Source organism: Rhamphochromis longiceps, linkage group LG5 (genome assembly GCF_057381845.1).
Source record: "Rhamphochromis longiceps isolate RC_006_pf linkage group LG5, R_longiceps_female_GT1.1, whole genome shotgun sequence".
NCBI lineage: Eukaryota > Metazoa > Chordata > Actinopteri > Cichliformes > Cichlidae > Rhamphochromis > Rhamphochromis longiceps.
Genome location: NC_140561.1, coordinates 25,017,211 through 25,159,504, shown reverse-complemented (window position 1 = coordinate 25,159,504; position 142,294 = coordinate 25,017,211). Strand labels below are relative to the sequence as shown.

Below are 142,294 nucleotides of genomic sequence, written 5' to 3'. Positions count from 1 at the left end.
ATAAAAGTGCCTGTGTGACATCTGGGACACAGCTTTGACTAAGAACTCTCTTTTTGTTCTTACTTTATGGCTCTAAAAAAAAATATCGAGATATATATCTTATATCGCCATCCAGCTAAAAAATATCGAGATATGAATTTTGGGTCATATCGCCCAGCCCTAATATTGCTCAAATGATAACAATGGTTGCCTAAGGATGCTTTATGCTCTAAGACCCTACTGAAATACAGAGAAAACCCCAGCAATCAGACAACTTGCTTTGAGCAAGCACTTTGTGACAGCGGGAATGAAAAACTCCCTTTTAACAGGAAGACACCTCTGGCAGAGCCAGGTACCCACCAGCCATCTCCCGTGACTAGCTCGTGGGTGAGAGGAGGGAGACGGAACAAAAGATGTAGACCTATGTGCGGTATAAAAACATAGGTTGATGACTTTTATCGATTTAATAATCAATTCATCATTCTCTTTTCTAGCAATTTTTTTTTTTAAATTATTGATTCCAGCTTCTTAATTCTTAACTGATTGTGAAGCACTGTGTGCTATACAAATAAATGTTAAATTGAATTAATGGTGAGGAAACACCACTTCTCTTTGCCTTACATGACAGTGAATTGTACAGACAGTTTTACAAGTCAGTCTATTAGATTATCTTAAATTGGGCTAAAACTCCTGGTTTAATTTATAATGACAAACTGCCACATTAATCAATAATAGAAATTAACACTGAGCAACAGGCATGGTCAAGTAATTCCAATATGATGAGAATTACAAAAGATTATTAGGGCTAAATGACCAGCACATATTCAGTTGTCTGTCAAGTACACAGTGACAGCTCGAACATATATCATAGATAAATGTGAAAAATGTGGAGGAGACACAATGAAGAAATGTTAAAAAGAAAGGATTCCAGAATAACCCAAGCATGATTTAAAGGAATTACCTGTGTGGGCAATGCGTGTTCTGAGTACACAACAAAGAGCCGCAATCGGGTCATGAATTTCAAATTCAAAACACAGTGGATGAGCATTGGCAGCTCTAAAGCGGGAGCAGACTGAAGGAGCTGTAACATTAGTTAGACTGAGACAGAATTTTCTTTCAAACTCCAAGTACAAAGAAAAAAAAATTGAAGTTGAAATAGCTTGCGGTTTTGGTTGATCTGTTAGATGTTCCTCTCACGTAAAGCCAAAAATAGTCTTCATTTATAATGGCACTAGAACTGGGGTTATAATTAAAACCATTTTGCTTTTTAATCAATATTCAATCTCTCAGAAATAATTAACAGCATATTAAAGAGTTTACTGCCTGACAGAGCTGGATGCCTCTACATCATTAAGCTGTTGAAGCGCTGCTCTTTGACTCCTCATGTCCCATTTCAGTGGTTTACTGCGCCTCCGTACAGGCTCTTTAAAATGCTCCCGGAGTCGTACTATACCTGCAGATAATAATACGGTCCGCTGATAACATATAGCATATATACTTTCGTGCTCACACCGAGACATGGCTTTTTAGCATGTAAACACTTACATGAGTGAATGTACATGTTACAAATACAAGGCTTACGCAAGTGCAGCTTTACGGGAAATGAAAGCAAACTACGTTCAAGGTTTGCAGGGCATATTGCTGAGAGTCAGCCACCTGCCATAAATCTGTGCCCTTTCCCCTGAGTGATAATGCACACTGCATTGGAAGTTGCACAACAACACGGCACACAACATATTAGCAGGCTGGGAAGTCATGGGTCAATAGTTAGACATTTTCTTCACTCTCCATTCTTCAGCATTACCAAGGCATTTAAGCCACCGAGACAGAGATACTGGAGGTTTCTGTTCTGCAGACTCTCTCTGTCAAATACATAATACACAGGTCACACACACATTAGCGCCCCCCCCCCCACACCCCACACACACACACACACACGCGCACCCCACCCCACATGCAGTCCAGTTAAACCATGATCATAATTATCATATATGTCTACAAGAGAGACATTTAGCCACTGTAGCAGAATACAGTATGAAAGCACTGTAATCAGCTGTCGAATTAAACAACGGTGTCTTGCGTCACCAGGAATTGTTTGTGTTTATACAAGCCAATAAATTCCTTGGGCATTCTCCAGATGACTTCCATGATAATTTGGACGCAGCTCAGTTCTACTGCTGATTAAGGAGAGAGCGGCCGAGTAAAAACATGAAACCGAGACTGTCTGCAGCCAGGCCAGGAATGAGTGGACCAGGAATTTGTTTTCATGTGGAACAGACAGCTGTCGATGTCTATACCTGTTCTCTTCACGCTGCTACGTTCCAGACAATTTCAATTAATTTGGTTTCCTGGAGACCATGTTGCTATTTATATGGGTGTGGATAACGTGGGGAAGGTAACAGCAATCGTTGTTGGTTTAAGCTCTGCAATCAAAACACCTAGTGGCAAAGAAATGGATGTGAGGTTACTGCCTTACGAGAGGCACAATAGGTCATCACAAAAGGAGTGGATTTACCATAATAAACAGCAGACACGTGAGTTAGGCCTAAAGTCAAAACTTCTTGGCTTCCACTTCTAACCTGACAAGAGAAGATTTGATGGTAACTCAGATATATTGGCACTCAGCCTCTGGTGCTTTTGAATAAAAGCTTTTACGCAAATACTGGATTTGCTACTTGCATTGTTTGGGCATAACTAAGCTAACAGCACATCTTGGCAGTCTGATACAACACAGAAACCAAAATAAAGATGTGACTCATCCAAGGTTGACGTGTGTACATTATGACAATTGATAGCCTTAAAATAGACCTCTATTATGTGGTTTGTTTAAATTTACTTAAACATTTCTTCTATATATAGATGAAAGGCAATCAAAACTAATCGCCATAATTTAATATAGTTAAGAGATTGCGGTTGCGGGAAAAGTGCTCTAGGAGCAATTGGAAAAGGAAAAATAAGACCACGACATAACCGAGTTGAACAGTTTAACAGAGGATAAATCTAAATGACAAATTTTAACACTTATTCCACTCTTGCAGGATTCAGCCAGGAAGCTGTATGAGCACTTAGTATGAGTAGAAGTTGTGTTTGCATTAAGGAAAGTGGTCCACTGTAAACTCTACTGACATTTACTCTTCAAAGGTATGTTATGATCCCCTGAGTAACAGTCCATAAGATGGCACGAAACTTAAATAGTTCTATTTAAGTTTAACATAGCCATCATAAAGTAACTACTCAGACCGGATGTTGTTCAGCAGCTGACTCAACACTGCAGCATGAACACAAGGACATTTCTCACAGGCAGATGAATGCCCCATATCATCAGATTTTTGAGATCCAGTGCGCCTGGTTGCAATATACAAGACACTATTGAAGCCCCTGAATATCATTACACAAGTTGCAACTCTGCGTCACACATCAGCCTGAGCCCAAATACCCATGTTGCTACATTTTTTTCCACTTAACCAGTTAAACTACAGGAGCAGCAACGGTGCTCCTGGTAAATCATCCAGCGACACAAACACAGGCCACAGCTGCCTCAAACACCCTTAGGAACTCCAATTGTGTCCCCACCCAACACTCCCGCAGACAGCCCAACCCCCTGCAACACAGGAACTCCCTCCAGTGCGAAGAAGCCGTCAGACGGCAATTTGAGAGTGTTGTCAGACAGGAGAGCCACGAGCAGAAGGAGTTGCTCTTCTACTATTGTGAAATTGATTGTGGTGTTTCCAATGAGAAACTCTTCATTTTAGAGGAAAGTGTAGTTGGGGGGGGGGGACGGGACTTCTTTCCACACCAATATAATACATCAAATACCTCAAAAACAAGAGTTTATCAGCAGTACTGATCAGCGAACTGTGCCCAGTCTGTCTATTGATTCTGTGTGTCATTTTTAACATACAATAAAAAACACTTAATCCCACAGATGCAAGACCTTCGAGCTGCAGCATTTCTTGAAGAACCGAGGTGCAAATTAACTGCAGTAAACAGTGATGTTCCCACAGAATCTGTTTTCCCAAAGTGCTGCTTTCCAGCGGGCAAACAACTTAACACCTGGAGTTCAGAAGCAGCACTGACAGATCAGAAAATGCTTGGTAGTAGTAAAACAAAAAGAATCAGATTTTTCTGGCTGAATCTGTACGATTACTAGATAGTCAATGTGTTCGTAATTTTTAAACAACAATTATCTGCATGGGACTGACTTTTGATCACAGTTTTAAAAAAGATTAGCCAAAGAGAATAAGTGAGAGAAATACAACTGAAACTTACACTTACTCATTGTTTCCACACACTGACTATACTTGGGTGGTCCGTCAAGAGATACTGACTGCATTGTGATCAATTCCCTTGTTCTTGTTTTGAAAGGCCACTCGCTGTTAACCCGCTAACTTCAATCTTTCCTGGTCCACTGTTCCCCTACAGGCAGGCTGCTGCTTGGCCCACAAAACTCCACCATCTTGGACTGCATCTTGTGATAGATGCTTGTTTCGCTCCTGCTACCCACTGTGAGCTAGGGGTGGGCGGTATAACCGTATACAGTAGAAACAATATAAATTTGGCCAACGGTAGAGATTTTGACTATACCGCTCTACCGCGATAGCGCATGTTGATGGTATCATCAAGCTGCGCCTGTTTTGGTTGAAAGCATTGCAGCGGCTGCAAACAACATCTGCAAATTATGCCGAGTGACAGTAATAACAAAGGGACAAAGCCCTTTTGGAATATGGGGAAAGCCAAAAACTGTGCTTCCTCCACTTCTGTAACATTGATTCATTAATGCTGAATTCTCTCGCAGCTGCCCTATTCCCATGTTGCTGCAGTATATTAATGACTAACCTCGTATTGTGGATGGATTATCTCAGTTGTTCTCCTAACTGAAGTTTGGTCCGTTTAGAGCATCCTGCCATGCAATTGCATTTGTCCCTGACCACCAGAAACCTGCACTTTAACTTTTATCGAGTGGAAAAAAAGTTAGCATTCATCCTTCAGCTTCACTGTGCTATTGTTATGCTAACATAGCTGTTTTGCTCGCGATCACGTAGGACATCATTATATACCAGGTAGTCCAACTTCAGTAACCCTACAAAAGTCACTGCTGTTTAGTTTTCTGTCTTCATTTATGTTGGAAGTGATAACAGAGCTGTACGTTTTAATTTTTTCAGAAATATCTCAGTCAGAACATGGTATATGGTGTTCAGGTGAAAACTAGCGAGCTAACTTCCTGCTAACTTCTAACTCCGTTAAATTTAATAACTCTGTTTTCATGGATGGATGCCTGGATGTTAAACTTAATTGTTACACCTGGTAAAGCAGCAACGCTGATCATTTTATTAAAGATGAAAGAATTTAGACAGTTTTTAACTCTCCATGATGCCGCAGTGTTTGACTTTGGGACCTGAAGAAGACGGAGTTTTGGACCCAGATTACTCCGCATGGCTCCTGACTCCGGCAGCCGCAATGCTCCGGCAATCCATCAAGCGGTGCGCCTTCATAGCTTACCAAAGTCGCACTAAAACATTTGACAGATTTCTATGCACCATGTACTACATAACATCAGTTCGAGGTCAGTAAGCACAACCAGAATTCATACATAAGGCGCACTGTCGATTTTTGAGAAAATGAAAGGATTTTAAGTGTGCTTTCAAGTGTGTAAAATACATATAGAAGAAAAGAATATATCGCAATACATATCGTTACCGCACATGCTTCAAATTATACCGTGATATGGATTTTAGGCCATATCGCCCAGCCCTACTCTGAGCTTAACCTGAAGCAGGTGGAGACCTGGTTCAGCTAATCTAACCTCATGACGACTGCAGAGCAGAAGGAGGAGCTGCAGTCCAAGACAGTGGAGTTCAAGTTCACTGACAGGAGGAAGAAATTATTGGTAGGGGAGCTGATTATTGCGTTTTCGGTCACAAAGAGCACAAATGCGTTTTCTGTCCACGTTTGTGCAAGAGTGTGACACAAATATAATCCAATTCTGTAGGAAACTATGCATACTGGCAACTTGTCTCAACACAATATAATAATCAAATTATACTTTCCAAAAAAACAAAACAAAAAAAACGGAAGGCAAAAAAAGCCTTGTTTTTCATGGCTCTCTCTTCCAGAGTATGCACATCATCTTTCCAACATGTCATACAGTCATGCATTACAAGGAACACCACCGCCACACTGTCGTCTCAGACAAAGCCTTAATCTACTATCCGTCTAATTTGCCTAATCTTCATGTTTCTTCAAACATGGAGTCTTTTATTTCCTAGGTTAGTTTCTAACTTTAAGATCCTGGAATTTGTATTTCCTAGGTCTATTTGGATACAAAAGCCAGAAGGAGTCGTATAGATTTAAGGACTCTATGGCATACAGTAGGCCTCAGCTTATGTGAAGTGCCTGTTAACCTCTGATTGATCTGCAGAGCTCATCAAAAGTCTTGAGTGCTTTACATTACTGGGTGGAGACAAGCCAAAGCACCCCAACACTGACCAGAGATTTACTTCTTTATGATTGAATAAAATTACATTCAAGGAGCTATTGGACAGACTAATGAGGTTTATGATGCACTTTACAGACTGCAGTGAGGACGGCAGCTGAAATATTCCTAATGCACATCAGTCAACAGCATTGTATTTTACTTAATAAATCATTAGATGAAGCATCCAGTTTGTGGATGTTTAAAGAATCTACAGAGGGTAAAGTGCTTTGTCCAATCATGTGATTTTATCTTGAAGCTATTCTTCTAATCACAAGATACTCCTCACTCGAAATGGCTGTTGTGTTTCGTTAAAATGTTTATCTCTTTTTTTAGTAAATTGTAAATCCCCGGAAATTTGGAAACCAGAAGATCGCATCTACAACAAGCACTGTAGGATGCTAAACTTTAAGCAGAGTCTATACAAAAGCCTCATTACATTTGCTAATGGTGGTGATGATGAAGCAGGGTTTTGTTTTTTTATTTCACACCATGTCTTGCTGGTGTAAAAGATAAGGCTAATTAACATGGCACCATTTGCATCTTTACCTCTGTGTTTCAACACCAAAGGGAAGAGTGCAGCCACAGCAGGCTAATGAATGTTTGATTTGAGCGGGAAGACTGTCACTTCCAACGCTCCAGACATTACTCTGTTCGAACCCCCCCCTCCCCAAATTCTCATGTTCTCCTAGCTGGCAGAGCTGTCTGCGGTTCACCTTTTCCCTCCACCTTCCCTTTCTCCAGCTTAAATTCTTGAGTTCATCCCCCTTTTCCTCACCCCCCACTTCTACCACCACCACACAGGCTGTGCTCATTACAGCGGATTTGCATGTCTGCTCCAGAGCAGTATGAGAAGAGATGAAACAGAACTCCCAGTGGCTGCCTCTGCAGTGCTTCACTCATCTGACAGAAAGAGCTCCAGTTTGGGCCCCAGACACAGTCAGCAAACAAATGCAGGCTTCTTAAAGGGGCCATACGCACGCATATATGCAAACAAACTCAGAGATACTCCCCCAGAAAGAATTTACATTGCACAGTATTCAGTTTAAATACATCTGCATGCAGGATATATTGACAGAATTGGAAAAAAATTAAATAAATCTACCTCAAGGCTGCTAAAACTTGGAAGGAAGAGTTGCGTTGTTGTGCAGCCAGTCTCGATTCCCACATCTAAGAACGATGGAGTGTTTCCCCACACAGACTTTACTGGGGCGGGCGCGGGCCTAACTGCTATACATCTGGCAAGTCATTGTAGTATTTTGATTTTAATCTCCTCAGAGAAAACAACACCCTCTGTCCTTAAAAAAATAAAAATAAAAAAAATTAAAAACTATCCCTGCTCCTTCCAGTCTCATGCTTGGCACACTATCTTGGCTGCTAGAATAACATAACTGCCTCTCCGGTGAGCGTCTCGTCCAGCAGTCGGACGGCCTGTAGCATTTTGGGCTGCAGCTGGTGACAGGAGTCTTTGTCCTGCTCTCCAAGCTGGAGGGCCACTCTAAGCAGAAATGGTTGTGCTCACTGAGGCTGCAGAGCACAACAGGGACTACCATCGCCAGCAGCAATCCAACACTCTGGAAATGAAGTCCATCCATGGGATGAGAATCTCATTGGAGAGACAGCCACTTCTAATAATCTGTTACTTGTAGTTAAAGTACCTGAAGAGGAGCATAATGTAATCTAATCTAATATTAGATTACCCTTACAAATGGGTAAGTTAAAAAAAAAAAAAAAAATTTATATACTGCAATTGGTGCAGGTTTGAATATTTTCCAATATCTGGAAAATAAAATAATTATTGGAATACTGATTGTGTCCGTGTGCTCCTTGTTGAACTGTTAGGCCTTAAGAGGGCTACAACATTTTTCTTGCTAATACATTTCTAAGTTTTAGACTCTAAAACTGCAAAACTGGAACATTTCTGATTAGCCATTTTGTCTTCTTTGATGTTGGCAAAGAACGTTTCAATGGAGCAATGGCAGAAAACACACTGTGATACTACCCCACAGTGACTATTGCTACAAATTATGCAGTATCACATAAAGTATGCAAAGTGAGCAAATGTTACATACTTTGCTTTAAAACAAATAAAAAAAGAAAAGCCAAGTATGTAGCAAAGAAAGGTCCGTCTTTTGTTTCTGGTCCCCTTAAAATTAGGCGCTTTTGTTCAGGATGACTCACTGGCGAAAGTGGTGAATCATGTGCCATGCAACGTGAGTCAGTGTGAAAGAAGGGCAGACAGTCTTATACCATGCAAGCTCCAGATCTGACCTGCACGGTTCCCCACCAACCCAAGAAGTTAGTGTTCTAAAGAAAAAAGAAAAAAAAATGTTTAGCCTTGGTGGAAATGCAAAATCTATGAGGAAGAAAAAAAAAATGGTTTTGGGTCGTCAAGCTCACTTTCATGTTTCACTTGAAACGTATTTAACTAAAGCTAACAAACTGTCTAATTTTGTAGTTTCGAGTGACAGGGTGAAGGAAAATCCTACTCAGTCAGCTCTGACTCATAGGTATATGATGGCTTACTAAGCATATAAATAAAATAAGGAGAATTAAAAATGAGAACTTGGAAATTATTTTGTGTTTCAAGACTTTCATATCCATTTTCTTATTTGGGCAAAAATAGATGCCCTTTGAAAATACAACAATATAAACTGCCAGTAGTTAAATGTGTGAAATGTTGGCTAAACATGGATTAAAAGCACTGATTGGTGGCCCTAACATAACAAAGTATTACCAAATCCCTCTATATTCAATTAATTTTTATTAGTTTTAACTGAGTCTTACGACACACAGTTGTGCAAAAGAATAAAGAAGGGTGCACTTATTACAATATTTAATATATGAATTAACAGAAGTGACGCTTTTTAAACAGCAGGGTGATTTGACTGTGTGTAACCACAATCTGTCGAGCAGAAAATAAATGACAGATCACACAAGACAAATCAGTGTTTCACTTTGAGAGCGTTTACTGCAATGTTTGTACTGTCACAGGGCGACAATGGTGGCGTCATAAGCGCCCCGATGTAACCACGGCAACAACAAAAAATAAGCAACAAAATATCTCAACAACCTAAAATTGAATTTAAAAATAAATCAATTTTAAAAAGAGAAAAAAAGAAGAAAAGAAAAGAACGTTAAAAATCCTTATTAGCTACACATATGTATCAACCTTTATAACAAGATAATCAGTATAATATACATAGTTAAGCAGACCTTTCATGCTAACATTCAACTTCATGTTTTCAATCTTTGGGCTATGCTAGACTAGTTCTGTATGACTCACAGTACAATAATCCTTATTTATCTTGTACTGGGCTTTTTAATAAGCCAGAACTGTATACATGAGGTTTGAGAAAAAAAAAAAAAAAAAAAAAAAAAAAAAAAAAAAAAGACTAGGGGGAAAAAAGTTGTCCAAACTGTGGCAGAACCAAAATAAGAAAATGCATGTTAGGTCCCTTCAAGTCTCTAAATTATTAAACCTGGATTGCTTGTGGCTGATTAGGCCAAACTGTTAACTGCTGTCATGCACATTGAGCAGGCAAAGTTGCACCAAAAATGTTCAATGGTCCCTTCTAGACATTTGATGACTTCTCTGCCACATGTGACATTCTCTGTATTACCACATCCGCTATGCTGCTCATTTACCACCTTCATGTTATCTCAGTAGCCAGAGATAGATAAAAATGAAGTGTACAATAGAAACTAACTGATATTTAAGTTCTAAAACATCCTCTCTGAATACGTCTCTAAAGCCTGAAATAAACCTTTGTTTACTTAGAAACTAAATGACCAAAGTGACGAAGTGATAAAATTAGCCAAAGCCAAAAATTTGTTATTTCAAGTTACAGTTAGGGCTGCTCAATTAATCGAATTTTAATCACGATTACGATCTGGGCTTTCAACGATCATTAAAAACGACTGAGCCGATTATTTACGGTCGCCCGTGGCTCAGGGGGTTGGGAATCGCATCTGTAACCGGAAGGTCGCCGGTTCGATCCCTGGGCTCTCTGTCCTGGTCGTTGTGTCCTTGGGCAAGACACTTTACCCTACTTGCCTACTGGTGTTGGCCAGAGGGGCCGATGGCGCGATATGGCAGCCTCGCTTCTGTCAGTCTGCCCCAGGGCAGCTGTGGCTACAACTGTAGCTGCCTCCACCAGTGTGTGAATGTGAGAGTGAATGAATAGTGGTATTGTAAAGCGCTTTGGGTGCCTTGAAAAGCGCTATATAAATCCAATCTATTATTATTATTATTATTATTATTATTATTAGCCCCTCCCTCATGCTTTACTCTCGCGCTGCTCTGTGTGGCAAATCCAGCGCACCTCTCTGCATTTCGAACACGCGTCACAACAATTAGGTCCCCGGGCCTTGGACCGGTACCGGTCCGTGTGTCGTTTGGTACCGGGCCGCGAGAGTTGAGGCTCAGGTGTGAAATGTATGGTTTTCAGGGTTTTTAAATCGGTTTTCAGCGTTATTTTGTTATCGTTTTGATTGTTAACTCTGTTTTCCTGGGTCTTTTCACGTGTGTTATGAATCAATCTTTTTTCGGTACCGGTACTAGTTTTATTTTGTTGCATTTATCCGCGACACCTTAAAGGCCGGTCCGTGAAAATATTGTTGGGCATAAACCGGTCCGTGGCGCAAAAAAGGTTGGAGACCGCTGATTAAGAGGACCCGAGGGAAGCTCGGAAAGCTCGGAAAGCTAAGCAGAAGTTATTTGGAGAGGAGTGTGACTGCCGTTGGTTGAAAAGAGAGGTAAAAAAAAACTTCAGTGGTGTTGCACACTATTTTATATTATTTTTTAAAGTCATTATTCAATACATTGTTATTGTTAACCCTTTAAAGCCGGTCAGAGCAGCACGCTCCGTTTTGTTTAACTATTTTTAAATCCCTGTAGAACCTGAGCCGTGTAAGCTAGTGCAATATTTTTTTTTTGCATATGAAACCGGAGGAGTTGTACTTACATCTTATGCCATCAGCTTGTCCTCGGTCACGGTTTCCTTCCACATAAAGCTTTACAAAAACTGCATAAAAAGCGCTTGCAGGAACAAAAACATAATATTCCGGAAAGACGTTTTGCAGATCCGATCAGCTGTTCGTAACACTTCCCACAGTGAAACAGACGTAAGCGCGAACTATCGCATGTCCGCCATTTCCTGCAGAAACCGGAAGTGACGTCATTTTCGCGGAAAATGTAGTTTTTTACTTGTAGGCCTTAAAAGCCTATACTGGTGTTTTTATAAGTCATGTTTGACTTTTCTGAATAGTTTCTGGGATACTTAGAACTCGAATTGCACTGCTGGAAATAGTTTATTTTGATGCACCTGCTGTTTTCTTTGCAAATTTGCATCATAGGATTGTTTTTTGTTTTTCCTGCAGTATATAAAAATTGCTGTATCTCCAAAATAAAACTATGAAGACACTCAAAATAAATTTCCTGTTGTTGTAAACTATTTTTTGCAACTTTTTTGTATTTAAAGTTTTGAGGGATAAACCTCTTAAATTTCTCCAAGTAGAAATATATGTAAAAAACAAAAAACAAGAACGATTTTCAATTTTTTTGTAGTTCATTGCACTTTTTTGCAATTAATGTAGTTACTATGGACTTAATGCATACATATTATTAAAATATGGGCTATAACAGTTGTATAGCAACTTGAAATGCTCCCACAAATGGCACTACAACATGTAGTAAAAAAAAAAAAAAAAAAAAAAAAAAAAAGTAATATAAGCTCTGGCGGACTTGGTTCTATGGTAGGTCTTAAAGGGTTAAATAAATATCGTCAAATAATCGAGATCTCAATTTCAGTGAAAATAATCGTGATTATCATTTTTGCCATAATCGAGCAGCCCTAGTTACAGTAGTTTTATTTTATTTTTTCTTTGAGAGGAAACACTGGTCACCTAAGGTTGCTGTTGGCCTTCATTCTGCAGAAATGATAGCCTGCTAAACACTCGTGAATTCATCCTGTCACCTGACAACCTGGCTGGTGACAATGCATTTAATGCACATAAGCACGATTGATCTACATATAGTTAAAGGCAACCAGGCTGCCTTACTTAGAAGTCTCGTGTTATTTTGTTATTGACGCCCGATTTTGAAAACTTTAAGATTAATATATTCCTTATTCTGATACTCTTTGAGGAATTTTTGTGTGGAGGAAAACCCCTGAACATCAACCCCCCAAACTATGGATAAAGAAATCTTCCTTAGTCTGTAGAAAGTGGTTTCATTTATCTTCTATGTTCATATCACTGTGACAGCAAAAATATGATTAATTGGTCAGCATTGTGTCATCTAGATTTTGTAGGTCATAATGAGATTTTATGTAGAAGATGGTAAGAGAAGAAAAAACAAAACTAGCTGGCACCAGTGCGAGGGGTGAGACAAAATATTGATACTGCAATGCAATTATCAGGAGGCTGGTGCCAAATATTGAGCCAAAACGTGCAGCCGCTCTGATTCTCCCACTAATTTGACTTACCAGAGTTACTATTTAGCCATCTTTAAGGGAAGGAACTAACGGGGGGGAAATGGCAGACACAGAGGTGAGCTAATTACAGAGCTAAAACTTTGCCATTATAACTTATTAACACACACACACACACACACACACACACACACACACACACACACTTACTTTGTTAGGTACATGTGTTCAACAGTTTGTTGGTGCAAACATCTAATCAGCCAATCGCATGGCACCAACTCAATGAATTTGACGATGATGATCTGCTGAACTTCACACCAAACATCAGAACAGAGATAGGAACTGACAGGAAGGCAATAGTGGCTCAAATTACCACTTGTTACAAGGGAGGTCTGCAGAAGAGCATCTGTGAACGCACAGCACATCAAAACTTGAAGCAGATGGGCTACAGGAGCAAACCACACCAGGTCACACTTCTGTTAGCTAAGAACAGGAAAGCCAACATACAACTTGCACATGCTCACCAATATTTGACAATGGAAGACAGCATTTAGTGTAAAAAACATAAAAGCTTGGGTCCATCCCGCTTTGTAACAATAGTTCAGGTTGCTACTGGTTCAGACTTCTGGCCCTTAATACCATGCAAGCACGGTTTAACCACCACAGCCTTCCTTACTGATCACCTCCCTCCCTTTATGACCACAGTGTACCTTCTATAAAGCTCAGATAATTTCAAAGTGTTTTTCCCGCCTCCCCAACACCACAGCGAGTTCAAAGGGAGATTCATATATTTCAAAATGGACCATATCACCATATCACTGAGGAATGTTTCCAGCACCTTGTTGAATCTATGCCATGAAGAAGGCAAATGGGGGTCCAACCCAATACAAGCAAGTGGCCATGGGCATATACAAATACCAGTAAATGAATACCTGCTTGATGCTTTTTTTGTTAGGGTTTTTTTATTTTGTACTTTAGTTTCACAAAGAGTCATGATACTGTTGTTAGAGGCCAATGTATTGTAATATTTTCACATTGTGGGTTACACCCACCCCTAACGAGTACCACTAGTGTAGATTCAAAGCCATGCTTTTTGGTTTGTTAGCAATATTCTAGCGAACCACACAACCAGCAAATTCAAGGTCACGCTTTTGTAGCAGGCTGATTATATACTGGAGTAAATGGGTAACAATGTAGGTGTGCCACTAAAAGGCGCCTGGAGGATTTCACTGAGAGCAAAAATGTTTGATAAAGCAAAGAAGAGAATCAAAATGCTCGACTGATGGTCAAAGTGGTTCACCACTGGGACCTCAAAAAAAGAAGAAAACACGTGACAAAATTCATTGGAGAAAAGAAATGATAAAAATAAAAGAGGTTTCAAAAAGGCAGCCATTTCAGATGACTAAATAGGGATTATCAGGCATAAACTCAAGCAGCAATCTGCATTAACCAAAGACTTCATAATTTGTTCCCCTCCAATTATAGTCACTTTTGTCAGAGCATCATTTTGACTTTCTGTGAATGGACTCACACAAAAAGGCATAAATCAGAGCAATGTGAGCTGCCTGCAAAACTTAGCACAAGTGTGGCCGGGGCCACACAGCACACATTAAGTCATTGAAGTCCCCATGCCTACAGTCCCTCCCTGACCCCCCACTGTACACACCAGTAACTCCCCAGCACTAAGCCTTTCAGACCAAACACTGCTCTGCCTTCTGCATCTTAATAAGAGGAGGGAAACTAGAAGGGAAGTGAAGGCATGGCAGTCTTTTAGAGGAAGCCGAATAAATGACTGAACACACACCCTGGGGCGGGCATGCTGGGGGGTTTCCAGGAGGTCGGAGCAAGCGGGGCCAATCGTGTCAAGACGAAGGCGGCAGACTAACACAAAACTGACATATCAAAGAAGCCAAGCCTTGTAGAAGGGAAAAAGAGCAGCCAAGACAGCACATTCAACTGCACAGCTTGTTTCTGCATCAATGAAAGACAACACGACCAAAAAACGGCAATTAGCGATTAAAGTGGAAATTCCATCTGGTGCAAAGCGGCATATTTTTCCAATCAAAAACCAGCTCAAGCCATCTCAGTGATCCTATGGCTTTTGATCCCATCCCTGTTTTCTTTTCAGAGGTGGGCAAACTATAAACCAGGCATTTGAAAGATTGCATGTATACCCAAACTTTTTATCTCCTGACTAATCAGTGGCATACATAAAAGCAACTGTTCAAACTTCACCTTAACAGTACAGCCAGAACTCTATCATTGGAGAAAGAAAAGCCGACTAGGCCTTGAGAATCAGCAAAAGCCGACTAGGCAGCTTTCACTGATTCTGTTTAAATGCTTTCAAACCATAATCTCTGACAACCTGGATAAACTGGGAATGAGCAATATAAACGTACAGAGATATAGCAGGATTATGAGATTGCTTAAATGAGTTATATTTTTAAATTGGCTTGATGAGAGCCAGTGTGGCCTTAAACTCAGTTTGCATCTAATGAGATATCAAAGCTCGCCTGTTTACTACGTTTCTTTTTTGCTTGTAATAATGAAAGGAATTCTCTGAGGTGGCCGCCATGCTGACACAGCCTTTAGGTGCTTAAATCCAAAAATGGGTGCATTAAGTGCATTTTAATTGACTTATATTTACCCAGTGTATCGTCTTGCAAATAAGAAAGATCTTCTGGCACTCCTAGAAGACAAAAAAAAAAAAGTAGGTCACTCAGTCTCCTGTGAGTCATAGGTTCTGGCAGGGGACCAAGCAGAGCAGGTATGGGGAAAGACAGAGCAAGAGCCAGGAGAGGCCTGATACTGTTTCATCAGCTTTATACAGATAATCAAAATTGTTTTCAGTTCTGTGCATTTTGTGACGCAAAGTGAAATTAAGCCAAATTGAAAGCATACGTTTAGGAAATTAAAACCAGTGTTAGACACTTAACTGCATGTGAAATTCACACCAAAAATAAATAAATAAAAAAACTTTAATCTATTTTTTAAACATTTATCCCAAAGTCAGGCCTCCTGAGAAACACTGAAGCATAGTAACTGCATGCAAACTCATCTACAGTCTTCTCATTCTGCCATATAAATTTCCTTCAGTAGACCAGAGACATTTCTCAAATTGCAGGTGCTGTCTTGTTTCTCCCTAGAGCTGAGGCTCTGGGCTCCTCTCCCAGGGCCACAGCACCTTGGCAGAGAGGCTGACTTACAGGGTCAGAGCCTGAGATTTCCAAACAGTTACTTTTTGAAGGCAGTGACTCACCCTGGTCAAAGCTGTCAGTCACGTAGCCACCTTGGGACAACCACATCTGTGAGGCAGCGCTGATCTAGGCAGCTCATGGCCTGTGACCAATGCACTGATAACTTCTTAATTACATTGGGCAACTGGCACAGACCATGTTGCTTCAGCCACCGAGCCCCTCCTCCAGCTAACCTCTCCGCCCTCTCATTCATCCACCCTGAGGGAGAGGCATGCAAACCAGAGGAAGTATGACTCATCTAGTAACAAGATGCATTCTTCTGAATTCTCTGCAGACGTGTTGTTTGCTAAGTGAAGAGCACAGGAGAGTATGGCGGAGAGAGAGAAAAAGAAGGGAAGAGACAATGTGAAACCATAATCAAGACACTGGCTACGTGTGAGAGCAAGGACGGAACGATGGGGCAAGAGCAAGTCACCACGTGTGGGTTTCCTGGTCCACACACAGATCAACATTTCCTCCAACTCCACAGAGAGAATCCTTGGCTTCTGTTGGGGGTTTTCTGAATCACAGATGGAGACTCCAAGTACTAAGGCTAATCCATCAGGTTTCACACAAAAAAAAAAAAAGAAAAAAAAAAAAAGAGCAACAAATGACGATAGCAGAGAGGTTTTTGACGGGCGCTTCTTCTGAGCACTACAGATGATAATGAGGCACAAGCAAGGGGTATGAAAAAGAAGTGTTAAATCATCGAGTCTAAGAGATCCACTGCAGTTCCTTCCCAACTAACACCACATCTGCATAACTTGGCACTAGTCCTTACAGATCATGAGCCTCACACATCACATCATACAGACTCTAACTGCTGCATTAAGCTATTTCTGGACAGGTCACTTTAACATTGTCAGAAATCACAACATAGAGAAAAGAAGCAACTAAATGCAACCTTCAGTTGTGATCAAAAAAAAAAAATATATGCTCAAACAGGTTCTATCTTGTGATATCATGATGAATGGTCTATCAGCCACCAGCTTACTGTTGGCAGAGTATTCAGTAGGGCTGCCACGATTAGTCGACTAGTCACGATTACATCAACTATCAAAATCGTTGATGTGTCGTTTGAAGCTTTGTAAGATCACAAAAGACGCAGGAATAAGTAGTAGGATTTAAGAGTGTAATAATGGACTGAAACAGAAGATGGCAGCACTGCATGTACAAGGATGCCAGCTGCCGTTAAACCCCGAAGAAAAAGAAGTAGCTCTGTCTCAGAATTCATAGCGCAGCCCAGCTCAGTTTCCAACAATGGCGGCAGCTAGTTAGTTTTAATATTACTCTTATTATTCTTTCTGGGTCACAAAATAAACGTTTAACATATTTTCAGGCGAGAATGTAGCTGTGTAAACCTCAAATATCTGCTCAGTTTATCAAGACACCACATATTTTCAAAAGCGCTCCGATGTTTTCGGAGACGTCTGAGACGTTTCGGCAAGGCTCACTAGAGCCCGTGAGAACACCGGAGTCCCGGCAAATCGTTTTCAAACCCACCGCCGTCTTTCACTACTCAGGTTAAACATATACAAGTCACTTAGATAACTTAAAAATTTTATTGTTTGGCTTTTTTTAGTATTTTATTTGTTCCTGAGTAAATCGGTTTGGCTGAGATTAAAGTTATAGTTTTTACACAACTGAATAAACATCAAGCAGACAACTGATTATCAGAAGTGTGAGATGCTCGAAAATATACTCCGGTGTCCTGTTATATTTTAGATAGCAAGGAGTTTATTAAACTTCACCAAAACAATCTGCAAATTTCATTAAAATTTAATAAACTATCATCTTGTCTTTATTTTTAGTTAGCACATACCTTAAACACTTAAAGCTGTAAGCTAATGATAGTTATATAAGAGCAGATGCTGCTGGTGCAATAAGCTGTACATCCAATGGATGCATGATCTGATTAGTCGACTAATCGCAAAAATAATCAGTGACTAGTCGACTATCAAAATAATCATTTGTGGCAGCCCTAGTATGAACCAAAGTTATGTGGCAAGCCCTCACCATTCAGCCTTAGGATTGTGGACCAAAATTAAAACTGACCTTCTCCGACTTTGCCTTTTGGATTCTGCAGACTGATGTTCAACCAAATGACAATTCTTTTTTTCCCCTACCGTAACTACATTGCAACAGCATTAACACAATCATGCTATAAAGACAATAAACCTAGGAGGGCAGACAGAATTGCAACTTGCAGTGCATGCTTCCTTTTCAGACACTAATTCCGCTGTAGTAGACAAGCAAGTGGCATCCACACGAGAGATTATCCAACCGCACACTGCTGACCTTTTTTTTTTTAGCAAGTGAATTCACCTTGGCTGTAAATTTGTACATCTTAAGTGGTTTATGTATGCTTGTACCTGTGAACCAGCTGCTGCATCTCACAGCACAAAGATTATCATATTCAATCAAGTCTGGTTTATGTTACGCTCTCCATGTATTATTGCTATGCTATCACCTATAAATTGCCATGTCATGCATGCAGTCCACAGGCGGGAGCTGGACGTAACATCTGGGAATATCGTGTTATTAAAGTGTCATTTCATGAAGAGACCTTAGTGCAGCAGTTATTGCCGCCATTCGTATGATATGTCATAAATGAAAGTTCTGTGGCGACTGGTATGCAGGAAAAGCTGCATTGTTTAGTCAGCTGTAAGTGCTACCGTATTAAGTTTAAAAATTTCCCTGTTCTCTAGGAATGCTGCCTAAAAATTGGATTTTATTTCTGCCACGCGAGCCAAAGTAATGATTAAAACAGATACCAAATACTAGGATGAAAGTTCCACTCTTATTACTTAAGCTGCGTCGGCTTAGCGAGCTCTCCTTCCTGCACAAAGCGCGAAGGTCTCCTAAGAGTGTGAATCATATATCAACTCCTTCTACTAAGCAACCAGCCAAAAGGAAAAAAAAAAAAAAAAAGCCTACACTGATACTGAGGGCCTATTAAAACTCAAGGACAAAGCAAACAATATGATGAATTATTAAATCCGTCAAGGAACTGAAAACTGAGGCCCATTTTATTCGTTTAGGATTTGGGTCTTCATTAGCACTCATGTAAGTAAAATCTTACACGACACAGCTACTGCACACACACAATGTGCATTTACTCAGAAACACTTTTGTTTTCACGTCATTATGACTTGCAGGGCCCGATTTCCTTTGCACATCTACTACAGTAAAACCATCTAACCATCATTTTCGTAACACTTTTGGTCACGCACCTTTGCTTAAACCCAATGCAAAGATAAGATCAAGTTACACATTTATAGTAAAATTGCCACAAAATTTAATATATATCCTTCTTGCTACCACAAGGCTGTAATGACTCACCAAAACCGCCATGCAATACAAGAGCCGCCAAACCCCCCTCCTCTCCCCTCCGCCCCTACCCCACCCATTTCTTCTCCACTTTCTAAACTTACCCGGCAAACTCTAGTGTGGGTAGTTACTGTAGTTCCCCTTGCAAAGAGACCGTCCCTGATTAGTCAGACAGACATAAATCGATACACACTTTTAGATAAAACATGCATCTGAGCAAATGTACTGATAATATGAGCAAAAGAGCCAGCTGAATTAAATATCCCATGACTCCCTCACCAATTCACATCTACGCCCAACTCCAATCCAGGACGTGAATTGGCGCATACAAGACTAGTTCACTGACAAATTCAATTCAATAGATGAGGAGGAGGTAGGATGAGGAGAACTAGACAGTGGACTGCTGGATGAATAAAAAATGAAAAGTGTAGTGCTTCAGCAAATTCATTCTCTCCATCCCGTGAGGAGGGTGGGGGTGACGGAGGAGGAGTAGAGGCTCGTTTGAAAACCGAACCAGCGCTGCATTCCCACATCCACCCATATCCAGCGAGGGGCTCTTTAAAAATTCATTAATTTACAGCAAAAATAGATTAAAGCACCCAGCTGAGCAAAACCCAAAATTTGGCTCCTGAATAACATTAATGATAAAACATCTCCCTCAAGCCCAGGGGGTTTTGCCTGAAGAAACATTGCTGGCTTTTTTCACCTTACAGCACCTTGAGAATAATTTATTTTCAATCATTACTAAAATAATGCATTTCTAATTGTCATTTTTAATTATGCTTTTCTTCAAATGGAGAAAAAAAAAGAAAAGAAAAGCGCTGAGCAAAAACCTGCAAAAACTAATTAAAATCCATCCAAGGATATGCCATTCCCATGATGGCATGGCAATGCCATTCTATTCACCATTTGATATCTCAGCTACAGAGACTCAATGACAGCTGCTCCAGGCCCCAAAAATGCCTAGAACTGCAGTTACTGTAATTGCTCTGGCCAGCACTAAATGAGGTTCACTTAAGTGCAATTATCCCCCTCTGATCGCTCACATAAAGAGACTTCTTTAACATGGAGAAGTGGGCTCACACAATGTGACTGCAAACAAGATTCAAATTGGAATCAGGGAGGCATTTCCAGCAGATGAATGGCTTCATAGCTCATCGGCATTCTAGTGATGCACGGCTTTGCTAATGAAGACTGAGCCAGTCTCTTCTCACCAAACGCGGCGAAACATCCAACGCCGGATATAAGCAGGGTACAGGGAGAATTTTTCAAACAAAAAAAAAAAAAAAAAAACCCAAAAACTGTCCAGTCAGTGTGCCTGAGCCTGGCCTCCATGCAGAGCAAACAGCTGTTGAAATGAGAAGGAAGATCCTGTTTTTTCGCTCATCCAAGAAGAAAAACACGCTGAAGGACAAGATGATGGGCGATGAAGTGAGGAGGGAAGAAAAAAAAAAAAAGACCTAAAATAACTTCACATTTCAGAGCAGAGAGCGAAAGACTGAAACAAGCCACTTTGGATTCAGACCAAAACTAAGTCATTGTAAAAAATATTAACAGAGCCCTCTGACCCAAAGCATCAGCAGTCCTCATGAATAAATTGCCATCTGCCAATCGCATAACACAAAAGGTTTTCAGCCTGAGGGGGAAGATGTGACCGTCTAATAGGGGTTGCAACAGAGGGTACCTGTTGGGTGCTGTCCAACTACACAGGGCGGTGGGGGGGCTGTGATGGGCCTTCATGTTGCCACAGGCTCAACTAGCACCAGGAGTCTGATAACTGCACCTCACGGATGGCCATTTGAATAATCACTTCAACAAGGGGAGAAATTAAAAAGCCTCTCAGTGAGACCGGCTAGGCACAGGGCCACATACTGAATACCAAATGAGCTCATATTCAAAAAAGTAAAAAGCTGTTCTGAATTCACAGTACAATACTGGCTTTCTGACCCCTGACATACATCAAAATTATCCCAATATCATGTCATTATTCTATTTAGTCTATTAAATTATACACCTCCAAGCATAACAGTACCTGTGATGAAATATTTTACATTTATGTTCCTTGTCTTCTGCACATGCCAACAAATTAATTTTTCTTCAGAGATGGTAGATAAATGTTATTGTCATCTCTCACACACACACACACACACACACACACACACACACACACACACACACAGATGATGTAGGTGTTTGGGGGTTTTTTTTAACCATTAAGCAGGATACTTCAAAAACCACAGTAGGTCAAAACTACAGATGAACCTGAATCTCATCCTCCCATGCACATTTAAAAATGGTTATGTGTGTAATGTGCTTTGCACTTTCTTCTCAAATAGTCAATCAATTTATCAAAGATGAACAACTGTTTTCTTTCTTTTTACTATGACAAATAAAATCCCAAACCAGGCTCCGTTTGATATCAAATTGTAAACTATAAACTACTGTACATAATACACATGAAGGAACCTCCAAGTCTGAGCCTGCCCAGCATTTTCAGCTTTAAACAGAAATGAACATTGCTTACAGACTAAAATGAATTAAATGGATGTTACAGCAGTGCGTGCGTGTGTGTGTGTGTGTGTGTGTGTGTGTGTGTTGTAATGTATACTTTTGCAGCAGCCTTTAAAAAGCATGCATTAGCCGTACTTCAAGTCAGATAAGAACTGCAAATACTACCAGTGTCACACAGCCCGGTGACAGATCTTGGTTATAAAAACAGCAGTGTTTATAAAAAGGCGACTTTAGTGAATTGCATCAAGCACCAAAAAACACATAGCAAACTTAAGACTTTTCACACATCTTGTTTGGTGTCACTTCTTGAAACTCGAATGATAAAAATGACGGGGTAAGCATGCATGCTCATTTCCCCACAATACGCCTAATGGAACCACTGTGGCCCTAGTGACCTGGATGGAACAACTTCAAACACCATGCACACTTAAACACCATGTGTCTTCTACAGCTGCACGCACAGATAGCCTCGATCCAGACAGCTCTGTGGGCCTGCTATTTAAAGGATGGGTGATTAAGAAGCAAACCAGGTCTGACCTTTGATTGTGGGTGCTGACTAACGCTATGGGCATTTTGTTAGTTGAAGCATAAGGTCTGGCATGGTTGGGATGTTAGGGGGGAATTTATTACGCTTGGATTTAGTCATAAATTTAACCTTTTTTCGCCGGCTTTATGGCAAATTTAATTGAGAGTATATGATGATTAGCTCGTTGCAAGCCCATCTCTGCAATAGCACACTGAATCCGTTGATAAAGCCTGCACGAGTTGACAGCAGTGCAAATTAAGAGTTCAGTCATCCATCTTTTAATAAAGGAAGTCGGGATAAAAAGGGAAGAGCGCCGTTTTTGTACACAACTACATACAAATGTCGCAGCTGTTTTGTTTTGGGGTTTTGTGTGTGTGTGTGTGTGTGTGTGTGTGTGTGTGTGTGTGTGTGTGTGTGTGTGTGTGTGTGTGTGTGTGTGTGTGCCTTATTCTGAACGATCACAAACTCACTACTAGAAAAAACATAAGAGATAAGAAAAAGCATGCCCCGAGAAATCTTGCACAAATGACCAAAGAGTTAACCGCAATACCCGCCTGTGCCGTCTCAGGACAATGCACAGCGGCACAGAGGCAGACTGGAGATCAAAATCAGCGGCGTAAAATGCACCTGAAACACGCTTTGCACTTGTTGATTGCCCAGCCTCATGACAATCCTTCGCCCTTCTCACACAGGTCGACTAGATTTTTGAGGGGGTCCCCCCCCATCTTTTTCATGCTAGGATCATTATTTTTCCTGCAGGAATTTATAACCTCGCCCGAGAAGCAGACGATTGACAGACGAGAAAACACACTGCAACAGCTGTGAGTCAAATACCGTCAGAGCACGCAGGAAAGCCAAATGACACTGGGCTCATGCACACACTCACTCCATGCTGGACACACATCGTCTCACATACCAAACAGCTAGCTTAACGATAGCTGTGGAGGGCTGGGGTAGGTCATTATACAGCCACCTAAAGCGAGGAAAAGCACAAGCGTACACACAAACACACCTAGCCCTGGCCCTGGAGAAAGCGCCCACAACACTCTGCTAAAGTTAGCTGGCTACCAAAACTGGCTAGCTAGCTGTCAAAGTTGCCCTGTCAGTTGTCACCGGTTGCACGGCGGTGTTAGCAGGCTAACGCAAGAGCTGTCAACTTGGAGAGTTGCAGCAGCACGGCCGGGGTGTACTAACACTGACCACGGGGGAAACACTGACTGGCTCCCTGAGCAGAAGAAGAAGGGGGAAAAAAAACCAGGAGTCCCCCCTCACGCCTCAGCACAGCGAGTGGAGAACCGTGTGTCAGGGCCTGTTCACTGGGCGCAATCCCCACAACTTCAGTGCAGCTCACTTCCCCGTTAAAGTCGTCCATTTCGTGGGCCTTAGTTCAACTTCCATGCCCGTATAGCTCACTTACTCAGGGTGAAAGCTGCTGTGACGGTGGCTCTCTGTAATCCTCACGGTAGTTTTCAGAGTAACTGTCTCCCCCCTTCCTTCACCTCCTCTTCTTCGGATAGCGGGTTGCCCTCCCCCCTCGGGGATGTCCTGCGCTCCTGACGCTATCGTCCTGTGTGAAGAGCCGCTGTGACCGTGGCTTCGCCGGTGTGCCTGCGGTGCCGTGGCGTCCCTCTTCAGCTTCTCTCCGCCTTCACCCGTTCGCCTTTCTTTCGGCGGCCGAGCCAACATCCGGGACTCTCCCCTCTTTGGGTTAAGTGCCCGGAACTACTTTCACATAGACAGCTCACATGAAGGTTTCTTTTCTCTCTCTCTCTCTGTCTTTCACCACCCCTGCCGCCACAGAAACTAGCGCGCGGTTAAATGCACACGCCCGCAGTGGAAAAAGCACCCGCACACACGAAAGTACTTCAATCAATAAAAATGATCCGTGATATCTGCTTTATTTATTGCGCACTGGGTGTAAATGTAGCTCAAAGTGCGCAGAAAAATAGAGGCAACATCACAGAATAAAAGCAGGAGGCGCGGGGGGGGGGGGGGGGTAGTTGAATACAGTCCGCATGGTCTGATAAGTCACCTTTTTTTAAATAAAAGGTGTGTAAGTTTTAACCAGTGGCTTTATTTATACTTATTCAAAGGTTAAATCATTTAGTAAAACTGTAGCCTACTTACAAGCTCTAACAGGTTTCCAGGTCTATTAAATGGGTGTATGCTGCTTTCATTGTAATAAGTGGGTTATAAATTGTGGCAGCCATCAAGTCTGCAGATAGCTCACACGTTAATAAGATGTTAATAAAGGGTAAAATCCCTAGAAAATAATTAAAAAATATCTCTAAATCAATACAAACCTCATGCAGCATGCCTTTTTTCTTTAAGTTGCTCTGATTATTAATTATTAACTGCTGAAACTGCAATAAGTTACTACTTGCAAAAACTTGTATGAAGCATGCCTTTTTAGGAAGTGATACCCACAGGAAGTGTAGATCAAAGATCGGATGAAAGAGTTTAATTAAAATGTGCATCTTTTAAGGAGTAGGTGTTTCAGAGAAATGAAATAGACAGTGATAAAAGACAAGCATTAGTGTTTTGAAACAGCACGATACAGGATCATCTCCATACAAAGGTGCAGTTTTAGCTCAGTTACCACAGTTGGGGGAAAAAAGACCTAAAAATAACAGGCTGGTGTTTCTAAACTTAACCCTGTACTGAATCAACCTTTACTGCAGGAGCATGTGCACACATGTAAGTGGTCCGAGCCTATGTAAATATAGCGAGCTTAAAAACTATTTAAAATGTCCATTGCACAATGTGAACTGCATCATAAATTCACAGAGCAAAAAAAAAAAAAAAAATTGCCAGCAATAACATGACACTAATGGGCTCAGTGACCTCAATGCCCGCAATCACTTCAAAGCAGTTGTAAGCAGTATTATAACAACGGAAGGAAAAGTTTACCGTGGCATCGCCTTAATTTTCATTCATGCTTCTTCTGGGCTTTTTATATGGGATAATTTAAGAAACTGGAAGTGTGTGATAGAGGTGTGGTTGTTGTATGTGGGGAATTTGGTTGCCTTTTTTTGAATTGTTCTGTCAGTTCTTCTGCCAAAGTGTTGCAATCATTTAATTAGTGTGAAGGTTTTATGCTCACTAATATCTGGATGTCCTTTAACTCCACTCATAAAGCTCGACCTTCAACGCGGAGGCTTGCAGAGGCCATCAAAAGAGAAATATCAGCATGGCATCTTTAGTGCAAAACAGTGATCCTGAAAAAATACAAGCAATCACTACATCGATTTATGTTTTTTCCAGCTATTTTTATTATTAATACTTTATTTAGAATTTTCCATGTCACTTATTTTCACCTAAGCTACAACATATAATTTTTATTACTTAGTTATTATCATTATTATAATTAATAGTTATTTTATTAGTTATGCAAACAGATATCATATTGTTCTGATATCTAGTAAAAAAAAAAAGTTATTTAGCTTTTACAAATGTGCATCGCATGCGCTTAAACTGGAAGGGAAAACAATGCAATTAAGTACGCACGTGAAGGTAGCAGCCGAAGTGGTGTAACTGTCCTTCCAACGGTGCAGCAGCGGCACCTGCCGGTCGATTGCGGAACTGCCGCCAATAAATCCTAAAAATATGGAACAAGACAATTGATAAACGATTAAAGTCTTAAAATAAAAGGTTTGTAGGTATACTGGCTCAGCCTGCCCTCCTCTAGCTTATGATGTGCCACTTTAGGCTGAAATAAAAAGTTTATGGTGAATAAAACTTATATATCCCAAAATAGTTTTCACACTGACCAAGCAGTTGATTTTTGTGAGTTGTTATTGGTTAGTTTCTCAGATGATTTCTTTAGTTTTTGAAAATCACAAATCCTGAAAATGGACTTTCCTTAGCTACATCTTTTTGTATATATGTATATATATTTTATATATTTTGTGTGTGTGCGTGTATATATATATATATATATATATATATATATATATATATATATATATATATATATATATATATATATAGAGAGAGAGAGAGAGAGAGAGAGAGAGAGAGAGAGAGAGACTTTATTGAAACTACAACTGAACTTGTTGTGTTACAGCAGCATGATAAAGAAAAAAAAACTAGTTCAGTCCACGATAAACAACAAATAAGCAACACAGATTTTAAAAAGTGCCACAGGCACCTGGTAAGGGCCTTACACTATGAGATGGTGTCATAACAGTAACAACAACAACAAAGAAAAAAGGAGATCAGATAATAAAAAAATTGTTAACTTAATGAAAAATAAGAATTTATACAACTCGCCTGTCACGTTTACATAAACTATTACATAAAAACTGTGCATTACACCTTTAACCCTTACATACTGTTCAGATCAAATTTGGATAGCAGTAAAAATAAAAATTTGAAATGAAAGTAACACAAACAATAAACCACAAAAATATTGAAATACTGTCTGTGTTCCCATCACAATTGCTCCAATTCCCACAGAGACAGACTGTCGAGTCTTTGAAACAGTGAAATAGGATGCACTTAAGGAGCAGAGTTTAGAGGACACAAGATCTGCACAGTCAGCTGGAATGCAATGAAACAATCTAAAGCTAAACTAATTAAAACACATTTATTCTTAGATAAATGAGATTAAACTAGTTCTAAGCTAAGCGATTGAAAGAGGGCTTGGAAGGATCATATTGTAATGCACTTACATTTCTATAGGTCTGTTCTAGTTTTACTAGCTGCTCAGTAAGTGCTTTATTTATTAAAAAAATAAATGCGTTCACAAAAGCAGACTTTTCCCTTAAACTATAAAAACATAACTTTTGCCTAAAATTAAAAATAACAGTAAAAATGTTCAGATTGTCATATTTCTAATCCACTTGTTTTTGGTTTGGATTATTATTAATATTCATCTTAATCTCAGATTTAAACACAAATGACATGTACAAGACACATATATGAAATAAAACATATATTTTGTACATATACATATATATATATTGAATTTCAAATAAACGCATTTTTCTCCTCCCCGAAAAGCTTGTATTTAAATCTTTTTCAAAACTTACCAGAAATTAGATGTACAAACGCGCACCAACATCCAAAGAAAAGGAGCTTTCAATGATGCTGTTGCTTGTCAAACTAGTCGCACACAAAGTTCAATTCAACATTTTGTCTTTGCTCGTCGACTGTATCTGCTGATTCAGTGGGACAGTCCAGTGCAAAAAGATCCCCTTTTTGAGAGAAATTCCCCTTGTCCTCTCCGTTGATGCTCGGGTTTTATAAAGTTTGACACTTCAAGCAGGAGGGAAAAATAATTGACGCACTGCTGACTCAAAAGCAGACTACCATTTCTTTGTTTAATACCGCAAATGGCCGCTAGGGGAGCTGGAGGCGTTGTGCTGTATTTATAAAAACCAAAGAGTTGGCCTTCAGGAAGTGCACAAGTTGTTTGGAGGTATCCGAATACCAAAGTGGGGTGTTTTGAAGTTTTGTCTGTGAGTCTGAGACGTCGTTTACGTTTTATATAAGGTATTACCGCAGTTGCAAGTAACCTACAAACATCATGTAGCGCTATGTCGTGTCGCCTTTCTTATTACTGAACATTAAGTAGCCAAAGAAAGTGTCCACCTTCTACTTTGACAGCGTGTTTACTGTCGCGTGTCATTTAACCGCAAACAGGTGTGTATCACGTCAGTGTTGTGCTGTGAAGTTCACCCATACGTAACGATGATGCGAGAATATGCATTAATGTAAACTTAGCCTGTTATTCGACCTGTAAACGGATCAGTGAACAAAGCGAGGATTTTCAGGGAGGCGTGGGTTTATTTCTTCATATTCTTCTTCTCATTAGTTAGCTGTAACATTTGGAAACCACAGGCTATGGGACAAACAGCTATAGATACAAACATAGGTAAGACATAATATCAGAAATACCACGATATAAAAACAGACTGTAAAAAAGTGGACAGTTTAAGTTATTGCACCTATATGTTTAAACACTTTTGGCACTTTGCTAGAGAAACTAAGCAGAGCTCTTTGAGGGACAGAGGCCTATACAGTCAGGACAAGTAGATGATTAGTGTTGGTTGAACCTGTATAAATGTTAAATGACGACAACATTTTAAGATCTAGCCCCCCTGGTGACCTTGAATTTGATAAGCAGAAGGGGGTGGATGGATGCATCCACCCCACCTAATAAAGTGTGAATTCAGTTTACTTTATGCTTATGTATTGCACATTTTGGATTTTTTTCTTAAATTTTATGTAAATGTACAACGATCATGGCCATCCAGCACACCATTAATTCTTGTTACCGTCAGGTAGACGTTACAGGAGGATGGCTGCACGTACATTTACAGTGCTTAATAAATTCAGCAGATCGTCACCCAGAGTAATGCTTATGCTACACTGGCCTAAATTTAAAGTATTGGCAATTTTTTATCTTTCTGTAATGATTAACCCACCAGTATGCACAAGTCCTTTAATCAAAATAATATTTACAATACTATAATACAATAATACAAATATTATTTTTATCCATGAATTTTCAAATGCGCTGTTTTACCAAAAAAAGAGAAGAAAATAGTGAAGCACAGAATTAACAGTCTTCATTAACTGTCATTTTCTAAATACTGAACGGGAAAATGTAGTTTTTGTGGTTAAATGTCACGCTTTGGGTGTAAAATTATCAGCATTATTTTAATATTGTCCCAGTCAGCTTTATTAAAGTAGGCCCAGTGTGATTTATAACTGTACATCCATAAATTTGTGACCTGCAGAAACCAACAGCGAGGTAATCTGATACTGAAATGTCCCACTTTGAAAACAGACCTGTCACTGGAGACTGTTGAATCACATTAGGCATCACTTAAAGATGCCTCCTTCTTCTCTCTTGTCAGGTGATGGCTGAACCCAGAATATCATCTATTGATGGGAAGTTAGCAGAAGAATTTGCTGTTCCCTCCCATGTGGAGGAGGTCAAAGAGAAGATGGCTGCTTTTGCCAGCTTTCACGCAGAAGCAGGCCGAAAGGTGGTTCTCATCACTTCAGGAGGCACCAAGGTTCCCCTGGAGTCCCGCACTGTTCGCTTCCTCGATAACTTCAGCAGCGGCAGGCGAGGAGCCTCCTCTGCAGAGTATTTCATAGACTCTGGTTATGCAGTCATTTTCCTACACAGGCATCGCTCACTCTACCCCTACACACGGATGTTTTTAACCATCAACATGCTGGACGCTCTGGAGTTTCAAGGTGGAGGAGCGCCTGGTAATACTGGTGAAGTGGTGGTTAATCAGCAGGTGCTGCCGAACATTGCCAAAGTACTGAAGAGATACGAGGAGGTGAAAAAAAGCAGACTTCTTCTGCCTATCGAGTTCAGCACTCTGTCAGAGTATCTGCACCTACTCAAAGCAGCAGCGCAGGCTCTCAGCAAAATAGGTAACAGCAGGTTAAAGGCCTGAGCTGTGGCTTTGTCTAACATACGTTCAAAACATCTTCACAAGTGTTTGTTCTGCCCTTAGGATCAAAGGCTATGTTTTACTTGGCTGCAGCAGTGTCTGATTTCTACATCCCAGCATCTGAGATGCCTGAACACAAAATCCAGTCTTCCAACGGACCTCTTCAGGTGAGGGTGGGGGGAAATGGTGTTATTGGTCTGCTTTTTATTCACCACTTCAGTTCGGAGGTGTGTAAAAGGAAGCATGAGATGTGAGTACGAAGGGGGTTCACTGCTTACGGGGGAATATTGCCATGGTAACATATGCTGCTAACCTAATGATAATTAGAGAGTCATCGTTCCTGGAAGATCCCCAGACCTCTGTGTACGGATACCACAGTGTCTTTGTGTCTGATGAGCATCAGTAAGAAATACAGATACTTGGATGAAGCTTTATTTTTTCCTGTTGGTTGCAAATAATTTTACTTTTATTGTTATATAAGCATCAATATATGGTCCTAAAACCGAGCACTAATTTATACTTACAGCTAGGGAATAAACTCCAGGCTGTGAACCCTTACGCTTGCGGTCCCCAACCCCCGGGGCATGGTCCGTGAGTCGTTTGGTACCGGGCCCCGAGAGTCGAAGCTTGGGTGTGAAATTTGTAGTTTCCCTGGGTTTTTTTTTACCGTGTTGTAGTTGTGTCTTATTTTGAAAGAAATATTTATACATTACCATAGCGACCAGAGAGCATTAAAGGGCAGAGAGGAAGATCTTACTCTTAATGTTGTTGGAGCATTTCAGGAGGACGCTGCTAATGAAGTTCCACAATTACACAGTTAATTTGCGTTTATTATATTTAGAAAATACCAGTTTTTGTCTTGGTCATATAATTTTATTTTGTTGTATTTATCCGCGACACCTTAAAGGCCGGTCTGTGAAAATATGGTTGACATTAAACCGGTCCGTGGAGCAAAACGGGTTGGGAACTGCTGCGTTAAACAGCTGCACATACTTTCAATTCAGCAGTTGTTATTGTTGCTCCTCTCAGTTGCTGAATTACATTTTCCTGTGCGTATGCCTCTTTAGTCTTGCCAGTAATTACAATTTTTCTTCTGCCCTTCAGCTGAGCATGAAAATGGTCCCCAAGATATTGTCCCCACTGGTGAAAGAATGGGCACCTCAGGCATTTGTCATATCCTTCAAACTCGAGACTGATGCGTCGATCCTGCTGGACAAGGCTCGACGAGCTCTGGATACCTACAGGCACCAAGCAGTGGTGGCCAACGTACTGGACTCTAGGCGGGGTTATGTGGTGGTGGTGACCCTTGAGACTCAGGCTGAGCTAATCCTAACTGAGGAGGATGTGAAGAATGAGGTGGAGATAGAAGAGAGGATAGTCAGCAACTTGACGTCGGCGCATGACAACTTCATAACTCAACAAGTGGCTTGATAGAACGTATCTGCATGTCTGAGCAGCTTTAAGTTGTGTCTGTATTCTTACGTGATCCACATTGGGCTGCAATTCATACCTGCCTGTTCTGCTGGCAAGTTACTGTATATTCAGTATGCTCTACTGTTGCAAAACCTTAGCGACAACTGTAAGTCACATCTTCCTTGTTTGTTGTGTGTGTTCTAAGAATGAACCTCGAAGCATTAAACGCAGTCTCTGTAGAGGGACAATATCCAGGTTTTAAAATGTTTATTCACACTTTCTAGTAATCAGAAAAGCAGTTTCAAGTTTTAAAACAATGACAATATTTTCTTTCCTGCAAGGTTTTCCAATAATAAACATTTAAAATCACAGTCCACTGGTACTGGTTCAATCTCACTGCCACACTTGGCAGCATATTCTGGACTCGGTTACTTGAGTTTGACACTCTTCTTGACACCAGCACGAATACCAGACAGCTCTCCGCTGTATCTCGTCTCTTCGTGACGAACCTCTCGGACCTGGCAAAACGATAAGCAGCAATTTTAAAACGCATCGCAGAAATGTGTGTCACAATCCAGCACATCCTCTTTAAGAGTCTTCAGACAATCCCTGAAATCCTTGCTCAACGATGTAATAAAACATGTTGAATACAGACCTGTCCCTTTCTGCGGATTTTAGCCCGTCTGAACTTCTCTCTGTGCTTGACTCTGGGATTACGGTCAATTTTCTTCCTTTTCGGCGTGAGCCCCTTGTTCTTGGCCATCTGTGGAATTGTTAGACAAACATAATTAATACAATTCAGAAATCAGTGTCACACACTGGATCTAGAAAACTTGGAGGAGGAGAATCCAGAGATGTAAACACGCAGTGCTGTGGAGAACACTTTAAAGCTTGCACTTACGTACTTTTAAAGGATAATTAAGCTGAATTTTGCAAACACGCTCTCTGAAGCTGTAGCAAAACAACTTGATATGCACACTACAATCCATTTTCTTGAACTAGAGCTAGATAAAATCTTTAGTGTACTACTGCGAGTGCCCAGCAGATGGCACTCAATCACGTTTATTAACACCAGTACTTCCAAAAGTGTAGTTTAGACTCCATTCTCCAACAACCGTAATGGCAAATAAATGACTACTTCAAGAAGTTAAGTTGTTCATTTTTAACATTTTCAGTTATTTAATTGGGTCGAAATTATTAATCTGTTATCCAACTACAATCCTTTGTATATTTATCAATTACATATACAATATAGACATGATTTTTTTTATTTATTTATTTTTTTAAAATACCTAGAGGTCAAAATGAGTAAGCATACAAAGACATATGCTTGTGTAACACTAAAAAAAAAACAAATGTATCCATAGTTATAAAATGTAATGCTTGGATAATTATTAAACAAGCTGTGGCATATGCTACAGTTATCAGTGGGCTCCATCCATTAAATTTCTGCTGTAAGTACTCATGTTTTGTGCAAATACATGACTGTATCACTCAGTACCTGGTAAGTGATTCCTCTCTTTGCATTTGGATCCAATTCTTCCTCCTCTTCATTCTCCTCCATCCTGTAACACAAAGATTTTCTTAATGTTTCACTCTCCTGGTTGATTTTACCTTATATAAATTTGATTCAGTACTACCAAAATATCCAATATGGCTCTTTTGGTGAATACTCTACCAGAGGCACAGTGTCATTTTGGCAACTGAACACCAGTCTGTCCTGTAACTGCTCTCTACATGTTTAGAGCCAAGCCACACATATTTCAGCTCCCCAATAATACTGGTGTTTAAATAGAACTGAACCACTCAGAGGGATGTAAGACTTTAGAGTGAGCAGAGCAGTTTGCAGTGTTTCAGGCTTCTGAAAAATTTCAGTGTATTTCCCAATACTATAGTATATCAAATGTGCTACATCGTGACATCTATTGCAACATGCAAGTCGGCACGGATTCCTGTTATTCTGACCCCAAATCCTCTGCATATCAAAGACACATCCCATGAGTACACTTCCTGTACTTTTACTGCAAGTTAAAAAGTGCATACTTACATTTCATCTTCTGGATTATTGCCCTTCCTCTTTAATTTTAACCGTTCCTCTGCCTCTTTGTAGAAGCGTAGAGCTTCTTCCTCATCCAGGTCAGAGTCTGACTCCTCCTCGGGCACAGCTTCTCCAGATTCCTGTATCCAGTGGGTGCGTGCACACATACGCACACATTAGCAATCAATATAAAAGTTAAACGTCGGCACTAGGGGTCATCTGAGGATGCTCTTTATGTATATCAATGTTGTCGAAGAGTGTCCTCAGATAACCCCTGGTGCAGACGTAATATAGTAGTATATTAATGTTGTTCTCTTACCTTTTCCTTCCTGTTTGAAACTTTAGACTTCTTGCCTTCTGCTTGCTTGCTTCCTGCCTTATTTTCCTCTCCACCAGCTAGTAGCTGGCGAAACTCTGGAGCGAGCCGAGCATCTACTGCGCCTAGTTCATTGATGAGCTGCAAGCAGGCATCAGAGACTCAGTAAGACATTTTGCATTTTGTGGATTTTTGTGATCAGCTTTGTAGGATGTGTGTCAGGAGAGATTTCATAATCGTGTGTCTCATGGTGCTGGTTTGGAGTGTCAATACAGTGAAATCACAAATAAAAGATGCCGACCAAAGTAACAAACGCACAGTAAAAGATTTTGGCTTTTAGTTGCAACAAACAGCTACTATTTTAACCCCTGTGAACCTGACCTGCTGAGCCTGAAGTATCTCACTGATGCCGTTTATTTACACTCAACAAAAATATAAACGCAACACCTTTGTTACTGCTCCCATTCCCCATGGGATGGACGTAGAGACCTAAAATTCATTCCAGATACACAATATAACCATCCCTCCCAAACAGTGGTCACAAATCAGTCCAAATGTGTGGTAGTGGGCACATCTGCTATATTGAGATAATCCATCCCACCTCACAGGTGTGCCACATCAGGATGCTGATCTGACATCATGAGTAGTGCACAGGTGTACCTCAGACTGCCCACAACAAAAGGCCACCCTGGAATGTGCAGTTTTTTGCGCTATTGGGGGTCTGGGGACCCAGAACCGGTCAGTATCTGGTGTGACCACCATTTGCCTCATGCAGTGCAACACATCGTCGCATGGAGTCTATCAGATTGTCAATTGTGGCCTGTGGAATGTTGGTCCACTCCACTTCAATGGCTGTGCGAGGTTGTTGGATATTCGTGGGAACTGGTACACGCTGTCGTATACGCCGGTCAAGCACATCCCGAACATGCTCAATGGGTGACATGTCCGGTGAGTATGCTGGCCATGCAAGAACTGGGACATTCTCAGCTGCCATCTGCCCTGAACAATGTGAACCATGATTCATCCGTGAAGCGCGCACCTCTCCAACGTGCCAGACGCCATCGAATGTGAGCATTTGCCCACACAAGTCTGTTACGGCGACGAGCTGGAGTCAGGTCAAGACCCCGATGAGGACGACGGGCATGCAGTTGAGCGTCCCTGAGACGGTTTCTGACAGTTTGTGCAGAAGTTGTTTGGTTGTGCAAACCAATTGTTCCAGCAGCTGTCTGGGTGGCTGGTCTCAGACGATCTTGGAGGTGAACCTGCTGGATGTGGAGGTCCTGGGCTGGTGTGGTTACACGAGGTCTGCGGTTGTGAGGCCGGTTGGATGTGCTGCCATATTCTCTGAAATGCCTGTGGAGACGGCTTATGGTTGAGAAATGAACATTCAATGCACGGGCGACAGATCTGGTTGACATTCCTGCTGTCAGCATGCCAATTGCACGCTCCCTCATTGCTTGTGGCATCTGTGGCATTTTGCTGTGAGACAAAACTGCACATTCCAGGGTGGCCTTGTTGTAGGCAGTCTGAGGTACACCTGTGCACTACTCATGATGTCAGATCAGCATCCTGATGTGGCACACCTGTGAGGTGGGATGGATTATCTCAATATAGCAGATGTGCCCACTACCACACATTTGGACTGATTTGTGACCACTGTTTGGGAGGGATGGTTATATTGTGTATCTGGAATGAATTTTAGGTCTCTACGTCCATCCCATGGGGAATGGGAGCAGTAACAAAGGTGTTGCGTTTATATTTTTGTTGAGTGTAATTCAGATCAAAGTGCATATAAGCGTGGATTACCTGCACATATTTACAAGAAGAGAGCTCCACTGATGATTCCCAACACCCGACTGACTGAACTGAGTTTAGCATTTCAAAGTTAATTAATTCAAAGTTCAGGGTTTGTTCTGAGTTTGCTAAACCTGCCTTTTGGGTTCAGCTCTAGGGCTCATAATCACACATCCTGCGACAATCCTCTTGGACTCATAACAGAGCCTACAAATGTTGAGCTTTCGCGTGCTTTTTTTTTTTAATTAAAGTACCAAATCTAGGAGAAACTGCTCACCTTTTTTTCAGCATGGTCTAAACATCAGTGTGTGGACTTACATTTCTGTAGGTGAGCAGTCTTTCAATCACAGGGTGGTTGTGAGCAGGTATCCGCTTTGCTTTCAGCACCAAGTAGAAGCTGATGTTTGTGCAGTAACTGTGGCAGGAGAGAAACATCATTCAGTGACAGAGCGTGACAGTTTGTCGTGTGAGTCTACGATCCAATCACAACTTACTTGAGATAAAGTTGCTGCTTTGTCTTCAGGTAATTGGCACCCTTTAGGTTAAAAAAACAAAACAAACAAGGATGAAAGATGTTCAGATTCACATCGTTGATTTTCATGATATTGATGACATGTTCCTGTATACTCAAACACGTCTACACAAGCAAAAAGTTGGTGGTTTGATTCCAGCCAGAGATATATGGATGTGGATTTGCATGTGGACGCGTATCCGGTGTAAAAATCTGAGCAGCTGAAAGTAGCTTACTTACAAATAAGGCTGTAAGCAGTGCACCACAAGTATGAGTATCTTCTCCTTTCATCATGATTAAAGGTTGGAAACACAGAGGAACTTACAATACAATCACAATTTGTTTCCCTAGATAATGGTGCAGATACAAGAAAGACACAGGCGTCATGGTGTTGACGCCTGTGTCCATCATTATTCATTAAATTCTGGCCACCTGATAAAGAAAGCCCAATGATAGTATAATTAAGCTCAGTTTTGATCTCTACTGGTCCCTTGAACAACTGCATGCTTCTTACAGTCTGTCTGCTTTCTGGGGCAGAGAGAGTAATGTACACAGCTTTTTGTGTGTTTTATCACAGGAAATGCCTGCGTGTAGTGGCTGAAAGCAACACCGTGAGAAAAATGTAGCCAAGTGTGCTCACCTTTCCTGCAGGGATCTTTCCCTCCTTAACCATTTGCATGAGAGGCTGAAGCTCATTCTTGAGCTCGTTAAGCTGTACAAAGAAACAGGAATAAGTCACATCTATTGCACGTCACTTGAAAATTTAAAGGCTCTTTAAGTCTGAAGTTGCGTCCTTCCTATTTGTCTCTTACCTTTGCCTTGAAGTCCTGAATAAGCTCAAGCAGCTCTGGTGACTCTTTCTTCAAAAGCTTCATTTTTTCCTTCTGAGACATCTGCTTCAGGTCTTTCACAATCCTCTCCTCTTTTTCCACAGGCTTGCTTTCATCCTTCTCCACAGCAAATTCCTTCATTTAGGCAAAGACGTACAATTAGAATTAGACGTTTCTGTCAGCATGTCATTAGGCCTACGAGAGAGATAAATACCTGAAAAAAGTTCAAATCATAATCCTCCTCGCTCAGATTTGCAGCTAAACGTTTTTGGATGTTTTTAGCCTCTTCTTCTTCTTCTTGTTCCTCAGCCTCCAACTCTTCTTGCGATTTCCCTTCTGTAATAACAGTGATCGAAATGTTGCATAATAAAAGATAATGCAATCATCACACAATGCAATAATACGGCTTGAGATAAAAGGTTCTTACTTGAGGTCACATAATCTGAATCGTAGAACATTTTTTTCTTTCTGCCCCAGGCCATTTCATTAGGGAGCTCTGCAGCAGACAATGTAAACACAGTGAGATAGGCTCAAAATGACACACACACACACACACACACACACACACACACACACACACACACACACCAATTTACCGTCCTCATTTCTCCCTTCTAAATCACTCTCCATATCTGTCCCCTCTTCCTCATTTTCTTCTTCTTCCTCCCCTTCATCATCTTCCGACTCAGAAAGATCCAGGGGCATCACCTCCTCCTGTGAAATTCCGATAATCTCAGGTTTCTTCTCGGCTGTTCCTCTACATTTTTCACCTGCAGTTACTTTTAAACAAACACGTACGACATTACCTCATCGTCCACTTCCTCCCGGTCGCTCTCCATTTGAACACCTCGGGCGAGAAGTTTCTGCGGCAAAGACACCGGAGCACGAAGAAAGGTTACAGAACACAACTGTTGCACTGCACACCTACCGTAGTACAAATAAAGAACTTACTGCAATCTTCTCATCATGAAACTCATCAATCTTGTCTTTTGTGTATGTTGAGGATTTCTGAATGAGAAAAGAGAAAACACCTTTGAGAATGAAAACAGTTGTATCAAGTCACCATATGAGAGCACGCTGGTCTTTATTTAGTTTATTCTTCACAGGTCATCAAGGTTTGGCTCAACGTAGATATTACCGCTTTGTTGGTTACAGAAAGTAACAGTTTAATCATACGATCAGGCAAGATTTCAGATCTTGTTTTTATTATTTTAAAGCTATAATTTGACCTCTCTTTTCAAAGTAATATTTTGTCCCCCTTAAAGTCACCAACTACCCTCTAGTTTAGAAATCAGAGGACAATACCGACTTGGGTAAAGTAAGCAAAGAGCCACACACTGAGTAACTGTAACATAATGTGAAATCATGTTAAACTCCAAAGAAATCATTAAAACCTTATCCCCCCACATCCATGCAAACTTCTGACCACAGCTGTATAAAACACTGCGTGTCTTACCTTATCAGGGACAGGCATGTCGTTGTAGGCTTCAGGGTCGTCTTCATCATAGACCTCATCCTTGTTTGGCCGCTGCGCGTGTTTTCCCCTGAACAGCAAAAGACAAATAACAAATAACGACTCAAAACTTCTGGTTAAATACCAGATTTATTTTTCCCGGATCACTCCACACTTCACTAGCGCCAGCTCCCATCACAGCAGTGGAGTATAAATCATGCACCCGTATGCTTGTAAATTAAGACTAACAACTTATCGTTGTTTCTACAACACTGCACGCCAATTGTGACCACACGAAACCCCAGAAAAACAGAGCAGAGACGCTATAAAGACAAGCTAACAGGTAGATACATCTTAGCCAAACTTACCGTTTTGCTCGAACCATGATGAACCAGCTTCACACACAGCGGACAATAAACCACGTCTGTGTGCGTATAAATGCAGATTAAAACTGAATATATCCACTTCAGTTAACTGCACACATCTGTTTTACTCACTGGATACCATGTGCCACAAGAAACGTCCCCTTCCTCTTCAGCTCAAACGGCAATCAGAGAGGAAACTTACCGCCCCCTGCTGTCCTGGAGGATTTCTACAAACTGTGCGGAGAGTTATCTGACCATTCATCTCTACATGTGTGTATTTATTCTTTGAAAAATTGGTCCCCAACATCGCATAATAAAATAATTTTAGCTGTTTTACAACTTTTTTTTAAACTTTACAAGCTTTATGAATTAAGATTAAGTAACTGAGCATGTATTTTTATACTTACAGCCATCTTCTGTTAATCTTACAGTAATGCATGTGAAGAAAAATGAAGTGATATGATTTATATGCGGCTTATTTGTTCTCAGAAAATTAAAATATACTTTCAAGAACACAATATCAACTTTTCTTGTGTCCTCTAACATAACTGTGGAAACATAATGAGCCTGTTTTATATGTATTTTCAACCACTGTGCCATTGTTTTCTACTCTCTCTTATTTACCATTAACCTCCTTAGACCCGAACTCTTCCACGGCATGCATTTTTTATTTCTATTTGATATTTGGGCTGATTGGGTCCTGATGAATGTAAAAACAAAGATTTACAAGATTTATTTTTTTAACCTAATTTTTGTTTCTGAGAAAAATGAGAGCCTACCACCATAGATAGATAGATAGGCAGGCAGGCACACACACACACACACACACACACACACACACACACACACACACACACACACACACACACACACACAATAAATCTTCACCTAACAGAACTGAGATACACTCCTGCTTAAACTGAGATACACTCCTGCTTACACGGGACACTAAATTGGATAAGAGGAAAAATGGATGGATGGATGTGCATGTTTATTTTCTCTCCTTGCTAGAATAACTGAAAGATCTGAAAATGTACTTTACAACAGTAGAGGTAGAAGTCGAAGGCCAGTATAAGCAGTATGACAGTTAAACTGGATATTTTCTGGTAACATCATTTGTAGATGAGGAGGCCCAGATTACACAAAACAGGTTTAGTCTGCCAAGTTGGCATTGTTAAAATATGAAAAGTGATAAAACAGAATTTAATTTCACATTCTAACTGTGATTTTCACCATAGAATTAACAGTAACTTCAAATAGTAAAACAGTAAAGCCCCCCCCCAACAAAAAACAGGAAAAACTAAATTATTTGATGATGTAAAATTACAATACATTTCACTATATTTTTTTGAAAGGCAAATAAATATATTCAATATTTAACCGCAATGTTTTCTGTGCTACGTTATACATGAGCTATAGCAGCAGAAGACCACACATGGTGACTCCTGTCAGGTAAGAACAGGACAATTGATAAGTCTCAATTTCTGCTGCAACATTTGGCTTTCAAACTTGTGTTTCTCAAACTTCTTTTATGAACATGACAGTGAGTTCACTGTTTTCAGACATCCTCCACAGTCACCAAATATCAGCAGCCATGTGATGATGTAATCTCAATATGGACCAAAATCTCTGAGGAGTGTTTCCAGCACCTTGTTGAATCTGTGTCTTGAAGAATTGAGGCAGTTCTGGAGATAAAGGTACCAGCAAAGTGTAACTAATGAAGTCATTATCAGTTCATCATCAAAGATCTAAACCCCCCAAGGGGCTCAGTGAAGTCACTTCTATGAACATTTTAATCAAAAAAGATGTTTAGCAAATAACAGAGTTGATATTTTTCCTGGTGAGCAGCAACAATATGACTATTTTACATGTAAGTCACCGTACATGTAAAACATCGTATCCATAATGCCTGTTATCCATGTGCCTGTTACTAATGCTTTTCATTACAGTCTCTGCCTGCTTTGGCTTATACTTTAAGTAGTTAACACTGCAGATGTCGTAAAATATCCACTGCCAGCCGGTTTCTTTGCTTTGTGACAGAACGTGTTCACAGTATATCACTCATGGTTTTCTCCCGCTCCTCCTTTCTTCCTTCCCGAGTCCACACCGAGAAAAGTGTAACTGCGAGGCCTCTCTGTGGGCATTAATGTGGACCTCGCTTTGTCGTTCCTCTTTTCCATCAGGGTAAGACCAGGTGTTATGTAAGATGGCTCATACTGTCAGGGAAACAGAAAAAGAGTATCAGATATTGGCACTATGGCACTATAGTTATATACTTCTCACATATGAGTGAATTTAAAGTTAATGCTACCTTTGCTTTTCAACCTGAGGGTAATTACAGAGATAAAACAGACTACTTAGTTTCTTTTCTTTTTTTTTTACTCTAAAACAGTAGAAATGATTCTTGTCGCTTCTAAAATATTTGAAAAATAAATTACATGTGATTTCACTCATTCAGACAATAACTTTTTTTTAAAAATTTGATTGTAGTTTTTAGGGGTCACCAGCCAAAAAGGCAGAAAACCCTTGGCTAATTTGTACTTTCTACACGTATGTTTATCTTTTGTTTGCAATGATTCAAACACATGGATTTTACTAAAAGGAAATTTCACTAAAAATAATTTTTTTCTTTTTTTTGGCTTCTTATTACTTACTTCAGAGTTCTAAGATGATAACTTTTAATACTGAGGAGAAGAGATATTTGCAAAAGGCCACTGTTATGTTTTTGTGGAGTGACAACTGACTTAATTTCAGGTTTATTTCTATAGTCCCAAATCACAATAACAAGGTTCTTTATATTGTGAGCTAAATGCACTGCAGTGTAAGTAAAACCCCAAACTTTCAATTTATCTCCGATGAGCAGCACTAGGAGGATTCTTCCTTTTAACAGGAAGTAATTCCCGGCCAATCCAGGCGCAGGGAGAGGCAGCGATGTGACATAACCCCTCACAGGGATTAAGGGGGAAGAAAAAAGGAGAGCACAGAGAGAAAAGGGAGAGCCTCAATAAATATCTTTCTAAGTCTCTAAGTCCTTTAGTTAGTTAGTTAGTTAGTTAGTTAGTTAGTTAGTTAGTTAGTTAGTTAGTTAGTTAGTTAGTTAGTTAGTTGAATCTGCACACTTACAGTGGGCCTGGTATATCTCGGCACTGAGACTCTTTTCTTTTCATGACTTGTAGCTGCGTCTTCCTTGCTCAGATCCCACATGGACTGGGTATGTATACTCTTTGATTCTCTCTTAAGCAGTCCTGAACTGGTATGTGGAATTTTCCTCATGATGTCGCTCAGAGCGCTGAAGTTATCCTCCCTGTGCATGCTCAAGATTATCGGCTTCTGACAGGAGAGAAATACATCTTAGCTTTTCTAGGAGCTCCATATCAAGATGAGATTGAGTGTTTTGAAAGCAAAAGCAGGTTACTTACTCTAGAAGATGGCTTGTTCACCATTTTTTTTGCAATATCATCTGTTTTACTCTCCTCTTCTTTAATAGAGTACCTTCTTGCCTGAAAAGAGTAACGCCTGTATGTTTCCTCGTTTGCTTTGTCATCATATCTAGATGTATTTCTGGTATATAAAGTCGTGCTCCTCTCTGATGGGTGGTGCCTGGAAGTGTCTCTCTCCATGCTGCACTCCATCCAGTAGGAATAAAAAGTGACAAATTTTATTTTAGACATTTTAGACCATTTGAAAATGAAACAACTCTGAATAAATATGCAAAAGGAAAGCTAAGGAAAGCTAAATTATAACCACCAGGCTTTATCCTTTAAAAAAAAAAAGTTTTCCTTGTGTGAACATGTCATTTGAATATAAAAGGATAGAAAAGTAATTAAAAAAAAAAATCATACCAACACACACACAGAAGAAAAATCTGGCATTATTTTAAAGTAGGTACAGTTAAAATGCTTATGACCAGCTTTTCTCAATAAGCCACAAATGTGCTGGATACAATAGAGTACGGTACAATATAATCTACAAAATACACAATTTGGACATTAAATTATTATTTATACAATTATTTCAATAACTTATTTTGGTGCCAGATATTTGGACATGACATCTTACCTTTTTGTTCTTTCTAAAGGAGCTGGCTGTGCTGATGAGGACTCCCTGCTCCTAAATCAAGACCAAGATCAAGATCATGGAAAAAACAGAGACAACTAATTGTCTTAATCATAGCATAGCTAATAATAGGACTTACTTGAAAAGTAATTTTTCTATGACATCAGTTGACTCTGGAGGCAGATTGTCATTGACCCTATCAAATACAAATATCTGTAAAAACATCCTACAAACATATACAAATAGATATATTTGGACAAGAAATTGCCAAAGAAAAAACTTGTATCTTGTTGATCTCACCTTTTTCTTCTGTCTGAAGTATCCGGCTGAGTCGAGAAAGACTCTCTGCTCCTAATAAATAATCAAGATCTTAAATGTTTGTGCAAACGAGCTAATAGTCTTAATAACAGCATAGCTCATAATAACACTCACTTGAAAACGGCTGATTTTTCTATGTCAGTTGCAACAGGAGACACGCTTTCAGATAACCTGACAAATACATAAATCTGTAAGAACGTCCTCAAAATATAGATATATTTGGACGTGAAATTTTAAAATTAATAATTATTTTTCCATATATCATGTTGATCTTACTTTTTTACTCTGTCTGAAGTAGCTGGCTGAGTTGATACGGGCTCTCTGTTCCTGTGAAAACAAATAAGATCCCAAATATCCTCAGCCTGGAAAAAACAGACCCCTAATAATCTCAGTCATACCACAGCTAATAACAAGACTCACTTGAAAGTTGATTTTTCTATGACATCAGTTGCCACCGGAGAGATTTTGTCTTTGACCCTGTCAAACACAAAAATCTTTAAAAACATCCTAAAATATTTACAAATAGATAAATTTGGACAATCAATTTAAAAAAAACTAAGTTGTATCTTGTTGATCTTACCTTTTTGTTCTGTCTGAAGTATCCGGCTGGGTTGATAAGGACTCTCTGCGCCTATGAAAATAGTCAAGATCCCAAAAGTTTGTGTAAAACATTGACATGGAAAAAAAAATCGAATAGTTTGAATCATTACATAAGACTCACTGGAAAGTGGATTTCTCCATGTCAGTTGCCACTGGAGAAAGGCTGTCTGTGATCCTGTCGAATTAAAAAATCTTCAATAACATGGTGAAAATATACATATATTTGAAAATGACAGTCTAAAAATAATTCTCTTTTTTTTTGGTGTCTTATTGATTTCACCTTTTCGTTCTCTCTGAAGTAGCTGGCTCTGCTGTCAAAGGCTCTCTGTTCCTATGAGCATAATCAAGATCCCTAATGTTTGTGTAAATCATAACATAGCTTTTAATAAGACTCACTTCAAAGTTGAGTTTTTAACAACTTCAGTTTCCACTGGAGAGAAGTTTTCTTTGAATCTGTCAGACACAAAAATCTGAAAAAAAAACATCCTGCAGCACAAAATATTGAAAATATCCAGTTTGCTATTCTGGAAATTACTCAGAGAATAATACAAAAGGGATGGCAGGTTAAAGCAAGAAGCAAGAAGATCAGCTACAGGTTTGGTTAAAGGACAGAATAAATTCTGGCCATGAGAATTTTAAATATGTCTGCTGTATTCTGACATATTTATTCAAGGACTGATGATGATGTGGAGACTAATTCAGATACACTACCTTCTTTTATCCTCAAGATGGTTTTGGTTGTTAGTAAATCCATCCATTAAAGGTGTGTTTTTATCTAACTGCATGCTGTTCTGTAGCGCCATCTCCAGCTTCACCACTTCCCCATGAAGATACAGAGGACTGGTTGGCAAGCTGCTTTCTTCTGAAAAAACTCCCATCTTATCCCAGTCCAGAGGGGAAACAGCACGTGGGGAGGGAGGGTCGGTGATATCGGGATCAACAGAGATCCTTTTCAGAAGTCTGACAGCTGAAATGTCTTTAAGCTGATGGTTTTGGTTCACATGGGTTGCAGTGGAAAGAACTGGGAGTGAACTAGCATACAAAATCCTGAACTCCCGGTCAAATGCATCAACAGCTGGTCCCCTCAGGACGGTGATCAGCTGCCGGTGCAGGTGGGTATCCGTCCAGGTGAAGCTGCAGAATTCAGCAACAATGTTTTGAGTCACTTTCAAGCATTTACGCCTCACATACAAAGACAAGCAGGTGGAAGCCAAATCTGTTTACCTGTAGCTGCCGTGGATGACTGTGTCTAAATCCACCAGAATGAATTTCTCATTCATTTCCCCAACCAGCTTTCTTCCATCCCTCAAACCAAAACTTCTCCCACCAAGAGCTCGGACCCGTATGTTCTGTCAAAACACAAGGTTTAAACTCAGCATTGCATTACACTAAAACCTGTGACAGTGCCAAAAGCTGAATCGTCACATTGGTGTGTAACGCTGTAAGTACTGTAGGTACAAACAAGACCATGATCTTGATATGATTAAGTGGTACTTTAGGTTTCAAGGTGATATAATCAATGCAAAGGAGTGTAGGCTTGATCCGCTGAGGACACAAGAAAGAATGTCTAAAAGTGCATGTAACAGGTACGACTGTGTATACACTTGGATTTAAATTGATTTTGTGGAAAGGATTGGATATAAGTGTAAACAGGGTTTTAATTCAGCATTCTATCCAAGTATGGCTGAATTCTGCCCTGATTTTACCTTCTGTTCATCTATTTCATGAGCAGCTCTAATGAGAATGCTGTCTTTTCTTGAAAGCAATACAAACTCCATTGAATGCTGTGCAACCAGTTTAGCTGTGTGGCTGATTCTCTGCTACATTCCTACCATCAGCTTGTCAAAGCAAAAAGACAAGACTTGCAGTTTGAGTTCCAACATATGTGCACAGAGTCAAGTAACTCAAACTGAACTAAAGCAATAAAACTACATTTGAAAAGCATTTTTAACTTAAATAAATACAAAAACTAGACTTTGGGAACAAATGTGTGCTTATAGATGTCACTACAGTAGCATGGGACATATGGGAAGTGTTTTTAGTTTCATTCTTTTTCAGCTTAAACAAATTTGCCACCACATTGAGCACAACAAGACTTTGTTGCACATGTTAAGACCAGGATAGCAAATGAAAATATCCCATTCCACAATGCGCTGCTGTGTCCAACTAAAATCTTTGTTTTATTTACTGCCATGTGTGAAGGATGGCTGCTAGGTGTGTGCTGATTTGTATGTGTTGACTCACTGGATGCCAGAGCCTGTTGGACGAGAACTTCTCCTGAATGGACCTTTGGTTCAGGATGATGTAGACAGGGACGCCCCGAGAGGCAGCACTGTGTAAATCTCCAATTATTGCACTATCTGTCAGTCTGTCTATCACGATGGCAATTACCTGAATGACATGAAAATATGCATGTATATAATTTAGCCTGCATTTTTAACTAAAGCCCACTTCTTTCAGTGTTCAGGCCTATCATAAGAATACAATCATAACAAAAAGAAATGATGAAATCATAATGGCTAAAAGTTAAAATTTGATGGTTAATTATCAGAGAAATGCCTAACAACAAAAAGAGTTCTTTAGAGGAAGTGCTGCCTCTAAGGCTTTCTCTACGGGAAATCTTCAGGAGTGCAAAAAAACCCCCAACAACATAAAAATATTTAACTCTAGGAGAAATTTAGCAAGCAAGACAAACACAGGCGTCTTCATCAGGGTCTAAGCATATAACTAATTTCCTTTTAGATATCCTGACTTTATGTACTTCATATGAAAACATAAGCTGTTTCTATTCGTGAAAATAATGAATCCAGCTGAAATTTGCGTACCTGTCTGGCTCTTTGTAACTGCCGTCTGATCACCTCTCTGACTGAAGGTTCCCCTTCTGCAGGAGGGCTGGTGTGGACTGTGACACTTGCCGTTACCGACCAGGGGGTTTTATGAGGCCAGCCCAACTCCAGGCCCGGGACTGGCACGTCCGAGTGGCAGGGAAAGTAACTGGAACAGAAGTCCTTCATCTCTGCCATGCTCTCTGCTCCATTCTCATGTTGTAGCCGCGGATCGTTGAAAGAGTAGCTCTGAACCCAGCTTTTAAACTGGCTGACCTCTTCAGAGGATAAGAAGCAGTCGGGGAGCTCTTTGACGACTGAGTAGAAAGCCTCTGGTCCAGCGCTCAGCAGCTTCTCCACTGCTTCTCTCTCCCTCTCACTATAGATGAACTCCGGGGAGGACTCATCCACCGGCAGGAAAACTGTATCCTCATCCAGACTCTCCTCGTTGTTTGACATGACTGTAGTCTTTCCCGGCAATAAGCGTTAACTTTTTTAAAGCAGTGAAACTCAACTCATGTCGCTCTCCAATCAAGAAAAACGGAGATTTTCATTCACTCCTCCAGAAAAAAAACAACTCACTATTTCCATTTGTGGCAGTTCAGAGATATCTTGTCCTCGCTTGCAGTCGGACTCTACGATTTTGTCCCCTAAAACAACCAAAAAATAAAATAGGTTGAAATGTTTGATGACTAAATCAGCACTTTGTGAAACTCACCTCCTGGGCAGTTTGATCTCTTTGGCTCAAGTGTGATACGATACGTAAGCTGAGAGCAGCTGTGATTCTTCTGTGTGTGTCACCTCACCCACCTGTTATCTAATTTCATTAAAGGCTTCCACTCCTTGTTGCTGACACCATTCCCAGATTCCAGACATACTGCGGAGCTGACGGATCGCTTCAGATCACAGACGCCCTGGCATGACTCTACTTTATCCCCTCTGTCTTCACAGCATATATTGCCGGTTTCCGATTGTAAAGAAGATGCATATACCTGTGTGTGAGGCGTGTAGTGGATTATAGTGCCATGCATGCTTTATCTGAGAAGCTGTCGTGCGCCACGCAGTGTTTTTTTTCTGGGACCGGTCCAGCCTGACGGGTAAGTTTACGGGTAACGTGTAATACTGTATCTAGCTCTGCATCAAACGGTGATAGGTGCAATCTGTAAGCTGTTTCATTTTGATTTCTTTGGAAGTGCTTTAACGAAGCTGTTTGTGTTTCTAAAGCACGCGGGAGTTATCACTGATTTTTCCCCCTCTTCTGTTCCGTTGAAAATGTCCTGATGTTGCTTTGAAAAGATAAACAGCGAATGCCACAAATTGGTGAGCGATTGAATGACAAAGAGGGAGCAGCATTTTTGCAGCCACAGTGTTATGTCGTTAGATTAAACCTCCTCTGCTTTACAAAGCACTTACTGAGAAACAAAGGAAAGCCCACACAGACTGAACCCTTTAAAACACAGGAATGCTCTTTAGCCCAGCTCTGAATGCATGACCTTTTAATGAGTGCATTTTCTCATTGCATAAAAAATATATATAAACATTAAACACAGAAATTTATACATATATTTGCTCACTCAATTATTCTGTAGTAACTTTGAATTCCCTGGAAGCAGGAATAAGAAAACTGAGCTGTGGCATTTAAAGATGCACTTCATTCTCAGTCATCTTATTTCCTCATCATGTGTGCTTATACTCTTAACTGGAGGGACAGAAAGAGAAAGACAGAGAGAGACAGATAAGGTCTCTGAATAAGGTGCCTTCGCTTCAGCTTCTTGTTGGCTCACTGCTTCTTGCGCAGGTGGATGTACAGGACTCCACTCACGAGAAGCAAGGGGACGCACAGCCACGCCAGGATGAAACAGTAGCCAAAGTGTCCTTTGTTCAAGACTCTTGAGTCATCAAAAATCTCCTTTCTGTGGAAGGTGGAGATGAGGCAAGCGGCAAAGTCCGCGAAACCTGCAAACGTTTTAAAATAAATAAACAACAACAACAACAATAAAAAATCGTATTTTAAAACCACATTAGAGAGTGAGTGACATTGCTTAATTTTACAGTCATCGGGTGAGGTGATGAACCTGATACATTGGTTCACACTAACACCTGTCTGTTATTGTTACACTTATGCGTTTTGTTCTTTACGTTTATTTACAGTACTGTGAGCAGAATTCCTCAGGATTTTGAGCCCTAAACGCTCAGCGAGGCTGGTGGGGGGCAGTCAGAAGAGAGAGGAGCATTTATTGTCACTTTAATACACATCTATGATGACTCCCTAAAATATAAGTACAATCATTTTAAGGTTTTAAATATCAATGGTCATATACAGTTTTCTCTTTTATTAAGAGAAGAGGAGCCATGTCATTTGACATATCAGTGCTTTCCAACCTCCAAGAGCTGTCTGTCATGCTCTACCTCACTGGTTTCTAAAGATGCAGCATATATATCCCTAAAAAACAAAAAGATTGTTGGTTGGTCTGTTCTGATTGGCTGCCTGTCCCAAAACCGAAAGTTCTAACTGCAGGTGGGAGGGGCTTCTGTGCCTCAGATGACCATCTTTGGAATATATGGTCTCGCTGAGCGATTATCTGAACATCTACTAACCAGGCTTACAGGAATTACTTGTACATACTTTTGCCTCATTATCTGAAAAGTAGGTTTTGAGCATGCACCAATGTATCAGCAAAAAAATAAGGAAAAACACAATAAACTGACTTTGAAGGTTAAAAACACTTATTTTTTTAAGTTTTAAGCAAGTGGTAATAAGACAGGAGCTAATACTGAATTTGTTGAGGACTAGATACAGCTGTGGTTTAACACACGGTGGTGCTCTAGTGAGCCACAGTTTAAAGGTGTGAATCGTGCAATTACTTTGATTATAATCACAACCATCAGGCTACACAAACTGTTGTCAGACCAGTTTATTGATGTTTTGAAGTGCACATGAGATAAGAAAACTGTTTGATGACAAGAAAATTAACATCTTTGTCAAACTTCAACCATATAGAAGAAAAGCATGATTCAAAAAGTTTGGAAAAATAAGAAAGCAACTGTTTTTAAAATTAAATCAATGTAATGGAAGTGTCCAGTCCAATTAATACAAAATTAGCTACTAATTGACTAAAATTAGTAAATTAGTTACTCTTTGCAAAGAAAGAAGAAGTCATTAAATACCTGCAAAGGCCTGACAGAGGCCTGTGATGTAGAACAGGCTTCCTCTGGACATGGTGAACAGCTGACCCAGAAAAACCAGGAAGGAGATTGAGGAGAAGACCACAGAGAAGACCATGAGGGCCTGGATAGACTGCAGCCAGTCTGGAAGAACAAGTTAAAGGAAGAGCATGGCTCACTATGGAGCTTTGAACTGTTATGCAATAGCCAGTGATGCAGAAATGAAATTAGAGGTATGAAGTTGTGCGAGCTGGAGGCCCTCACCCGATGAAGCCAACAGAACCACATCATCTGCAAAAATCAGAGATGAGATTCTGAGGCCACCAAAGCGAAAGCCCTCCGCCACTTGGCTGCGCCTAGAAATCCTGTCCATAAAAATTATGAACAGAACCGGAGACAAAGGGCAGCCCTGGCGGAGCCCATCACCCACCGGGAACGAGTTCGACTTATTGCCGGCAATGCGAACCAAGCTCTTGCAACGGTTGTATAGGGATCAAATGGCCCGTAGCGATGGGCCAGACACCCCATATTCCCGCAACACCTCCCACAGGACACCCCGAGGGACACGGTCGAATGCCTTCTCCAAGTCCACAAAACACATGTAGACTGGTTGGGCAAACTCCCATGCACCCTCAAGTATCCTGGAGAGGATAAAGAGCTGGTCCAGTGTTCCGCGACCAGGACGAAAACCGCATTGTTCCTCCTGTATCCGAGGTTCGACTAACGGACGAACTCTCCTTTCCAGCACCCTGGCATAGACTGTCCCAGGGAGGCTGAGGAGTGTGATCCCCCTGTAGTTGGAACACACCCTCCGGTCCCCTTTCTTGAAGATGGGGACCACCACCCCGGTCTGCCAGTCCACAGGTACTGCCCCTGATCTCCACGCAACCTTGCAGAGGCGTGTCAACCAGGACAGCCCTACAACGTCCAGAGCCTTCAGGAACTCGGGGCGGACCTCATCAACACCAGGGGCTCTGCCACCAAGGAGTTGTTTAACTGCCTCAGTGACCTCGCCCCCGGAAATTGGCGGGTCATTCCCCTCATCCCCAGACTCTGCTTCCTCCTCGGAAGACGTGTCAGTGGGATTAAGGAGGTCCTCGAAGTATTCCTTCCACCGCCTGACAATTTTCTCAGTCGACGTCAGCAGCGCTCCGCCAGCACTATACACAGTGCAGGTAGAGCACCGCTTTCCCCTCCTGAGACGTCTGACGGTTTGCCAGAATCTCTTCGAGGCAGCCCGAAAGTCTTTTTCCATGGCCTCTCCGAGCTCCTCCCACACCCGAGTTTTTGCTTCAGCCACTGCCCGAGCCGCATTCCGCTTGGCCTGTCGATACCTGTCGGCTGCCTCCGGAGTCCCACAGGCTAACCAAGCCCGATAGCACTCCTTCTTCAGCCTGGTGGCTCCCTTCACCTCTGGTGTCCACCATTTGGTTCGGGGATTACCACCACGGCAGGCACCAACCACCTTGCGGCCGCAGCTCAATGCAGCAGCTTCGGCAATGGAGACGCTGAACATGGTCCATTCGGACTCAATGTCCCCAGTCTCCCTCGGAATGCTGTTGAAGCTCTGCCGGAGGTGTGCGTTGAAGATCTCGCGGACTGGGGCCTCTGCTAGACGTTCCCAGCACACCCTCACTACGCGTTTAGGTGCACCAGGTCTGTCCAGCGTCTTCCCCCGCCACCTGATCCAACTCACCACCAGGTGGTGATCAGTTGACAGCTCAGCCCCTCTCTTTACCCGAGTGTCCAGAACATATGGTCGCAGGTCTGCTGATACGATTACAAAATCGATCATCGACCTGCGGCCTAGAGCATCCTTGTGCCACGTGCACTTATGGACACTCTTATGTTCGAACAGGGTGTTCGTTATGGCCAAACTGTGATTAGCACAGAAGTCCAGTCCCTATTGCCAGTCTTGGCAGCCGGGGGTCAGTCCGCCAGGGCCTCCGCTCCTGGCCGCCACCCGGCACACAATGCACCCGACCCCTATGGCGCCTCCTGCGGGTGGTGGGCCTGCGGGAGGATGGGCCCATGTCTCCTCTTCGGGCTGTGCCCGGCCGGGCCCCATGGACTAAGGCCCAGCCACCAGACGCTCGCCCTCGGGCACCCTCCCCGGGCCTGGCTCCAGGGCGGGGCCCCGGTAACCCTATCCCGGGCAGGGTAAACTGTTCCCTCGATGTCCTTTTCATAAGGGTCTTATGAATCGCTCTTTGTCTGGTCCCTCACCTCACCGCTCCAGTTCGCAGCCGAGTGTGAAGCAGCGGGAATGAGGATCAGCACCTCCAAATCTGAGGCCATGGTTCTCAGCCGGAAAAGGGTGGAGTGCCCACTCCGGGTCGGGGATGAGTTCCTGCCCCAAGTGGAGGAGTTCAAGTATCTCGGGGTCTTGTTCGCGAGTGATGGGAGAAGGGAGCCGGAGATCGACAGACGGATTGGGGCTGCAGCTGCAGTAATGCGGACCCTGCACCGGTCCGTCGTGGTGAAGAGGGAGCTGAGTGTAAAAGCGAAGCTCTCAATTTACCGGTCGATCTACGTCCCTACCCTCACCTATGGCCACGAGCTGTGGGTAGTGACCGAAAGAACGAGATCGCGGATACAAGCGGCAGAAATGAGCTTCCTCCGAAGGGTGGCTGGCCTCTCCCTTAGAGATAGGGTGAGAAGTTCGGCCATCCGGGAGGGGCTCAGAGCAGAGCAGCTGCTGCTCCACATCGAAAGGAGCCAGCTGAGGTGGTTCGGGAATCTGACAAGGATGCCCCCTGGGCGCCTCCTGGGTGAGGTGTTCCAGGCATGTCCCACCGGGAGGAGGCCCCGAGGCAGACCCAGGACACGCTGGAGAGATTATATCTCTCGGCTGGCCTGGGAACGCCTTGGTATTCCCCCGGATAAGCTGGAGGAGGTGGCTGGGGAGAGGGAGGTCTGGGCCTCTTTGCTTAGGCTGCTGCCCCCGCGACCCGGCCCCGGACAAAGCGGATGAAAATGGATGAATGGAATGGATGGAAGTATGAAGTTAGAAATACTTTCTTACCACTTTGATTGATAGCAGAACACAACCAGGCTTCTGTGGCATTGTCATACATGCAGTAATGCCAGAGGTTGGAGACTTCTGATTCTGTCCAAACCCACCAGGTCTAAAGAAAGAAAGAAATTCAAAGTATGCTCACTCACACATTAAGACAAATATGCAGAAAGGCACATGGCACAAATCTACAGCTGGTATGTTGAGAAGCACCATTCTTTTGCTCAGTGCTCTTCATGTGAAATACAGAGTAACAGCGACATCTGTTGATAGAAGAGGGTAAATTATTTAACACAATTTCCCACGTCTCACCTTCTCAAGGGTGGCAATGACAAGCATGGCCAAGGAGAGCAAATGCAGCACCACTAAGGAGATGAGTAGGAAGACCATGGCTATTCTGAGATTCGAGGACGAGCCTAGAATCGGGTGTGCAAATGACCCTGTGAAGTATGTGAGAAAGTAAAATGATTAATTATTAAAAAGATTTTATAATTAGTCAGTGAACACTCCTCTTTGTTTTCTTCTTTTATGCTATTTAAAGTGACCCACAGATTTCCGTGGCCTGACACACTGGACTCTTTGTCTGCTTCTGGGCAGTTTCACTGACAATCTCTGCTCATTTATCAAGGCACAGGCACGCCACACAGAAGGAAGTGGATGCAGGGGAGTTGCTCCATCTCTTTAGACTCTATCCAGTCTCTGAGGGGCACATGAAAACATCTGCACTCTGTAACATCTGTAAACAAACATGCAGTATGAAACCCTTATGCTCATGATCGAATACTGTGGCTTCTACTTTTTAAAATCTGGATATAAACCTCCAGCGTTTAAATGCACAAAGCATGAAAATCATATTAACGAATAAAAAGTTTTTAACGCTTTGTCAAATGATTTTTTTGTAAACAGGCCTCTGAGTCAAAACAAAACAAAACAAGTAAAACTATTTAAATCTTTTGATAAGTCAGCAAATTTACTAAAACCTAAATCAAATGTTTCCTCTGTGTGACTAATAACTGTCTCTGCAGTAACAGAAGAGAGGAAAATAAACACTTTCCTGAACGTTTGGGAAGCTCAAAGGGGAAATTACATAGCTAAGTAACAGTCTTCAGTTTCAGTAACACATCTGGATAAAATTATTAAATGATTTTTTTTATAAAGCCTGCACACTACATTAGAAATTCTCCTTTTAAGTGATGTTTTTTTGTCTACTTTTTCAAATTAGAAATGGATAAAATGAAATTTTGAATTTGATGTGTCACCTTATGAGTCTGTAAATCGCACATCTGTTTACATTGGCACACTTCACTGTGTCGTTACCCTGCCAGGAGTTTGCATTGGTCTGGCATTACAGGGAAATGTTGCTCTTAAATCTCAGATGATCCAGAAAGACAGCGCTAAGTTATACTGTACAAAACTCCAGCATATCTCAAGATTAACACAGAAAGTGTAACTTCATAAAAGCTCAGAGAAGTATTTTGTTAGTCTCTTTATAATCCTCCCTAACAAGTGTGAGTAAACTTCTTACCCGTTTCAAAGCGTTGGAGTCGAGAGCTCGAGAGAGATCCTCAGATACTTTTCCCTAGTGACTCCTATCCACTATCTCTGCTTTTTCGTTCCTTGCAGAGGTTTTTGCTTGAACACTTGGAGAGAAGGGCACCGAGGAGGAATGCAGAGTTAGGCATAGGAGGAGTTCTCTACAGCCATTTCCTCCAAACTTTCCCTGCCCTCCCCCCAAATCTGTGGTCGGGACCAGCCCGATACCAAAAAATAACATTCCTGTGGACCTGCGTGAACACAGAACATATTCTTTGCAGTTTCCTGCACACATCCCATCTGTACTGAAAATATGGGTCATAATAATAACAACACTGTGCTCATTAGGGGGTGTGTTGAAAAATGAAAAGGATCCCACAGCATTTGTCATGATACTGCTAGATGTGTGGGCAGCACATGATTAAATTGCTACAGACAGATTTATGTGCCAATGCTGCATTCCTGCTCATGCTGTTTATTGAGCCTTGCAGCTTGGTATGAACACCACTACATCACTTCCTACGTGAGGCGACGGAAGGACAGGAAATAAGGGCTGATTCCTGCCCACTTTTGATTGTAAATGTAGAAGAAATCTCAGACCACCCAGAATAAAACACACACCGTTTCATCCTAAATTGAATCCCAAGAGACGATAATGATTTGTCTTTAAACTCAACTTCATCAAGTGACGTCATTCACGGTAAAGGTTTACTTAATTGTCCTGCCAGGTAGTAGACTTTGTCTCACTAATGAGAGACTGTCTTCTGTGTACCTGAAGTAGTGTCAAGATTAAAAAATATCAAATACAGAAAATAGGAAGAGGCTGGATTATTTTTACTGTTGTATTCATGTTTAGGAAGCACTTTGGTTCATTGAATTGTTGCTTATTATGCGGTTTCATTACAGCGCCACCTTAATACACATGAACTTATTGAAGACATCATAGCCCGTGAAAGTAAAATTGTAGTTTTAAAAGTACAGTACTGGGCTTGAGATTGCATTTTGCTAGGAAAATGGGATATAGGTGCCAGCATTTATTGGAATATGTGCACACATATACAGCATATAAAACAAAAACAGAGTTTATACAATTCTAACAAGTTTCGTAGACAATGTTTGTTATGACCACCTTTATGCTCTCACGCAGCAGACTTGGTTGTGGTTCCGAGGATCTCTAGAAGCAGAATTTGAGGCAGAGCCTTCAGCTCTCAGACCTCTCTACTATGGAGCCAAATCCCAGTTTGCATCCTGGAGACAGACACCCTTACTAAATTTAAGGTTAGCCTAAGCCCTAAGACAGCTGGGATAGGCTCCAGTGACCCCCCGCGACCCTGAAAAGGAAAAAGGAGAAGTGGATGGATGACTTAGTTATGGTGCTATAGGCTCAGATTTCATGGAAGGTACTGAGCACTTCTTGTCCATTCACCTCTTTTCACTCCTCAGGTGTTTATATCCCACTGCAGCATGTCCTTAAATCCTTGTGTTCTCTTTCCTTCCTCTCTTTTCTATTCTTCTCTTTCCCCTTCACCCCCAATCAGTCACAGCAGATGGCTGCCCCTCCCTGAGCTTGGTGCTGCCAGAGGTTTCTTCCTATTTAAAGGGGTTTTTCCTTCACACTGTTGCTGAGTTTTTGCTCATAGAGGATCATTTGATTTTCCTCCAAATACTGTAAGGTCTTTAACATACAGTGTAAATTGCTTTGAGGCAACTTTAGGTGTAATTTGGCACTACCTAACTAAACCTGCACTGAACTGAGTTCACTGAGGCAACTTTTCTTGTCATTTGTTTTAAGTCATCGTCAGGAATAGTTCTCCACACATTTTAAAGGACATTTACCTTTTTTTCCATATCCAGATGATCCTGCACTGCTTCAGTGAGCTGAGGTCCAGGCACTGGGGAGGTTAACCCTTGATTGTGGTTTTCCCCTCTATCCAGGTAGGGTTTTACTGAATTGACAGGTCGTTTGGGATCATTGTCATGCTCGAAAACCAAACTGATATTTTTATCAAGATCTCCAGCACCAGTGGTGGAAATACAGACCCAAACCATGACAAAGCCTACACTGTGTTTCACGGATGGCTGTTGACGCTCACTGTTGCACCTCTCTCCTCAACTCTGTTGATACTTACAATGATTGGAACCAAAGATTTAAACTTCCAAAAGACCTGCTGCCACAGTTTTTCCAGTGCAGTTGTGTATAATATGGTACCTCATCATTTTCTCCATTTCCCTTCCATAACAATGGCTTCTTGACAGCCAACCTTCACTGCGATAGTTTCTGGTGAAGGTTTAGCGAAAATCAACTAAAAAGGCCACAAATCAAGTTTGTTTGTTTTTTTTAAAGGAAAGACAGCACACCATGCTGAAATATTCCACTTTGACTAATAGCACTTTGTTTGCAACAATAAAGTCATTCCCAAAAACAAATCTCTCTTCCACAACAAATAACAGTCACTACAGTAACATGAGGAAAATAAACATTAATCCTTTCGTAATCTGAAGCATCCAGGAAGCTCAAATGGGAAGTGACATCATAAAGTAATACTCTTCAGTTTCAGTTCACTAATACAGCAGGAAAACATGAGTAAACTGATTATTATTATGAAACCGATTTATATTTAAAAAAAAAAAAAAAAAAAGCGGACGCTACATGTAACTTTATAGCTCTGTACATTAATGCAGCAGTGCACATTTTAATTGTCAGGAATTTTTATTGGTTGTATTGGAAATCTTCCCTCCAAAATTTTGAGATAACTGGGAAATTGAGGTTGTACTTCTTTGTCAGACTTCTGGGTTTTCTAGGGCATGGGGGTTATTAATTCTTTATTTATCCAGGTAAAAATCTCATTGAGATTATTCATCTAATTTCCAAGAGAGACATCATGGCAGCAAGAGTTAAACACATGTACCACATAACTACTTAAAAACCAAATACAATATTCTGTATAAACATGTAAAAAATATACAACAATGATTTAGAGCAATATTTAAAAACCAACCACACCAACTAAGAATTATTCTCCACTTTCAGATAGACTTAAAGTTCCAAAGGAAACCAATGTTGGATGCAAAAGACATAGAGAAAAAAAAAGTGCCTTTATGAAAGTGTGTGAAAGGGTGGATGAGATAAAGTATAAAGTGCTTTGAATGCCCAAGTGCAGTAGAAAAGCAAACATTTTCATAAATGTTCTGTATTTTGTTACTATTTGAGCACATCTTCAAAGACCAATGCTGTAACATTTAACCAGGGCTGTGCAGGGGCAGGTGCTCAAAATTAAAAAGGAGTGCATAGAACCAGGCTGAATAACAACAACCCACATTCATCAAGAATCTAAAATAATATAGAATTGCATCATACTATCACTCATCAGGTGGGGACAATGCAAAGCAACCATAGCCTATATTTTACCTGATGGGGTACAATGTTACTGCTGCTGATAGTGCTGGAGGGCAGGGCTGTGTTGATCTGAGACTGTAGACATCAAGTCCAGAGGAGAAATGCTAGCTGATTAAAGTAGTGTTGTGAAATAATACAACGCAAAGATTGGTGACAGCTCTTGGAACCATAGGGCAACAGATTTAAAAACTGGGAAATAAACTGAAACTGTAGAGATCCATAGAGATACAAGTTTGCTGCAGAGAACGTTGGCCGGGGTCCACCCTACTATAAACCAAATTGCAGAGAACCTATGAGGATCCTACTCACCACCCTTCAACAGTTACACAGCTTAAACAGTTGCTAGGGGAAATGAATCCGAGCTGCAATGCTTAAAGACAACCTGTGATTATCGCCACCTACAACAGGAAAGAGAGAGTGCCAAGTGTCAGGGGGAGTCAGGAGTAGGCCACAGCTGCACCAGCCTCCGATTAAAGAGCTAAGGGAGGGGTGAATGTTCATGCTGCGTTCACAAACACCATGCATGAACAAAACATCTCCTACAAAATATTACCCACAACATTAGAGTAGCTTGAGAAGGTGATATCGGCCTGCGCATCCAATTAGCATTCGCCCACGTTATGTTTTACCCGTGTAAAAGACAACGAAAATTTTTAGCGTCAGATTTTTAAATCCCAGAGTTTGTCCGAGGGCCCTCCTCCGTCGTCGCAGGACTGTACCGTTAGAACGACGGGAAGAAAACAACGCGCTCACGGTGTTCGGTGTTCGGATTTTCAAAGGCAGTTTGAGACAATTGCGGCCAAAAAAAAAAGAAAGAAAGAGTGGTATGAGACCGCAGTTAAATGAGCTGCGGTCAAGCCATCCGCCTCTTATCCGCCACATAAAGTTTCTTGCGCTTCTACACTTGCCTTTACGGCAGCGCCTGTTTTCCTTCACACATACGCGCGCACACATATTGCATTGGGATAGCCTGGTTCCCCTTACTGTACCTCTGGGCCAAGTTTAATCACTATCAATTGCAATATTCCACAAAAATTAAAGGACAGTTATGCTCATGCTCATGTTCAATACAGTTAATGCAAAACAATCACATCACATTCACAAATTCATTAAAAATCATTCTTGATAGTTGACGTCATACTTTAAACGCATTCCTCCTCTGAGCTACCTATTGTGTCTCTGGACCAAGTTTCATCTGAAACTGCTTTTATACTCCCAAGAAATAAAAGGACAAGTCTGCTGAAATGTAAAAACTTTAAAGGAATGTGATAACGTAATGTTAAAATGTATTCAAAATCATTTGTTATAGTTGACACAAATTTCTCCTCTTCTTGGACACCCACACTATTCGTGTGCAAGATTTTGAATTTTCTGTAAAAAAAAATAAAATGTTTAGGGTCACATTAAAAAAAACCCTTTTTTTGCACTTTAACCTTTGCCTGACGTTCCTTCACTGCTCGGTCCATCACAATACTCAAAAGTTAAAGCAAAGATAACATTTCCTAATTTTAGAATAATCAGAATCAAAATGTCTTTATTGTCATTGTCGCAGGTACAACAAAATTAAAAGTGCTCTCCGATCAGTTGCATCATCAATAGAAATATAAAAATAAAATAAAATAAAATAAAAATGTAATAAAATCAATCAATGAAATACTTAATATCAAGTGCTAATAAGAATAGTATGAGCAAACATTCACATATATTCCCACAAACATGCTTCAGTCAGTGCATAGATCATTTCAAGAGTGGTATTGGCGACTGTCAAACCTTTGAGTCGCCGAGCAGCTGAATACGGGAATAATGTTGACGCGCCCGCTGTTCAAAACGTAAGTCAAAGTTCCAATTTAAAAAACTCCTTTATTTGTTATCAAAATTCTTGAAATCCATCCAAAACTCCCATCTCTGCAGGACCTGTACACCTCCAGGACACTGCGGCGTGCAGCTCGGATCTCAGCTGACCCTTCTCACCCTGGATACAGTCTGTTTGACCTGCTCACCTCAGGCAGGAGGCTCCGGTCCATTCGCACCAGAACCTCTCGCCATAAGAACAGTTTCTTCCCCTCTGCTGTTGGACACATGAACAATAAACGTACGACTGTCCCCACCACTAACTCATGACCCTACGCTGTGTTCACTGCATGATTCCATGTTTTGGCACTGATCACCACCTGCACTCATGTATATATCTTTCTACGTAGCACTTTTAATTCTTATTCTTACTTTTATTTTTTCATGTCTATTTAAGCGCAATTTATGACAGTATGTTTGCACTGAAGCACCGCAGCAATTTCCTAATGTTGTAAACCTGCTCAACATTTGGCAATAAAACCCTTTCTGATTCTGATTCTGAAAAAATGGTGATCAAAACATTCCAGGCTTGAGCGGTCAGCAAGTCAACTTCCCCCATCACCCACTCATTCAGAAAAATTCCCTCGGGCTGCAAACAGGTGACATTTAGACATATTATTGCTGTTGGGTAAAAGTTGTGTTTGAGTCTATTTGTGACTGTACTGTCTTCCCGAGGGCAACATTTCAAACTGGGAGGGGCCAGGGTGGGAAGTATCTTTTATAATGTTCTGAGCTTTTTAAGCAAGTATTGTGTAGCTCTTCCAGCGTGGGGAGAGGGCAGCCAGTGATCCTTTGGGCGGTGTTCATGACCCCTTGGAGTGGTTTCCTCTGAGCCACAGTGCTGCTAGTGTACCGGATGCATATGCAATAGGTTAGTACACTCTCGAAGGTGGCTCTGCAGAAGGACACCAGCAGTCTCTGTGTAATATTTTTCCTCCTGAGAATTCTCAGGAAGTACAGTCTCTGTTGGGCCTTTTTCAGCAGCTCAGAGGTGTTCATACTCGAGGAAAGGTTCTCCTCTATGTTGACTCCCAGGAAGCGAAAGTTTGCCACCCTCTCCACACAGTCGCCTTTAATGATTAGTGGTGGTATCTCTGCCTTTTTTCTTCTGAAGTCTATTATGAGTTCTTTGGTCTTTGAAGTGTTGAGGAGGAGGTTATTGGCCTTACACCATGACGACAGCTGCTCCACCTTATCTCTGTAAGCAGACTCATCACCCCTGGAAATGAGCCCCACCACTGTGGTGTTGTCTGCAAACTTCACAAAGGTGTTGCTCTGGTGGACAGGAGTACAGTCGTGAGTGTAGAGAGAGTAGAGCAGTGGACTGAGCACACAGCCCTGGGGTGAGCCAGTGCTGAGACTCAGGCTGAGGATGTGCGATGGCCAACTCTCACTCTCTGTCTACAGTCCGAGAGGAAGCTGTTGATCCACAAGCAGGTGGTGTATGGAAGCCCCAGGTCTTGTAGCTTCACCACCAGTTTGTGTGCAAGGTTGGTATTAAAAGCAGAGCAGTAACCCCTGAAAAGCATCCGCACATATGGAGTGCTATGGCTACGGTGTCTTCCGTGGATCAGTTAGCTCTGTAGGCAAACTGGTGTGGATCCAGGCTCCGAGGCAGGGCTACTGTGATGTGTCTGTGGACCAACTTCTCAAAGCATATCATTATCACTGGGGTGAGTGCCACTGGTGTGTAGTCAGGCTGGTGATGTGGGGCTTCTTAGGCAATGGGACTACGGTGGAGGACTTGAGGCAGAATGGGACAGTCGCCTGTGCGAGGGATTTAGTGAAGATCCCAGCCAGGTGTTCTGCACAATCCCTCAATATTTGGCCTGGCACTCCTTCAGGACCAGCCGCCTTCCTCGGGTTGACGGCCCGCAGAGTGCGCCTCACCTCGTGTTCTTCCAAGGTGAGGGTGCTGCTGCTGTGGGCCGCGTGTTGCAGCTGTGGCTCCAATACCTCGGGTACCACGGCCACAAAGCGGGCGAAAAAGATATTCAGTTCCTCCGCCAGCTCCAGGTCACCTTCCGTATCTCAGAGGTAGATCACCCAGTGTCACAGAGTAGCTAGCACTGCTTCCATCTAAGTGAAGAGCAGATTACCTGTATATTGAGCAGGGTATGAATGCAGCCAACATTTTCAGCCCCGCCAGGTTAACCCTTTAACAAATTAGCCTTGTATGTTGACTAAGAACCAAAAGGCTTAATAAAAATGATATTTAGAAGGCAGTAAATTGGTGGGTTTTTTTTATTTTACTTTGACTAAACGTAAACTTCAGAGTGGCGGACCTTAACGCTACTGAGGTCTCAGAGTGAGGATTGGTGGCTAAATATTGGTGGTGGCAGTATAAATACTCACGTATGTTGCTGTTGCCATCCCGTTTTCTTTAGTAGCAAGCCAGCTAAGTGCAGATATGCGCGCGCCCCTTTAAGGGGTCTAGAAAAAGTGGGTCAAAGTATTGGCGCAATCTATCTTTATTTTTTAATCTAAATGAGATGAATTATCATTGCCTTTTAAATTTAAAAATACAATATGATGTTATCAACATAGATCATTTAGGATACATTAAATAATTAAATTAAATTAATTAGTTTAGATAGACTGTTCCTCTTTCTTTTTTTCTTTTTCTTTTTACCTTTTCCCCACAAATGCAACACCAAATCTCATATTTTATTTGTTCTAGATAGGGTGATCTCTAAATGGTTTGTCAAACAGAGCAACCTCAGCCTCATTTCAAAACTAACTTTAAAAGACGATATCAAACATTTTTAAGTAAAATTGCTTTTTCTTCATCACAAGCTAGCTGGTGTTATCTGCTAAAAGGCCTTTAGCGAGTAGGTAAAGTTCTAGAATAAACCAGTTAATTGTAATGTTAAAAATGACCTTATGACTTTCAAATGCGTAGAATTCACTTTTTACTTACCATGTTTTATTTCTTAGTAGTGGAGAAGTCCAGTGATATGTGATCAGGTCACAGTCTAGTTGAAAATGGCAGTTTGTGAAAACTTATGTGGCTTCTTCTGAGGCTTGTCTTCAACCCAAACAATTGGGTAAAGTTTTGACCCAGTATTTGATCAAAGCTACCAAACCTATGACCCGACAGAGTCAAGCTGTGGAGTGAATTGAAGAACTCGGCACATCACCAACCCAACTCCTGATTCATAACTTTTGAATAATATTTGGTCACACCAACCCAACTTACGAACGACTTTTACCCAGTATTTGAGTTAAGATAATAACCCAGCATTTTTTTAATGTGTCTCAACCATTCTAATATACAAAAAGCCAAACTAAAGAACAATAGTTAAGAAATTCTTACATTACGTTATCACATTCCTTTAAAGTTTTTAAATTTGAGCAGACTTGTACTTTAATTTCTTAGGAGTATGAAAACGGTTTCAGATGAAACTTGGCCCAGAGGTACAGTGGAGGAATATGTTTTGAAATCAGCCATCAAGGATGATTTTGAATATGATGTGACTGTTTTGCATTGACTGTACTGAATTTGAGCATAACTGTCCTTTAATTTTTGTGGAATCTTGCAGCTGATAGAAATTAAACTTGGCCCAGACGTGGCCCAGAGGAGGATTGTGTTGAAAGTTTGACTTCAACTATCACCCGATGCAATGTGTGCGCGCGCGTGTATTTGTGAACGCACGCGCACGTGTATGTGTACACGGTTCTAAGTTTGCGACCAGGAATGAAGGAGAACAGGCGCTGCCGTAAAGTTTAGTGTAGAAGCGCACACAATTTATGCAGCGGATAAGAGGCGGCTGGCTAGACCGCGGCTCACAAATGACGGCTCGCTTGGCCGCGGTGAAATGAGAGCTAAAACGTGAGACTGGGATTTTTTTTAATTGTTTTCCTTCACCTAAGGACAAATGGATCAACAAGAGGTATCGTTAACTTTTCTTCGCAGCGACTACACTACATGGCTAGCTAGCGAAAACCTGCGACTTTACATTACAACAGAAAATAAAATATCACCAACTTATTAGGACGTTTCCATATAACTGCAGACACCAAATATAGAAGTCGTACATACTTTATCAATCTTTTAAAACAGCTTACTTTCAGAAAATACTCAACATGAGTGTCTGAAAGAGGTTTAGACTGAGCTACTAACGCGCATGCATTCTAAGTTAGTTATTTTTTGTGGTAATGTTAAGTTATGTCAGGTTTTTGAACTACAGAAACAGCGAGGAAGAAAATGCGGTTCAGCCTAGACACTCCGTTTAATGCCAGTTGTCTGCACAGGATGAAACAGACGTTTATGTAATAGGTGTAACCACAGCACAGAAAGCTTACAGCTACAACGATTACTGATAAAAATGTGTCTCATTGCTTCAAAACTTTGTTCTTATTCTTGAGTGTTTTCCGCTTAGCGGTTTGTGTCATCAGTGTCTTTTTTTAAATGAAAGTATGAACGACAGTAAGGGCTGAATTTTTTTGTTTTAGGTCTAATATCGTTGTTAATGTTGGTAAATAGACATCAACGCGCTTTACGAATTGGTTGTATGTTTTTTTTTTCTACAATTAGATTATAGCACTTTTTTAGTTATAGAACTTTTATGTTATAACTCTCTTGAATAAGAGATTTTTAATCTCAAAGTTAATCTTTACATGGATACATAATGGATACTTAACCCTTTCACGGATAGTGGTCACTACAGTGGAGAGGTATTCAAAGGTTGTTATCTTGCATTTGTGTCAGTGTTGATGGTATACTTGCACATAAACCACTACATTGGACACTGACGTATCACTCCATACCCACCCACCCACTGGTCGTTTAATGTTACTATAGATGTATGTAGTGTGTAACTGTAATTGTTGTTATTTAACCCTATCATGCATAAATTATGACAAAAACATCATGAATAAAAAAGAAGCAGGATTCAGATTTTTTTTCTCAAGTATTTTTATTAAGCTTTTCATGCCTAAAGATGAATAAAATACAGAAAAAAATTCCAGCATCATCACAGCATAATAGTCCCACCACCGTGTTTCACCATGAAGATGGTATTGCTTCCTTCTGACTCCCTTCTTTCTCTAAACATAAGCAGTGTCACGGTGCCCAGAGAGCTGTAGCTTTGTCCCGTCTGCCCAAAGGACATGCTTGCATAATCTTTCTCCAGGTTGTCCTTACTTATTTTAGTCTGATTTGAAAGTGTCTCTCCTGCAGAAGTGGAGTTTTTCTTAATCAGTGACCTGGTGGATTATTCCTGTGCAGGGTTAAATTGATTGTCTTCTTTTGAACAGTAATTCCTGACATGGCTAAATCATTTATGAGTGTCTTGGCAGTTATTCTGAGGTCTGTAGACACATCTCTCATTAGTTTTCAATGTCTTTGAAATCTTTCTCTTTCTCCTTCTGCCAGCCTTGTTCTTTAATGTGTCATGGATATACTAACAGTGGTGGACGGTTGATGATTTGACTTGTTTTGCAGCCACAGGACCAGTCAGCATGTATACCAGTGTATTTTAAAGTCAAGTGTGAGGCTGTCACGGCCCCTGTGTCTGATTTAAAAAAATAAAATAAAATCAGATTCTTTTGGACATGTGATGTTATTAAGTGTGCCTATGCCAAAAGGCACACTTATTACTATTGCTCGGATTTATTATTATTATTATTATTATTCTTTTTCCGCCTGAAATTTTGGACCGTAACTTGCCCCACAGTTTTGAGACAAGGTTCACATATGATATATCATTGTGTGCGGCTGGAGCTGGAATGAGTTGCTATGACTTTTGGTGGTTATTACTTCTATAGTTTTTTAAATATTAATATTTTAGTGAAAATTTTCCCACGCTTATGTGCCGCACAGTTTTGACACAAGGGTTACATATTTTACATCATTTTGTGCGGCTGGGTCTGGACTACTATGCTATGACTTTTGGTGTTCATAACTTTTATAGTTTTGTAAATATTTACATTTTAGTGCAAATTTGCCTTAAAACTCAAAATCCCACAATGCAAAGCACGCCTCTACCGAGTGAAACAATGGCGGCCACCATTTCGTTTAATATATTGCTCTTATTCGTGTTTCTAGGTCACAAAGTAAACTTTTAAGATATTTTCAGGTGAGAATGTAGGTGTGTAATCGTCAAATATCTGCTCGTTTTGTCAAAACATCCCATATTAGCAAGAGATTTCTCACGATGTTGCTGCTAGCCGCGGCTAGCTAGCGAACGTAGTTTGACCGGAAGTATGGCGTCCCGCTTGCCCTTCACAATAAGAGCATTATAGCGGATTATAATGGGGGACGCTTTTATTTTGTATAACTACCGGAAGTAGTTCCTGTGTACTGACGGTTGCTTAACCTCGCACTAATGCTATTTAGTTGCATAGTGTGAGCAGTTTGAAGTGTATTATATATTTCTGATCTTTATATTTGATTATGTTAACTATGTTGTATTATGTTTATATTTGAGTATTTGACTTGTCTATTCTCTTTATTTAGTGTTATAAGAGATGCTAAGCACTAACTTTAAAATGGATATTACCAACTCACAACTGAACCGCGTCCATGCTTACTGATGTTACTGATTCATTTTAGTAATTGACTAAGATGAAGCATTAGCTTTTCAGCTGCAGTTTGCTGGTAATCCTGCTATGTTAGTTTTGTGTCATACTCATTCCTGAGACTGTGGAATTTTGTAAAAACATGATTATTTTTGCTTAATGTGTTTTTTTTATATATATGTTGTTGTATTTTACTATGTTGATAATCACGCAGTGTTTACTGTGATGTGCTAAGGGCCAGCAGCAGAGTTGGAGTGGTGTTTGCCCCAGCATCTGAATAAACGGAACAGTCCGAGCCACAAATTGAACGCCTGGTTGAATTGAACTACCTGGGGCCAGGTAGGGCATTAACAGGGAGAGGGGGACACAAAGATATACTTTTCTTTCTTACTCTCATATAAAATATTTAGCTTTTATTAAATAGTGATCTGAATCTTACAACCAAAGTTTGTATAATAATACACAAGATTGGCTGTAGACTATGTTAATCATTCAGAACACTGTGTAAAAATAACAAAAAACAAAAAGTGAATGCAAAAGTGCATAAATATTTATTTTACGTGTTTGATGTGTGTGGCAGGGCGTGGTCTGCAGTGCCGCTGCAGGGGAGGTGGACCCACCTCAGGGGCATCTGCAATCACGCCTCTCAGGTGTAAAGTCTGTGCTCTCTCTGCTTTTTGTTTTTTTGTATGTGTCGGGCTGTGAGAGGAAAAGCTACAGCCAGCTGTTTGGGTACAGCAACTATGTGTGAAAAGTGGTCCATAACGTAATGCTTCACAGCGTGTTCATGCAAACATTGTCGGGTCTGCTTATGAACCTCTGCGCACAGCGTCTACAAATCGGGGCTGTACGAAGTCACCTCATCTTTACACAAAACTGTAAGCTGTCATTTGTGAGGTGCGAGCGGTGTTTGGGTTTTATCATAGTTCATGGTGGAGAATGGCTGCTCTGCTGAGTTTTGCTCTCTGTAGCTGTTTGAATGGCAAACTACACTCATTGGCGGCGGCATAGGCACACTTAAAATTTCTTCAGAAATTTTCGCTTTCTAGTTTATCTTCTAGTCTCTATATGATATTTAGTTTAATTATTTGTCTTTCTGAGTTTCTGTGTCTCTAGTCCTGGTTGCTGGTTATGATGTTAGTTCCCTTCTGTGTCCACTCTGTCCCAGTCTCATCTATGTTTCATCTTCTGCACGACTTCTATATTTTCTGTGTTTTGTCTTCTTTCTGCATCAAGCTGTTGTGTCTTTGTGGGGGTCTCAGTGTCAGTCATGTCTCCATGTTTATCTGCTGTTCTTGTCAGTTCTCATGTCTTTGTCTGGGTCTCTATATTCGTTTACCTTTCTGTCTCAGAGTCAAGCCCATGTTTTTGTTCTCATGTTCTGTTACTTCCTGTTTTTGTTTTGGTACCCTGTGCACGTTATGTTCAGTTTTGCTTCCCTTGTCTCATTTAGCCGTGATTAGTGTCAGCTGCCCTTCCACCTGTTGCCTGATAATTAGCTCATGAATTTGTTTAGTTTGTCATTTTTGCAAGGCGTCGAAAATAAAGCTGTTTTGAGTTTTAAACCTTATCTTACAGTACATGCACTTTTGGTTCAATTCCTACCTGCCACACAGCAGAGACTTGACAGAGGACATCTGTCCATTAAAGTTTGTATTCAGGTGGATCATAAAACAGGACAATGATCTCGAGCACATGTGAGTGAAGTTGGCCCCCCACCTTCTTCAAATCTAACAAAAGTGGTATCAAATGTTTGTGCTACGTTTGTGCTGCTATCATTTTAAAGATATTCATAAAATAATGTCCTGATGCGTGCTTAATCATCCAGGCAAATAAATCCCAAAAGGTTGATTCTGCAGATCTAGTTTGTGAATGATGGTGTTGAAAGCTGAACTGAAGTCTATGAACGGCATCCTAAAGTATGAGTCTATAGTGTCCAGATGTGTGAGGGCTGAGTGGGCTGTCTCCTACAGTATCTGCTTTTGGGTCCTGTTTCCAAACACATTGGCTTAACCTGCCGTGACAGATGGAAACCAGCACAAACGTTTCACATCAATTTTGTTGGATTCCATTAATGTGTGTGTGTGTGGGGGGGAGGGGGGTTTGACCTTTACATTTTCATTAATATCTTCAAAACAGAAGCAGCACAAACCGGCACAAACGTAGCACAAACGTTTGATACCACTTTTGTTAGATTTGAAGAAGGTGGGGGGGCCAACTTCACTCACATCCTGCAGACCTCACAGAACTGAAGCAATGTTGTTGAGATTAATGGATCACAAGCATCTGCAAAAAAAAAAAAAAAAATTGCTGGTACTCATGCTGCCCCGACGTCATGCCAGCGCATACTGGGAATGGCATAGGCACCGATTGGTTTTCTATCGGCCATTTGCTGGGAGTAAGGGCGCCCTCCGTTTGCGAGGTGCGCCTGCTGCTTGCGGCACAGGGAGGAGAGGGCGGGGGGATTCTCTGGCTGGCTGGACAGACATTATGATACAGATTTATAATTTGCACCAATGTTTTTTCGATAGATACAAGTAAGCATATGTGTCATTGGATAAAGGCAAGTCATCCTGAAACAATCAGAATACTTTATTAATCCCTAAGGAAATTATGTGGGTTACAGTTGCTCCAAAAAGAAATGGTAAAAATAGTAACAGTAACAGACTAAACTCCAAACAATACATTGTGTTATAGATTTTAATATTAATTAGTCATTGTCAGTTGTTGATTTGTCCTGTTCTCATTGTATGACGAATTATGATGGCTGTTTGGTAGCTGTTTGCATACAATGCATACTCTCTCTCTCTTCGTGTGTGTGTGTGTGTGTGTGTGTGTGTGTGTGTGTGTGTGTGTGTGTGTGTGTGTGTGTGTGTGTGTGTTTCTCTGGTGAATTTCGACAACAGTTTTATGTTAATGTACAATCCTCTGCGCCAGAGGGAGTGTTTGCCCGGGGAGCAAAACAGGCTAGGACCACCACTGCCTACAATGTGTCCATAATAAGCATAAATGCAGGCAGTGAAGTTGGACACTCGCAGAGGTTATGTTGTGTTGAAGTCTAAATCAGGCTTTAGTGATGCACAATGAAGTTGGTCTTGTGTTGGAGCATAAGCGTCTGCTTCCAAACTTCATTCTTTTGTTGCAGTGTTTTTGCTCTGCAGCTTGTAGCATCAATCCTCAGGCTGAAAAATGACTTTTAAAAAAATAACTTATCATATACTTAATTTATCTTTAAGTAATTCAAGAAGCAGGAAACAGTAAAAATCTCCCAGAACGTGGTGTTATTGGTTTTGAGTTTTCAGCCACATGTTGCCTTCACTGTCACCAAAAGCAGCTGGAGGAGATCTCTGCTTGGTGTAAAGAGGAAGGTCTTCCTCCTGACTCCTCAAAGGAAGCTCAGCTGTGTTTGCTATGGCGCGCTCTTCAGCGCACGACGAGCCGCCTCAGCAAAGTGACCAGAGACCTGGAAACCCACCGCTCTCAGCACTTAGCAGAAATGGCGGAGGTAAGGTATCCCCTCTGAAGATATCAGAATGTGACGATAAGAGAGAAAGTCTGTTATCTGTCCTTTCTGTGCGTAAGGTACGCAAGTCGCTGGAGCAGATCAGATTCTTCACGGAGCACAAAAATGTTTTGGCTCAGGAGATACAAGATGAGAATGATCACCTTAAGGAGCAGCTGCGGCGCCTAATATCACTTCAAGGTGTGAAAAATTCTTACCTACACAATATACAGATTACAGTAACCCAAGAGCAGAATTAATGTAGTGTTTCCTCATTATTGGATGGTATATACCCATAAATTTCTAAAGACAGAGATGTTTTAGTCTCATACACTAAAGGACTCTACTTTCTTATTCTTTTAGCATCCTAAACATGCTCTATTTACTTGATTACCCACAAGTTTCGTGAGTAATCAACTCCCCTCACCGATTTCCTCTGTCAGATGCCCAGATAAGCGAGGTGGCTAAAATGCTGTACCAGCAGGGTCTCACAGAGTTGATTCACAGCAGCCCCAGTGAGCAGGTGGCGTACCTCCTGGTGGAGAGGGCTTCCCTGCTTGAGACAAGCGAGCTTACAGACAAGTTGACGGGTGATGGAAACACAGCCAACCATATGGGGACAGGAGCACAAGTGAAGAGCACCGGCGTATCCCAGGTTAGAGGAAGAACATCACAAATTCAGTCTCATATGGCCAACATGCATATTGTTTTCCTAGTCTGTGACGCTGTCTTCAAATGTTATTCCACAGGCTGCCCACAAGGGGGCACCACGTCATGGGCAGAGCGCATGGAAAAAACTCTTTGGACTCAAGTCTTCACAGAACAAACATACTTTTATTCCTGTATGTATGTCGTTAGTTCGCTCATCTCCTTTAAATACTAACAAACACTAAGATTGCTCTCAGGAACTGATGCTGACTTTAGTTTTTGTATAATGTGTAAACATAAAGATCTTGCACGTTAGCCACTCGCCACATTAACTACAAACTCTTATTTTCTGTTCCAGTGTTATTTAGCTCTGTTCTGAGCACAGGTTAGGAAATTTGCATGGCAGAAGAATTTCAAGATACTACCCGACTGATGCATCTTGACCCACTGCACTTCTCAAGGTGTCCAGTTCTTGCATGGACCTTTAAACATTTACGCTATATGTTCCTGCTCCTGCTTACTTCCTTTTAGAGCTTGTCAGTTATTGCTGTATTGGACATGCAGTAAGTTGATGCGTGTTGTATTCGCAGGCTGAGGCCAGATTTTTGGCTGGCCAGGAAAGTAGTTTGGGAAGAGAGTGCTCCCGGCTGGAGCGGGACCTGGAGGAGGGCTCCCGCCGGCTGGCAATGGCACACAATGAGATCCGGCGTTTGACTGATGAGCTGGAGTCTGCTCATTTGACCCAGAGAGCATATGGTGAGAGATATTAATCAACAATTTATAAAGAGGCTGTCATTCTTAAACTGATTTCTCATGGTGGCTTGCCATCACAATTGTCTCTGTGTTTATATGGATATGCTAAATGCAGCTTTTCCTGGAGGCATTTGGTCCCTCCCATTCATGGACATTTTGCAATAATGCACTGAGGTAATTTCTTTGAATTTGGAATAGACGTTCACTTTGACTTAATCCTGAGGTGATTATGTTGTCCTTGCAGTACCACCTTGTTTGGTATAGCACACTCCTAAGTATAGTTAATTTAGTCACAGGTAATCTTCAGAATTACCGTACTAAATTGCAAATCAAGCAGCTATCTTGTTAGTTGCATTACATGCCATCCTTAGGCATCTGCAAGACGGGGGATTAGAAACAAACAGACAAAAAAAAACATGTTTTTACTTGCACACTTACACTATAGTTTGCTGGCTTCAGCTTGTGTGTATGGTAGAGGAAAAATACTAAGGTAACAAAGGCGTGATAAGCAGTCAGGCATGCAGCATTACAGCCTCCGTTTCCACCCACGCCTCTTTCTACAGTGGAGAAATTGTGGCTGAGCATTTCTTTGTGAAGTCTAAGGAATTTGGAAAGAAAGCATCCGTACTTTTTAAAGTTTCCTTGAAGATATTTCACCTCTCATCCGAGAAGTGTCTTCACTTCAGTTCTAAGAGCAAATGGTGGAGAGTCCCAGATTTTAAGCCCTATGGGAGTGTCCTCTACCTAATCACATCAGCCAAGGTGTGAAAACAGGTGTGGTTCACAATCAGCCAAGGTTTCGGGTGAACCCATTTTCACACCCTATCATGTGATTTACTGAGGTCAAATGTCCCAGGATGTGAGTGGGCATTAAGGCGTCTGGGAAGGGATCTAAAAACTGGTTTATAGATGGCAGACAGTTGGTCTCATAAACCCCCGCCTCTGTTCAAAGATGGTCGTTCACAGTGGACATAGATGGCTTCTTTCACTCGTCTTTCAAACCACAGAAAATGACTACAAGCTCCTTGGAAAACAGAACCAGCTTCACCCGCTCTAATCTGGGACTCTCCACCAATTGCTCTTTGAACTGAAGAAGCTTCTTGGATGAGAGGTGAAACGTCTTCAAGGAAACTTAAAGAAGTCCAGATGCCTTTCTTTCCAGGCTCCTTAGACTACAATGACCTGGATGACTGAGAACCTTCACAGACATTTCTTTGTGAAATGCTTTTTGGGCTGGATTTTTGCTCATCCTGCTGAAGGACCAGTAAATTTATGGCAAGGTGATAGGTTCATCATCCTTTGTCTGTCTGTCCATGCGTCCACAATTCACAAGATTCACTGGCATTGTTCTCGACTTTGTGTTAATGATTAAACACTAAAAAGAAGATCTTATATGTTCCTCATCAGGATAGAGTTTCTGTCACGTGGGGAGGTGTAGTCTAAGCTTGATTGTTTACTGGTAATTACAGTATGTGACAGCTCATCTCATGTAAAAGTAATGTAACAAATTATTAAAAAATACTCTCTCTGGGAAATAATTGCACTAACAATACACAAGCAAAGCATTATTTGAAGAAAAATTAACAAGTACTGTGTGATACACTGGTTGTTGTGAGTAACACATCAGAATTCTTTATTTCATTCACATTAGAGCCTCTCCTGGGATAAAAGAGAAAATATACACATACAAGGAGAGGGTCATTCAACGCACATCATCATCATAAAAAAGAAGAAGAAAGAAATACATCAATCAATAAATCGCCCATTTCCAAATGCAGTTATAACTTATCTACAAGATTTTCATAGGCTCAAAAGTAACTAGACATTTGGCTAACAGGCTATTTCATGGCCAGGTTAGATCTGTTCTCTTGTTATTCTGTAGTGTACAGTTCAAGATGGATTTGTTTTATTTGACTCTGAATACATATGTATGTCAAATGAAACTAGTAGAAAGCATGCAACCTCAAAGTTCAGTCCTATTTTCGTTTAGTGTAAAATAATCAGCCATGACTGCTTGAAAAGAAAATGCCACATTTAGCTAAATCTGGAACCGATTTTTAGCCTTGTTTGTATAACACATAAGCATACTCTTCAAATAAAACCGAAGTTTTGCACCCCTGTAACAAAACTTAACCAGCAACTTTGTTCAGAGAAGTGTGTGCTTACTCTAGCTTATGTTGTTTTTCAGAGCCTGAGTTGCAATCAGCACAGCAGGAGGTGGAGCAGCTCCGGCAGGAGGTAGAAAAGCTGAAGAAATATGGTGAGAATTGTTTTGCATGTTTTCAGCACAAAATTGCCACTACGGATTCCCAACAGATAGCCAGACACAGTTTGTGATTCACTTTGGTTGTTATAATAGCTTTATAGTGGCTCTTTGGTGAAATGTCATTCAGCATTCATCCGTGCTCCAGCTTACTCCACACATTTCCCCTGAAACTGCGCCACACATCCGCTGCAGCTGAGCCAACAACACACCTCGCCACTACCAAGAAATTGCATTCTAAACAACAGTTTTCAAAGAACTAATTGTGAAACGAAGACAAAAGCAGGTTTACACGCCCCATACAGTTCAGATTCATGAACTGGAATAAAACCCCTTCTTTTAGTTTTCCCTCCACCGCAGATCAGCAAGGAAACAGCTTTTATTAACCCCTCACCTGTAAAAGCCTGATGGGGTATTGTTGTCATCCTGCCAGGTGGGCAGGTGGCATTGAAACCCGAGTTAGGGTATTCAGATTCATGCCTCGCGTGTATCTCCTAAAAATCTCAGATAAGTTCAAGTTCAGATTTTAAGTATTGTGAAAATCTTGCGAACACGATAACTCGAGAAGGAAGTGACTTAGGATTTTTCCATTTACAACATAGATGCATCTACTAGTATGCTGAGGGGTAGCGCTGGTGGCCATCAGTGTTTTGTATAATAGACTTGGCCCAATAAATTTAAACTGCTGGAGCATTATTTTAGCTTCAGAAATGTGGAGTACAGCAGGTAGTACAGTCTTTAAAAAATAGAAATGAATCTTTTAATCGCATTTATTAAGTAGACCTTCAAAGTGTTTAAAGTAAAATAAAAACGATAACAGTGATAGCATGTTGTATTATTATTATTATCATCATTATCATCATCTAATGCAGCGGTCCCCAAGCCCTGGGCCACAGACTGGTACAGGTCTGTGAGTCGTTTGGTACTGGGCTGCAAGAGTTGAGACTCGGGTGTGAAATTCATGGTTTTCAGGGTTTTTAGCGTTATTTTTTAAATTGTTTTTATTGTTAACTCTGTTTCCCTGGGTCTGTTCCTGTGTGTTATGAAGAAATCTTCTTTTTATTTGGTACCAGTACTGGTTTTATTTAGTTGTATTTATCCGCGACACCTTAAAAGCCGTTCTATGAAAATATTGTCTGACATAAACCGGTCCATGGCGCAAAAAAGGTTGGGGACCGCTGATCTAATAAGTACTTTTTTGTTTTTTTAAAGAAATGGTGGAACTGCGAAAGACTAAAGAGCTAAATGATCGCCTGGACCTCGAGATCAGAGCCTTGAGGAATAGGGTTCGCTCCTTGGATGCTGAGAAAACCTCTTTGAAGCAGATGGTAAGAGACCAGCTAGAATAAAGTAATTTACAAAAACATACAATGAAGATTTTGGGAAACAGGTGCAGTAATTTATTGAAATGTGTAAACATACATGTATATACGGTGTAAAAGACAAAAATAATTGTAACAAACTTGAAATTCAAGGTGAAATTAATCTTTATTCTTCAATGTAGCCTATACCCGCTTCTTCAAGGCATCTTATAATTTCTTTAAGTAGTCTTCAGAAATAGTTTTCCAGGCTTCGTGAAGGACATTTAAAGCTCTTCTTTGGATGTCGGCTACCTGTTGTTCTGTTCTCTGTCCAGATGATCCCACACTGCTTCAATAATGCTGAGGTCTCTGGGGAGCACTGTGTTTCACTGTGTTTTTTCTCTATCCTAGTGTGCGCTTATTGCATTGGAAATGTGTTTGGGATTGTTATCAGGCTGAGAAATGAAGGTGTTGCCAATCAGATTCTTTCCAGATGGCACTATATGGTGCATCAAAATTGGACTGTAGCTTTCTGCGTTAATGCTTCCATCAAATTGGACGAGATCTCCAACACCAGTGGCTCTAATACAGCTCTAAACCACCAAACACCACCATGTTTTTTTTTAAACTCAATTTTTATTTATTTTTAATCAGCAGTGATACATCCTATACTTCCTCTTTACAACTGTACCCCTATGTACAAGCATATACTCGCATCAAACTACACAGAGCAGCTATGAATGTCCAGGAGCAGCATGTCACAGAAGCACACATACATATAAAGAAAAAGTATACACGAGCAGGACCTTCTTGCTGTGAGGCAACAGTGTTAACCACTGTGCCACTGTTCTGCCTGCTGTCCTGAGTTCAATTCCACCATCAGGCCAGGGTCTTTCTGTGTGGAGTTTGCATGTTCTCCTCGTGTTTGCGTGGATTCTCCCCGGGTACTCCGGCTTCCTCCCACAGTCCAAGGACATGTAGTTAGTGGGGATAGGTTAATTGGAAACACTAAATTGCCCATAGGTGTGAATGCGGGAGTGAATGCAAGTGCAATTGGTTGTCTCCTGTCTGTGTGTTAGCCCTGTGACAGACTGGCAACCTGTCCAAGGTGTACCCTAACTCTCGCACTAAGACAGCTGGGATAGGCTCCGATGCCCCCCGCAACCCTGAAAAGGATAAGCGGAAGCGAATGGATGGATGACCACTCTTTGGCCTTATATGAAGCAGTCTTTTACCACCACCATGTTTTACAGATGGCTGTAGACACTCACTGTTGTACCTCTCTCCTGACCTTCTCCATACATACCACACAAGATTTCACCAACAATTTGACCAACAATCACCTTGTTAATGCAAAAATACTATTTTATGCCTTCAAACTATGTTTTCTTTCGCCAACTAAAGACATGGCAATAAATGGGAATAAATTATGTGTTTTTCCAGCAGGCTGCTAGGAACAAAGTAGCAGGTTGTCTGTTATGTGTGTGCACAATAGTGGTTCATCCTGTAAGTTAGGTGCATTTTTTGTGCTTATGAATTTGACTAATTCATAAGTCAGCATTAAGCAGCTTAACAAACAAAAAAACATTCCTCTGAAAAAGGATCAGGTTGAAGGACTGGATTGAAAATGAGTGAAAAAGCAGCCAGTGTCTAAAGAAAAACTTTGAAAGACCTTCTGAAAACCTGGAGAACTATTGCTCAGGACCACTTTTTAATAAATACAAGGAGCTCTCACTTCTCTGAAGCAAAATATAATGAAATGAGGGTTGGGGCAAGACTTTTGTGCAATACTGTATCTTTGTGAAACTGTGTTAGATTTATTTGCTGTTACTTTCTGTGCAGCAAAATTTAGTTAAATTAAAACAAAATAGCAAAGTTCTCAGTTCGCATTTCGACTTTGCTGTTAATTCACGGCTGAATATGAAGTACATGAGAGGTACATGCACTTACATGTTAACTGCATGTGCAGAACAGACATTATGCAAATATATGTAGCATAAAGGCCCCTGTGAGGATTGGTTTGTGTGTGTGTGTTTTATTTTGTAGATCGGCTAATTAATTATTTAAGCATCAAATAACACAAACATGAATGAATGAATAATGAAATAACAACTTGTCTACTGTATGTGTGTTTGTCTTAGGTTGTGTCGCTGCAAGAAGAAGCAGAGCAGTTGAAGGCAGCCTTACAGGAGCTCCTAACTAAAGAGGTTCCAGTCAAACAAGCAACAGAGATAACTCAAGTAAGTCTGTTTAAACATGATGTATTCACTCAAGGTTTTGCATTCTTATGCTATATATACATATTTTAGTGACAGGAGCATTTGGAGGAAGTTAGCTTTGAAACCTTCTAAACTGGTCTTGTGCTATTTTTGGTACTGCTCTTACATAAATGCACAACTAAGAATGCAACAGCAAATTTGGGATTTACATTGACAGGAGACTCATATGCACAATGCAGGAGTGAGAGTATGACATGGAAAGTTTTAACTGCTGTTTGAATAATCTAAAATAAACAAAAGCCTACTGGGAAAAGGAGCGAGGGCAAACATGAGCTCGTGAAAGAAAGGTTAGGCAGCGCTTGGGCAAACATAACACAGCTTGACAGAGAGAAAAACAGAACTATCTTTGCACAGATGGCTGGTCAGTCAGTAGGAGACAGGCGGGCAACATATATCAGCTGAAAGTAATTAATACAGGTGAAGACAATGAGGACAATCACACTGGAGCCCGGCACAGAAAATAAGAGTAGAGACACAACAGGAATCACACACACAGGCAGGGGGAGGAACAGATAGAGAACACTTAGGTACCTGAAATAACAAAAATCAGAACATGAACTTAAACACATGGCTGTAAAACTGTCACCTCATTTCTTCAATAGCCAAAACAGCTATTCAAAATTCACTAATATCACTTTTGCTTTCACTCTAAGAGAGGATGTGTTAAAATCCTGCGCACTGTTTGTGTTATTCTATTTCAGTATGTGTTAAATTATAAAATATAATTAGAAATAGTTATAATTGGTTATAGCTGTCTAATTAAGGCATCGCACAGTTCATGCTGATTTGTCGACTGCACATTTGATGCTAATTTCCTGTTCCACCAAATCCCGAAGGTGCTCTACAGCAACCTGAACTTTCGATGAGGGCTTAATACACACCGGAGTAATGAGGGAATGAGACACAGAAAGAGAGCACAGCAGGGAGTAATCAGAGGTAACGAGACAAGGGGACGCAAAACCAGAACACAGGACAGGGACTATCAGAATAAAAACAGGAAACACACGGCAGGCACAGAGGCATGGACTTGACGCTGAGCAGAGAAAGTACGGAGCACAGGGACAGCAACAACAACTGCGACATGAGACACCACTGAACAAGAAAATAGACATGAAGACAGAACTAAAGCTACACTACACATGAGGGGCACAGGAACAAAACCTAAGAACTAGAAATCACAGACCAAAGAACAACTAGAGCACTAGACATACAAAACAGACACCAAAACACTAGCAGTCATAAACCATGATGAAATAAAAAATAAAAGTACAAAACTCAAAATACAGGGTCACCTACACAGGACTGTGACACAAGCTTACAAATACCTGAATATTATGTCTGCCCAACATCACAACAGTCAGTACAGATTGGCTAGAAAAAAAGATTTCATTATTTACGTTCTTCATATTGATGCGCTTGAATAAAATGTAAAGTTTGATTTTGTACTTCTTTCAGTCTCCAACAGCAGAGCTGGTACAGAGCAACAAGACCTGCAGACGTTTGCAAGAAAAGCTCACTGCAGAGAGGAGAAGCCTTTTGGAAAAAGAGGAAACTGTAAGTAAATATATTAATAAGTTAAAACCGTCATGCAAACAAAACAGAACATCACAATGAACAGAAGACAACACATAAGCACAAACAGCACACAGAGACACACAAAGGCAAAGACAGAAAACCTGGTATTTGATTCCAATACTAAACTCTATCTATTTCCCCAATTGTCTCTGAATCGTTATCTTACAACAGTTACCTAATAAATGTGTCTAACTTTAATCAGTGCATCAATTTACACAACTTTGCTTCTTATGACATTCAACACCCTCTTTGTATAACTTTCTGGGCTTTCTTCCCAGACCTTATCATCAATCATTTTTGGGCTCATTTTCACAGGCTTATGGCTGAGGTCAGTTCATGAAGTCAAAAATAATGACTGTTATGCCACCCTTACACTAAAAAAAAAAGATTGGCCTATTTCTACCAACCATATGTCACAAAGCGCTCAAAATAGGCCACAAACCTACACATTATTTCCAGTTATTAAATCTCAAAACAACCTGTGTGCATCAACAGGTGTTCTTACAAATGTAAATAATGCTTGACCTAAATATATGGGTCACAAACAATTTGAGCATACGGGTCAAATGCTTAACGTTGTAATTTCAGTATATAAACACTTAGTACAGGTACGTAGTGTATACAAGTATATATGTCGCCTGTAATTTGCATGGAAGTGACACACCTGTCTAACACTGAACAGTTGCTCTCCAAGCTGTAGTGTATTTGTGAAAACAAGACTTTCTTTGCTTCTGATTTCACCCAGCAAGAGTCAGAAAACCTCTCGGAGCTGTTGCTGACTAATTGCGTCATGTCCAGTATGACAGAAAAATGTTGAATGTGAGGAGGAAGTAAGATCTCTCATGGTCTTTAAGGTTTATGTGGTGTTTGAGCTTTAGGTCTATATTTCAGTTTTGGGTTTCTTTTTTTTTTTTAATCTAATGAGTGAATTCTTTATTCTTGTATTTGGTAGTTTGAGTTTTAGATTCCCGATTCGATTCTTTTGTATTATTCTAACAGAGAGTTTGATTTCTTTTCATATAGTTGAGTCTATTGCTTCAAGATGTTTCAAGTATGTTTCAAGATAGTTTGCCGTCTAGTGTTTGACTTTCTTTAGCTCCAGTTCCCATATGTGATTTTGTTACAAATCATCAGTTTGGGATTTTTTTTTAACCTTCATATTTTTTGTTACTTTATGCATATCAGCTATTAAAGGCCGCCTTTTGTTTACACTATTTGTACTGCCTACACCCTGCAGTTTGTTACCTCAACTAAGCGCTACAACACACCTTGACAGGTAAACCTTTGCTGTTTATAATACAGAGTTTCAGCAGAGAAGTGCTGAATTCTTTCGTCGCTGTCAGGTTTAATATATACTAAATTACAATTAGAAGGATGATTTGAATGACATGTGAAAAGTGCGTCCACGAACTGCTTATCACAGTTTTAAATAGAGAGATCTAAAATCTAAAATTTAATGTGTTTCTTCCTTTGCTCTCAGTCTGACAGTTGTTGAGTAATCTTGCTGAGTAATCTTGCTAAATAGGTGGGACTGAAAACACACCTCTACCAAGGTGGATTAAGCAACCTCAGGAGACCTGTATTGTAAACAAATGTAAAAACTACCCGTCAACATAAATGATTCTGTAGCAATTACACAAGAATATCCAGTAATGTACCTGACTACAATTAAACACATTCACTTACTGAAAATCGGGGGCATCTGCTGTGGCAAATGGGTGCAAGCCTTTTACCACAAACTTAGTCACTGCTCGGTGACATTCATCTATCCAGGCCTAAAAGGAGCGAGAACTGCCAGCATCTGAGCCAGACTCTGTCTGTCTCTCTCATCATGGTCACCTAAATGCACAGTAAAGGCAGGTTTTGTAATAAGGCAGATTGCGCTAACATAATATGCACTGTTAGTTGATTATTTACCTGCCACATTAACGGGAGAGGACGTGCAAACATTACCGCTGCTGCTGGGTTGAGCTTCACGAGTCCGGAGCGGAAGCATTTGCTCACAAAACGCACGTGTTTTGTGAGCAAATGCTTTTGCATATTCGTAGCGTTTCCTCCTTTATGAAATATCTACTTGCAAGTATTGCAAGTTGCCCTGCTGTCATCTGTTCTCGTAAAGTATGACCAAACTTTTGAGTGTTTAAGCCGCTTAGGCGCCGCGTTTGCTGCCAGGTAAATGACGCTCCGCAACGTGGTGACGTCATTCGGGGCGACTGGAATCGATAAGGGAATCGTTTGCAAAAATGGCAAACAATTCCAAGGAATTGAAACAGTGGGAACCGGTTCTCAACAAGAACCGGTTTTCGATACCCATCCCTACTGGACAATGTGATACATAGATACATACACACACACAAACTCTTATAGACAAAGATATGCATACATGCATTCAATGGGATGAAAGACCAAGGTAACTAAGACAGAATAAATACAGTTTCATAGAGATCTGAAAGCCTTAGCTAGGTCTTCAAGTCTTCAAGTAAAAAACATGTCTGTATGTTATCAGCACATATTTTAACCACCTGCTAAGCGCTTGTGAGAACTATATGAAAGCTGCATGACCCACGTGACAACCCTGAATTCTGAACCCCTGTTAACAGGACTGTGACTTACTCAAGGCCTCTGGTTTTTCCCAACCAGCCTGTAACCCATAGTTTTTGTGAAAGACACCAATTTGTTTACAAACACTTGCCTAACCACCAAGCAATTGGTTGCAAGACAAACCAGTAACCAGTAAAGTAAAGTTGTGCTTTACAAACCAACACATTTAAAAGGTTGAGCAGTATCCATCACAGGTTTTGAGCTGCACTATTAAAAGTTTGCCTGCTTTTTCATGAGTAGTTATGGGCTGTCTTAGAAACCACAGGTGACCCTGATAACCTGCAGTTACAAAGAAGTTTTCAGTGCAGCACTGTATCCCATATAGCACAAACAATGTTCATGCTGGCAACAGCAACCAACTTCCAGCAAGTGCTCGCCAACTTATCAGCAACGACAAATGACGTTGCTGACCAGTTTTTAAAGTGTGCATAAATGGTAAATGGCCTGCATTTGTATAGCGCTTTTCTAGTCCTTAAGGACCCCAAAGCGCTTTACACTACATTCAGTCATTCACCCATTCACACACTGGCAATAGCAAGCTACATTGTAGCCACAGCTGCCCTGGGGCGCACTGACAGAGGCGAGGCTGCCGGACACAGGCGCCACCGGGCCCTCTGACCACCACCAGTAGGCAAACATGGGGTTAGTATCTTGGTGCCGTATCTTGCCCAAGGATATTTGGCATGCAGCCAGCCTGGGCTCGAACCACCGACCTTCTGATTAGTGGCTGACCTGCTCTGCCACCTGAGCTACAGCCACCCCAACTGAGGCTTTAGCAGTTCATTTCACAGTGATTGCCAGCAACCACCTGCAACTGGTCAGATAGTACTCTCTTTTGCCTGATAACCAGTGGTTGCCACGTGGTCGCCAACTATTCTCGGGGCCTGAATCTTTTTGTGTCCAGTACAGGGTGAGTAAGTTGATTAAGAGCAATCAGACCTGCCTGCCGATTTTTTTTTATTTTTTTTTTTAAATAGCGTCAGTGCTCACGAGATGGCTTTTGGTGACGAACTGAGACATTAGAAGAACATGGAGAATTTTTTCAGATGAGTCCCAATAATTTTTTAATAAAATAAACAGCCTTTTCTGTTACATTATACATTATATCTTTTTTCTCATCTGTTTAGATACATTCTCTTCAGCAGCAGGTTGACTGTTCCCAAACCAGTGTGGATAACTTTGTGCTAAATATCAACACCAGTGAAGACATCCTGCAGGATCAAATGTACGATATTCAATCCCTGGACCTTCTACCTCTCAGGATTTTCTATAAAACAGTCCCATGAATGAAGGTTTATATTCAGTGTGTGTCCATGTCTGTGTTTGAAGGCTGCTGAAACAAAAAAAGGCAGATCCCTATCTTTTTGTAAACACTCAGTCACATGACTCCTTTGTGACAGCGGATGAAGAGCCACAGATGATAAAGTGTGAAGAAAACAGACCACAAAAGGTAATTTCCCATATTTCCTCAGGTCTGCTTACACATTTAAACCTGCTTTCATGTCATAGTGCTAAAGTGGAAAAATAACAGTTGCCTAGCTCATGTTTTCAGTTCAAAGAGAAAGCTGCAAATAAATAATTCACATGTGCAGAAGGTGATACTTAATGCTCTGGGCAAACAAAAACAAACACAAAAACCCCAACTGTAAACACCAAAAATAAAAATAAATTCTGTCTGTGCTGATGTTTTCATTTTGGACTGTAGGAGTGTATTAATTGTCAACAAGCAATGAAAACTCTGCTGTCCTCCCAAGACGAGTGTGAGGCACTTAAAAGCGAGATCTGCGAGACCCTGTACTGCATTGACGAAGAGCGAAGGTAACCTAACTTACATCAGTGTGACAAATACAATGAGTTTGACGTGTAATTATGATTAGACGTCCATTCATCCATACAGGAGACAACTATAATTAAATGGAATAAAACGGCTGTGCAGAGTGTAACACGTAGGCATCTTTTGCCATCATGAAATGAGCTTTTTGCATTTGATTTTTTTTACCATGTCCCTTCAGCAAATTCCACGAGATGAAGCAAAAACACAAGGCCAAACTTTGCCGAGCCAAACAGAAATTTGAAGATGAAACCACCTGGCGTGATGAGAAGATAAAAAGTCTAGAGAGAGAATTGTCCTTGTGCTGTCATTCAGTAGCAAAGGTGAGTCTGCACTTGGATGTTTGAGGTGGAGCAGTAACATTGAGTCTTTTTACAGTTGCTTAGTCTGTATTTTATGTCCCCAAAAGAAAAAAGAAAACTGCTACTTGTGTCCTTCTGTTTGCTGTCTTATTGGTTCAGTGATGAAGCCAAATTTGTAAATGTTCATCAAGGGGGACTGTAGGAGCTGATATAAAGCTGAAGGTGGTAAATGTTTCTTTTTTCCTTTTCATGCTCAGGAGAAGGAGCTTGTCATAAGCATAACTGTGGAAAATGAGAAACTACTCTCTGAGAGGAGGAAGCTACTGCAACAGCTAAACGAGGAGGAGCACAAGAAGAAGGACAGTTGTCTAAAAGCTTCTTTATCCAAATGCAGGTACTGAAATTACTGAAATTTACTGAATGATAAGTCATCCAATCCAGACTTCATGTTCGTTCTGATCCTAAGGGTGGAACTTTTAGAGCTCGAAAACAAGAAACTCGGAAACCAAATATCACAAATGTCCAACCAGCTCGCTGTCCTGGAGTTCAGCCTGCAGAAGACGGAGCTGCTTCACTTTGCTGAGGTACCACTCGTGCTTAATTGTGCTTTTATTTTATACACATGCTCCATGTTGTTTTATGTTTTCCATTTATTTGGCTATCATAAGAATGATCTATGAGCCTTTCTAATAAAATAGAAATTCCTAAACCTATAATTAGGCTCTGCCTCAAAGGTGTTGCGTAAATACACCTTGGTAAAAAAGAAAAATTCACTCTCTGCCAACTTTGGCCTTAGATCGTTAAATTTTCATCAAAATTTAACGATTTAATGATTGACTCTGTGACTACAAGCCCAAATCCTCACCCCTCCATTACCGTGCTTGGCAGTTGGTATGAAGTGTTTGTGCTGATGAGTTGTGTTTGGTTTTTGCCAAACAGCACTGGACATTCTCGTCAAACATCACTTTAGTCTCGTCTTTCCAAAGGACATTGTTCCATTGTGTGGTTTGCTCTGATTCAAGAGGCTTTCTCCTGGGAGCCTCTTCAAACAAGCCACATTTATTCACTTTTTTCTGATTGTGCTGTCATGAACTTTAACATGCTAACTGAGGTCTGTAGCATGTTAAATGCTAACATAACATAATTTAATATTTGTTGAGTCTTTGACACTGAATTACCTACACTGATACAGCCTGACTGTGTCCTGGGTCTTAACAGATAAAGCCCATCTTTTGAATTTAATATTAATCTGCTGCTTGTTTTGTGTGATTAGAAACTTAAGAAAATGCCAGATGACCAGCAAGTTTTCAAGTCTCTTCCTCAGCAGTCTTCAAGGTAGGTCCAGCAGTGATTCAGAACTTGCCTCAAATTAATTTGTTAGGAACAATGAAACCTAATTAAATGTCTGTTAACTTTGCATCCACAGTGTGATTTCACCTGAGCAGTCTGAAGCTCAGGCCTTGTTGGATGGTACACTTAGAGGTCACTCCAAGCAGACAGATGGGACTTGTTACAGTCGTGCGTCTGAGATTGTGTGTCAATCAGCAGATATGAGCTACCTGAACCTGACCTCTACACAGAAAAACCACTTGAACCGCTCAGGTCCCCTGGCTGCCCTCAGCAGCCTTGAAAATCTGCCTTCCTGAAGTTTTCTGTTTTATTTGTAAGTTAAATTAATAAATAAGATACAAACTGGGTTTGAATTTCATTAAAACAATCAAATTAAACCAGCCTGAATTTGTATCAGTTTCTAAATTTTGTGGACTTTCGCATCAAAATTGACAATTTTTGCATTTGTTCTCCATCTTAAACTTCAAGGTTTTACATTGGAAATAAGTTATCTGAATTTCTGGAGCAGGCCCACATCTCATAACACTCCCCTTTCAATTATTTGTGTATATTTGACCCCTTGAGCTACAAGCAGTTTGTTCTTCTTTTAGTTCCCCACCTACCTTCCCTCATCTCTTTGTCTCTCATCTCTTATTAGTGCATCTGCCTGACCCAGGAGACGTCACCAGTCCCTTCTGAGCCCCTCCCCCAAAACCACAGTCTGGTTTCATGCTCAAGCCAACTGCCATTATCTCTTATAAGTGCTATCAATCCTAAATGATGATATGGTTCCTGCTATTAAACGGGAAAAAAAAAAATTCCAGTTCACTAGAATTAAAATGAATGTATCTAACATAATTACTGCACAGTTTAAAGATTTTAGGGACTGGTGATCAGATAAACAGCATCAGACAAAACAGGAGCATATCAAATGCTCTAAATTTCTGGGGGGGGGGGTTTGTGCTACACAAAACCAGTTCCACTTTTGCATTGTGCAAGAATAACGGCCCAATTGAGGTCAGATTACAGCAGGATACCAGTTTAACCTGAAGCCAAGTAACAGAAATTTCCGTGAACCACATTACGTGGCTTTTCAGTGGAAATATTTCTTGTTTTCAACAAAAACCTTTTCCTCACATGCTACTTCACTTGAAAAACATCTTAGACCCAACATTGCAGTTTTTGTACATAATATATTTCTCCTCAAAAAAGTCCTACAAACATTTTATTTTGACATCTTCTAAACGTGTCTCAAACTGTCAAAACAGCTCTTTAACATCCTTACATCTACCACAAAGGTTTTCATCGGAGAATTCAGTAGTGCCCTACAGATGTAATTTTATTCATATCAGTACAAAATAACTTGCAGCTGTACTCACCAACATTTGTTATACCCCAACAATATAAATATAGAAAACAGTTCCGTCATTTTTCAACATAACACCAAGTAATAGCACACTTGTAAAAACAGCACGAACTGACAATAAACCCTAAACCTTTGGTTCAAAGTTCCTGTGTTATAAATGATGTTTAAAAATTATGACTGTAATATTCAGAACACAGGCTTATACCCAGGTTTTCATCAAGGAAGAATAATGAGCTGGAATGCAAAATAACTTTATATGAAATTCAAATACAGGGTTTATTTTTTAACAGATCAGCCGCCCGTGCTTAATACTTGAAAACCAGAAATGTATTTTACCACATACTGTGATTATGACATCAGTACAAAAAAAAAAAAAAGTGAAGCTGAAGAAATGGGATGAAGACTAGCTAAAATTGTATATTATATGTGGTTTGCTTTGCTCGTTTGACCTTTTATCAGCACTGTTTTTTTTAAACAAAGACAATGTTGCAATCACTGATAAGAAAGCAAATCTGGCATTTGCATAGACATTTATCTGACGTCTTGTAAGCAAACTTGTGCATTTTGGAGTTGAGTGTAAATGAACTCAAGGAAGCATGAGTAACTAGGAAAATGTTCCTTTGCCATATTGTTTTCATACCATTATTTGAAATGGTTGCCAACTTTTGCATATTTTGTGAGTATGGAGAAAAATGTGTTTTCATATAGTTTTCATGCTATTAGAGTTGCTGAATTTGCATGGTTTTGTGTGTAATTCCAAGAAATACTAAGGTGTGCGCAGTTTATCATATTGTTTTGGTGCCCATAGCAGTCGAGTGACTTGAATGTCACTCCTGTAACCGATGTGGGTATCCCAGCAGTACTCTGGAGAAAGCACCCTGCTAGGTTTGTGCAGCCACAGGTATTTGTTTAGGTGACTTTCATCGTGCCACAAAGCCTCCACATTATTTTGTTTATCCTCCATGATGTTTTGGTAGCAGCCCTCAGCCAGAGATTTTACGCTTTTCCATGAGCCTCCAAAGACAGCAGCATGATAGTAGAAATCCCCGTTTTCCATGTAAGCCTTGGATTTCGGGTTTCGGTCATAAGTATAGAAAATCTTTGGAAGGTGGTAGTAGTAGGCGTGGAGCAGAGCCACAGAGTCTCCCAGAGCCTCTGAGCCAAATCTCCCAGTGAACACCTGATCTACATCGAAGCAGAAGACATGCGTGGAGTGGTGGCGAATATCAGACTCTATGACATCTGATATTGCCTTCATTCGCATCATCGAAATGTCCTGCCATCTTGAGTGCCGTTGCACTTTGATCATTTTCAAGGTTCGCTGAGGACCGAGATGGATGTGCAGGACCTTCTCTGGCATGTCGGTAAATACGTAGTAGGACACAGGCAAACCCACCATAAAGTGATGTTCTGAGGAGTTCAGAAAGGTCTCGAGGTATTCGTCCAAGTACCTTTGGTGATAGTGGAGAAAAAGAGTTCATGCTTTATTTCACAGTCTCAAACAGTTAGAAGAATAGAGCACAAATATACAGACTAAATGGCAATTAGAAGACCAGGATGTATTTTAAATAGTCATACTAATGTGAAAACAAACCTTCCCACAGCAAACACTGTTAGAGCAACAGAGGATCCTTCCTTCTTGTGGTTCTGGTCGTAAACTTTAGGGTCAAACATCCCCTCCCAGAGAATAGGAGCTTTCCAAGTTGTGCATGTTTGAACGTCAGTTCGAGACCTGAAGTGGAAAGAAATCGGTTAAACACATATTACACTTAAGTTACCACTTAAGTGTGGTGGTTTTATCAGTTTATTTAAAAAAATAAATAAAAATAGAGATGTGGTAAGGCCTACGAATGCCTTGTTTGTGATAATGATCAACTACAACTATTAGTTTCTCTTTGCCAGTGTAGAAATGACTGAACAGTCCTCAGAACGATGGTAAAAGAAGTCAGTGAAGATCAGATAGAACTGTAAATTTTCAAAACTGAAAATTCAAACAATTATACATAAGTATTATTTAGATGTTATGGCAGTAAGGACGGACCCGAACACATATTTCACTCTTCACACTTTTCTATATTTCGGTTGTCGTCTCTTACAACTCTCAGCTGCAGCTTTTCAGCTGCCAGCCACATAACACGTCCAACAACAACAACAACAACTCCTCAGGTCCCGGCACGTTTAATAGGGGAGGGTGATGAGCTGATCGAGCTCAGGTGTGTCCGCCTCCCCCCACAGCCGCGCCACAAACCACGCACCACCACAGATGTGTCACTAGTTCTGTAAGAAAACCAAATCATCCTCAGATGAGTGGAAACTGGTCATAATGTTCTTTTGGGCTCAAGCATGGCTGAACTGGAAACTGCTGGAACATCAACGGCACCGTTTACAGTGAATTGAGTTTTATATCATCATGGACTGAGAGGAGAATACTAAAATTGCCACCATCAAGCTCAGCTCAAATTTCCTGTCAAGCATAGTAGTGGTAGCATCATGCTTTGGGGCCATTTTGCTGCTAGTGGTATTTGGGTATTGTACAAATTAGATGGAGTCACAAAGAAGGAGGACTACTGAAATTAAATCAACAACTGTACAGTGACATTTGGACATAATAGGTGTTGATTTTGGAATAGATAAAGCAGGTTAACATTAAACTGTTTGCAATGTACTTCCCAAAGCCCCAACCTCAAACATATTAAATTTGTGTACTATGCTTAACAGCCAGATTTGTGTCAGGAAAATAACTAATTTAAATAAAATTACCAATTCTGCCAAGAAGAATGCTCAAATATCCAACCAGAATTACACCAGAAGTCTGCTAATGGGAATCAAAAGTGTCTTAGTGAGGTGCAGTTTGCTACGGGACATTTAACCCAGTGTTAGTGGGGGTGTATGCATACCTTTTACTAGTGTAGATTAGAGAAAATCCAAGTAATTTCAAACTAGTTCATCCAAGTCTTTTTTTAAGTCATTAAAGATGTGTGCTATACAATTATTCCACCCTGGAAAATCAGTTCAGTTCAAAACATTCTTAAAATCCCCATCACAATGGCAGTCCACGCCATCCATGCCACCAATTAATTCTTGGCTTTTGTGAGGGACATGAGTCTAAGACTTCTACGTCAAGCAAAATTTATACCATCTAAATGATGGCAAATATAATTTATGTTGTAAATTTATGTTGAATGTAGCACCTTGGTTCTGGAGGAACGTTGTGTCGCTTCACTGTGTACTAACTGTATATGGTTGAAGTGACAATAAAGCCAACTTGACTTGACTTGACTATATGAGTCCTATAGTGCCAAGAGGACGTCCTGGGCTTTCTAGTGATGCCAACTTTACATCCATTACGGCTTCCATATTTTATGGCAATAAGGAAGCTTAAGTGAGATTCCCAAAAATTTGTTTGATTCCCAAAAATTTGATTATGTTCATTAGGGGTGCAACGATATTCGTATCGATATTGAACCGTTCGATACAGTGCTTTCGGTTCGGTACGCATATGTATGAACAATACAACATTTGTAATTTATTTTATCAATTTTCCTTCTGACGATGCTGTCTGTGTTGAGCGCTCAGTGGATCTGCGCTGGACAGTGCAGCCTAGGCGGAGTAGTCTAACACAGATCCACTGAGCGCTCAACACAGACAGCATAGTCAGAAGGAAGAGCGCAGGGCACCTCCCCCACCCTCATTCAGATCTGGCGTTTGGAATTATTTTGGTTTTCATGTGACGTATGACCCTGAAGGTAAGCGAGTCATGGACTAAAGTAAAACAGTATGTTGGATGTGCCATGCAATGCTCAATTACATTGGTGTGAACTAGTGTGCTAGCGCAGTTAGCTCGTTAACGTGTTGGCCGTCTAGCCCCATGCACGGAGCGATCGGCGGTAGCTCGTTAACGGAGATTTGCCGTGTTGTGGCGTTAAGGTCATTTCAACGAGATTAACCTGAAAGCACTAGTGGGAACACAACGAATATGACTGCACATTTACGCCGACATCATCCTAGTGCAAAGACAAGTGGAAGCAGACAAAAAAAAGCAAGCATGCTACTAACTTTAGCCAAGTCATTTAGACAGCTGTTAGCACATGATTCTCCTTATGCTGCTGAGAATATAGCCCAGAAGAAGCGGATAGTATAGCTTTTATTTTGGAAAGAGCCATTTCTCTGTAATAAACTCTCTTTTCCAAAGATGAGTGATTCCTCAATCAGATACAGGGCTTGCAATATCGCTAGCCCGACGTCCTAGCGATTTTTTCAGTCGGGCTACCAAAATCTATCTCTTCCCTGAACGTCGGGCTATTGTAGAAAAATATATGTCAATGCTTTTGCATTCTTTCAGAAATGTAGCTGGGTAATTATGTCAGTGGCATCGGTGAGCCACTGTCAATATGTGACATATTGAAGTCGCGTTTGAATTTGCGCTTGTTTTTTTGCTTTCACTTTGCAATCGTGCGAACTGTGTATAGAGAGCGACAGCACTGATCTGTGAGTGATGATAATTTGTGCACCAATTCCTCTGACATCGTCTTATTAATCGTTAGCTTACTATGCAAACATGACAAGTGAAATCTCCCGCAGCAAGCTTAAACATGTGAGAGGTTGATCGCGCAGAGAATCGCTGAGCTTATGTGAGTGAGTGTGTAAAAGCATTTCAGTTCTGCTGAGCCAAATAAGACAGGTCAGGGTGAAGAAGTGACAGCCAAAGAAAAGCTTACCACAAAACGGAGAAGTTATGACAAATCAGACTATAAGGCAAAAAGAAAGTGCAGCTTTATGGTTTCATGGACAAAAGAATTTCTGTGGCTGCGATATGACGAGCTAAATAACCAGGGCTGCACATAAGTGGTCCGCAGGTGCGCATTCGCTGTCAAAATAAAAAACACGCACAAGGGTTAGGGTTAAATTTAAAAACTGTATTTTTGAGTTAAAATATATATTTATAATTTTAATAAATGACAAATTAAAAAGGCATGAACATTTTTTTGTATCGAAAAAATATCGAACCGTGACACCAAAGTATCGAACCGAACCGTGAATTTTGTGTATCGTTGCACCCCTAATGTTCATCTGGATGCAGCTTTTTCAGTGGGAGAAACATTTTGTCACTCATCCAAGTGACTTTAGTCTCAGCTGCAGGGTCACTTCAGGTTTCCCCAACCTTATAAAGAGTATATTTACATAATGATTGAAACTAGCACCACTGGTGAACAATGGGCCATGAGTAGGGATGGGTATCGTTTAGGTTTTATCCGATACCGGTGCCAAATCGGTACTTTTGAAACGGTGCCGGTGCTCAAACGGTGCTCAAACCGGTGCTTAAAGAATGGAGAACACAAAATTGGTCCAAAAACCTCTCATGTTCAGCTGTTTTTTGTAAAAAGATAACAATGTTAGCCTTTTCTGCAGCTATGGGGCATATATGGTATCACTCTTGGCTGGAAGCAGTGCTTAAACAATGGAAAAAACACAAACTTTGTCCTAAACCTCTCATGTTTAACTGTTTTCCACTTTTTCTTTGGTCATTTTAGCCTTTTTGGCCAGGGTGAAGGGAGTATCTGCCAAACAAGAGGACAGCCGCATGTAGCTATGATGATGTTTGCTAGTTCACCTTACATGCATTAATGTAATAACGTGGTTAGCCTACTTAACGTAAATTACACACGAACAACATTAAGCTACTCACGCAGAGAAGAACGGCTGCTGCTGCCATCATCATCCTCATCATTTCTGCTACACTGGCAGGGCTAGGGGCCAGGACTCTACTCTTCGGGTTTTTGGGGGATGTTGCATAACAGGCAACCCACCCGCAGTAGATGTGCTCGGTGTGAGGTCTCGCAGCAAGCTATCAAATACGGCGCATTTCTGGGCTTTTAAAAAAAACGCTATGCGTCGCCAGGTGTTTCATCGGATTCGAGGTGTTACCTCCTTTGACAGTATCACAGTATCAGCTTAAAGCACTTGTTGCAGGCTGCTGAGTTTGCATATTTTGCTGTGAAGTACAGCCATACTTTTGACCGCTTCGCCTTGGACATTTTTAATCTGTAGCTCTGCTCTAAAAGAACGTACGTACCTGGGCCCACCTACTATCCTCGGAAACGTAAAATGATTGGCTAGAAGTGTATCACATCTCAGGGAAAAAAAGCACCGAAATAAAGCACCGAAATGTGCGCTGCTTTTCGGTCTGGTTACTACCGTTTATGTCAGAACCGGTGCCATCATGGCACCGGACACCGGTACCCATCCCTAGCCGTGAGGTCAGTTTTATAGTCAATAATATGCAAATTATCATGCCCATTGATCAACAACCACTAATCAAAGACAATTGATTAATGACCTTTGGTCAATGGCCATGAGAAGCATTCACAGAGAGTTGGGGAACAGCTGCAATAACAAGCTGTAAGCTGGTGAAAGATGTAACCTTGATTCAGAGACGACCTTTTCCTTTTCACATAAATGGCCACATTGATGTTTCACTCAAACCAGCGTTTGCGGTACCCCAGCATTTATGGTACTCATGGCTATTAATCAATACCATTGATCAATGGTCATTAAAACGCCACGTCCAGATGAACAAGATCAAGTTTTGGGGATTTCTCTACCTGGATGATTGAGCAGTTATTCAATACATGTTCTTATGCTTAATTTGGTATAATTTCTGAAATGTAATTTCAAAATATAAATTGTATTCAGCATTCTTTGTAGGGGAGAGTAGGGCTTTTAAAAAAAAAAAAGCAGAGGTGAGACAAAGGATTTTACTTCAAATTGGATAGGGGGAATCAGATGTGTAGGTGTCAGGGGATGAGGTGGAGGAGTCCCAGTTATTAGAGCAGGAAGGTGAGAGCTCAGAGGACATACAAGAAGCCTGAGCAAAGGACAAAGTGACCACACTAGGGGTGGGTTTTTATAATCGATTTATCGATTAAAATCGATTCTGGCTTGGATAACGTAAAATCGATTCATTAAAATCCTGAATCGATTTTTTAATATTAATTTATTTTGCCCGAAATGCCACAATCTCAGGTGAAAGATCACAAAATTTCAACAACCACCAAACAGCTAAGACAGTAAATGAGAGCAGGTACACGGCTTCTGCACAAAGACGTAAACACACAGCGCGGACCCGCGGATCAGAATCAGTGAGATGTCACCTTTCTCAGCTGACGGTCGGGGCTGAAAGCCGACAGCTTGCTGATTCTGATCCGTGGGTCCGCGCTGTGTGTTTACGCCCTTTTTGCGCTGATCATATGGCTGTTAGTTTTATCTCTCTCCAAACAATATTGACCGAACCAGCAGCAAAAAAGATCCAAACTATGCTTCACATAAACATCGTCATGAATTCCCTCTGACTTTTGCTGACTTTTCAGGATAAAAATCACACTTCATGCACAGCTCTCTCTCTCTCTCTCTATCTTTTCCGCATTCCAGAGCACTCTGGCATTAACACCCACATCCTGGAAGCATGGGAGAGGTCATACCTTCTTTTATTGTTTTATGGTAGGATAAATGTATCTATATATGTTTTAGTCTAAGTGCCTGTTTTTTTGATGAACTGCTGGACTTCCAGACCAGCAGGTTTATAATAATAATAATAATAATAATAGATTGGATTTATATAGCGCTTTTCAAGGCACCCAAAGCGCTTTACAATGCCATTATTCATTCATTCTCACATTCACACACTGGTGGAGGCAAGCTACAGTTGTAGCCACAGCTGCCCTGGGGCAGACTGACAGAAGCGAGGCTGCCATATCGCGCCATCGGCCCCTCTGGCCAACACCAGTAGGCAGTAAGGTAAAGTGTCTTTCCCAAGAACACAACGACCAGGATAGAGAGCCCAGGGATCGAACCGGCGACCTTCCGGTTACAGATACGCTTCCCAACCTCCTGAGCCACGGTCGCCCATGGTCGTTAGGGAAGTCTTTATGGGGACACACACACACACACACACACACACGCACGCACGCACGTACGTACGTATTCTTTGTCCACATGTACACTTATATGAAACATCATATGTTAATGAACCTATGCATATTCATGTAACCAAAATAAAAGGAGTGCTATGGGGAACCTGGCTGAGAGTCTGACGGAGGTCAAGTGGGTGGAACGACACTTGGCTCCAGGCAGGTCTCCCTCATGCATGAGTAACACAAAGAACTTTGCCTACTTGTGTCTTGCTTTTTGCTGTGTAGTAAATTGTCTTGAATGTTCCAGCGAATAGGTTTATGCTACAAACCTATCAGTGTTTGAGACCAGAAACGGTAGCACCTTGGTTGCCAAAATGAAAAGTCTTGATGGTCTTACCAAAAGTCGAGGCTGACATCAACGCTGTTGTCCAAGGTTGACAGCTTTCCATTTTCCAGTGAGCACTTTTCCATGGGTATGAAACCTATCAAAATACTGATATCAAAAGCATTTTATAGTTTGTTTTCTTAAATGTCATCATCACAATGACAATATGTAATACTCTGTGGTGAGTTAAAGACTGTCAATCCGGTCGTTAAGTGATGACGTGACGAATCCTACTTCCGGGCCTAAAGTAGCTGCGTTTAATATGGCTTTTGTGTTGTTAACATGTTTAATGTTATGTATTTTCTTCTATTTGATCTCAAAAAGCTCCTAAACAGTCAGTGATCACTGTTGACCTCCCTCGGCTTTTATTACTGCTAATCATTTATTTAAGCTCAGTTTTTAAAACCTTACGATGTAACTACATCCCAGCCCATGCAGCAGTATATGAATGACTAACCTCGTATTGTGGATGGATTATCTCAGTTGTTCTCCTGGCTGAAGTTTGGTCCTTTTACAGCATCCTGTCATGCGATTACATTTGTTCCTGACCACCGAGAACACTCACGTTAACTTTTATCGAGTGGGAAAAAAGTTAGCTTGTTTATATTATGCTAACATAGTTGTGTCGCTAGCGGTCACGTAGCACATCATTATATACCAGCTAGCCAAACTTCAGTAACCCTACAAACGTCACTGCTGTTTAGTTTTTTGTCTTCATTTATGTTGGAAGTGATAACAGAGCTGTACGTTTTAATTTGTTTCCAAAACCCCGCAGTCAGGACATGCTATATTGTATTTAGATAGAAGCTAGCGAGCTAACTTCCTGCTAACTTCTAAATGTCATAAATTCCGTTTTCATGGATGCCTGGATGTTAAACTCAATTGTTACACCTGGTAGAGCAGAACGCTGATCATTTTATTAAAGATAAAAGACTTTAGACAGTTTTTCAACTCTCAGTAATGCCATAGTGATCGTTTGATATATGGACCTGCAGCGGAGTTTAGGCCCAGACACGGCTAGTGACGTCAGACTTAACGACCCGATAGTACGCACCTTGTTTACTAATGTAATCTAGTCTATATTTAGAAAGAAACATGATTAAGGTTGTTTTATTTAAAGGAACATTTTGGATTATGTTTAGTGGTAATATGTATAATGATATCTCTGTCATTTACCTTACAACAGTGATTCAAACAGAGTGGACACAAGAAAAGCCAGTCACATATTTCAAAAACAACAAAATCTACATCTCCAAAACGATCCCTGTTGGATCCATGTAGTTGTGTTGCAGGAATGCCATTTCAGGGATGTCGAATTAAACTGGCAGCTGAGGGTTTTTTTGTGTTTTTTGTTTAAAGATACTCACTGCATGGATGGACGTGTGAAGTAGAGAGCACAGAGTGCAGCCGGAACCCAGAGCAAACATTTCAGCGTGCACTTTATCTTCTGGAAGCATCTGCAGGTGAAAGGTTCAAAATTAACCATAAATACTGAGACTGAATTTCAATTTTAATTTCAGTAACTGGGCAGAAGAAGTGTTACTGAACAGGCAAAGATGACATAAACACTAACCAGGGTGTTTTTAATACCTCATAGTTCACAGTGCTTCAACTTCACCAGACAACACTGAGAAATAATCTGAGAAAAGACAAAAAGGCATGGGTTTGGCTGAATTGGCAACTCTGACATTATTCTTAAGCTTTGCTATAACTGTTACCTGTAGAACAGCATCAGAAACCAATCTTTTTTTTTAAAAACAAAAAAACATTTTACATATTTTACATACATATTTTCAGAAGCTTGTATTTAATCTCTATAAGAAACAATCATATTAAGCAGAATGCAAATTACACATTTATTGAGAAAATTACGTGTTTTTATTGGAAATGAAGGGAGGAAAATATATGGTTCTCCAAAAGAGAAAAATAAACCAAAACTCCATATTACGGAGTTGACAAGGTGCTGAGGGTGGTGACAATAACAAGATATTATTTCTTTCAAAATGACCATTAAACCTTAGCAACCTTTGTAATATCACAAAACACATCATAACAATTCTGTTTTTGCACATGTCAAGTTCTACATCTTAATAGTTTACCAGCAAGAAGCCGCCTACTACTCCTTGATTCCTAAAGTACTCTGGTTGTGTGTTTAGACCCTGCTGTACTTTCTCTCCTTTTGTCTCTCTGTGCTTTCTTCCAAAAACTTCTCTGCTGCCTTTTTTCTCTTTCTTTCAGAATCACTGATGTTCTTTATTTTTCTCTTTTTCACTCTATTTCTCCATCTTTGCCTTTCCTTTATGAGAAACTCTTTCTTCAACTCGGGCTGGCTGCTAATTTTTTCTCTCTATATAGTGATGTGCTACATGATTGCTAGCGACACAGCTATGTTAGCATAATATAAACACAGTGAAGCTGGAGGATGAATGCTAACTTTTTTCCACTTGATAAAAGTTAACGTGATGGTTCCCGATGGCTAGGCTGACAGTGATCACTGACTGTTTTTAGGGGCTTGTTCAGATGTAATAGAACAAGATAAAAAGCATTAAAACATTTTAACAGCACAACAGGCTTAATAAACACAGAGTAGTTTAGGCCCGGAAGCAGGATTCATACATCATCACTTAAAGAACAGCTCTCAGGGTACAGCTAGCTCAGTAGATGCCACATGATCAGAAGGTTGGGCGTACAAATCCAACGAACAGCGGCTATCCTGGATTTGTAGCTGCCCACTGCATCACTGAGTGAATGGGTTAAATGCAGAAGACTAAGCATTTTCCTACAGGATTAATGATGTACACATAAACAATGAGATTCAAGATAAGACAAATTTGATAATATTTGACACCAGGGCCGTGCAGAGAGGTTTAAAGGGGCGGGTGCTCAAAGTTAAAAAGGGGCACATTGAACCAGGCTGAATAACAACAACACACATTCATCAAGAATCTAATATGGGAAGGGCAGGGCTGTGTTGATCTGAGACTGTAGACATTAAAAAGTCCATAGGAGAGATGGTAGCTGATTAAACAAGTGTCATGAGATAATAACAAAATGCAAAGATTGGTGACAGCACTTGGAACCATAAGGCAACAAAAACTGTGAGAAATAATTTAGGCTCTGCCTGTGAATCACTCTTTGCTTCTCTTCTTCCTTCCATCCCATCATTTCATATATCACTCTCCACTTGCTGTCTGAGAACAAGGCACAACTTGCTATTGCAATAAACTATAATCTAATTATCCACACCTAACAACTCCAGCACTTAATCTGTAATAAAATGATGACAGAAAAATGTTATAGCACTGCCTTTAGTAGCCTCATACAGCTCCTACTGTTTCCTCCTCATGTCCTTACCAGGCACGTCTGGACGATGTTATATCATGAGTAATAATTTAAAAAAAATCCATTTACATAAAACACACACATGCGCACACACAGTGACATTTTAGACCTTCTTCAGAATACTGTATATACTATGGGCACCATGGTGTTGACACACTATGGTTGTGACACAGAGTTTTATCAGAAAGGTGTGCAATAAATGAAATTAAAAAAAAAAAAATATCACAGCAGTGACCTCATGGCATGTGTATCAAACAGGAAGTGGTAAAGGGGTCCTCAGAGTGTAAGCTACCCATAATAATTCCTGATTCTTTTGTACTTTTAAAAAAATCTGATGGTGTTGACAAAAACTCTGGACACCATTTTAATCACTTAGAAAATATGTAAAAATACATTTTCAATTGCATATTTTGATATTATATAAGGTATTGACTTAAATACTTAGTGACGAGAGCCATGATGTTTAATCTTACATTACTTTTAATTTTTTTTCTGTATTTTAATATTATCACAACTGCTTCTGGACAATGGATTTTTAGGGTGCTGGTAATGTATTGTACCATTTAAAATAAATAAATATGTATAATAAAATGCAAAATCATACTTTTGTTGTATACAAATTGCCTTGGTTTGTCTTTTTGGCATCGTGGCTACATTTCTGTAGAAGTGTATTGGGGTTGCAATTAGTAGTAGTGCATAGCGTTTCATGATCGTGCTCTAAAGTAGCTTGTTTATCCCAAATTTCTTGTGCAGCCTGTAAAGGTGGCCCAGTCTGTAGGTTTAGCAGTCCAATGGAGTTGATTCATGTAGTTTGTTCAGTTCTTGTGCTGCGGCCGGTGAGATGTTACGCATTCTTTAAAGATTCCTTTGAACGTGTTGTTTTCTCTCATAAATAATATAAAACAAAAAAGCAAGCAAGGTCTGTAATGTCATTGCAGGATTTCTATTTTTACATTTTTCATTAAACAAACCAAAACGTATTTTGAACTCATTCTGATGTCGGCATTTACTCTGGCGAACGTGCAAGAAGAGGCAATATTACGTCCAACTGGGAAATGAAGAGACCTAAAACGACCTAAAAACCCCTATATTTATCTTCAGTTTAAGTAAAGAAGAAGAGGAAAAACTTCCTATAAGGAACCGAGATGAAAAAAATAACCTACCTGTGAGTCGCCGACCCCCTTAAGGAAAATTTTAAAAACCAAACAGGCTACCACTTCAGGAGGAAGATTCGTTGTCGCGTTGTGGCTCACAGAAGAGCCTCCGTGCTCACAGATAAAATTGGCTCAGGACGGGGCTCAGTTTAAAGCAAAAGCAACGTATATATCCGCTTTCCTTTACACTATTCGCTCCAATAGAAAGCTTAAGCGTTAAAACGGCCGTGAAGTCTTCTGCGAATCTCCCGATATTTAAAAATATAAACTATATATGAAATTAGTTGTAATTCGGCTTAAAACTGCGTAATTTTAGAAACAGGTGGGAAGTGCACAAATATAGAATTTATGAATACGAATAAATACGTAAATTATTGAAACAGCAGCCATGCAGAAGTCTGAGTAAGTCGATATCTTAAGATATCTGCACATTACACAGGGGAAAGTGCTATATAAATAAAGCGGTCTTGCTTTGTTTTAGCTAAAACGAAATTTTGAACTAAGGATGGCAACTTCTTCCGTGGTGGAAACAAACATCCATGCTTTTAAAGCTCTCTGTAGATGCACGAAGAGAGAAATGCTCACACATTTCGTTTCTTCAGAATCATAAATATTTTTGACACACCTGTACTAGGTTCCTTGGCTCAGTTTTATTTTCTTCCATCTTGTACAAATATCCACAGTTGTGTCCCCACGTGGCCCATTAGTTGATGTAATCACGCCTTTCGTCTTCTGTCTGCTTTTGGGCAAAAATACCTCCTCGGAATATTCAGTGTCGCCTGTGACACTCAATCATTTCCTTTATCATAGAAGTGCGAACAACTAAAGACGAGCCACTGCGCGCAGCCATTACGCACTGCTGTGTGGCTCATGTTACCTGTTATCTTTAATTCAACAGAAGGTGATGTAGGTTACAACACGATCTTACCGCTATTAGCAATATTAAAGACGTAAAAGGTGTTATTCAGAGGGCAACCTAGCGTGAAAAACAATTTTCTCACGATATTAAATTACATTTTTCGGTTTTCTTGCTTGTCTTTGCGCGTTGGGTTTTCTCTCTAGCTCACAGATCTCATCCTCTCTGACAGGTCAAATAAAGTAACAGCCGCCATAAACATTCAGGGATTTATGTTATTATATTGCAATTCTGAAACAAATGAACCAATATTCAAATAAAGATTGGAGAACAGTGATTACCTGTAGTTTTAGAGATGGCAGGAAATCGCAGTCTGTCTCACTAACGGGTTACAACAAGTGACAGGAGTGCCATAAAATGCCTTTGTGTTTCCGTGTCTGTAGTTCATGAAGAAAAAAGCCTAAATTAAGAATACCGCAAAGATGAGCCGTCGTTTTAGATCATGCTGTATTATCTCCAAGATCTGGAGATGAAGCTTAAACTAAAACTTAAAACAATGGTCCACATACTGATCACAAACACATTTTCAGTAGATTACTCACAGAATAAATGCACTTGTGTAAATCATGCGCATTGTTCAGTGAGACAGAATAGCGAGGTCATAGGTCCTCCTCTCCAATATGGCAGAAGCGAGGCAAAGAGAAACTTCACCAGTCATCATTTCCTTGTTTTGCAGGAACATTTAATCAAACTCTGGGTCGGTTACACCTGTCTTCGGCAAGTTACTCTGTGATGCATCCATTGGTGTGTGTGAATGTTAGCTATAAAGAGGGGAAGAGGGGCGGTGTTGGTGTGAATGGATGATCATGAGCATAGTGTAAAGGCATTGAGTGCTGAGATAGAGCAGAAAAGTGCTAAATGAGAACCATTCTACAAATTTTATTTATTTATTTTTTACCATAGATAGAAATCTGCTTGACAGACAGGTGGACCCACATGTTTTCATGCTGTACAGAGCAAAAACAGCATATCACCTTCTCTGTCTTACTCTCTCTCTCTCTCTCTCTCTCTCTCTCACACACACACACACACACACACACAGTGAGTCACATTCACACTTTTAACCTTGATCATAACATCACGCCGCTCACTACTCTACATTACAATAGTCTAACTAAAGTAACATAAAGACAACGGTGGCCCCTTGAAGTCCAAGGGATGCTTATTGCATAATTCACAGAATAACGAGCACATTTATTTACAGAATTTCTCATTTAATAAGTTCCCAGTGACCAATTTCTAGATAAATCCATAACCCCCCCCCACACATATTCCACTGTGGGGGCATGTTTTCAACATAGAAGTGGAAACAAATGTTTTAGTCCATTACAAAAACACAAACTATTCACCAAGGAAACTTAATCTTTCTGACCTTACACTGTAAAAGAACAAACAAAAAAAAAAAAAAAAAAAAAAACACTGTAGATTTTACGGTGAAACGCTGGCAGCTGTGGTTGCCAGAAATCTACCGTAAAATTACGGGTGAAACATTTTCTTCTTTAACGGTAACAAGGTATTGTTATTGTTGATTTTACGGTTAAAAACAGTGCTAGGGTCAATATTTTACCGTAGAAGAAAATGTTTTAACTTGAAGAAAAAATAATGTTTTTCTCTAGAATTAACATGAAAATAACATATAAAATAAAGTTTGTGACAGAAAACAACATTTTTTCCCTGTAAAATTAACTATCAAAAAATAATAAAATACAATTTTATTCTGTAACCGTTTTTAGACTAGAGTGCTCTTAAGTGTTCTCCTCTGTAAGCTTAATACACAAACCATGATTTTATTCAAATTACTAAATGTAACACAAAAATGTCCACCTTAAATTTCCAAAAAAGTATTTTATTTAACATCTTTGATGTTTTGAACATCAAACATTTACATTTGTACTCAACAAATCACAAATAGTTACTAGTTATCTCCATGACAGTAACAGTGAGGAATCACAGAATTCTTACAAGTTCTGTTCAAACTGTGCAAAACCAGTGCTGTAAGTTGAGCACACATTATACTTCACATTACCTTTAGCAGACAATTCAGACACCTTTAAGTGTTTTGGTGCTGTTCTCACTACATAAATGTCAGTACACGTAGAATCTTGACTTTTCAAATTATCCAAATACAAATATAGAGAATTAAAAAATTTTTCTATAATTGAAAGAAAATCTGAATTGAAGAAATTACAGGAACAAGTTTACACCCACATATTTTGCACACAGAACTGAGCAGTAAACCTGAAAATGTACATCTTAAAACTGCATCAGGTAACAAACAAAAACTTTACACTTGTTTTGAGAACTTCACCTGCAAATTTTTGGATAACTACAAAATGCCAGCAATGTACATGCAGCATACTTTTACACTATTGGAATACAAATATCTTTAAAACTGGGAAAATTAAAATCCAAGAAACAAAATCGCAGGTTTACCACATTTTTACCAGATACATTTTTCAGATATAAAACAGTGAATCAAAAGTAGACCATGTACTTTTACAAATTGTGTCTAGTAAAACTTCACATTGTTAAACTTCCCACTCACAATCAGAAATGTAACAATTGTTTCAAAAACAGAACATCTGTAGAGTATGTAACATAGTATACCTTTATCACTTTGTCTCAAACAAGAGGGTTAGGACTAGATCCACTCATGGTCAGCAATGTCCGAGATGAGAGTGAGGACTCTGGGATTGACTGAGAACACTTTTTTCTTCTTGGATTCAACCTTGGTGCCTCTCTCAGAATTTATAGAAAAGAAACACCTTCATGAAAAAAGGGCGAGAGAGATTGAGGAAATTAACAACCTGAGGTGGGATATCAAATGGCCAAGTTTGAAAAGCACAAAAATAAATCCATAATAAAATAAATTTTACCGTTGAAGGAACTCCAGTGTTGATCGCAGTTCTACAGGGTAGTGTATGTTAAAGCAGTAGTAACTGCCAAACATTAGGCAGATAGCAGAGGTGAAGGTTGTGATGCGGTCGTTGACAGTCTTTTTGTCAATGCTCAACATGAATGTCTCAGCAGCGAAGCAGGAGGAACCTGAGAATTAAAACAACAACAACAACAAATTAAAAACTTTAATAACAAGAGCTTTAATGTCAGTCATATATAGAAATACAGAGATACTTGTTACATGGATCATAGGATGAGTTATGTTACTAGTTGAACTTATATGGTTGCGTTATCCAGTGTATTAGTGAGGAAGCAACAGAACATGAAACTAAACAAGCCAAGAGTACAAGAACAGTTACAACAGAAAAAAAAAAAGTTGAATTTTGCTCTTTCAGCTTACCGCAAACAATGATGAAGGGTGTTAGTGGGATGTTGAGTAGAGAGAAGTACACAGCCAAAACCTTGTGCTTCTTTTTGGCAGAACCAAGTGGGTTCACTACTTCAAATGCATCCTGGTATAGAACCAGCTTGAGGCAATGTGGATTTTCCTGAAAAAATTTGTTTGACACAAACACGTTACCATCACAACAGTCCCTGAGAACATCTGGTCTTGAAACATTATTAAGATTCACTGATATGAGACCTTGCCAAAAACTTGATTCCAACATACCCTTCAAAATATTTAGCAGAGGAACACAATAGGCAAATCTCTCCATCCTGTTCTCGTCCCTGCCCAAAAACACTTTTCTGGGTTCAACATACTTGAACACATCTTTAAAGCACTGGACTCTTGAATAAGCAGTTCTCAGGGGCCCAGTGTGACAAGCTGAGAACAAGTCAGATTGTTTTACTGTGTCACAGATTTTTATGTCTTCATCTGAAACTGACATATCTTTTAGAAGTGACTATAGAGGCCAAGCCTACGCTTGAAGCCACTGAGGTGGTCGTTAACGGGGGTGACGCGATGTCACTGGTATGCATGAATTAAGTTAACAGTCCAATAATTCCAGCAGTATGTATCTTGTCCTTTTTGTTCTTTATTCCGTATGGACTTAGCATAACAGCGCAACGGTCACAAACTGTTTGCCTTCTCAATGACACACTGACGCCGATTACGTGCGTCTCTTATCATCTCGTCCATAAAGTTTTTATATTCTTTATGCAACTGTTCATTGTTGAGAAGTTTTCGTTGTAGACTTTGCAATCTTTGTTTAACTATGGAGAAATTGTTTGGCATCTTTATGTTATCCTTTTTAAAAGGTAACTTCAAACAGTAGTGTCCATCTTCCATTGTTGCAGATTTTTCCATGATCTTCATGAACTTAAGGTCCTCCCTTGACAAACCCTTTTCCTCTGTAACCCTTTCATTAAAGTCATAGTTATATTGACTTTTCAACATTTCCTCCAGCTTACAAACAGATATCCTATTTACAACTGTTGGTGGGTGCTCGCTGTCCAAGTTGCTTTTACCATCTTCCATGGGCCCACTTATGACCCAACCCAATGCTGTTCTTATAGCATATGGGCCATTCCCCTGGCTATGAATGACCTTAGTCTATTCAATGTATACATCTGTCCCAATTCATGTATATTTTGTATTTCTTCAACAATGGTTTGAATGGTAGATGCTGGCAGAAGATGCTGTCCCTGTAGTTTAATGTAAAACATACATGCATGTCTGAGATACAGGTCACTGAAATTAGACCCATCCATACCAGGGTCTTCTATATCTGATACACTGGCACCTTCCTGTATGTGTATGGTGGCACTTGTAGATGGACTCAGAGTATCTTTGTTTAAACCACAAATCACATTTTCCTAACGTTTGTGTTTTCTAGACATATGGGAGGTAAATGTAGATTTTACAGAGAACTCACTTTGGCATCCTCTCACTGGACAAGTTACATGCCGTCCCTCTTCTATGTGTTCCTGTAAGTGAGCAATCAAAGCTTTGGTTCCCTCACATTGGCATTCACAAAGTGAGACAGTGCAATTCAAACCCATTAAGGTAGCATTCTGAGAAACAGTTGCGGTACCAGTGTGGTGGCGGTAGAAGTGAGACTTTAAAGCAGCATATCCAGAAAACACCTGCTTACAACTTACTTCAACACATTTAAAAATACACCGGGGTTCATTACGATGCAGTCTGCAATGCAAAACATAAGCTTTCACGGACTGAACCGATTCTCCACATATGCTGCAAAAATACATAATCAATATGACACAGCTGCGAGGCTAGCTAACTTAAAGCTTCAGCCGGATGTCAAACAAGGCGGGAAAATCCAGGCTGCATTTAGACAAAGCATTAAAATATAGCTATACTAATTAGACGGTTTCCATTAATACACCCATCTCCAAAACACGTCTCAAAACGCGCACTGCTGGTTTTGCAAGGCTCTTTTCAGCCTGATGTAGCTAACGCTAATGCTAGAAACGAGCTAAAGCTAACGTAAATTTATCATTTGTGCCTTCACTGCCTGCAACACAATGCTGTCGATAAATAAACCAAGTTGGATTATTTTCTTACCGTAGTAACTGAAGACGAGCTGTAGCAGACGTTAAATTAAAAAAAAAGAGAGAAACAAGTCCACGAAAATGAAGATAGCGTGCTGCCGTAGTCCAAAGAAAAACTTGTGTGTGGAGCTGTACAGACGTTATCTGCGGTGGAGCCTGATGCAGTGCGCTGATTGGCCCGTTTGAAATCAGGCGCCTTGATGTGAAACGGTGCTCTAAACGTCAGGGGAAAACGCCTAGTTTTGGGAGGAGGTGCTTTTAAAATCTTTTTTCTTCATAAGATAATTAACTATGAATAAATAGAACAGACAACAGATTATTGTTTTAACACTTTTGGGATTAAATGAATTCACTCAATAATATAGTATGTCTATCATTAGCTGTAGGTCTCTCAAGTTGTTGTTAGCTTTTACATTTTAAACTCATGGTTTATTGAGTTCAACAGAATGTAGATTTAACAGCTACATCCCATATTCTTTACAAAAACTACATCCAAAAATTGCCCTAATACATTTCTTGTATAAAGATCTTGGGACATATGTAGCTGTTATATGAATATGCTGTATTAAAGGTGCTATAAATCAAGAATGGATTTAATGTAAAGTGCTTTGGGCTTCTTGAAAATCACTATCTAATCCATTATTATTATTATTATGTGAAATTAATGCAAAAATCACAAAGTCATATTACAGCATGTATCCATTACCAGCACAACCATGCTTACATTCAGCAATTAAAACCTGTATTTTTTTCAATAAATAAATGTAAAAAAAATTGTGTTTGCCTGTTCTAAACTTTATTGGAATCTTCCGTTAAAAAAACTATGCAAGAGTGATTTACAGTAGGTTTATGTATTTTTTTCAGAGAAAAAATGTACATATTACGGTTTTTCTACATTTCTTTATTTACGGCAATTTCATATCAAATCAACAGTTTTAAACTGTTTTATAGTTAACAGGTTTTTCCTGTCGTATTTTTACTGTCTTTCACTGTTAAATATACGGATCTTTTTTACAGTGTACAGTCATTGATAGGAATCCTCCAATCTAACTTCCTGGTGTATGCTCTTTCTCCTCTTTTCTTTCCTTCGTCTATTGAGCAGTGATTTTGTATGTGTAACTGTCCCTGAGACAGTTAAAATAAAGTTGGTTATTTCATATGTTTCTGTGATAGATTCATGCTTAATTTAGTTCATTTATTTATAAGATAAGAGGATAAAAGTGTAACATTAATTAAAATCATGTTTAAAATATGTGATTACAAAATATGGGTTTGTTAAATATGTAAAGTGCTGTAGAGTTTGTATGAGGTAGAGTTTGTAATGGTCACATGACCAGTTTGGTTGAGAGCACAACCATGGTATTGTGTAGCTAGCATGGATACATGGCTACAGATGCATCTACAGCCTCAACGTTAATGTTATTCTGCATGTGGTCCAAGAGGCGCACACGGTATGGTTTCATGTATATTGTTTGTATACGTGCATACGTGTTTTACACTGGTAATGAGAGGACATTTTTGTGATATCCATTATTGTGCAAGACTGTTTATGGACACTGATATGAGAGACTGATAAGCTCAAAACATTTATGTTGTAGACTTTGTGTTTCTTCAGTTTTCACGGTGTCTGAAGACAATAAGAGTGAGAGAAAGAGAGAAATAAATTTCCGAAGACATCAGTATGATGCGTGGCCATTCTTTGTTGGACCCCTGTAGTTACAGTATGTTTGTTTATTTATCTATTTTTGCTTTGCTTGCTAAACATATTTTAAAATGCTGTGCTGATTCTGAACTGCTAAAAAGGTTTGTACAAATGACAGAACACGGCAGAGAAGTGCTGATAGAGTAGAAAAGCACTATATATGAACCAGTCCATTCACCATTTACCATGATGACCAAAAAATCAGAAACAGACTTGATGAGGGTGGCATAAGGGGCCCAATGTCCTCAAATGGGCAGCATGGAATATATGGGCAGGTTCACCCTGAGCACGTGTGACAGACATGAAAGGGTCTGGAGAACCCATGGAGAACATTATGCTGTTATTTACAGAGCTAAAATGCAACTTCACAAAGAAAACGCTTACTGCATGAAATACTTGGGCTTCAGTTCCCCAAGACAGAACCATGACTTAAATATTCTCCTGAGAACTGTGGAAAAATTCATCTTCCCACTGAATTTTTTCTGTGATTTCCTTCCTTTGGATTTAAAAGAGGCTACGCAAACATGTTAGATGTCAATGGAAATCCCAGGATGTCCTCTGTTTTGTACATTATGACTTAGTAGGGTAGCTCAAATAAGTCAAAAGATATAGACCAAAACCATGTCCATTACAGAAGACATAAATAAAGAGGCTGGTTCTCAGGAGGTTATATATTGGAGCTCATAGTATTTCCACTTAACTTAGATTCAGTTGGCTTCTGTCAAAATGTAAATGATCTAACCCACTACTTTAATCCCACTCTTGATATTTTTCTGACATACGTCATAGAAACTGGGCATTTAACAGTATTCCCTGAAAACCCTCTTTTGTCTGATCATTTAAAATGTAACCTTTGTGCCCTCCTCAAATTTTGCACCCTTTCGACACCTTGTGGACAAAAATACACACAAAATCGGCCATAAAATCATCATACAAAATATATATTTTCTGCTTTTTAAAAAAAAAAATCACTTAATCACCTCGAGCCCTTTTCCAAATGATCGAACGTTAAATTATTTTCATGATTTTAAGATTTTAAACACCAGTTTAAACAGTTGAAAGCAGAATTTAATTTGTAAAACCAGATTAACAGATAAAATTATACCAATGAACCATCCAGTGTAAGACCAGCAAAGAATGGTGAATCAGAGAACAAAGTACATATGGTCAGTGTTGGGAAGATTACTTTTAAAATGTATTCCACTACAGAATACATGCCCCAAAACGTATTTTGTAACATATTATTACCGCGGAAGCACTAGCTGGTAGTCAGGCCGTACGCGTGTCTTAGTGCAGTTGAACATAATCCACAAAGTCCGCTTGTAGTCGAAAAACAAACAGGCAAACATTTATTTCCACAGTTTGAAATACAGTGATCCATTTGGATGTTCCTGTACACTGTAAACACGGTAAGAAACGTTTTTTCTCCACAGCTAGTTAAAGCCCCCGTAGCTCCACACTGCCCGTTGCTCCCCCCGTGCACAGTTACCGTGTGTTAAAGGAACAGTACGTAAAAATTAAATAAGGCAAGAAAAAATACAATTTAACTGTAAATCTTACACTAAACAAATTATAAAGTAAAAACTGAAATTCCCCATTATCTTACACTTATCCTTATCCAAAATGATTCAAATTATTAACAAATATACACTCTGTGCAATCTGGATAAACTAAGAGATGATTAGACCTTTATCCTATACACATATTCCGTTATGTTACTCAATAAGTGTAACGTATTCTGAATACTTTGGATTACTTAATATATTATCATGCTTTTTACAACTACAGGACTATTGCTGTGTGATTTTTGCAGGGATCTCGTAAAGAAAACTGTTCGGCGCAGATAGAAAAAAGGTCCACGGCTCCCTACCGTAGTAAAGGGACCTCTGGCTAAAACGTCGGGTTGTGTGTCGGGCTAATAATTGAAAACTAGCTTTACTTTGTCTGGGTCAACTTTGCTAGCGAGAGACAGAGAGAGGCGGTGAAAGGCTGCTCCAACAGGTTTCGGAGGAAAACACGAACACAGTGTACAGTCAATTCTTAATAGCTTACACTGCCCATGAGGCTACATTTGTCAGGTCTCTGTGTGCGGACAGGTGGAGATGTGGATCCAAATGGAGGACTCTGAGACGGAAACGTAACTGAGGACCACAGCTTTATTGCTGGCACCAAACAAAAACAGAAATCAAACCATGAAAACGCAAACTGGAACACACAGGCAGGATCTGAGGGTACGACGCGACACTGAGCACAGGAAAACACAGGGCTAATATACACAGGGTGGTAATCAGGGAATGGGCAACCGGAGGGAGACACAGCTGGGAGAAATAGGACTAACGAGACAGGAGGAGCAAAGCTGGACACTGACATAAGACACAATCCTTCAAAATAAACAAAAAGAAACAAAACAAAAAACAAGGAGCAAGAGTCCAGAATAGTCCATAAAACAAGAAAACTATTCAAGAACTCAAGAGTCCAGGAATACATCATTGATACAAAACAAAACTGGACTGGAGCTTAACACAAGTCCAAGAAAAGTTCAGGGGGTCAACCCGGAGGTTGACAGCACAGGGCCAAAACAGTTCAGGGGGCTGGCCATGTGGACAGCAGCAGCAGCGACACAGACAAAACCAATCAGGTGGCCGGCCACGTGGAATGCAGTGGCGGCGACAAAGCAGGTCCAGAGGCCGGCCGCGAAGCCAGCGGCGGCGACAGGACAGGTCCGGAGGCCGGCCACGTGGAAGGCAGCAGGGGCGACGACCTCGTTCAGAAGGCCGACCTCGATGACCATGTCATCCAACTAGAGGCCTGGAAAGCAGCCAGCAAAGGCGAGGTGGTACAGGCCGAGCTGGACCTGAGGACGGTGTAGCAATGGCAGGACCAGGTGAGCCAGGACCAGGCGAGGATGAAGACACACAGGCGAGGCAGGACCAGGCTCGCATGAAGGCGTGACAGCTGCGGGACCAGGCAGTGATGCTGCAGGCGGTGATGCTGCTGTTTCTTTGTTAGAGTTCTGTCTTTTGGTTTATGTCTCTGTCTTCTCTAGTTGCTCTGTCTCCCCTGTCAGCTGTATCCCCTTGTCTAGTTCGCGTCTCTGTGTATCCTTAGTTGTTATATCCCCGTGTCCAGTCAGTGTCTGTGTCTGCCCTGGTCCCACGTCTCTGTTCCCTCTGTAGTGCCTGCATGTGAGTCTGTGTCTTTGTTCAGTCTGTGTTTTGTGTTTCCTGTTTTACTTTGAAGGTCTCTGTCTTATCTCTTTGGGGTGGCTGTAGCTCAGGTGGCAGAGCAGGTCAGCCACTAATCAGAAGGTCGGTGGTTCGATCCCAGGCTGCCTCCTGGCTGCATGCCAAATATCCTTGGGCAAGATACTAACCCCGTGTTTGCCTACTGGTGGTGGTCAGAGGGCCCGGTGGCGCCTGTGTCCGGCAGCCTCGCCTCTGTCAGTGCGCCCCAGGGCAGCTGTGGCTACAATGTAGCTTGCCATCGCCAATGTGTGTGTGAATGGGTGAATGACTGAATGTAGTGTGAAGCGCTTTGGGGTCCTTAGGGACTAGAAAAGCGCTATACAAATGCAGGCCATTTACCATTCAGTGTGTTCAGTTGACGCTTCCTTGTCTCGTCAGTTCTGATTTGCCCCAGCTGTGTTTCCCTCCTGTTACCCATTCCCTGATTGCTCCCTCTGTGTATTTAAGCCCTGTGTTTCTCTGTGTCTGTGTCGCGATCTACCGTTTACCTAGCTGTGTGTTCTGTCAGTCCTCCGGTTTAAAGTTTATTTTGATTTTTTCCAGTTATGTTATATTTTGAGTTCACGACTGTCTCCGGAGTCTGCACCTTGGGTCCTATTCCTGTCTGCACATAGCCACACATAACAGTGTAGGCCTGATTATTGTTATTATCCCAATCACGATGCTGTCTGTTAACATCTCCTGTAGGACATGTGCTTGAAAGGTTTGCCCAGCCTCCCTCTCCCAACTTTATCACCGGCAGGTGCCTCAGCTCCGCCATGGCGTCTGAAAAAATGTTTGTTTTTTTTCTTTTTATTCTTAAGACGATTGTACAGCTTAAAGCATCATCTTCTTTTCAACCAGACTGTGCTCCTAAATTTCAGCCTTTTGTCTCATTAGTTGGGTTTGGAACATTTTTTTGGGAGCAACTGAAATACAAATGAGTGGTGAATGTAGTTAATCAGAATTGCCAGGACAGACATAAGAGCAACTGGAAAAGTCACATTTCAAAGCATAAAGTGACTACTGTCTGGAAGCAACTTCATTGCACACTGTGTGAAGTTGGAAGTACACAATGATAGTGCTCACAGTGATCAGAGACTTTAGTTGTACAACTGCACTTTCTTGATTTTATTCCACATCAATTTCATAAACTCATAATGCAAATACAAGCTCTTTGCTCCTGTTTGCATCAACAACAATGTGTAGTTTGAGACATGCCCCCGCAGTTGTCACTAAAGAAATTCAGCTGCACTTTTATTTTCTTTTTGAACAGCCCTAAACCATTTTTTTTCTTTAAAGGAAGTTACAAAAACATAGTCGACATCTGTCTAAAGTGTGAAGAACAAAATAAGTGGTGTGAAATCGACACCCTACAAACACGTTTACCGGAGAAGTTGGTCTAATGGACCAGTGTGACATGACTTTTGCTATGAACACTGATAAGGTGACTTGTACAGTATTTTCTTTCATTAGTTTACAGTCAGTCACAACTTTGTATTGGACTAAATGTGCAATGTTTGCTCAGTTCCACTATGGTTCACCTAGCTCTGAGCAGGTGACCTATATGCCTAAAGGACTCCTGTAAGTGAGTGAGTTTGAGTTCCTGCGACTCATTCCTCCCCACCTCTGTCACCGGAAGTCTTTTTTTCTTGCTTATTTTGTTTATGTGCAACCACAAAAGCGAAGAGGGGAGGGGAAAAAAGACTTTTACAACTATTTAATATAAAATGGGTTGACAGTAGGTATAGTTTATTTACAGTATACGTCATGCTATAACATAAAAGGCAAATGTAAAGCCAACAACAAAATGAAATGTAGAATTGTAACTAAATTAAGGCTTAAATGCATATAAAATGACAAAATATTCATTCATAAATCAATTAAAAAAATACATATTCAAATAAGGCTGATGCTTTGATTACACAACCAAGAAGGAAAAAGCTTATTGTCAAATAATGGTGGTGGAAGTCTTGCCACCACATTGGTTTATTTTAAGACCAGATTAAATACAAAACAGACAAAACAAATAGCGCACAACACACACACTCACACACACACACACACACACACACACAAACAAATATAAATTTGGCAAGATAAGTGATTATACATTGCCATTTTTTCAGTTTTAACTTAAACTGAGAGTAACACATGTTTGGGTTACAACATATAACATTTTTTAACTCCACCCATAAGAAGCAAAAACCTCTGATTTTAAATTTGGCCCCTGTGAAGCACTGTACTGCTTCCATCTTGCATTTTCCATTTGCACTGCCCATCAGAGTCACACATACATGTGCAGGTTCTGTGTCAAATGGACTTCTATGTTGAGCATCATCTCGGTGTTCAGCGGAACAGTCCACGGTATTCATGCCCCAAGGTGGCGCATCAGGTTGAGAGCATGACCAGGAGCATACTCATTTATCTTTAACCATAAGCCTTCAATTCATAACACAGAGCTTTACAGTCACTTTCTGAGAGATATCTAGAATCTTCAGCGTAAACAACCTGAACTGTGACGTTAGCCCATGGGGCATTGCAGACACGGCAGTTTCCCACCAGTGTTTGCCCTCCACCCCCTGCATGTGCACTTGTTTCCCAAAACATTTAACTTGTGAGTAAATGAGTGAAATTCAGTCCACCGTTTACTCCCAGGTCCTGGGAGCAATCTAAAGTTAACAGAAGCACAAAAAGTGACTCAGAGGTGAAATAGAAGATAACCTTGAAAGCTAGAGTGATTAAAGGTTATCACGTGAGGGCTGTTTTTGGTATTTTGCCTTTTATGGGTGGAGTAATGAAACATTGTTCCTTGCATTTGTAACACTACTGAATGCAGAAACTCTTGCATTCGTTGTATGACAGCTTCTATTTCATTTTTCAGTGGCTTGGAGGTTTATTTAGTATATTTTTATGAGACACTTTATAACAGTGCTCATCATTCAGAACTTTTAAACCTTGACCAGATTAAACTGAGTTCTCCAGGATTGCTTTGAGCATATTTGTTTAACAATACAAAAACTAAAATTAAAAAAAAGAAGAAAAGAATTAAAAACTAAATTTGATAATGAGTCACAGCGGCTCAGATTGAACTTGGCAGCAGGCTGAAAATAATAAGAATAATAAGATGTGTGTATTACGGTCATGTGGTTGATGAAACGTTGCTGACGAAGCTGACATGAGAAGTGGCACGATATACATGAATAGCTACACAGTATATAAGCATTCACTTTTATGTTAACTTGGCCACTCAGCTAATGGAAGACTATTTCTGATGCAAATATATTTATTTTGTAAAGAGTAAAGAAAGTAAAGGACTGTATAAAAAAGACAAATAAATCTGTGAAACACACAAAAAAAAGGTTAAAAAGGTTTTCCATGTAGCTGCCTGGAGCATTTTTTTTTCCTGTGAAGTCACATAGAAAAATGAAATTTTAGGCCTGTGATTTTCAGGCCGGAAAGTGCTGAGAAATCATCTTTGGATGCCCCCGATAATACTGTCTGGTCAGCAAGGAAGGACAGGAGGATATACTCAATAAAAGAGCACCTCGTCACAAAATACTGGCAATCTGGCACATTTTTTTGGATCCCAGTAGCGGGCTGTGTGGTTCATCAGAGGACCAAAGTGACGATGTCACAGAAAACAGGAGGGCAGGAGACGCGTGAAGGGCTCAGATGAGGGAGATCCGTATAGGGATGGCGGGAGAGTCTGTCCTGTGATGAGGGGAGTGATGAGACACCACGTGTTCCACCACTGCGTGTTTAGACATGTGTTTCATAAGGTAGGTCTCCTGAGAAGAAGCAGAGGAAAGCTATTTAGATGTGACCGTTGCCCCTTAATTGAGGCTTAAAAATATGACTCGGATTTTGAACTCACAGAGGTGTACGACCTGCCGCACATGCTGCAGCAGTAGGCCTTGGCGTTTTTTATGGCATGTGCAGACAAGTGGATTTGAAGTGAGGCAGAGTCTGAGTAGGCACGGTAACAGTTGGAACATTTGAAGGGCTTGTCTTTGTTGTGCTGCCTCTGGTGAGACTTTAGAGAGAAAACACACGCACACGAAGCCAAATGGTCATCAGGCAAGTTTAAGGGGAAAAAAAAAAAAAAAAGTACGTCAGAGTTCATGTTTACCTACCTGCAGATTAGACAGCTGCGTAAAAGCTTTTTCACATCCAGGATGGGCACATTTATAAGGCCGATCCCCTGTGTGGATTCTGAAACGAGAAAAATGAACCAACAGGTGAGACGGGAAGCCGGCAGCTTGCAGATGTTTGCAATCTACTTAGTTTTGAATGAATTCAAATGACTGCTCAAGTTACAAGGACGTCTGCACAGCAATGAATAATAAGTGTCGTCAGTGAGGTTAATTCGGTCATGGAAAGTGGAAAAAAAAAAAAAAAGCCAGCAAAAAGCAACACAGATGCTTGAAAGAATGGTCAACCTTTAGAATAAAGTCTCTCCTTTGAAGCAAGAAAGAGACTTCTTTCCACTTTTAGGTCTGTACTTGATGATGGCGATGTGACGTATATGCATGTGTCCTCAGAAGCCTTATTTAATACTGTGTTGTTTGGTCAGGCTGGGTGGTCTCCTTTGTCATGTCATGAACTGGTAACTCATTTATAAGGCTATTCTTGATTTGTTCACATCTTACTCACTGACTTACATTCACCAAAAAGTTGAATTTAATTCAATTTCCTTTATATAGCATCAAATCACAACAACAGTTGCTTCAAGGTGCTTTACACAGTAAGGTAAAGACCCTATAATGATAAAAAAAAATAAAAATAAATAGAGAAATCCCCAACAATCATATGACCCCCCTATGAGCAAGTGCTTTGGCGACAGTGGGAAGGAAAAACTCCCTTTTAACAGGAAGAAACCTCCAGCAGAACCAGGCTCAGGGAGGGGCGGCCATCCGCTGCGGCCGGTTGGGGATGAGGCAAGGAAGACGGGACAGGAGACACGCGGTGTTAAAGAACCAAAGATTAATAATGTGAGAAGTTATTGGTTATTCCTTTAGTTTTCCCCAAAGGTTTGTACTGAATTTGGAAAAAGAGCAATCAAATTTTCAGCTTCTTTCTCCTTGAATCAGCTGCAGAATCAACTAAAACTTAAGGAACCGGTCTCAATTAATGAATTTAAGGCAATTTCAAGTGAGTTCAATGCAATTACTTTAGCCTGCAAATGTTTTTGCTGGAATATTATTACCTAGAAAATTACTTTTATTGACACCCGAGGTTTATATATTTTGGTTGTTTCTGCATTTATTTATTTATTTATTTACAGCTGATTGCAAAGAGAAACTGTGACCATAATCTTCTCTTGTCCAAAGTACGTGTTCAGTATAAGTTCATGTAATTATCTGTCAAGGTGAAAAATGAAGCTGCCTTCATGACATGAAAATCTCTAAGTTCAACACACTTAGCTTACCCATTACTCTCACGTCATGTTAAAACCATGTGGACTTCTGATGGTTCTGCCTCTTGTGGACGCTCTCTATATAATCATGTTCATGACTTCTTGCTAATTAGTTTTGAGATTTTCCATCAGTTGATTCATTTTTAGTATTACACGACTTTTCATTCTTTTGTTGCTTGCATCAAACTTCATAATGAACATTGAAAAGAAAACTATACTATTTCTTAGTGTCTGGCTTTATTATGTTGTCATGGGACTATTTAAATTAAATACAGAGTTTAAATGAGTTTAAAAAAAGATGCATTTTCTTTTCTTTGCTTGTACCTGGTTGGCTGCCCTTTTGCTTTGAACAGCTTTTAATCTTTACGGCATAGATTAATCGAGGTACTGAAAACATTCCTCAGAGATTTTGAACCATATTTATATGAGAGCATCACAGTTGCTGCACATTTGTCCGCTACACATCAACGATGCCAATCTTGCCACCACAAAGTTGCTCTATTTGATTGATATTAGGAGACTGTGGAAGGCCATTTGAGTACAGTGAATTCACTGTCATGCTCGTGAAACCAGTTTGAGGTGATTTGAACTTTGTGTAATGGTGTGTTATCCTGCTGAAAGTAGGCATCTAAGTACAGATGGGACTAAGGGGTCCAAACCATGCCAGGGAAATATCCCTCACACCATTACACCATAGTTTATGCCAAATTCTTACCCTACAGTCCCGATGTCATATCAGAATTTATGAATCTGAGGCCAGACAATATTTATTCCAATACACTGTAGTCCAGTTTTGGTGAAGTTCAGTTTCCTGCTCTTAGCTGACAGGAGTGGCATCTGGTGTGGTCTTCTTCTACTATAAGCTCATCTGCTTCAAGGTCAAAAGTAATGTTTGTTCAGAGAAGTAGTTGAACAGTCAAAGCTAATAAAATGAATGTTTATTTGTACATGTCACAGAGAATTCCAATCTTTTTGAAAACTGGGCTGCACAACAGGCTCAAACGTCAGCTCCTGTTCTTACAAGTTAGCATTATTTATAGAGCCAGTTCACGTTAAATACAAAATAAATATGTCAAGTTCAAGCATATATTTTCTCTCCTGTTGTAATATTAAGTGATTATCCTCATTAGGAAACACTGAGCTGTAGGGGAAGATCCAGCTGTCACGTTAAAATAGGACTCGTGCATTTATGTTCCCTGTGCTTTTAGAAGATGACAACATAATTGCGAAACAAACTATCACAAATACACTGTAAACATTTCAGACCTGGTGTGCTGCTGAAGGTGGGAGAGCTGGCGAAAACATTTCTCACAGTAGGTACAGCGATAAGGTTTGACGCCCAGGTGTATGCGCAGGTGCTGGGCTAGGTAGGACGCGTTCGCAAAGGACTTGGTGCAGTGAGGGCACTTGTGAGCCTTCGCCTCTGTGTGTGTTTTGGAGTGAATCTGCATGTCTGACTTAGAGAAGAAGGTCAGCGGACAAACTTTACACCTGCGTCAAAAACAGAAACAGAGATGCACTTGTGAATATTCTTCCAACCCCCATTGTTTCAAAAAACAGCAGAAGTGTCGCCAAACCCCTTTGCATGTTAACGCCATGAGGAAGCTGTTAAAGCTATGAGGAAGTTCTTTCTTGTATTAATACTTAATACTAATTAATACTAATGAGCTGCTGTAAATGCAGGTCTTTTGCTACCTGTAGGTTTTTCCCTCTTTGGCAGCAATGGTGATGCACGACTGGTCGTTGCCTGAGGCTAGAAATGGGTAGGGCACCACCAAAAGAGATGACCCATTCTCTGCCTTTATCTTCTTGCGTCCTCGTTCCTGCTTTGGAGGAGGACCGAGGAGTCCCACGAGTCCACCGCTGTTTTTCCCAGGCTCCATGCCGTGGCCGGCCAACCCTGAGATGAGATGAGGGGAGGGAGCTCCACCCAGCCGGCTGTGGCTGCTTGAGGTGGGCGTGGTGGGGGTGATGATCTCCGAGGTGTTTAGGTTGCCTGTTCTGGATGCCAGCGCCACACCTAACAGATGGAAGACAAAGACATGATTGCAAAGCGTTTACCTTTCAGCTGGCATAAATCCAGAGAGGATCAAATAGATATTAAAAGATATTTCATATTTCCTGGGGTCTCCAAATGTTTCATTTTCATTTAACGGTGAAGATTCATTAGCTTGTAGAACAACCTTTAACACCAATAACTTGAATTAAACGTTTTCTCTTTGACACCACTCTTCTTTACAGTGTGTCTTCGGTTCGCTGAGGTGAAATTAAGGTACTGCCACAAAATTTTGAGGTGTGGACTTTGTAACACTGTGATTTTTTCTTTTTCAGCCTTTCTGTTGTAGATGTTGCTGCTCTGCTCGTGATCTATCTTGTCCCGTTGCTGAATCTGGAATATTTTGGTATACAGAGGAGCTCATAGTTGACCTCAAGGTGCCTCTTGCTGAAAAACAAGCCCAAATCATCTCCCCTCCACTACCATGCTTGACAGTTGCTATGAGGGGAGTGTGTTTAAATACTGTGCCTTATGGTCAAACATCCCCACTTTGTTTCAGGACTGATTTGTTCAGATGCAACTTTTCAAACCTAAGGTGTGCTGCTATGTTGTTTTCAGAGAATAGAGGTTTTCTTCCAACAATCCTTCAAGCTAGTTCAGTTTCTCTGAGCATTGCACGGTCTGACCTCGGGGTGAATTTGCTGGGACATCCACTCCTGGCAGGAATGTGGCCTTGTGTTCACACACATACCTGAATGCTTCAGACCAGCAAACCAACAAAACTTCTACTTTTATAGAGCTGCTCTCACTTGCTGATCGTCAATTATTCACATATTAGCAGCACCTGGTTTCTACTTACCCTTTAACTTCACATGGAAGCAGTAAAAGTGTACTAGTGTTTCCACTTTTTCACAGGACTGCACACACAAGTATTATTTGCCTGGCAATAGGACTGGCATGACTTCATTAAGCCGTGACACAGTTTAGGCACCTGGACACAATAATGCTGCACGTTGTAGCATGCCACAGAAAATCTATAAATTTGCATGTACAATCAAATGGAAATAACTTGATGCTGCATCTGAGTTTAGTTGATCCATTTTACAATGATAAATATCCCAGTCTGCGGGTGCTTAAGAGCACAGGTAGAGTTTAAACTGCAGTTCCTTAGTTTAGGTTACCATGTGGCTTTGCTCACATTGTCCACATCCATCCATCCATTTAAATTCTCTCATCTTAAAATACAATGTATTCATTATAAAGCTGTGAAATCTTAGTGTTTAAAGTTAGCTCTGTAAATATGGTAAAAGGTAAATGGCTGTTATCGAACACTTTGCTACTCAACTTAAGCACTTTATAAAATATGCCTCATTGACACCCATTCATTCAATCACATTTTCTGAACCTAAATGCTTTCTAGCTAACATTTATACACATTGATACACCAAGATGAATACACCGAGAGCATCTTGGAGATCTGTATCTCACCAAGGATACTTTGGCATGGAGACTGGACCAGCCAGCCACCAACCTTTCGATTAGGTTGACCTGCTCTACCTCCTGAGCTACAGCCACACCCATAAATATGTTTGTAATTCTAAATAATCAATAAAATCTGCAGAAATCTGCATGGTTACCTGAGACGTGGTTTGTTCTGGAAGGATGATCTATGAGTTGACGCAGATGCCAGTCTTCCCATAATCCTCTGGCTTTTATAGCTGCCTTGTCATCTAGATTCAAGTTTACATCTCCAAGAATACGGCCTGAAAGACAACCACACACACACAGCCTGTGTAATTACAGACTAAATGCAATGAAATGACATTACAGTAAAATTATTAAAGAAATTTCACCAAATTTGAAGAATACACACACATATACAGTGGGGCAAAAAAGTATTTAGTCAGCCACCGATTGTGCAAGTTCCCCCACCTAAAATGATGACAGAGGTCAGTAATTTGCACCAGAGGTACACTTCAACTGTGAGAGACAGAATGTGAAAAAAAAAATCCATGAATCCACATGGTAGGATTTGTAAAGAATTTATTCGTAAATCAGGGTGGAAAATAAGTATTTGGTCAATAACAAAAATACAACTCAATACTTTGTAACATAACCTTTGTTGGCAATAACAGAGGTCAAACGTTTACTATAGGTCTTTACCAGGTTTGCACACACAGTAGCTGGTATTTTGGCTCATTCCTCCATGCAGATCTTCTCGAGAGCAGTGATGTTTTGGGGCTGTCGCAGAGCAACACGGACTTTCAACTCCCGCCACAGATTTTCTATGAGGTTGAGGTCTGGAGACTGGCTAGGCCACTCCAGGACTTTCAAATGCTTCTTACGGAGCCACTCCTTTGTTGCCCGGGTGGTGTGTTTTGGATCATTGTCATGTTGGAAGACCCAGCCTCGTTTCATCTTCAAAGTTCTCACTGATGGAAGGAGGTTTTGGCTCAAAATCTCACGATACATGGCCCCATTCATTCTGTCCTTAACACGGATCAGTCGTCCTGTCCCCTTGGCAGAAAAACAGCCCCATAGCATGATGTTTCCACCCCCATGCTTCACAGTAGGTATGGTGTTCTTGGGATGCAACTCAGTATTCTTCTTCCTCCAAACACGACGAGTTGAGTTTATACCAAAAAGTTCTACTTTGGTTTCATCTGACCACATGACATTCTCCCAATCCTCTGCTGTATCATCCATGTGCTCTCTGGCAAACTTCAGACGGGCCTGGACATGCACTGGCTTCAGCAGTGGAACACGTCTGGCACTGCGGGATTTGATTCCCTGCCGTTGTAGTGTGTTACTGATGGTGACCTTTGTTACTTTGGTCCCAGCTCTCTGCAGGTCATTCACCAGGTCCCCCCGTGTGGTTCTGGGATCTTTGCTCACCGTTCTCATGATCATTTTGACCCCACGGGATGAGATCTTGCGTGGCGCCCCAGATCGTGGGAGATTATCAGTGGTCTTGTATGTCTTCCATTTTCTGATGATTGCTCCCACAGTTGATTTTTTCACACCAAGCTGCTTGCCTATTGCAGATTCACTCTTCCCAGTCTGGTGCAGGTCTACAATACTTTTCCTGGTGTCCTTCGAAAGCTCTTTGGTCTTGGCCATGGCGGAGTTTGGAGTCTGACTGTTTGAGGCTGTGGACAGGTGTCTTTTATACAGATGATGAGTTCAAACAGGTGCCATTCATACAGGTAACGAGTGGGGGACAGAAAAGCTTCTTACAGAAGGTGTTACAGGTCTGTGAGAGCCAGAGATCTTCCTTGTTTGAGGTGACCAAATACTTATTTTCCACCCTGATTTACGAATAAATTCTTTACAAATCCTACCATGTGAATTCATGGATTTTTTTTTCCACATTCTGTCTCTCACAGTTGAAGTGTACCTCTGGTGCAAATTACTGACCTCTGTCATCATTTTAAGCAGGGGAACTTGCACAATCGGTGGCTGACTAAATACTTTTTTGCCCCACTGTATGTGCGCCCTTACATAACTGTAACTTCCTGATATGTGGACATGTGAATAGACTTTTCATTACTAATTATATTAGCCTTTAATGAGGCAAATGACTCTTTGCAGGAGACTAAGGAAACTGGTGTGTACTTAGCGCTGGAGTACCTGTGACTGAGCTGGAGGCAGGGCGGGCGTGCAGGGCGATATCAGGCTGAGATGGGCTGTGGTTGTGAAGAACAGGCATCTGCTGGGCTTTGGATATCCCATGCTGGCCGCCTTCTGGCTGGCTGGAGGTAGCCAATAGAGGCTGCTGGGAAGGGGCTGAAGCAGGGGGCAGATGATGCGGTCTGATCTTCTCCGCCATCAGCTGCTCCTTGATTTTATTGATCAATACTAGGTTATCCAGCTGACAGCCAGAAAACAACATTTGTGACAAGAAAACAGCCATCAGTTCAGTCAGTCAGTTCATAAGGAAATGGTTCCCTCTTGTGGCTAACACCTGATATTACATGCGTTTCCAGCCATTTCCCTTTGGAGGCGCTTTTTTAAAAATGATTTTTAAAACCAGAAAGAAGCCCAAATAGGTAGTAGCTACTGAATAATGCAGAAAAAAATTAAAAATAAAACGTGACTTCCTCTGAGTGATCTTCAACAATCCTTGGTTTCAAGGTTTGTATGACTGTTATTTAAACATACACTTACACTTTCTCTATATTCATTTTATTGACAGTATTCAGATGGGAAGATTTATGCTAACTGTGTTGCCAAAACTAATCGGCAGTTAGCACAACTTAGCTTAAAGAATGGAAAAAATGTTTTAAAAAATAAAAAACTAGCCTAGCTCTCTCCAAATTAAAAAGCTTTTCCCCAACATGCCACACCTGTTTAACTGCAATAAATAAAAAACAAACAAACATGAAAACAAATCAGAATGTAGTTTTACCCGAAGTTATGTGTATATCTTAGCCACACAATGCTAAGCTATAAAATATTTCAGTGCTAACCACCTTCAAAATCACAGCTTTTTAAATATTAAATATTGTTTTTTCCCCAGGTTAATCGAATTACATATCAACATTTAAGGATTTAGTTGTGCTCATGTTTTTATTTAAATCACTGTACATACACTAGTTATGTGCTTTTTAAAAAAAGAAAAATTCATGCTAGGCTAAGCTAAATACTTTCTGGTTGTAGCTCTATATTTAACAAACAAATATTAAAATTTAATTATGTCAGAAAAACTAATAAATGTTTCCAAGTGCAGTAAGGTGCAAACATCTTAAGCTGCCCCTCATTTCTGTATGTTTTGCTAGGAAAATAGATACAGGCAAGGTGATTTACTAAAACGTGCTAGCATAAAGGTAAAACATACTTTTTTTTAAGTGTACATTTCTAACAAGCTTAAAGGCAAATATTTTCCAAGGCAGTGTTTAATTTTCAAGGTTGCCATTCACAACCTGAACTGTTAGGCAAGCTTTCTTTCTTTAAGTAGTCTTCAGGAATAGTTCTCCAGACTTCTTCAAGGACATTCAAAGCTCTTCTTTGTGTGTTGGCTGCCTTTTTTTTCTAGTCTCTATTGTGATGATTTCACACTGCTTCAATATTGTTGCGGTATGGGCTCTGGAGAGCCCAATCCAATCTATGACTGATAGAGTTGCACTGAGTTTTTATATCCAGGTATTCTTTTAATGCATTGGCAGTGTGTTTGGGATCATTGTCAGACTTTGAAATGCTTTCCAGTTGGTATTGCATGGTGGTTCAGCCAACTGCATTCATAATTCATCAATTTTGACAAGATCTGCAACAGTACTGGCTAAAATGTAGCACCAAAGTACGAAAGATGCTCCACTGTATTTTACGCATGACTGTAAACACTCACCTCTCCACCTTTATCATGATCTCTGCCATATATATATATATATATATATATATATATATATATATATATATATATATATATATATATATATATATATATATATATGTTTTTTTTCTCCCTGGTTCCCTCCTTAAGAATGACTTCTCATCAGCCACCCTTCCATTGTACACAAACCCAAGATATACCAGGTTTTCAGTTAATACCTCTTTTGGAATTACCTTGTTGGTGTAAAAATACTGTTTTATGCCTTCAAACTGTTTTAATTTTTCATAGATCGTTATATTTAGACACCACACTGGTTGATCGCTCGAGTTTGGTGCTTTGTTTAACCTTGACTGATTCATAAATCTGTTCCTCTGACAATGGTCAGGTACAAGGACTGGACTGAAAAGTGAAAACGCAGCCATGGTCCAAAGAACAACTTTAAGAGTCTGGACAACTACTGCCCAAGACCTATTTAAAACACTACAACAACACCTGGCTCTTTGGAAGCAAATTATGAAGAAATGAAATATTGAATGCTCTATTTGTCTAGATCATTTAAAAAAATATATTTTTAAAACAAAAACAAAAAATATTCTAAACAGTCATGTAGAGTGTAGTGTTAAGATGTTTAGAAACAAGGGTGAATACCACAGTCACTCACCTGACCAGGCATGGCAGGAGGGGGAGGCCAAAAATAAGGGTTGTTAAAGCGGGGTTCAGCCATCCTGAAATAAATACATAGGGGTTATAAAAAAGGTGAACGGTGCTCTAAATGCTCAGGACTGAGGAAACATCTGTAGTCAAGCTTACAAGACAGGGATATCCACATTTACGTGTGATACCTTATCCCTGGTTCCACAGGTGAGTGATTGTTTTTAAGTTTTAAATAACAATGCAGGAAGTTATTTTGAGCACCCTTCACTGATTACCAGTTTGCGGCTCCTCAGATTGATCTTGTTTGAACCCACTGTTGTGAGAATCCTGGTAAAACGATGTCCTATATATATTTATGTGTGGATCTGTTGTTCATGTAGCACACAGCGGTTAAAACATGTGTCAGTAGCTCTCCACCCGTGCAGCAGCTGACTGTTAGATGTGATAATTTGAGATAATCTTTTCCAGTCTTGTGACAGCATTTTCAAAGAAACCCTGTATGAGTCCTCCTGCTTCCCGAAAAGTGTGTGAGAAAATGCTGTTTTCTCACACTTCATCTTCATCACTGATAGCAGGGAGGATGCTTCCAAGTTGCATTCGGTGAGTTTTTTCTTTTTTTTGGGGGGGGGGGAGAGTGATGTCAGGCTTTTCCTTAAGATCTCCAACCACAAGTCAGCATGATGGGCATGCTGCCCGAGAGAGAGGCTCACGCAAGATTACGACAGCCAGCTAGAGGAACAGTTATCAGAGAAAACAGAAATGTTAGAAGCAAAGTGGCTCAGATCGTAATCACCCGCTTTTTCTGTCTCCACCTTGACACATGGGGCCCCGACTGGTTAACAGTCTGATGGGCAACAGAGCAAAGTTTGCACAGAGTACAGCAAGACCCAAAAGACAGCCAGTGCCTAAACCAGAAGGTCAGTAATCCAATTATAAACACAGACTACAAGTATTGCTTCACAGACACAACATGCTACACTCATTTGTAAATGACTCAGCTGTTAACCTTAATTGTTTTCTTCCCTGGTTGACTACGATGGCACAATGCGAGCACAAACCTAGCAGTGCTTTATCGAGAAGCTGGTTTGACCAGGTGGGCAGAAACGCTCCTATTTTTCAGGCAGAGAACGTTACTAACTGCTCAAGTCCTGACCCGAAGGCCTTTCTTTCCATAACTTCTCTTTTCAACCCTGTATGAAGTTCTTTTTAAAACATTTCGCATTGCATGCTTTGGCACACATCCCCATTCCTAAGTCTGTTTGGCTTAGCAGAGGCAGAACAGAGTCCACATGAGTGAGCCAAGAGAAACAAAACTGATATGTTCAGGGGTACGAGCGTACAGTGCACCCCACAAAATATTTCTCTAATGATGCCAGCGGGGATACGTTTCAGTTCCCGGACCATTTCTGTCTTAAGGCAGCAGGCACAGTTTAGCAGTCCGTCTGGCAGCGGACAGCTTTGTGTCACTTTCAGACGCGACATCCTGACACACTGAAAACGCATGCAACAGCAGCGAAATGCTCAAGTCGTCAGCAGTCAATCCGCAGGTTAATTTTTACGTCCTATACAGTCAGGACTGCATTGCTTTGCTCATTTAAGGACTGATTGTGCCAATTTTGGCCAGATTAGTTTCATTTTTTGTAGTACTGCATCTGACCTTGAGTATGGCAAGTTAAAGGTGTAATTATTTCCAGTCTATGGTTACTCTTGCTACAAAAGAAAAGTTAATCCAGGTGTTCAAGTTTAAAATAAAAAAATAAAAAAAATCACACGATGCAACAGCATGAAACGTCACTTAATAATGCTGTTTAAAACTCTGAGGTTACTGTGACACTCTTAAAATGTTACTGGTTTTATTCAGAAGAAATAAACTCCTGCAGGTGATGAATTAATTAAATCATATGATGCACTTGGACACATCACACTTCTAGGCTAATGTGGCAGCTTTAGGCTTTTACCGTGACAAGGTCTGACCTGTCACCTTCTGAAATGTAGGTTTTAAACATGTTCATGTTTACAGCTGCAGACATGGCAGATTAAAGTTCCCTATTTTGGGTTCGTTAATATTTATACCGTGATACTTTGTGGTTATTATGACTATTTATTAATAGATTAGCAATATTAATAAGAGAAAGGGGTGTGAATATACACCCAGAAAATAGAAATCATGAAGCGGTCTTTTGTAGCTTAAATAATTGGGTTAAATAACATTTTCCTTCGACTTTTAAAGCTTTAATAAGGCTTCAAAAACAATCACGGTAAACATGCTTCATGCTGTTAATTTTGCATGAACTGTTATTGAATAAGTAGACTAATATATCTGCACATTTTTAGAGTCTAACGATCACACAGTTGGTTAGTCAGTCTCGGTCTGCTGGCAGCACATTTTAAATCCAGAACATCCTCTTTAAACCTCAATATTTCAGCTTTAAAAATAGATCAGACTTCGAGATTGCCTCTAAAAATTGAAATCCAACTTTCCCTGAAACAAAAGTTGGCGTTAACTTTCCCCATTTCTGTACCCGCTCTGCTTTTTTAACTCTCCGTTAAAAACAAAAAAGGGATCCGCTGTGCAAATCTTAACCCGAGCAGCTTTAAACACGAGCCGTTCCCTCCGGAGAGACACGATCCTCCGCTCTCCCCGGCCTGTCCGCCGCCTCTCCCACATTCTCAGACAGTTTATTAAAAAATTTCAGACAAAAGGAAAACAAAAATGGCAGCCCAGTCTTATTTTTATAAGCACTGGACGCCATATTCTGCAGATCCGAATATTATAAGCAGATAATTCTCCGGATGTGATTAAACGCTGCTGCGACGCATCTGCTAGCGGCATGTTTGCATTAAGCGTACGAATGATTGTTTACTTTGATTTGCAGGTTTGAATAGCCCGGCTCGGGGAGGAGGAAAAAAAAAAGCCCTGACACTTCCTACAACAATCATCATGCCTTTGCTGAATGCTCTGCAGCTGCTGAGCCATAAATCCAAACGTCGATGATAATCCTGACGCGCCGTGGAAGCTTTAAGTGGCACTGCGGCCGAAAAACGAAGTGATTATTCGCCATTAATGCGCTGCAAATGCGCTTTTTTGTAATTCCAACTTTTGCATGACTTAAATAAAAACGGTGACGAAGCGACACGGAGCAGCTGCGTGTGTGTGTGAGCGAGAGAGAGAGGGGGTAAGGAGGGTAAAAAAAAGCAAAAAGAGGCAGAGAAATTGCATCGAGTGGCCAACGTACCTGAACCAGCGAGCAAGGAAACAATTTTTAAAAAAGGATTAGAGTCTTCTTTCTGCTCGCTCTCAGTCGGACTTCAAATCTTCCGGGTCGCCTGCTGTTCACTTCTGGGTGCTGCAGGCGAGGAATTGTTCAATGTAAAAACACTGCGCTCAAACAGATTTTTTAACCCATTTTCTGGCTTCTGGTTTCCTCGCAGATGTTGTGCGCATTTGCGCTGTAGCGTTAGATACACAATGGAAAAGTTCACATTTATCTGTGCACTGATTGTTTTGGCAGTAAGACATTTTATCTTATTTTATTTTATTTAATGTTATATTATATATTTGCATATGAAAGGGTGTCTCTTTCTTGTGTCATCGCTGAGAACAGGTGTGCACACAAATAATAAAACACAAGTCCAGCTGAGGTTTTTTTTATTTTTGCTTTTGGTTTTGTTCGGTTTTTTTCCTCCATCAGAGAGAGAGAGAGAGAGAGAGGTGGGGTAACAAGTGCGCAGCCTAACAGTGGGATTTGCCCTATGCAGGTGTAATCTGTTACACGGTCTGTAAAAAGCTGGCGCCCGTGTGTAGGAGATCACGATGGTCATGCACACATATGAAGTGTAATCCTCTCAGCAGCAGCAGCATGACAGGCTGCTAATATGCTCTGTGCTTAGCTCAGCAGGAGATGGCACTGCTGCCACAGAGAGGGCTTCAGCTGATGGTGAAGGTTTTGCCTCAATGATGAAAACAGGAGATATTTAGCATAGTCCCTTTACATTAGGGAATGGGACATCTCTAAACTACCACTGGTCATTTATTACTGGAGGTAATGCCTGTGGTGGTTTATTGTACAATCCATTATTTAAGGGGACGATTGAGGCAGTATAAAACTGTCAGTGTGGTTCTCCAAAAGTTGATTCTGTCCATCTGGAACTACATCCAGATGAACAGAATCAACTTTTGGAGATTTATTTACCTGGATGATTGAGCGTGCATCAAGATGTCAGTGTGGTTCTTTAGTGATTGAAGAAAGGGGCTCATTAGTACAAAGTGAATCTTCTAAAAATTGTAATTTAATTATTTAATGTTTTTAGGTTTTTACATGCCCTCTCACTCTTCTTTGAGGTAATACTAGCATGTACTGAAGTAATCTCAGACTTTTATGTTTTTAGCAGCAGACATGCTGAACTGAAAATGGGGCTGTCGGTTTTTACAAACAAAGGTTTTGTTTAAATAAGAATAGGATTTGTGTTTTTTTTCATAGCGTTCATGGTCCATCCTGTGAAGTGCAAAAACACTGTACTGTTTCTTTGTCACTGGGTAGAAATGAGTTTGAAGGAGACAAGTTCAAAGGTGGTGAGTTTGGATTTTGCTTCAAAACAATTAATGTGTTAATGTGATGTTTTAGTAAGGTGGGTCATTTTTAATCCATTTGGTTGCTAGGATACTCGAGGAAGTAATAATATAGGATGTAGATAAGAACCTTCAATGGTCTATGATGTACCTGTGAGACAGGTTTGGTGTCCTGAGTGACTAGGAGGATGTATGTGGAGTATGTGGACAGATGGAGGTTTGGAAGAGTCTAATGAAGAATTACTGCTGGTCTGTTTTTTATTTTGTTTTGTTTTGTTTTTCCCTTGGTGATGACATACTGCATGGCTACATTTGCACCACATATAGTAGTAATTAGCACTTTTTCTTGGATTTTGTTCCTTGTGTGAAACGTCTGTTTGATCAGATGTGAGAGCCACGGAGTGCTTTCTTTCTTTCTTTTTTGTAAAATTAAATTTTTGAACTGTATTTGCACATGAATGTGAATATTTTCTTTAGTGATTTATCTTTTACCGCATACAGAAATTTGTCCGTGTTGCTTTAACTTTTTTTCCAGCCCGTCACACTGCACAATGTCACAGCCATCAGTGTTAGCTTTAGTCCTGTGGCAGGGTGGAGCAAACCAACTTGCTTATAACAGTTAAAGCGCTTAGATTGATGCCTGTTCTTCAGTGTGATGTTTTACTGCAGGTGTAACATATACTTTATGCTATAAAATGCTGAATTGTAAGCTTGGCTTTGACACAAAAATCTCTCTAAAAAAAGAATTTCAAGGGACAATCCCAACATTTTTAAACAGCATGGCACATTTATGGATTATATTTGACAAACATTGTTTGAAAGCACACATGCTCGTGATTTAATTGCTGTAAACTGTTTTATGCCAATATCACACCGGCGGTCGTTCTTTACTTTCTGATAAGACTGTTTACACAGCTGAGTGTGCTTCTTACCTTTTCTGTTGACTGTAGGGGTCCATTTTTGTTTGACGCGCTGAGCTGCACTTGATGCTTCAAGCTTTTTGTCTTTGCTTGTAAAAGTAGGCTGAATATTTGGTGTTAATCTAATAATATCCAGCAACATACAACGGAGCCTTAATAAGATCAGATGATTTAGTCCAGGACTGCTGCATTCTTGGGGTTTTTAACCTGCCAACAAGCAGCCTTAATGAATGATTTTCTTTAATGTGTCATTTACTAACATGCTGAAGCTCTCTTTACTCTCTGCATCCTCTTAACTATATTTGCTGTTAGCATAAGCGTAAGCGCTCACACACACAAACATTCAAATCTATGTAAAATGCATATCTCAGTGGGACTTCACCTCTCCATCTTTGAAATGAGTCAGACAGAGAAAACAAAATGCATTCAAATGCCACTAAATACAAAGCAGGTGCACATAGAGAGCAGTGGGCTCTGATTTAATTGGCAGATCTCTGACTCCACATTTGTGGCTCTTACTTGGGCTGAAAGTAAATGTGGTCAGCTCATATTTGCCAAGGAATAACACTATAACATAGGTAATGGCTGCATTTTTCCTTTTTTGTTTGTTGCCTCAAAGTTTAATTCCAACATACATACAAATTTATCTTAACTAACACATCCAGCTGTTTTTCATGGTGGCTGCAGCCAAAGCAGAGGTGCCCATGCCACCGCTTTCCCCCTTCCACCTCCTCCTGGTCTTCTGGGAGGCACCAAGGATTCTCTCACCTAGTCAGATGCAAACTAAAGTGTTCCTTTCACCCTGTTTTGATTTAAACTAAGCAAAATGTTTGGAAATGAGTTGCTGATTTATTATGGGAAATAATTCAATTTGCAAATGTCATCATTATTGTTACATAAGATGTTGAAAATGCATTTGTATTTCATCATCTATTTAAAATCACATTTAACACCCCAGTCTAACAGCTAGCTAATTGTGACGCCAGCGTTCTTTTCTCCTGTATGATCAAAGTTTTTGGGAGTACTCTATTACAAATAAATGATAAACAAACACACACACACACACACACACACACACACACACACACACACTTTTCACTGTGTATTTATCACATTTCACTTTCTGCTTTAGCTTCTCTATAGTTATCTGTCCTGTCTGTCTTGTGTTCACTTTTACTTCCTCTTGTTTCCCTGATTGTTTGCACCTGTGTTGTTCCCCAGCTATATTCACTTCCCGTGGGGAGCCACATGTATTTAAGTAGCCAGTTTTCTACTTATCGTTTGTCAGTGTATTTGTTATTCCACCCCGAGATGTTTCTAACATGTTTTGTATTTGTTTCCTGGATTAATTTTTTCTTTGGACCATTTCCTACTATGCTTGAAGTTTTAGTTCTGTCTGCCTGAGTTTAAGTCTGCATTTGGGGTCCTCTGACACACACACATCATGACACTATTATGCCATAGAAATCGGTGTTGGGGTCTCTCATGAATAGGCTCAGTTTTTAGGAACGCTTTTGTAAGTTTAGATGGTTCCTTCACTGTATTTTTCAGGATATCTGGGCTCTCACTTAGAGATAGAAGGAAAAGCTCAATCTTTCAGAGGGACTCTGAATAAAGCCATTGCTCCTCCGGATCAAAAGCAGCCAGTTCAGGTGGTAACCAGGCATCCTAGTCAGGTGACTGCTGGACGCCTCATAGGTGAGGTGTTACAGGTATTTCCTATTAGCAGAATGGCCACGGGGGAAACCCAGGACTCGCTAAAGATATTACATCTTTCAGCTGACTTGTAAATGACTTAGGTTCCCACCTGATGAGCTGATAGAGATAGTCATAGTGAGGGAACTTGGGGCTTCTCTGCTCAGACTGCTGCCCCCCAAAACACAAACCCGGCTAAGTGGTAGAAAATACATGATTGGCTTTTCAGGCAGCCACTAAAATGGATGTCAAAATATATATATATATACATATACACACACACACACACACACACACACACACACACAACCAGATTGAGCCGCTTGAGGAGGTACACCAGAGAGATAGAAGGCAGGAGAATAAACCAGCTGTTCTCCACAGAACCAGCAAAGGTGTACTCTCAGTGGCAAGGGAACAATAAGAGAACAGCACCACCAAGGCTGGAGACGGAGCAATACTGGAAGAGCATATGGGAGAAGGATGCAACCCATAACGGCAATGCTCAGTGGCTAGAGGATCTGAGGGCAGAGTAGTAATACGATGGCACCTGTCCAAGATGGCGGCCAACCAAACCGGTTTGATCAGTTTCGTGTGTGTGCGCATGCGCGTTCAGGTGTGGAAATACCACAGGGGATCAGAGGGGTTATATGAGTTTATGTGTTTTTAACGGGGTTTTAATTTAATCAAACCATAGGGTTTTTAATTAAACTATTTTTATCACTTAGGTGTATCGCAACATTCAGTTATGCATGTGTTCTTAAAAGCAATTCTTTGTTTCTTGTTTCATTCTTGGCGGAGTGGAAGCTGTTTTGGTTCACAGTGCGCCTTAACAAAGAGGGTGTGCTCTAGTCAAAAGTGTTGGTAATAGTGTTTTAATCACACTAATTTTCTAAATCTGACAATGTCTCAGCTTGCAGTGAGGCATGCATTTTATTTTATAAATGGCACAAATGGGAATTTCTTCTGAATGGGTGATGTCAGCATGTTCACAAGCGTTTCATTTAATCAAACCCCTAGTTTTAATTTAACTAGTTTTTACACATCTACTGGGGTTTCTTTCCAGGGTTGATGCGATCATTTTATTTAAAAATCGGGATTTCGGAATGTTGAACTAAGAGTGAGACAAAGCCAGCCAGCTAGTTTTTAACACAGTAAATGTTACAAATAGCATTCAGTCCTTTAGAAAATAAATGCTATAAGCAGCCAGTATCGCTCTTTTCAAACTAATCGTCTTTTAAATACACTCATTTTGTGATTCCGGTGTCAACACCTTGCACCGATGCAAGCATTTTATTTAATTAAAAACGGATCAAACGGGCCATTTCTTCTGTAAGGGGTTTCATGGTTTCAGAGTAGTTTTTAACACAACAGATAGTCGCAAATAACATTCAGCAAACGCTACAGTGATACTTCTAAAACGCTGCACACAATGTCGTCTTTTCACCCAAAGCAGCCAGTATAGCTCTTTTCAAACTAATCGTCTTTAAATACACTCATTTTGTTGACAAAGCCAGCCAGCTAGTTTTTAACACAGTAAATGTCACAAATAGCATTCAGTCCTTTAGAAAATAAACGCTACAGTGATACTTCTAAAACCAGTCGCCCAGACCCGCTCCAACTTTTCAACAGCTGGCTAATTGTTTGAATTTGTTCAGGATTGTAAAAGCCCACCGTGGGTATCACTAGTTGAGAGTACCATGCGAACAAGGGCCCAGCCTATTGTTTAAAGTGGCCGGTATTGGCTCTTTTTGTAATTCCTCGACAAGGTAAATGGGGCAGGTGTACCAGTCGGGTGGCGACCCCGCCTATTGTCTGAAGTATCGGCTCCTTTGTAATTCCTTGAGAAGACAAAAGCCCTGAAGGGTCTCATTTAAATTGATTGGAGACATACCTTTTCTTTTTGGAAACACCCACCCTATATAAAAAAAACACGCTCAGAGCCCGAAACCCTGAGCCATTTACGCCTCAAGATTCGCTGCAGAGCACACCATTTTCTTTGCGATCATCAACACTAACATCGTTCTTTATAACAAAACCTATTATTGGATTTTTAAAAAGTGTTATGTTAACATATTATAGGATATTCAAACTATTTTTTTCCCCTAAAACAAAAGCTTAATTTTTAGGAGTTCGGGAGAACGGCCCAGGGCCCTTTTCTTTAGAAACGGGCGCTTTTACAGCTGGAACTAGTCCTCTAACAGGCACAAGGTGTGTACAGCATTACTGGATTTTAAAACGTATGTATGTTTTAAACTAGCGATTGTTTTAAATTATGTAATAACGTTTTTGTTTGTTCCAGGGTTAACAAACTGAGCAGGAAAACATTCAGACACCGCGACCACAGAGCCCAACCTTACATCAGGTGTGTATACAACGGGATGTATAGTTGTGTATTATTTTTTTTAAAGGGGTTTAAACAATTACAAATGTTCTAAACTGACCGTTTTACACCTACAGAGCCACGCCAGAGAACCGGGTGTGTGGAGAAGCAGGACCATCCCGAATAACGCACACTACAAGGTAAGCATAGGCATATATAAATTAGATAAAAAGAGAGAGAGGGAGACACGCTTATTCAGTTTGAAATGGGTACATGTATAAAATGTTTTAACACATGTCTATCTATCTTCACAGACTGCAGAACAGCACCCCTCCTCATAATGATCAGGACACCGTACGATTCCAGACGTTTTTGGAATGTTTAAGCAGTATCGACCTCCCAGAACAACAAAAACCTGGAGCTTTGTGCAGCAGTGGAGAGTCAGAACAGATCTTCATCAGCGAACCTGCAACACCCCCGAGTGAGTGGCTACCTCGCGATTTCTCTGATGTTTTTGAGTACAGTATATCAGATTTTGATCTAGTTCATATACCCACCACCCCAGAATGTGACAGAAATAGCATTGATTCACACATAGATTTCGAAGAAGGCGGCATAACAGACTCTCAAATATCACCGGCGTATGATGCTTACATGAAGCTTCCAGACGCTCAGCCTGCTGAACAGAGTCATATAGCCTCAATAGCTGATAAATTATGTTTGATTGAAGCTAGACTCAATCAATACCACCAAGAAGCACAGGTACAAAGGCAACAGTTTACCAAATTCATAAACAAAGTGTGTAGTACATTAGACAACATCTGCTATGTTCTATTTAAACCCAGATTCCTTTTATAGTTTGCAGTGAAATTTCTTAAACCATTGTTTAATGGGACAGAAGTACAAGTCACTCTTTACTAACACACTGTAGATAAGTTTATTGCTGAACGACACAGCTAGCAGTCCCACACACTCTTTAGATTTTTGAAGTTTTGTGTGTGATGGTTTTGCCTCTCACACCTTACCCCTTTCTCCCAGTATCACAACAGTATGACTCCCAAAGTACGACTCAGTAAACAAACAAGGACTCTAAACTCAGAACAGAAAGATACAGTTGAAAGATTAGTGATATCTTTTATGATGCGTAATAAACTACACCCTCTTCTTCTCTGTATTTATGTTGTTTGTGTGCGTGCGTGCGTGCGTGCGTGCGTGCGTGAATGCCTTAGAAGTCAAAGTATACATTAGCCATACTTACAAAAACATTTTTAATTTCATTTAGAACTGAGATTCTAAGTTGTAAGCAGAAATCGTATGCTCAACCAGGAGTATGTTTCCCCACTTTCACAATGCTGAGGCATCAAAAACATGATCCAACAGATGGTTTGTCACATGTGGGCGAGAAGGGCAAGCCAACCCTTACTTACACAACCTCACACACTATAGATTTTTAAAGCTCTTGTGTACAACGGTTTAGCTAAAGATATAACTTCTACTTTTGATAAAGATCACTCCCTCTGCATATTTCTTAAGAAATGAAGTGTCTTTACTGGGATATTTATTGTCAAACTATGCGATTTTCCAAATGTGTGTGGAGTAAAATGTTGTGACCAAGAATCATTCAGGATTAACAACACAAACTGTTTTGATAGCAGAAACAGTCTGTCTTATAGTTCCCATACTTTACCGCTAGTTTTACAAACACATTCTTCTTCATATCGGTTTAATTGGTTTTTTATGAAACTGATTTTTAATAGTACAACCAAGGTCTAACTTTTCCTAGCTCCCCAGTATAAATGCAAGAATTTTGCAGACTTTATTGAAACTGTCACAATTTAACACTCAATGCCATAAACAGAGTTGATCCATGTTTCTATGGACAGTGTTTCATACATCAACAGCTCTGAAAATCACTTTTAAAGTAATGTAGAACATGATCTCTCTCACTCTCAGCGTCTCTAAAAAACCCAGCAAACTGACAATCACCTCTAAACAAGGGGTCAGTTTATAGGCTTTTTGTTTGTTTGTTTGTTTTGTTTTTTATCAGCCGCAACACCATGTAATGCATGGATGTTAGACTCTTTCACCAGACCATGTTGCTAGCCCAACCACCAGGCTCAGGGTCTCTGAACTCTAACCCTGGCTCTGGCTGCCAAATGTGCCTCTGACCCTCTTGTGCCTGTTCACCACCAGACTAAGTTTGTACTCTCACCTACTAACATTATTTTATTACAGGGCAATATTCAGCTAGGTTACTACTTTGACTTTCTTACTTTGAGCACATTTCCGAGCCCATACATTATCAAACTTTTACTTGAGTATTTCTGACACCAGCTATACTTTTACTTAAGTAAAAAAAAAAATGCCTGCACTATCGGTGTAAAGCTGTCTTTAATTCTTTAACAGTTCATGCAACAATTATAAATTAAACCTGCACCACAGCTAACTCTTTTTCATAACCAATAACAGGTGTATTTCTTAGATCTACAGAAACAGCCAAAACACTCTGCTTGTATAATGCCATATTCTCTCCCAGCGTACCCTTGTCTCACAACAGGGTGATTCCCAAAGTACGACTTAATAAACAGAGACTCTAAAACCAGAACAGAAAGATAAAATTGGAAGATCAAAGATTAAGGTTTGTGTTTTTATAGCACAAAGTAAACTGTCCCCTTGTCTTCTAGGCCTTGGCGTGCGTACCTTAGAAGTCAGATTATACGTTAGTCATACTTCCAAAAACATTTTGAATTCCATTTATAACTGTGATGTCAAGCTGATATCAGACATCTTGTGCTCACCAGGAGCATGTATCCCCAACTTCAAAACCTTAAGGTGTCAAATTCACAAACCCAACATGGGCTCATTCAACACAGGGGCCAGAAGTGCATGTCACCCTTTACTGACAAACTGTAAATAAGTTCAATACAGGGCAACGCGGCTAACAGCCTTGGAAACGCTTTACATGAAATAAAACTTTTTAGAAAACCCTTTACAAGAATAAATGTGATGATCTGTTTTACCTGAATCAAATGTATTAGTTTGTTTACTTGAAATAAAATTTATTTTTGAAACCCCGTACATGAAGTAAAAAGTATCATGTTGCAAGTTCTGGCTTTAATATTTCCAGCTGATAAGGAGACGTTTTGCATTTCAAACGCTACATATCCTACCCGCCCTTTAAGATCATCCCACTTCAGGATCACGCCCCACCTTCTGTTATTTTAAAACAAGACCGCCGTCTCATTCCTCCAAAACCTTTTTTTTTTTTAATCTCAAAACAGCGAGAAGGATGGACTCTGCACCCCTGCGTCACACTGAGGAGGAGGACAGTTCCTCGGACGAGGGCTCATTAGTACCTGACACGCCCGGTTACTATAGCCCCTTGGAGAAGCAGCAGCAGCAAGCCGTCGAGCTTGACGGTCGGGCATCTTCTTTATTTATCGATACCGTGAAAACAGCTGTGTATCACCTAGTCAACCTAGTAATCAACAAGTACCTCACTGACAAATGCAACGGCTGCAAGTTTGACGGCTTGCTGCTGCTGCTTCTCCAAGGGGCTATAGTAACCGGGCGTGTCAGGTACTAATGAGCCCTCGTCCGAGGAACTGTCCTCCTCCTCAGTGTGACGCAGGGGTGCAGAGTCCATCCTTCTCGCTGTTTTGAGATTAAAAAAAAAAAGGTTTTGGAGGAATGAGACGGCGGTCTTGTTTTAAAATAACAGAAGGTGGGGCGTGATCCTGAAGTGGGATGATCTTAAAGGGCGGGTAGGATATGTAGCGTTTGAAATGCAAAACGTCTCCTTATCAGCTGGAAATATTAAAGCCAGAACTTGCAACATGATACTTTTTACTTCATGTACGGGGTTTCAAAAATAAATTTTATTTCAAGTAAACAAACTAATACATTTGATTCAGGTAAAACAGATCATCACATTTATTCTTGTAAAGGGTTTTCTAAAAAGTTTTATTTCATGTAAAGCGTTTCCAAGGCTGTTAGCCGCGTTGCCCTGTATTGAACTTATTTACAGTTTGTCAGTAAAGGGTGACATGCACTTCTGGCCCCTGTGTTGAATGAGCCCATGTTGGGTTTGTGAATTTGACACCTTAAGGTTTTGAAGTTGGGGATACATGCTCCTGGTGAGCACAAGATGTCTGATATCAGCTTGACATCACAGTTATAAATGGAATTCAAAATGTTTTTGGAAGTATGACTAACGTATAATCTGACTTCTAAGGTACGCACGCCAAGGCCTAGAAGACAAGGGGACAGTTTACTTTGTGCTATAAAAACACAAACCTTAATCTTTGATCTTCCAATTTTATCTTTCTGTTCTGGTTTTAGAGTCTCTGTTTATTGAGTCGTACTTTGGGAATCACCCTGTTGTGAGACAAGGGTACGCTGGGAGAGAATATGGCATTATACAAGCAGAGTGTTTTGGCTGTTTCTGTAGATCTAAGAAATACACCTGTTATTGGTTATGAAAAAGAGTTAGCTGTGGTGCAGGTTTAATTTATAATTGTTGCATGAACTGTTAAAGAATTAAAGACAGCTTTACACCGATAGTGCAGGCATTTTTTTTTTTACTTAAGTAAAAGTATAGCTGGTGTCAGAAATACTCAAGTAAAAGTTTGATAATGTATGGGCTCGGAAATGTGCTCAAAGTAAGAAAGTCAAAGTAGTAACCTAGCTGAATATTGCCCTGTAATAAAATAATGTTAGTAGGTGAGAGTACAAACTTAGTCTGGTGGTGAACAGGCACAAGAGGGTCAGAGGCACATTTGGCAGCCAGAGCCAGGGTTAGAGTTCAGAGACCCTGAGCCTGGTGGTTGGGCTAGCAACATGGTCTGGTGAAAGAGTCTAACATCCATGCATTACATGGTGTTGCGGCTGATAAAAAACAAAACAAACAAACAAACAAAAAGCCTATAAACTGACCCCTTGTTTAGAGGTGATTGTCAGTTTGCTGGGTTTTTTAGAGACACTGAGAGTGAGAGAGATCATGTTCTACATTACTTTAAAAGTGATTTTCAGAGCTGTTGATGTATGAAACACTGTCCATAGAAACATGGATCAACTCTGTTTATGGCATTGAGTGTTAAATTGTGACAGTTTCAATAAAGTCTGCAAAATTCTTGCATTTATACTGGGGAGCTAGGAAAAGTTAGACCTTGGTTGTACTATTAAAAATCAGTTTCATAAAAAACCAATTAAACCGATATGAAGAAGAATGTGTTTGTAAAACTAGCGGTAAAGTATGGGAACTATAAGACAGACTGTTTCTGCTATCAAAACAGTTTGTGTTGTTAATCCTGAATGATTCTTGGTCACAACATTTTACTCCACACACATTTGGAAAATCGCATAGTTTGACAATAAATATCCCAGTAAAGACACTTCATTTCTTAAGAAATATGCAGAGGGAGTGATCTTTATCAAAAGTAGAAGTTATATCTTTAGCTAAATCGTTGTACACAAGAGCTTTAAAAATCTATAGTGTGTGAGGTTGTGTAAGTAAGGGTTGGCTTGCCCTTCTCGCCCACATGTGACAAACCATCTGTTGGATCATGGATTTGATGCCTCAGCATTGTGAAAGTGGGGAAACATACTCCTGGTTGAGCATACGATTTCTGCTTACAACTTAGAATCTCAGTTCTAAATGAAATTAAAAATGTTTTTGTAAGTATGGCTAATGTATACTTTGACTTCTAAGGCATTCACACACACACACACGCACGCACGCACGCACGCACGCACGCACGCACGCACACAAACAACATAAATACAGAGAAGAAGAGGGTGTAGTTTATTACGCATCATAAAAGATATCACTAATCTTTCAACTGTATCTTTCTGTTCTGAGTTTAGAGTCCTTGTTTGTTTACTGAGTCGTACTTTGGGAGTCATACTGTTGTGATACTGGGAGAAAGGGGTAAGGTGTGAGAGGCAAAACCATCACACACAAAACTTCAAAAATCTAAAGAGTGTGTGGGACTGCTAGCTGTGTCGTTCAGCAATAAACTTATCTACAGTGTGTTAGTAAAGAGTGACTTGTACTTCTGTCCGATTAAACAATGGTTTAAGAAATTTCACTGCAAACTATAAAAGGAATCTGGGTTTAAATAGAACATAGCAGATGTTGTCTAATGTACTACACACTTTGTTTATGAATTTGGTAAACTGTTGCCTTTGTACCTGTGCTTCTTGGTGGTATTGATTGAGTCTAGCTTCAATCAAACATAATTTATCAGCTATTGAAGCTATATGACTCTGTTCAGCAGGCTGAGCGTCTGGAAGCTTCATGTAAGCATCATACGCCGGTGATATTTGAGAGTCTGTTATGCCGCCTTCTTCGAAATCTATGTGTGAATCAATGCTATTTCTGTCACATTCTGGGGTGGTGGGTATATGAACTAGATCAAAATCTGATATACTGTACTCAAAAACATCAGAGAAATCGCGAGGTAGCCACTCACTCGGGGGTGTTGCTGGTTCGCTGATGAAGATCTGTTCTGACTCTCCACTGCTGCACAAAGCTCCAGGTTTTTGTTGTTCTGGGAGGTCGATACTGCTTAAACATTCCAAAAACGTCTGGAATCGTACGGTGTCCTGATCATTATGAGGAGGGGTGCTGTTCTGCAGTCTGTGAAGATAGATAGACATGTGTTAAAACATTTTATACATGTACCCATTTCAAACTGAATAAGCGTGTCTCCCTCTCTATCTCTTTTTATCTAATTTATATATGCCTATGCTTACCTTGTAGTGTGCGTTATTCGGGATGGTCCTGCTTCTCCACACACCCGGTTCTCTGGCGTGGCTCTGTAGGTGTAAAACGGTCAGTTTAGAACATTTGTAATTGTTTAAACCCCTTTAAAAAAAAAAAAAAATACACAACTATACATCCCGTTGTATACACACCTGATGTAAGGTTGGGCTCTGTGGTCGCGGTGTCTGAATGTTTTCCTGCTCAGTTTGTTAACCCTGGAACAAACAAAAACGTTATTACATAATTTAAAACAATCGCTAGTTTAAAACATACATACGTTTTAAAATCCAGTAATGCTGTACACACCTTGTTAGGTATTTTAGTACCATGGTAGCATTTACTGGATATTGTTTTATAGTGACATTATGCAGGAAAACTCTGTCATTCAATAAGGCCCCTTTGTTTTAGTTATTTTTCTCTTTGACCCAAGAATTGATGTGTGAGAATCACAGGCTGGTACAAGGTTGAAATACCACAGAGATCACTCCCTCAGCTACATTAGTTTCTTAATCTTTTAGGAGACGCCTGTTGAGGCCAAATGGTTTGTTTCAGATTTCACTAATGTAAGAACTCTTTGTTTTGTGCCTTGAAAATATGTCGCTGAGATAATCACAATTGTAGCTGAACTAATAAACTACACAAAGGATGCTTCTTCACCCAAGGGCAGGAAGACGCTGCCTTATCTTGGTCTGTACTGGTTTAAACTGATAATCTGCTGTCTCATGAATTTTACCCTCTATATAAACTGTTGTACTTGTGAATAAAGTTGAGTCACTTTGGGAAGACAATCTAAAGCAGTCTCTGTTTTCTTGTTCTCCCAAGCTGCTCGTACTAACACGCTGAATGGCATGCTTGAATATTACTTGAGAATATATTTGACTGTGTTACAGACTAAAGGACATTCTCTGCTGATAGGTGAAGGTACATTCTCTGCTGATAGACGTCCACGCCTCGAAGGAAGCCGATCCACGGAGTAGGCCCTGGAAACAGTTTCCTTCACACCTTGTGCCTGTTAGAGGACTAGTTCCAGCTGTAAAAGCGCCCGTTTCTAAAGAAAAGGGCCCTGGGCCGTTCTCCCGAACTCCTAAAAATTAAGCTTTTGTTTTAGGGAAAAAAAATAGTTTGAATATCCTATAATATGTTAACATAACACTTTTTAAAAATCCAATAATAGGTTTTGTTTTACTTACCGTTTACGATGGCCATGTTATAAAGAACGATGTTAGTGTTGATGATCGCAAAGAAAATGGTGTGCTCTGCAGCGAATCTTGAGGCGTAAATGGCTCAGGGTTTCGGGCTCTGAGCGTGTTTTTTTTATATAGGGTGGGTGTTTCCAAAAAGAAAAGGTATGTCTCCAATCAATTTAAATGAGACCCTTCAGGGCTTTTGTCTTCTCAAGGAATTACAAAGGAGCCGATACTTCAGACAATAGGCGGGGTCGCCACCCGACTGGTACACCTGCCCCATTTACCTTGTCGAGGAATTACAAAAAGAGCCAATACCGGCCACTTTAAACAATAGGCTGGGCCCTTGTTCGCATGGTACTCTCAACTAGTGATACCCACGGTGGGCTTTTACAATCCTGAACAAATTCAAACAATTAGCCAGCTGTTGAAAAGTTGGAGCGGGTCTGGGCGACTGGTTTTAGAAGTATCACTGTAGCGTTTATTTTCTAAAGGGCTGAATGTTATTTGTGACTATCTGTTGTGTTAAAAACTACTCTGAAACCATGAAACCCCTTACAGAAGAAATGGCCCGTTTGATCCGTTTTTAAATAAATAAAATGCTTGCATCGGTGCAAGGTGTGACACCGGAATCACAAAATGAGTGTATTTAAAAGAAGATTAGTTTGAAAAGAGCTATACTGGCTGCTTTGGGTGAAAAGACGACATTGTGTGCAGCGTTTTAGAAGTATCACTGTAGCGTTTGCTGAATGTTATTTGCGACTATCTGTTGTGTTAAAAACTACTCTGAAACCATGAAACCCCTTACAGAAGAAATGGCCCGTTTGATCCGTTTTTAATTAAATAAAATGCTTGCATCGGTGCAAGGTGTTGACACCGGAATCACAAAATGAGTGTATTTAAAAGACGATTAGTTTGAAAAGAGCGATACTGGCTGCTTATAGCATTTATTTTCTAAAGGACTGAATGCTATTTGTAACATTTACTGTGTTAAAAACTAGCTGGCTGGCTTTGTCTCACTCTTAGTTCAACATTCCGAAATCCCGATTTTTAAATAAAATGATCGCATCAACCCTGGAAAGAAACCCCAGTAGATGTGTAAAAACTAGTTAAATTAAAACTAGGGGTTTGATTAAATGAAACGCTTGTGAACATGCTGACATCACCCATTCAGAAGAAATTCCCATTTGTGCCATTTATAAAATAAAATGCATGCCTCACTGCAAGCTGAGACATTGTCAGATTTAGAAAATTAGTGTGATTAAAACACTATTACCAACACTTTTGACTAGAGCACACCCTCTTTGTTAAGGCGCACTGTGAACCAAAACAGCTTCCACTCCGCCAAGAATGAAACAAGAAACAAAGAATTGCTTTTAAGAACACATGCATAACTGAATGTTGCAATACACCTAAGTGATAAAAATAGTTTAATTAAAAACCCTATGGTTTGATTAAATTAAAACCCCGTTAAAAACACATAAACTCATATAACCCCTCTGATCCCCTGTGGTATTTCCACACCTGAACGCGCATGCGCACACACACGAAACTGGTCAAATCGGTTTGGTTGGCCGCCATCTTGGACTAGTGCCATCGTATTACTGAACGCGCATGCGCACACGCACGAAACCGGTCAAACCGGTTGTCAAACCGGTTTGGTTGGCCGCCATCTTGGACAGGTGCCATCGTATTACTACTGGGCAGACCACAGCGACCTCCCTGAACAGGGTC

General features: G+C 40.4%; 8 protein-coding genes and 2 long non-coding RNA genes across 32 annotated transcripts in view; 3 read left to right on the top strand and 7 right to left on the bottom strand.

The window, feature by feature from the left end:
• The window catches only part of foxj3 (forkhead box J3), a 92,828-nt gene extending 68,655 nt beyond the window's left edge, over positions 1–24,173 (bottom strand). For 2 of the 3 annotated variants that reach the window (XM_085406840.1, XM_085406842.1), the window contains exon 1: positions 23,906–24,173. The gene's annotated coding sequence lies outside the window, so the exon portion shown is untranslated. Of the gene's footprint in view, positions 1–15,532; positions 15,575–23,905 lie in introns of all 3 variants that reach the window. The other variant, XM_085406841.1, reaches the window with a different exon arrangement.
• Positions 24,174–27,876: 3,703 nt separating this feature from the next.
• Positions 27,877–31,693, top strand: ppcs (phosphopantothenoylcysteine synthetase). Of its 4 annotated transcripts, none has more exons than XM_085406835.1 (4): positions 27,877–27,984; positions 29,355–29,889; positions 29,973–30,076; positions 31,014–31,693. In XM_085406835.1, exons 2-4 carry the CDS (start codon positions 29,358–29,360, stop codon positions 31,338–31,340), a joined length of 963 nt encoding a protein of 320 aa, XP_085262961.1. In that variant the 5' UTR covers positions 27,877–27,984; positions 29,355–29,357; the 3' UTR covers positions 31,341–31,693. The 4 variants fall into 4 exon arrangements, with proteins under 4 accessions (XP_085262961.1, XP_085262963.1, XP_085262962.1 ...); XM_085406837.1 differs by having other exon boundaries at positions 27,883–27,950; XM_085406836.1 differs by lacking the exon at positions 27,877–27,984 and adding an exon at positions 27,991–28,134.
• On the bottom strand, positions 31,573–38,790 carry utp3 (UTP3 small subunit processome component). Its single transcript, XM_085406834.1, has 16 exons — positions 38,633–38,790; positions 38,268–38,355; positions 37,763–37,819; positions 37,618–37,674; positions 37,408–37,525; positions 37,239–37,307; positions 37,026–37,147; positions 36,794–36,946; positions 36,622–36,693; positions 35,965–36,005; positions 35,789–35,885; positions 33,680–33,817; positions 33,370–33,500; positions 32,824–32,887; positions 31,978–32,085; positions 31,573–31,840 (listed from the first exon to the last, which is right to left on the bottom strand). Exons 1-16 carry the CDS (start codon positions 38,647–38,649, stop codon positions 31,751–31,753), a joined length of 1,422 nt encoding a protein of 473 aa, XP_085262960.1. The 5' UTR covers positions 38,650–38,790; the 3' UTR covers positions 31,573–31,750.
• Positions 38,791–39,586: 796 nt separating this feature from the next.
• Positions 39,587–47,452, bottom strand: sack1e (scaffolding CK1 anchoring protein E). Of its 6 annotated transcripts, none has more exons than XM_085406825.1 (18): positions 47,239–47,452; positions 46,429–47,078; positions 45,848–45,994; positions 44,828–44,952; positions 44,315–44,737; positions 44,000–44,056; positions 43,884–43,955; positions 43,725–43,778; positions 43,584–43,634; positions 43,424–43,480; positions 43,280–43,330; positions 43,118–43,174; positions 42,986–43,036; positions 42,825–42,881; positions 42,689–42,739; positions 42,049–42,250; positions 41,753–41,959; positions 39,587–40,845 (listed from the first exon to the last, which is right to left on the bottom strand). In XM_085406825.1, exons 2-18 carry the CDS (start codon positions 46,885–46,887, stop codon positions 40,687–40,689), a joined length of 2,280 nt encoding a protein of 759 aa, XP_085262951.1. In that variant the 5' UTR covers positions 46,888–47,078; positions 47,239–47,452; the 3' UTR covers positions 39,587–40,686. The 6 variants fall into 6 exon arrangements, with proteins under 6 accessions (XP_085262951.1, XP_085262954.1, XP_085262953.1 ...); XM_085406828.1 differs by having other exon boundaries at positions 43,884–43,934; positions 47,239–47,451; XM_085406827.1 differs by having other exon boundaries at positions 47,147–47,247.
• LOC146670106 (uncharacterized) lies at positions 47,406–53,284 on the top strand. Its single transcript, XR_014911756.1, has 3 exons — positions 47,406–47,525; positions 52,931–53,056; positions 53,151–53,284. It is a non-coding gene; the product is annotated as an uncharacterized LOC146670106 (long non-coding RNA).
• On the bottom strand, positions 47,535–54,312 carry emp3a (epithelial membrane protein 3a (MAM blood group)). Of its 2 annotated transcripts, none has more exons than XM_085406832.1 (5): positions 54,135–54,312; positions 52,922–53,049; positions 52,619–52,721; positions 49,597–49,737; positions 47,535–48,384 (listed from the first exon to the last, which is right to left on the bottom strand). In XM_085406832.1, the coding sequence occupies exons 2-5, from the start codon at positions 52,997–52,999 to the stop codon at positions 48,209–48,211; spliced, it is 498 nt and encodes a 165-aa protein (XP_085262958.1). In that variant the 5' UTR covers positions 53,000–53,049; positions 54,135–54,312; the 3' UTR covers positions 47,535–48,208. The 2 variants fall into 2 exon arrangements, with proteins under 2 accessions (XP_085262958.1, XP_085262959.1); XM_085406833.1 differs by lacking the exon at positions 54,135–54,312 and adding an exon at positions 53,159–53,270.
• An 8,834-nt stretch (positions 54,313–63,146) lies between these two features.
• Positions 63,147–84,915, top strand: LOC146670104 (uncharacterized). Of its 3 annotated transcripts, none has more exons than XM_085406823.1 (18): positions 63,147–63,283; positions 69,247–69,417; positions 69,495–69,615; positions 69,858–70,069; positions 70,164–70,256; positions 70,653–70,818; positions 73,004–73,075; positions 74,291–74,406; positions 76,521–76,619; positions 78,114–78,212; positions 81,962–82,059; positions 82,164–82,284; positions 82,540–82,652; positions 82,847–82,988; positions 83,225–83,361; positions 83,434–83,551; positions 84,241–84,302; positions 84,394–84,915. In XM_085406823.1, exons 1-18 carry the CDS (start codon positions 63,269–63,271, stop codon positions 84,611–84,613), a joined length of 2,175 nt encoding a protein of 724 aa, XP_085262949.1. In that variant the 5' UTR covers positions 63,147–63,268; the 3' UTR covers positions 84,614–84,915. The 3 variants fall into 3 exon arrangements, with proteins under 3 accessions (XP_085262949.1, XP_085262948.1, XP_085262950.1); XM_085406822.1 differs by having other exon boundaries at positions 63,148–63,283; positions 69,244–69,417; positions 84,394–84,914; XM_085406824.1 differs by lacking the exons at positions 81,962–82,059; positions 82,164–82,284 and having other exon boundaries at positions 63,148–63,283; positions 69,244–69,417; positions 84,394–84,914.
• A 198-nt stretch (positions 84,916–85,113) lies between these two features.
• Positions 85,114–100,095, bottom strand: LOC146670103 (alpha-1,3-galactosyltransferase 2-like). 9 transcript variants are annotated; one of them, XM_085406813.1, is made up of 7 exons: positions 99,912–100,095; positions 99,651–99,746; positions 95,548–95,596; positions 95,325–95,414; positions 93,970–94,065; positions 87,257–87,394; positions 85,115–87,113 (listed from the first exon to the last, which is right to left on the bottom strand). In XM_085406813.1, exons 3-7 carry the CDS (start codon positions 95,550–95,552, stop codon positions 86,429–86,431), a joined length of 1,014 nt encoding a protein of 337 aa, XP_085262939.1. In that variant the 5' UTR covers positions 95,553–95,596; positions 99,651–99,746; positions 99,912–100,095; the 3' UTR covers positions 85,115–86,428. The 9 variants fall into 9 exon arrangements, with proteins under 9 accessions (XP_085262946.1, XP_085262947.1, XP_085262944.1 ...); XM_085406820.1 differs by lacking the exon at positions 99,912–100,095 and having other exon boundaries at positions 85,114–87,113; positions 93,970–94,054; positions 95,531–95,596; positions 99,651–99,891; XM_085406821.1 differs by lacking the exon at positions 99,912–100,095 and having other exon boundaries at positions 85,114–87,113; positions 93,970–94,054; positions 99,651–99,891.
• Positions 100,096–100,795: 700 nt separating this feature from the next.
• On the bottom strand, positions 100,796–105,399 carry LOC146670102 (uncharacterized). Its single transcript, XR_014911755.1, has 5 exons — positions 104,795–105,399; positions 104,145–104,196; positions 102,668–102,815; positions 102,246–102,414; positions 100,796–102,134 (listed from the first exon to the last, which is right to left on the bottom strand). It is a non-coding gene; the product is annotated as an uncharacterized LOC146670102 (long non-coding RNA).
• Positions 105,400–111,442: 6,043 nt separating this feature from the next.
• znf362a (zinc finger protein 362a) lies at positions 111,443–130,513 on the bottom strand. 2 transcript variants are annotated; one of them, XM_085406810.1, is made up of 9 exons: positions 126,342–130,513; positions 123,113–123,176; positions 120,753–120,993; positions 118,760–118,885; positions 116,822–117,146; positions 116,393–116,617; positions 113,844–113,922; positions 113,585–113,743; positions 111,443–113,498 (listed from the first exon to the last, which is right to left on the bottom strand). In XM_085406810.1, the coding sequence occupies exons 2-9, from the start codon at positions 123,173–123,175 to the stop codon at positions 113,379–113,381; spliced, it is 1,338 nt and encodes a 445-aa protein (XP_085262936.1). In that variant the 5' UTR covers position 123,176; positions 126,342–130,513; the 3' UTR covers positions 111,443–113,378. The 2 variants fall into 2 exon arrangements, with proteins under 2 accessions (XP_085262936.1, XP_085262937.1); XM_085406811.1 differs by having other exon boundaries at positions 120,753–120,960.
• Positions 130,514–142,294: the final 11,781 nt, after the last annotated feature.

What these genes read in the sequence shown, in the direction of transcription:
- znf362a (XM_085406810.1), bottom strand. Translation starts at nt 123,175, where the DNA reads ATGGCTGAACCCCGCTTTAACAACCCTTATTTTTGGCCTCCCCCTCCT. An exon ending in TGCCTCCAGCTCAGTCACAG is followed by an intron (nt 118,886 to 120,752) that starts GTACTCCAGCGC and finishes GTTGTCTTTCAG; the next exon opens with GCCGTATTCTTGGAGATGTA. An exon ending in CAGAACAAACCACGTCTCAG is followed by an intron (nt 117,147 to 118,759) that starts GTAACCATGCAG and finishes TCCATCTGTTAG; the next exon opens with GTGTGGCGCTGGCATCCAGA.
- sack1e (XM_085406825.1), bottom strand. Translation starts at nt 46,887, where the DNA reads ATGTCAAACAACGAGGAGAGTCTGGATGAGGATACAGTTTTCCTGCCG. An exon ending in GAAAAATCAGCCGTTTTCAA is followed by an intron (nt 43,037 to 43,117) that starts GTGAGTGTTATT and finishes ATTATTTATTAG; the next exon opens with GAGCAGAGAGTCTTTCTCGA. An exon ending in CGAGATATACCAGGCCCACT is followed by an intron (nt 40,846 to 41,752) that starts GTAAGTGTGCAG and finishes TTTCCCTGACAG; the next exon opens with TATGAGCCATCTTACATAAC.
- utp3 (XM_085406834.1), bottom strand. An exon ending in TTCATGATGAGAAGATTGCA is followed by an intron (nt 37,675 to 37,762) that starts GTAAGTTCTTTA and finishes TCTTTGCCGCAG; the next exon opens with AAACTTCTCGCCCGAGGTGT. An exon ending in TTCAGGACTTCAAGGCAAAG is followed by an intron (nt 36,694 to 36,793) that starts GTAAGAGACAAA and finishes TTCTTTGTACAG; the next exon opens with CTTAACGAGCTCAAGAATGA.
- LOC146670104 (XM_085406822.1), top strand. An exon ending in ACTTAGCAGAAATGGCGGAG is followed by an intron (nt 69,418 to 69,494) that starts GTAAGGTATCCC and finishes TCTGTGCGTAAG; the next exon opens with GTACGCAAGTCGCTGGAGCA. An exon ending in AAGAAAACAGACCACAAAAG is followed by an intron (nt 82,285 to 82,539) that starts GTAATTTCCCAT and finishes TTTGGACTGTAG; the next exon opens with GAGTGTATTAATTGTCAACA.
- emp3a (XM_085406832.1), bottom strand. Translation starts at nt 52,999, where the DNA reads ATGGTCTTCCTACTCATCTCCTTAGTGGTGCTGCATTTGCTCTCCTTG. An exon ending in TTCTGCTATCAATCAAAGTG is followed by an intron (nt 49,738 to 52,618) that starts GTAAGAAAGTAT and finishes TTGTTCTTCCAG; the next exon opens with ACTGGCTGCAGTCTATCCAG. An exon ending in CCTCTGTCAGGCCTTTGCAG is followed by an intron (nt 48,385 to 49,596) that starts GTATTTAATGAC and finishes AAACGTTTGCAG; the next exon opens with GTTTCGCGGACTTTGCCGCT.
- ppcs (XM_085406835.1), top strand. Translation starts at nt 29,358, where the DNA reads ATGGCTGAACCCAGAATATCATCTATTGATGGGAAGTTAGCAGAAGAA. An exon ending in GCAGGCTCTCAGCAAAATAG is followed by an intron (nt 29,890 to 29,972) that starts GTAACAGCAGGT and finishes TTCTGCCCTTAG; the next exon opens with GATCAAAGGCTATGTTTTAC. An exon ending in CTTCCAACGGACCTCTTCAG is followed by an intron (nt 30,077 to 31,013) that starts GTGAGGGTGGGG and finishes TCTGCCCTTCAG; the next exon opens with CTGAGCATGAAAATGGTCCC.
- LOC146670103 (XM_085406813.1), bottom strand. An exon ending in GATGTCAGCCTCGACTTTTG is followed by an intron (nt 87,395 to 93,969) that starts GTAAGACCATCA and finishes TTTCCACTTCAG; the next exon opens with GTCTCGAACTGACGTTCAAA. An exon ending in ACAGTGTTTGCTGTGGGAAG is followed by an intron (nt 87,114 to 87,256) that starts GTTTGTTTTCAC and finishes CTATCACCAAAG; the next exon opens with GTACTTGGACGAATACCTCG.